The 123,298-nt window shown below is 41.9% G+C and overlaps 5 protein-coding genes across 9 annotated transcripts; 2 read left to right on the top strand and 3 right to left on the bottom strand.

Annotated features, from left to right (window-relative positions):
- Positions 1–6,445: 6,445 nt before the first annotated feature.
- On the top strand, positions 6,446–34,789 carry PPP1R14D (protein phosphatase 1 regulatory inhibitor subunit 14D). The gene is made up of 4 exons (XM_061613193.1): positions 6,446–6,688; positions 28,984–29,076; positions 31,447–31,479; positions 34,040–34,789. Exons 1-4 carry the CDS (start codon positions 6,446–6,448, stop codon positions 34,106–34,108), a joined length of 438 nt encoding a protein of 145 aa, XP_061469177.1. The 3' UTR covers positions 34,109–34,789.
- Positions 34,790–45,806: 11,017 nt separating this feature from the next.
- ZFYVE19 (zinc finger FYVE-type containing 19) lies at positions 45,807–68,238 on the bottom strand. Of its 4 annotated transcripts, none has more exons than XM_061611415.1 (12): positions 68,097–68,238; positions 66,108–66,255; positions 64,377–64,498; positions 59,207–59,260; positions 58,380–58,540; positions 56,960–57,105; positions 55,978–56,092; positions 53,956–54,159; positions 52,234–52,316; positions 50,675–50,782; positions 48,829–48,983; positions 45,807–46,191 (listed from the first exon to the last, which is right to left on the bottom strand). In XM_061611415.1, exons 2-12 carry the CDS (start codon positions 66,159–66,161, stop codon positions 46,119–46,121), a joined length of 1,275 nt encoding a protein of 424 aa, XP_061467399.1. In that variant the 5' UTR covers positions 66,162–66,255; positions 68,097–68,238; the 3' UTR covers positions 45,807–46,118. The 4 variants fall into 4 exon arrangements, with proteins under 4 accessions (XP_061467399.1, XP_061467397.1, XP_061467398.1 ...); XM_061611413.1 differs by having other exon boundaries at positions 53,956–54,162; positions 68,097–68,237; XM_061611414.1 differs by lacking the exon at positions 68,097–68,238 and adding an exon at positions 66,882–66,962 and having other exon boundaries at positions 53,956–54,162.
- Positions 68,239–68,297: 59 nt separating this feature from the next.
- Positions 68,298–90,584, top strand: DNAJC17 (DnaJ heat shock protein family (Hsp40) member C17). Its single transcript, XM_061611417.1, has 11 exons — positions 68,298–68,648; positions 71,238–71,307; positions 74,155–74,213; positions 76,096–76,183; positions 76,584–76,666; positions 77,179–77,275; positions 77,972–78,021; positions 78,515–78,592; positions 80,889–80,969; positions 82,249–82,371; positions 90,027–90,584. The coding sequence occupies exons 1-11, from the start codon at positions 68,571–68,573 to the stop codon at positions 90,147–90,149; spliced, it is 930 nt and encodes a 309-aa protein (XP_061467401.1). The 5' UTR covers positions 68,298–68,570; the 3' UTR covers positions 90,150–90,584.
- Positions 85,705–88,501, bottom strand: C2H15orf62 (chromosome 2 C15orf62 homolog). Its single transcript, XM_061611418.1, has 2 exons — positions 88,297–88,501; positions 85,705–86,956 (listed from the first exon to the last, which is right to left on the bottom strand). Exon 2 carries the CDS (start codon positions 86,851–86,853, stop codon positions 86,314–86,316), a length of 540 nt encoding a protein of 179 aa, XP_061467402.1. The 5' UTR covers positions 86,854–86,956; positions 88,297–88,501; the 3' UTR covers positions 85,705–86,313.
- A 500-nt stretch (positions 90,585–91,084) lies between the features above and the next one.
- On the bottom strand, positions 91,085–105,475 carry GCHFR (GTP cyclohydrolase I feedback regulator). Of its 2 annotated transcripts, none has more exons than XM_061611419.1 (3): positions 105,364–105,475; positions 96,763–96,857; positions 91,085–91,863 (listed from the first exon to the last, which is right to left on the bottom strand). In XM_061611419.1, exons 1-3 carry the CDS (start codon positions 105,397–105,399, stop codon positions 91,683–91,685), a joined length of 312 nt encoding a protein of 103 aa, XP_061467403.1. In that variant the 5' UTR covers positions 105,400–105,475; the 3' UTR covers positions 91,085–91,682. The 2 variants fall into 2 exon arrangements, with proteins under 2 accessions (XP_061467403.1, XP_061467404.1); XM_061611420.1 differs by lacking the exon at positions 105,364–105,475 and adding an exon at positions 102,373–102,810.
- Positions 105,476–123,298: the final 17,823 nt, after the last annotated feature.

Here is a 123,298-nt window from a genome sequence, read left to right on the forward strand (position 1 = left end):
TTTGTTCTTCATTTAATCCAGAGATATTGGTTAAATGTTAGGAAAGAATTATTTGTTACTTTTGTTGATTTTACCTCAGCTTTTGATCTCATTGATAGAGGGCGCCTTTGGCTAAAGTTAGCCGCTACTAATATAGACAGAAGGCTACTCTATTTAATTCAAATGTTGCATAATAATATGTCATTTAGGGTCAGACTCAGTGCTAATGGCCTTTTATCAGAATCTATTTTAACTTTGAGAGGGGTACGTCAAGGCTGCTTATTAGCACCCTTCCTTTTTAATTTTTATATTAATAATATTGTTCAAGAATTGAGTGGGTTAGAATTCCACCCACCCACAATTTTAGATGTTAAGCTATCGGTTTTATTATATGCAGACGATCTGGTCCTGATTTCCACCACTCAAATTGGGATGAGAAAGTTATTAAGAAGCCTAGGTAAATTTTGCTCCAAGGAACATCTATTGATTAACCAGGCTAAAACCAAGGTTGTGGTTTTCGGGAAGAAAAGGAAAGCACATGTATGGAAACTTAATGATAAACTGATAAAACAGTATAGCAGTGCTAGGTACTTAGGCCTTGGTTTCAATGCCAATTTGGTATGGAAATCACATTTTGAATCAGTCAAGCTGAAGGCTTTACACTCTATTCATGCACTGCTTCGTTTCTATAAATTTAAAGGTGGGAGTTTAGTCTTTCCCGTGGTAGAGGCATTCTGTAGGAAAGTGATCCTGCAACTCCTTTATGGGGCGGAGATTTGGGGACATGCAAACACTCTCCCTCTTGAGACGGTCCAGAACTTGTTCCTAAGATCCATTCTGGCAGCCCCGCAAGGTACTCCGGTAGTCCTTTTGAGGACAGAAACTGGACTTCACTCTCTAGAATCTTCTGTGCATGCGGCTCTTGCTCAGTATTGGCTTAAGCTGGCATGCATGAATGATTTGCGTCTCCCTAAGAAATGTCTCCTTGAACAAATACAAAATCCATCTCCCATCAGTTGGTTTAAGCGGACTAAAGTTATCTTGTCTGCATATGGGATTAATATAGAAACCTTACCTCTCCATCCTTCTATGCGACCAAAATATCTCCTCAAGGAAAGAATCTACATTTATGCCAAAAGATGGGATCTTCAGGTATCTTCCCAATTGTCTTTTTCCATGTGGTACCCCCTTTTTAAGACAGGTTTTGCCATGGAGCAATATTTTATTTTTTTAACTGTAGCAACATTGAGAAAATCCTTCACTGTTTCACATTTCCAATCTATGCCCTCGGCCTTTCTTGATGGAAGGTACGCAAAGGTTCCAGTCTATCAAAGACTCTCCATTTGTCAATCTGGCGAAGTTGAGGATATTGTACACTATTTATTAACTTGTCCTTTGTACAGAGCTCCAAGGACTAAATTTCTCTTTCCTATCCTCCAGTTGCTGTTGAATAGATCTATTTTGGAGCAAATTTGTATCCTCCTCGCCGGTAGGGACATTTTTTTAACCACTCAAGTAGCAAAGTTTGCCCTGGCGCCAGGTAAAATCAGGGCCAGACATTTAAAACAATTACCCTGATTTTAGCGCGCTAAAACCTTTTAAATTGAACACTGGGCTCTGGCTGAAATGTGCTTGTCTTTATGATTTTGGATTTCCATTTGTCTAAAGAGCTGGTTCCTGGTACAATGTTATTACGGTTTAAATCACTCTGTATTTTAATATACGTTTCTCTGGCAATTTTAAGTGAAGCCCCCTTTTATTTTTTGTACTTCATTGTGGCGGCTGATGGCTATGAACAAATAAAGACTATTCATTCATTCATTCATTCATTCATAATGTTACGTTACATTAGAGAGAGTGGTGTGTTTTTCAGAGCTCCTTCTTACAAAAATAGTTGTCATTCATAATTCAGGATTTGCAGCTCTCCAGAGAAGGAGTGCAGCACATTCCATTCCACTCATAGATTATGAAGGGTGAGGTGGATAATAAGAGATGATTGTCAAGCATAATGATTGACTAAACTGCTCCCAGTATTATAAATTGATTCAGCAAGTCTATGAAACATCTTTGGCCTCAACAGAAATGTCTGCTTTTGGAACTATAGCTCTAAAATGATGAATTGGTCCACATGGATGGACTGATTTGACATATGTCTAGCACAATAACAATTATTATGCAAATATGGCATACCACATGCTGTAGGTTACATCAGAACTGATTTCTTAAATATGACTCTGAGTCAGAGCTAAACTAACCCACATGAAGTTCATGTATATCAATCTGTTCCTATCATCTTCCTCTAATTCAAATTTTAAGGGTGGAATCCACTTTGTGGTCACAGATGGGCTTTTGATCCACTGGTGGTCACATCAACTAACGGAAAAAAGGAGGAGACAATTTTTGCAGATTTCTCCCTCCCCCCTGCAGCCCCCAGTGCTGTTGAAAATCAGCTACAGACCTGTGGAGGTGTTGCATCTCTGGAATTTCTCACCAGTGAGAGAAGTGGAATGATTTTGTTTTGGGATTGTTTCTTTATTTTGCTTACCATTACTAGTTATCTAAAAAAACACAAGGCAGGATAGAGGCAACATTCCACAGTGGAATGATGCTGGAGTTGCAGAAAATATTTGCAGCCAAAGATGAGTAGCTGACCTTTCATGAACCTTTACAGGTCAAAGAGAGTCTTTTGGATCACTCTGTAAAATGCTCACTTCTTTAGCAACAGAATCAAAGCTGACAGGTTGCCCAGAAACACCAGATGTCTCTGTAACCTGGCAACATTACTTCTGTTTAAAGGCATGCTTTATAATGTGCTCCAAGAGGCAATCTCTGACCTGTAATCTTCTATGTAATAAGGTGAAGTGTCAGGCTCATTTTCAGCTCAGATTGCTCTCTGCAGTGACTTGCACGTCATTCCATCCAGTAGTTGGCTCTATTCTGCCTTGTTTTTATATAGCTCCTTTCAAGAGATTGCTGGAAAAGTAATGGCTTGTTTGTTTTTCTGTTCCTCTGTCTCCACAAACCAGGTTAATTGCCCTGATGTGGTGGGTGTCGAATCACCAAGGCAAAAGGAAAAGGTGTGGACCTAAGTGAAGACAAAGAGGTGGCGCAGGAAAGAGAGACATGAGGAGGGATTCCAGAGTTCACCAGATCATGACTAATAGTCAAGTAAGTAGTGGTGTGAAATGGAGCAAAGGAATAAATGACAGGCCTCTGAATCCACAAGGAAATACGCTGCTACATTATTTTGCAATGTGTTTCTGTGATTTGCCCCCTAGATTTGTTCAAATTAACAACCAGCTTGGACGGTCTCCTGAAGGCATGTCAACAGTCCTGCCTCCATACATCCTGGCTTCCTTTACGCTTAAGCTTAATTACTCCCAAATGGTGGAGTTAGAACTAACCAGGGCTCCACAGCATCCTTGTGTGCAGGCTCTTGGGCTGTTAGCAGAAACTCAAAACATTCTACACCAGAAACTGTCGGAATGGTGGGATGAGCAACACTTTCCTCTTCAGAGTTCTTGTTTCGGGAGAATGTTCAACTGTGTTTCTATGCATCTTATTGGAAAGTAAACCCATTAGACTCAGTGGGGGTTACTTCTGAGTAAGCACACTTAAGATCATGCTTTCAGTGTGTTACCAGAATTCATCCAAAGCATGTTTTTTATGTGCATTTCTGTCGTATACATTTATTCAATGGTTCATGTATAAACCAAGCAGTATACAACATAAAAACAGTAAACAATACCATCAAAGCAGAACTACAATATAAAACCAGTAAAACAGTAGCATATAAGCATATAAAATAAAATAAAATCAGGAATTTAGTGAATTCATACAAATAAAAACAGAGCCCAATCTTTTGTGTCATTGGCTGTGAACACACTAGGGAACAGGTTGATCTGCCGATCAGTTGCGAAATCTCTTTGAAGCTGAATTTTTTAAAAAAACAAGCTGCTCTCACTAGTGTTTACAGTAAAAAGGGGTGGGGCTTGACTAGTGTTGTGTGCTCCCATTTTCAGAAAAGAGAGGTGGAAACACACTGGAAATGGCAGAACAGTGAGTGTGTTTTTACCTATTGAAAGCCTGGACAAAAAAGAGAGCCAGTATGGTGTAGTGGTTAAAGTGTTGAACTCGGATCTAGGAGACAAGGGTTCCAATCCCCATTCTGCCATGAATCTCACAGCACTCTCTCTCTCTCTCTCTTTCTCTCTCTCAGCATAACCTACCTCACAGGGTTGTTGTGAGGACAAAATGGAAAGGGGGAGATATACATATACATTGGGTTCCTTGGAGGAAAGGTGACATATAAATCTAATAATAAAATGAATAAATAAATATATTTTACCAGATGTCTGAAACACCTGGTGGTTGCTGCTTCACTTATGGTAGCTGAGCTGTGCCCATCCTGTCCCCGTTCTCGTAACCCCTGAGAAAATGAAGGAAGAGAATAAAAGCAACTTTCATTACTGAGAGCCAAGTCAGTGTATTTTTCGTAGAGCTGAAACTAATTTGCTCCTATAAATTCTTAATATTGTTATTTATTATTTATTTATTTTATTTATTTTTAAAACTTATATACCGCCCGACTAGCAATAGCTCTCTGGGCGGTGAACATAGATACAATAAAATACAATATAATACAAAAACATCAGTCTAAAATCAAATTTCACAATCTAAAAACAGCAAAGGCTAAAATCAAATTACAAACGTTACAATCATTAACAAAAAATTAAAATGCCTCGGAGTAGAGAAAGGTTTTAACCTGGCGCCAAAAGGATGATAGTGTCGGCGCCAGGCGAACCTCCTTGGGGAAACTATTCCATAGTTCGGGGGCCACCACTGAGAAGGCCCTTGATCTTGTCACTGGAGATTTTATAGTTAAGTGGCTGCTAAATTCAAAACAATCAGGACATGTCACCAAGTGTACTTGAGGTAAAATGTTACATTCAAAAACATTGAAAGGTCAAATTTAAATTGGTGCTGCCAAACGTTGAATATTTGCAAATATTAATCTCAGCCGTAATTGTATGTGTCAAAATATTAAACAATGGATTGAACCCAGGTAACCAGCAGTTATTAGAAATTGACAAAATCCCCTATCCAGTCCAACTCAGAATCGTTTCTATAAACTGGCTTTTTAGTCCAGATATTCAAACTAGGTTCAAATTGGTATTTCAGAAATTCAGCATTGCATTTTGTATATCTAAACTATCACCTTCTCCTCCACACATAGAGACTTTAAGGCCCTGTTACAGAGCAATAACATTAATGCTGACTGAGATCTTAAGGTGTCAGATCCTAATGAAGCCTCCAGTAGAGAGATCTACATCTTTAATTCAGTCCTGGCATCTACAGGGCAAGGGCCTCTGAGTACATGCTTCCTTTCATTCTGGACTGTGAAAAGGGAGAATGTATAGATTTTATTTCCAGTCCACAATTGTCAATTTCTGTCGTGTGTGTGTGTGCGGGGGGGGAGGTACTGCTATCAAGCCCCCTCCTGTGAGGATTCTAACTGTCATCAAGTCAGCTGTCTGAGGGAAGACCTGTACAGCAGTAGCTGCTTTGTCCTTCTGGCCTGAAAATTGTAATCTGCTCCACACTGCCATGAAGCTCACCGGGTGACCTTGGGCCAGTCACTGCCTCTCAGCCTCAGAGGAAGGCAATGGTAAACCCCCTCTGAATACCGCTTACCATGAAAAACCTATTCATGGGGTCACCATAAGTCGGAATCAACTTGAAGGCAGTCCATTTCCATTTTCCATGTCAGGTCAAGGACTGCCTCAGTATTGATTTTTGTAAGCTGCTCTGAGGAACATTTTTTGGCTAAAGGGTGGGGTATGAATGCCATAAAATCTCTCTCTATATATATCTCTAAATATTGTGTGTGTGTGTGTAAAATATATATCTTGCTTTTCTACAGCAATATGTACTCAAAGCAGCTATATGAAAAGAAATATACATATGTACTGTTTCAGAAAGAGACGTCCTTACCTTAAAGATATGAGGGCTAGAATATTAAAAGGAGATTGCACACTTTAAAACCCACAGTGAATTGATCACAAATGCATCCAAGGGGTGTATGTGTGCATATTTAAGGAAAATGCAATTTAATACTGCCTGCTTTCCTTCCTCTCACTCTCAATTATCCCCACTTAGCTCATCCTTCTCAGGAAGTGGATTGCATGAAACATTAATTGCCTTGGTTTGCCCAGTCTATGAAGCACTCAGACTCTTCTAACAGCAGATGTTATTACAACTACTCTCCCTCCCACATTGCTTTTGTCAGTGTCAGTGAAACCGAAGCAGCTTTTTCCTAGAGGAGCTGATTGATTGCTTCTCCTGCTACTTTTCTTTCTCTCTCTTTTACCTGATGACCTGCTCTTGAACAGCAGCACAGGCAGTTCCTTCTGCTCTTTGAAAATAATCAATGGCCCTTTTTTGAAGGAGGGGAGGGGAGAGAACCATGTTGGAAGAGAGAGCATTGTCCCCAGAAGCTACAGAGGAGGTGGGAAGATTTGCAAATGTATCCGAGGGGCCTAGTGCCCTTCCTCGGGTCACTTTTAATGCTCCAGAGAAACCAGAAGAAGAAACATCCCACAGAAGGTTGGCGAAATTAACCATCAAGTATAACCGAAAAGATCTCCAGAGGTGGCTAGATCTGGAAGAGTGGATTGATGCCCAGTTGCAGGAGCTGTATCAATACCAGGTGGGTAACCACTAGACTGAATAAAGGCTTCACACTTAAGCCCAAAGAATCTTACCTGTGCCAGGATTGAGCACAATTTATGGAATGGAATAGAGCAATGTTTGTTTTGATGATAAGAGAATGTGACTCATTGTCCCACTCATTAACTTGTTAAATCCTCTCATTCCAATTCTGCATAAGATTACTGTGTGAGATTAGACTGTGGCTTAATGACAGAGCTAAAAAGCAACTGCTTGGAGAGGATCAAGTCATGCAACCCTCTGGCCTGAGGCAAAGGCATCTTACATCTAAAAAGCATTCCTGGCAGACACCTGTCCGCCCTTACCTTGGAAATTTCCAAGCAGGACACATCACAGCCTTCTTAAGTAGCTTCTTCCATTGTGGGACTGCTCTCATGACCAGGAATTTTCCCCTAATCTTTAATTTAAATCTACCTCTTGTAACTAAAACCCAGTGTTTTCAAGTGGAAAGAATGGATGATTGTTCCCCCTTTTCTTTCCAAGAAGTCTGCAACTATTTGGAATGTCCAAATATCTTCAGGATTTCTGACTCTTTTAGCCTAGCCTCATAGGACTTGCTTTGTTTATTTTGGGCAGCTTTCCACAAGCTGGTCCCCTCCAGTTATTTTGGACTACAGCTGCCACCACCCCTGCCCATTGGCCACTGTAGCTGGAGCTAATGGCAGCTGAATCCAAAACATCCAGGATGGACTAGGTTGGGGAAGGCTGATTTGGCATGTGCATCCTGCCCATCTTCCAAGAGCATTTTAGGCTTGCAACATTCCTGTGTGGAGAATATCAGATGAGAGAAAGAAACTTGTCCATAGTCATCTCATTGAGTTCCATAGCGTGGACCTGAACCAATTTTTTCAAACTTGTCCATAGTCATCTCATTGAGTTTCATAGCGTGGACCTGAACCAATTTTTTCCAACTTGTCCATAGTCATCTCATTGAGTTTCATAGCGTGGACCTGAACCAATTTTTTCCATTTCCAAACTCACTTGATCCATTTAATCCACATTTGCTTTCTGTAGCTGCTTCCATACTGGACATTTGCTGTGGAATAGCTACACTTTGTTCACTCACTTTTTATGGGGAATCTGCATGATGTCATTGTCAAAACATCTTCCCATGTTTACCCTCTTCAGGTTCCATTCTTTTTCAAAGTTCAGTTCCCCAGGGGTAGATGATCCATTGTGCAACTGTTCAGTAAATTGTTTGGCCAGTTATGGACTGTATAGATTGCTCTAGCAATTTATTTCTCTGTCATCCATCTCTCCTATCTAGGAATCAAATCTATTGTTTTAACCCTTCCCTTCTCACATACCATTGCCTTTATATCCATTTGTATTGTCCTGCCTCCCCCACATTGCATCAGAGGGGGACAATTGCAGCCAGGAGGAAGGAATACACCCTTTGTCCCCATAACATCGTCCCAATGAAAATTATCTCCCTCCTTCCAGTTCTGTGGGCTCTTGAGGCTTGCTGGGGAAGTATTCAGTGTCTAGTCACAAGTCAAGCAGAGGGCATACAGGACCTTGGACAGCTCCAATGAGCCTCCCACTGAAACAGCCACAAGGGAAGTTGTCACTGCAGTGAGCTAGAGCCGACTGAAGCCTTACGAAGGCTGACCAGGGCTAAAGTGTGATAGGCTCTGTGGACCTGAAGAAGCTAGCCTGCTGGTTAAAGGCCTTAGTTTGTAGCCTTTGGATTCTGCAAGGCTGGTGAGACAGAGGTAATGCAGGGGACTCATCCTTTGAGTTAGAAGATGGTGGCAGGGCTGTGTCCTCTGGTCCTGAGCAAGGTATTGATGGCTCTTGCCCCAAGGAAGTAGCCTGAAACTTATCTGAGTCCTCAGGCATGTACTGCAAGGTCCTCAGGTCATGACATCCTTACATCTGGGAATGGGTGAAGGAGGATTTTCCACCTGGCTACATATTGTCATTTGGATTTAGAAGTTTGAAAACACAGTTGCTACTTCACTTGCAGTTTAAAGCAGAACAGCAATGATTGTGCCCTGCTAAATCATCCACCTCTGGAAGCACCTTTGCTCTTTATTCATGTTTGTAGTCTCCTTTGGATCTTTTCTATCTGAACTCTTGAACTATGGCACTCAGATTTGAACACAATACTCTAAATGAGGTCTCACCGGTGTCACTCAGTAGTGCTATTAACCTTCTAGGTCCTGAAAACCATCCACCCATCTAATGCCACCTGAAATAGTGTTAGATGATTATGATTTCTTACCCACCCTTCACCACAAGGTTCAAGGGTGGGTTACAGCAATTTAAAATACAATATTAAAATCAGTTTAAAACAAATTGCAGTACAACATCGCACTAAATGCAGTTTAGCATGTCTGTATCCTCCAAAATTCCTAAATCTACCTCTGAAAATCACAGTTGCAATGAAGGTAAACATGAAAATAGAATTAGAAGTGTGCGTATACAGCTATTACCATTAAAGCTGGCATGTTATAACAATATTTTGTTATAACCAAAATATTTATTGATGCATTTAGATTTACATTCCAGGCTACCTTGAACTCTTGGGCTGCTTCCAGACAGGCCTCTTCTAACACTATCCAGGCATTGCTCTTGCATTGTAAGCCACAAGTGAAATTGCCATTGACTTGCCACACTCTCAGGTATATTGTGCTTTTTCTGAGTGTACATCTTGCTGTGCCCTGTCCACAGCAGTGGGCATTAGATAGCTGCTGTGGATAGGGCCATTAGAAGCTCAATACATTCACTATAACCCTTGTGGCTGGGCACCACTTTTGATCTCTTAGCATGAAAATGCTTTTCTGCTTGTTCATATTTTTAAAAGAAATACAGGTATAGAAGTTTAACAGAATAATGCTATAACGTTAAATTTTGGCATTGTGGTGTAATAGTGCTAAAACACTATAATACAACAATTAAAAACTTTCTGTTTTAACAACAAGGTTAATAGTAGTGACCAGAAAGGGATTTTTTAAAATTAAATTAACATTATAGATTTTAAAAGATGTTGTGTTTCATTGATTATTGTTATTATGCATTTATTAAATTTCTCTCCAAGATGCCCAGGGTGGCCAACAACAAAGTAGTAAAACAATGCAATAAAAAAGAAAAAAAACATATTTAAAATGTTTAGAACAATTAAGAATATCTAAAAACATTTTAAAACATTAAGAACTTCTAAAAACATTTTAAAATATAGTACATACCTGGACAACTAATAATTGCAAGGTTGCTGGGAACAGTATCTTTCAACCATCAAATGCCTGGGTAAACAGGAATGTTTTTACATTCCTCCTGAATGTTAATAATGAGGGCGACAGAAAAGAATTTTTTTACTAAAAGACTGATAAAAAATAAAAATAAACAGGATCATAAAATAGCAGTCACCAAAAAGGTTATAATGAAGCTGATCTATGATAGGTTGAGTTGTCTGATAAGTCACTGCCATTCTCAAAATCTAAAAGTAGCAGTGTGAAGTGTCTGTTTGGCTCCATGGCAGTTGTTATGTGGGTTCCACAAGGTTCGAGTCTGTCTCCCATGCTTTTTAACATCTATATGTTTTTTAAGAAAGATATAGACAAGTTAGAGCGGGTCCAGAAGAGGGCGACGAGGATGATAGCCGGTATGGAGAACAAGTCTTATGAGGAAAGGTTGAAGGAACTTGGCATGTTCAGTCTGGTGAAGAGAAGGCTGAGGGGTGACATGATTGCACTCTTTAAGTACCTGAAGGGCTGTCACATAGAGGAGGCTACAGATTTGTTCTCTGCTGCCCCAGAGGGTAGGACTAGGTCTAATGGTTTTAAGTTGCAGGAGCGTAGATTCAGATTGGACATTAGAAGGAACTTCTTGACAGTAAGGGCGGTTCGGCAATGGAACCGACTGCCTAGGGAGGTGGTGGGATCCCCTTCACTGGATGTCTTCAAGCAGAGGCTGGACAGCTATCTGCGGAAGATGCTCTAGCTGTGGATTTCCTGCTGTGAGCAGGGGGTTGGACTTGATGGCCTACAAGGCCCCTTCCAACTCTGTGATTCTATGATTCTATATGAAGTCATTGAAAGCAGTCATGAAAGATTTGGGGTAAGATGTCATCAGTATGGGGTTGATACTAATCTCTTTTCTCTTTACCATCTGAATCAGGTGACAGTGTCTGGTCTGGAGTCAGGAAAGGGTTGGATAAGGGCCAATAAACTGAAGCTGAGTGCTGACAAGATGGAGATGCTGTGGAGCAATGGTTCCATGTCCAGAGAATAGGAAGATGGCTTGTTCAGAGTGGGTTTGCACTCCCCTTGCAGGATCAGGTCCTGGGGGTAATATTTGATTTGACCTTGTCACTGGGGGCCAGGTGCAATTTGTGGCACAAAGTGCCTTTTTCCATCTACAGCTGGTCCACTAAGACTGTTCTTGGACAGAGATCCCCTGGCCACAGTGGTCCATGGCCTAATACTGTTTGGATTACTACAATTTGCTCTACATGGGACTGCCCTTGAAGATGGTCCTGAAGCTAGAGCAGGTGCAAACCATAGCAGCCAGAGTATTAATGGCATGTCTTCATGAAACCATATAACACTCAAACTCACAGATCAGCACTGGCTGCCTATTTGTTGCTGGGTCCAATTCAAGGTGTCAGTTTTGTCATATAAAGCCCTAAATTGTATGTTATAGGCTGCCTTGATTTTATTTTTTTTATGAAAAGTGCAGCTTATGAATGAATGAATGAATGAATGAATGAATGGCCTAGAGACAGTTTCCTGAAAGAGAGCCTCTCCTCAGAGCCTGGGCTTTAAGGTTGGCTGGGGAGGCCTTTCTACTAGTGGAGATATATTACTATGCACATCAGGAGATCTATGACCCATCAGAGGGCCTTCTCAGCAATGGCAGCCCAGCTGTAGAACACTGTCCCCTCTCAAGTCCAGTTGGTGCCAACTCTGTCCTTCTTTTCGTGCCAGCTGAAGACAGTTCCCTCTTCCTCCAGGACTTTGGAACAGGCTTTTTGAATATATGGAGGAGATTTTTTTTATATTGTTGGAATACAGCCTGGGAAACGCAGGTTCAAATCCCCTCTCACCATGAAGCTCACTGGGTGACCTTGGACCAGTGGTCTTGTGTCAGCCCAACCTACCTCACAGGGTGGTGTGAGGTTAAAATGGGGAGGGAGAGAGCTATGTATGCCACTTTGAGTTCTTTATAGGAAAGGTGGGGTTTAAATGTAATAATTAATAAATAAGTAAGTCTGCCCTGGGATCACTAGTGATGAGGGGAGAAATATAAATGCTATAAACAAACAAGCCACTCTTTTAAAAAGATGGAAGAGTGACTTGTGGAGATTGAGCTGTTCTTCCATTCTTCTAAAAAAAAAGCTGGATATTCTGCAACCACTGAAGAGTCATAGAGAAAATACAGATTGACACTGACTGGATGACAGAGTGATGTGGATGCTCCCAAAAAGTGAGTGAATGACACACACACACTGTAATTCTACACCAAATGTGTGGAAGTGTTCCTGGAGCGGGAAACTATTTAAAAATATAAAAGCTTCATTACAGTTTCAAAAACCAAAGTCCACACATCTTTGCTGACTTTTCAATGATCCCTGAAAGCCACACCAAACAGTTTGGTCTCTGAAAAATGCTGAAAGATTTGGAGGCCTGGACTTTGGTAACTTTCCATAACCTGAGGACATTTCCCATAACAATCCACATATTTGCTGTTTGAACATCACACAAAGAAAATATTAAAAGGACTCCTTTGAGTGACTTCAAAGATTGTAACAGGGCAAAAGGGAAGAGCCAGTCTCTGGGGCATGCCTGAAAATCTTAAAATCGTACAGCTGTAAGGGACCTTAAAGGCCATCTATTCTAATCCAACCCCCTGATGATGCAAAAAATCCACTGCTACAGCATCTCAGGTAGCCAACTAGTCTCTGCTTAAAAACCTCTAATGAAGGTGGGTCCACCACATTCTCAGAGGCAATTTGTTCTACCAGCTTGACCCAACAGGACATTCTTCCTAATATTTTATTGAAATTCCTTTTCTTGTAATTTGAACTCAATAGTTTTGGGCCCTACCTTCTGGAGCAACAGAAACCAAATTTTGCTCCATCCTCTCTATGACAGTTCTTCAGAGATGGCTCTTAAACCTCTTAAAAGTTAAAACTGTTGAGCTAAGTATTGTTGCTTGCTGTGTGCTTGTCAACAACGGTTCTGTTTTTGCAGTCCCAGGTAGGCAGCAAAAGCAGGAAACTTCTCATACCCCTGATGGGTTATTGTACATAGATGGTGAGGTGTCTTCAGCTTGGTGGGTCATGAGTTCTACAGGTTCACTCTGTATGCTATTTTTGGCCCATCCATTTAGAGCTTTTAAGGCTAAAACCAGAAAACAATAAGGAGCCAGTGAAGATGATGAAGCACTCCTAGTGACAGGCCCACATTGGGAAAGGCTGTGTTTAACTTGGAAATGCAAGTACCATATCATTTTGTTTTAAAGTTCCCTTTGGCAACAGGGTATTGTCTAGCTTGTGTACACATGAAACCACAGAAATGTTCAGCCAGCACCAGTCCTAAGTTGGCACTGTGCCTTCTCCCCATTTATACTGCATCCTGTATCCACTTACCTGGAAGTAAGTCCTTTTAGACTCAAAAGGACTTACTTTTGAGTAAACATGGATAGGCTTGCATAATTAGTTGAATAACTTAAGAGTACAGTAGGGCCCCACTCATATGGCGGGTTACGTTCCGGACCCCTGCTGAAAAGCGAAAACCACTGAAAAGCGGAACTCATTGAATAGAATGGCGTGTGACACCCGAAAACCACTGTAAAAGCAGAATAAGCACTGTATGAGTGGGGCTTTAGTCTAATTGCATCTAATTGAGACCACCGCATTAGCGAAGGGCCGTAAAGCAAAGCGCCGTAAAGTGGGGCCCTACTGTACAGGCTATCTGGATATTTTGGTACTTTGAAGACTCTAGTGACAGTAGACCAAGGGTGGGGAATGTTTTGCAGCCCAAGAGCCACATTCTCTACTGGGCAATATTCCAAGGGCCACACGCCAGTGGTAGGAGTAGGCTAGGGTTGCCACATCTCCGGTTTTCACCTGGAGACTCCCGTTTTTTGTTGTTGTTGTTCTCTCCAGGTGAGTCACCCCAATCTCCGGACACTTAGCTTTCATTAAAAAAAAGTTTCTAGGTGGTTTGGTTCAAGAGACACACACCAAAATGTCAGCTCCCCCCCCCCAACTTCTGTTAGTAGCCAGCTGCTCTAATCCCCACCCTTTCAGGTTTTTAGCCAATAAGTGGAGTCAGAGTTGTGATTAAGGAAGGATTTGTTACCTCAAGGCAATAGCTAGAACCCACTGCAAGTCCTGAAAATAGTTTCCTTTTCCTGCTTGTCTGTAAGTTTCATAAATTGAGAAAGTTTATAGCTTTCATCAACAACACCTTTCTCTCTGTGTGCGGAGATGTAGAACAAAATATCATAGCAGAATCTCAGTAGGCATGCTCAGTAAACAGTTTCAGTTATGATTATAATAAAAGTGTACATGTAGGGTTTTTTAAATTATTTGCAAAAATAGCATATTATACATTTATCTTTCAAATCATTTTTGAACAGAAATAAAGTGTACATGCAGCTTATTATGCCATTACAATGTGTTATACTTTTCTAATATATGTAGTCAAATACGTTTAAATTTTCCTGGGCTGTTGAAGAGGGCAGTTTATTTGTCTAATTCATAGCCTATTTTGAAAACCTTCCCTATATGAAGCTTTAATCGTATATTCACTTTTCTGGGAGTAAAGTTGCAATTTAATCCAAAATAAACCCTGTTGAATTCAGAAGGACTTACTTTTGAGTAGATATGGTTAGGATTGTGCTGTAAATCAACTGAACTTTTGAGTGAACATGACAAAGGATTGTGTTGTAAATCTTTCTCTCCCCTTCCCCCCTTTTTAAGCAGTTAGGCAGAGCTTACTTAGGTCTCACTGCTTTTATTTGGTAGGAAACTAATACTGATCTAAAAATTTCTTCTGCAGTGATAGAACATTCTGGTTTTCACAATAAACTATTATATGGGATATGGGTGTATGTATTTTTACATTTTGTGTGTGTGTGTGTAGTCTTTCCAACAATGCTGTGAGGTAGGGTTGCCAATTGGAAACCAAGGTAGTTTACAACAAGAAAAAATCCATTTAAAATCCAATAACTATAGAATGTATAAAACACTTGCAAAACATCTTAAAGTGGCATGATTTTGAATTTTGGGTTGAGTGAGTGAAATCCTTATCACTTGAGGTTGCAGTCCTGTGCACGCTTCCCTGTTTGAGTAAGCGCACTAAATACATTGGGATTTGCTTCTGAATAAACATGCATAGGATTGCGCTATTAATATATTTATGGGTTGTGTAAATATTAAACATCTTTGACACTCATGCTTATATAAATATTTCTTCATACTATATCTCAATATGTACCTGATTTCACACTATAGTTGAACATTATTATTTCCTCTACATTTTGCCCTTCTTCCTTGGGGTGGTCATGGTCCTCTGTGATGCTTCCTTCCCTGGCTCTCCCTGTCAGGTTCCTACCTGCTCGTGGTTACTGCCTGTCTCTAGGCACCACCAGGGACTCCACCAGTCCGGACCGCACTCTCTTATGGTTTACCTATCCGCTCTAGCACAGATCTCAACAGATCCCCCTGCTAGGCAACCACCAGTAACGTCCCAATACTAGTATTCCCAGACACTCTGAATACTGGTATTGTTATTCTCTTCACCGCTGCCACCATTTGTTACAGTTCCCCTTCAGCCTTGGTCATTACCTTACCCTCCCTTCTGGTCTGTGAAACTCCAGCCAAGGATCAGGCCTTTGGTAAACCAAATTAAGTATTTATTAAAGATAACAAAGCTAACAAGATTAACAAGATTTCTTCTTAAGGCACATAAGCATATGGTTTTACTCAATACTAATCCGAACTCCACCTCCCTCCTGGTAAACAACTCTCTAAACCCCACCAAGCAATCCACTCTTTCTCTTCTCCCCCCCAGATTCCACAATTTACCACCTCACATCCACCCAGATTTACCTGTCATCCTTTCATTTATACTGTCAGCTATTTTAAACATTCAGCCAATCATCAAGCATTCTATTGCCCATTCACTCCCCCTCCTCTTTCACTACTTACCATGTATACTCTAAACAACCAGCACTTACCATATATACACTAATATATAGGAACATCACATTTCCCCCCCCTTAAACAACGGCAGAGTATTATTCCTGTTCCAGGATTTATATGTCGCGTTAACAAATAAAAGTCTCTATGGGGAAAATGTCTTTCTTTGTTCCTCTGTCTGGTCACGTCACTGCAGTCCCAGCCACTTGCCTGGAAAGTCCATCGGCCAGTACATTGTCCTTGCCTTTTATGAACTGGAAGTCCACTTGATAGTCCTGTAGGGCCCAGGACCACCTCTGCAGCATAGTGTTATGGTTTTTCATAGTCTGCAACCATAACAAGGCCCGATGATCCGTAGTCACTGTGAATCTTTGTCCCCACAAGTATGGGCGCAACTTGTTCAGTCCCCACACGACCGCTAGGCACTCCTTCTGGACCGACGAATAGTTTTTCTCCCTCGGCGTCAGCTTGCGACTCAGGTACGCCACTGGATGTCTGGTGCCTTCTCTCTCCTGCAGCAAGACGACTCCCAGCGCCAGGTCCGACGCATCTGTAGCCACAATGAATGGTTTCTCATAGTCTGGTGCTATTAATATGGGTCCTTGGCACAAGGCTTGCTTCAGTAGATCAAAAGCCTTCTGACATTCATCCGTCCATACCACACGCTCAGAACACTTCTTCTTTGTTAATTCATGCAAGGGGGTTGCTATTTCCCCAAAATTTCTCACAAACTTCCTATAAAATCCAGCCACACCCAGAAATGCCCTTACTTGTTTTTTGGTTAAGGGGATCGGCCACGCTTGTATTGCCTCCACCTTGCTCCATAAGGGGGTGATTTTCCCACTCCCCACCTTATGTCCTAAATAGATTACTTCCTTTAGTCCAAACTGGCATTTCTTAGCTTTTATTGTGAGGCCTGCTTTTCTTAAGGCCTCCAATACTGTTGTCAGGTGTTGGACATGCTCAGGCACTGACTTGCTAAAAATGGCCACGTCATCGATATAGGCCACTGCAAAATCTGACGTGCCTCGCAACACAGTATTGATTAGCCTCTGAAATGAACTTGGTGAGTTCCTTAGTCCCATGGGTAAGGTCACAAACTCATATAACCCATCTGGTGTACTGAAGGCAGTTTTGGCTCTGGATTGCTCGTCTAGTTCCATTTGCCAAAATCCTTTACAGAGATCTAGTGTAGAGATAATGGTTGCTGCCCCCAATAACTCTAACATAGCGTCTACCCTAGGCATAGGATACGCATCTGGGACAGTAATTTTATTGATTAGCCGATAATCAATGCAAAACCTTGTCGTTCCATCTTTTTTCGGAACCAGGACAATACTTGAGGCCCAGGGACTGATGGATTCCCTGATCACTCCTAATTCCAGCATATCTTCCACCTCCTTTTTGATCTCATTCAAAACTTTCCCATTCACACGGTACGGAACAGATCTGATTGGGGCATGATCTCCAGTATCAATGGAATGTATAACTATACTGGTTCGGCCAGGTTTGTTGCTAAAGAGATTCTTATAGGTTTTCAAAACTTTCAGAATCTCCTCTTTTACTTCCTCCTCTACCTCCTCTGACCATTCCACTTGATCTACCCCTCCTTTGTCTTTGCTTTCCTGTACCAAATCTGGAAGTTCAGGCCCACTTCCCTCAGGGAATAAGGTAACTTGCAACACCTGTGCATCCCTGGTATGGTAAGGCTTCAACATATTTACATGAACCACTTTGCTTTTGTTTAATTGGTCTGTGGTGATTACATATGTCACTGTGTCAAGCCTTTCTCTGATGGTATATGGTCCTTCCCAGTTAGCCTGTAATTTGTCATGTTTCCTGGGTATGAACGCCATAGCCATATCTCCCACATTATATACACGTTCTCTGGCTGTTCTGTCATACCAGTAACTTTGCTTCTCCTGTGCATGACTCAAATTCTTTTTCACCACCTCCATCATTTGTTTCACTGGTTCACATTCATCCTTTCTCTCAGCAGGCATCCACAGTCTATATAAAATCCCATTCTCACACACAACTTGATTCCTCAGTTTGTCAGTGAAAGGAATCTGTTGGGTCAGCGCTTGTTCCTTTATCTGCTTCAGACTTATATCTTTATGCAGCTCTGCCCTGAATTGATCTGCTTCTTCCCCAGAGACCACTTGATACAGTTTGTCTTCTTCAGCAGACCTGCTAGTGGTTGCTATGGTGACCTGAGGCTGGTTAACAGATTCCACCCTGTTTGTTTCAGCCCCCCTTAATATGGCTTCTTTTTCTCTGCCAATTTGCTGTCTGGTCACTACATATATTTTCCCCTGTGCCCCCATAACATCTCTTCCCAGTATTACTGGTTCTTGTTGCTGGGCATTAATACCAACTTTATATTGGCCCTTTCGGCCTCTCCATTCCATTTTCACTAGGGCCACAGGCAAACTCTCTGGTTGACCCCTCACTCCTTGGATAGTCACTGTTTCCTGAGGTAATATTTCTTCAGATTTTATTAAATCTGGCCTCAGTAACGTCTGAGTGGCACCAGTGTCAAGCAATGCCCAATAAGTTGCCCCTTGTACACTCACTTCCTCTCTCAGACTTGAATCAAGGTCTGTTCTGTCCAGTTTATCTGGCAAAACTGAACCTTTTTCGCTGTTTCTAAAGCCTTGGGCTCTGTTTTCACTGCCCTTGTCTGAGCAGGATTACTAATGGGGTTGGCAACCTCACATTGAAAACGTAGGTGCCCCGGTCTACCACATTTGTAGCATAATTTCTCCTCACTTTTAGGGTACACAGATCCACTCTGGGGTGTCCTGTGCCCTTCAGATTTTACTGGAGGACTCACTCGCTGTGGTACCACATCCCTTCTGCCAGCACTATATGGTCTGGGTTTAAACTCTCTTGATGTTTTCCCCACCCAGCCAGTTCTATTGGAGGCGAAGTGATCCGCCAGCTCTGCGGCCTCCTGCACAGATGTAGGGGAACGGTCTTTGACCAGGAGCCTTATTTCTGGTGGTAACTGATGGTATAATTGATCCAGTATCATGAGGCTTTTCACCTCTTCCACTGACAGAGCTTTGGCACTACTCATCCACTTTCCAAATATATCCATCAACTTTGCTCCCAGTTCCACAAAAGACCTCGCTGTCTGTATCTGGCAGTTTCTGAAAAGCTTTCTAAAATAATCAGGCCCCAGTCTGAATCTTTTAAACACTGCTTCTTTGAATTCAGCATAGGTGACGGGCCTGTCTGAGGGGAAATATTGGTATACCTCAGCCAATTCCCCTTTAATCAGATTTGATAAATACTGCATGTATTTATCTTCAGGTAGCCCCCACAACTGAGCTGCTTTTTCAAAGGTGCTGAGGTAAATTTGAGGATCTTGACCAGGCTCATAGACAGCAAAGTCCTTTGGAGTAATTTTTATTTTTGCTCCATCTCTCTCTTTCCTTGTCTCCTCAGAGTGAAATTTCTCTCTATCAAATTTTAACTTTTCTACTTGTAATTCAGCATCCAATGCTCGTTGCTTCTCCCTCTCCTCAAACCCCAATCTCATTCTCTCAGCTTCCAACTCCCTCTGCTTGTCTTTTTCCTCAGCTTCCATCCTCAATCTCTCAGCTTCCATTTTCAATCTCTCAGCTTCCAACTCCCTCTGCTTGTCTTTTTCCTCAGCCTCCCTCTTCAATCTCTCAGCTTCCAACTCCCTCTGCTTGTCTTTTTCCTCAGCCTCCCATCTTAACTTCTCTCTCAAGTACTCTATATAAGCGGGATTGCTTAAATATCCTTCTGGGGTCTCTTCCCTGACAGGTTGTTTTTGCTGGGCAGTTGCAAATCCTATAAGTGCTACCCTCAATTCATCTACCCCTTTACCCTTGTGAGGTAAATTGAATGTTATGCACTTCTCCACCAGCTGCTCTCTTTTCATTTTTATGTATTCAGCCATGGTGTTTGAGTTCACTCACTCTTTGCCACACACTCTTTGCCAGTCACTCTCACAAGAAATCGTGTTTTGTTATTTCTGTTTGCCACACCACTGTTCTGGATTCTCTAGTATTCGTATCTGGATTCTCTGTTGTTCGTATCCCACCGCTACTGTCACCACGTGTGATGCTTCCTTCCCTGGCTCTCCCTGTCAGGTTCCTACCTGCTCGTGGTTACTGCCTGTCTCTAGGCACCACCAGGGACTCCACCAATCCGGACCGCACTCTCTTATGGTTTACCTATCCGCTCTAGCACAGATCTCAACAGATCCCCCTGCTAGGCAACCACCAGTAACGTCCCAATACTAGTATTCCCAGACACTCTGAATACTGGTATTGTTATTCTCTTCACCGCTGCCACCATTTGTTACAGTTCCCCTTCAGCCTTGGTCATTACCTTACCCTCCCTTCTGGTCTGTGAAACTCCAGCCAAGGATCAGGCCTTTGGTAAACCAAATTAAGTATTTATTAAAGATAACAAAGCTAACAAGATTAACAAGATTTCTTCTTAAGGCACATAAGCATATGGTTTTACTCAATACTAATCCGAACTCCACCTCCCTCCTGGTAAACAACTCTCTAAACCCCACCAAGCAATCCACTCTTTCTCTTCTCCCCCCCAGATTCCACAATTTACCACCTCACATCCACCCAGATTTACCTGTCAGCCTTTCATTTATACTGTCAGCTATTTTAAACATTCAGCCAATCATCAAGCATTCTATTGCCCATTCACTCCCCCTCCTCTTTCACTACTTACCATGTATACTCTAAACAACCAGCACTTACCATATATACACTAATATATAGGAACATCACATCCTCCTCTGTTGCTTTCACCCTGAGAGGCAGATTAGGCTGAGAGATGGTGAGTAGCCCATGGTTGGCAACCCCCTGCCTGGAATGCCCTGCCCTGCTTTTTAACATGCCTGCTCCAAACCTCTTAACAGACTTGACCCTTCACTGCAGGGAGAGGTTTGAGAGATTTCTTAACTCTTACTTATTTATTCTTGATTCTGTACCCTTTCCTGCCCACCATGTGGGCTGCTATAAACTCATTTGACAGCCAACACAGTTCCAGGGAGTAATAATTGACAGAGAGAAAACACACATGGTCTGGTCCTTTTTTTTTAAGCAGCTAGGCTTAATTAGAATTATGATTAGAATTAGAATTTATTACCCGCCCTTCACCCAAAGGTTACTGCTTTTATTTGGCAGGAAACTAATACTGATTAAAAAAAGTTCTGCAATGACCAACTGGTTTTAACAATAATCAATTATATAGGGAGTGTGTATTTTTACATCTCCAATGTGTGTGTATATGGAATCTTTCCAACAATCCTCTGTGGTAGGAAACCAAGACAGCTCACAACAAGAAATGAATCCATTTAAAATCCAAAAACCATAAAACAAGTATAAAACAGTTGCAAAACAACTTGAAATGGCATGATTCTGAATTTTGGGTTAGGTGAGTGAAGTCCTTATCACTTGAGGTTGCTGTCCTATGCATGCTTCACTGTTTGAGTAAGCCCCATTTAATACATTGGGACTTGCTTCTGAGTAAGCATGCATAGGCTTGCACTATAAATACCTTTACAGGTTGTGTAAATATTAAACATCGTTGACATTCATGGTTAAATAAATATTTATTCATGCTATATCTCAATATGTATCTGATTTCACACTATGGTTGTAAATTATTATTTTCTCTACATTTTAAGTGTGCCCTTCTTCCTTGGAATGGTCACGGTCCCCCTCTGTTGTTTTTACCATGAGGGGCAGATTAGGCTGAGAGATGGTGCATAGCCCATGGTCACCCAGTAAACTTTGTAGCTTATTTCCATTTTAAAATTTAATTAAAATGATTTATATGCAGGCAAAGTTTATGAAGTAATGCAGATCCACATAATAAATTTAAAGCACACCCAATTTGCATTTAAAGTGTATGACTTCCCCCAAAGAATCCTGGGAAATGTTGTTTCCCCCTCACAGTTATAGTTCCCACCACCCTTAACATTCCCATGATTCTGTGGTGGGATTACTGTCCTTCAACTATATGTTGAATGTACTTTTAATGAATAGTGTGGATCTGCCCTAATATGCTATGCATTCATTTGTGAATTGAAAAGAGCAATTTTAAAATATACTTTTTTAAACAGGGGAAGGGCTGTAGCTCAGTGGTAAGGCACATGCTTTGCATGCAAAGGTCCAAAGTTCAATCTTTGGAAGAGACTATTGCCTGGAATCCTGGAGAGCCAGTGCTAGTCCATATCACCAGTACAGAGCTAGATGTTATCAAATTGCCTGAGTTCATATAAGGCAGATTCCTTTGTGCCTAAAAGAGGAAAGAGAACAAAAGGCCACAGTGACTCCAAAATTTATTTACGTATTTTATTTACAACATTTATATACCGCTTTATTGTAAAAAACTTCAAATGGTTTATAGAAGGAATTAAAACAATAAAATTATTGGCAAAAACAGACAGGTATTTAAAAACATTTAAAATAATAAAACCAATAATGAGTTAAAGATAAAAAACATAATAGCGTCTACATGCCTCGGTAGGCTTGCCTAAGCAAAAATGTTTTTAGCAGGTGCCAAAACAAGTACAATGAAGCACCTGCCTAACGTAAATAGGCAGGGAGTTCCAAAGCGTAGGTGCTGCCACACTAAAGGACTGAATTCTTCCAAGAGCAGAACAAGTACTGTGTAGCACCGTAACATGGAAAGCACACCTTGAACTTGACCTGGTAGCAAATCAGCAACCAGTGCAGATTTCAGAGCAGAGGTATTATGTGTTGATAGTGCCTCACTCATGTCAGCAATCATGCCACAGCATTCTGCACTAACTGCAGCCCCCGGGTCACGTTGTGCTGCAGGGGGATTTCTGTGACCTTGGATGACTGGCTGCCAGGATTTGTTTAGTTTTGGTTAGGAACCCTGACTGGTTGTGGGATGCTGAGTTTTCTGTCTTATTCATAGGAATCTTGTTGTGGTTGGTATGGTATTGCATTTAGGAAATCATCACTGTCTTGTTTTTCTTTTTCTATTTGCATTTCACTTTTCTCTGAACTTACTCCCTTACATCCATAGAAGCAACAACAGTGGTTTCATGTGCTCAGCTCAACCCCCTTAAACCCAATGATGATGCACCTTGTTATTTGCATGATGGTTTGTTTCTTGCCCAATAGTGGTAAAAGATAATTCACACACTGGGAAGTGTGTCTTCAATTTCTGTTGTTCCCAATCTATTGCCTGTGAAGGTAGACCAAACCATGTATGTTTTCTCTCTGTCAATTATTACTCACTGGAATTGGGTTGGCTGTCAAAGTGAGTTTATAGCAGCCCACAGAGTAGGCAGGAAATAGTAGAGAATCTTCTTAACTCTTACTCATTTCTCAAACCTCTCTCTGCAATAAAGGGTCAAATCTGTAAAGAAGTTTGGAGAAGCCATGATAACAGGCAAGCAGGGTATTCCAGGCAGGGGGTTGCCAACCCTTCTTTGATATGGATATCGTTGCAGAGGACCCTAGTTAAGCCTTAACAGCACAATCCAAACTATATCTACTCGAAGTAAGTCCTGTTGAGTTCTATGGGGCTTAGTTCCTTAGTAAGTGTGTTTAGAATTGCAGCCTTCGGGGACATCAATCTTTACTCCTGAGTGCTCCCATCTAACATCTCCATAACACTAGGCTCCTTTCTTCCTACAATGGCCTTCTGGTGGCTAGCCTGGCCTGAGGGCACTTAAACCCTTTTTGCCAGAAGCAAGTACGCTAGAGATTAAATGTTCCTTACCCAGGCTGTCTAAGCAGGTGAGAAGGAATGATCCTGTCAGTTCAGCTGGACCTGGACCCTCATTTAGCTAAGATTTCTATCTTAATTTCGAATCAGATAACTTTTTTTGTTTGAGTGGTATGCTCCAAGCAGCTGTGGTTAATGCTTAATGTATCATGCTTAATGACATCACTAGGACATGCCCCTTATGACATCACTAAGGCCTACCCCTGAAATCTCAGGGTTTGGAATGCTTCTGACCTGGCAACCCTAGGGAGCAGCTTATGTGAATCTTACCTTTGTACAGTTTAGTTTAGTTTAGTTTAATTTCATTTATAAACCGCCCATAACCAATGGCTCCCTGGGCGGTGTACAACATAAGATAATACAATAAATCAACAAAAACCACGAAATATAAAAATACAGATACATAATAACAATAATGTAATATTAAGATCACTAAACCATTAAAACATTAAAATACTTTAACATGAATTAAAATGCCTGGGAGAATAGAAAGGTTTTAGCCTGGCGCCGAAAGGATAACAATGTAGGCGCCAGGCGTACCTCCTCGGGGAGACTATTCCACAATTCGGGGGCCACCACCGAAAAGGCCCTGGATCTTGTCACTACCCTCCGAGCTTCTCGATGAGTCGGTACTCGGAGGAGGGCCTTAGATGTCGAACGAAGTGCACGGGTAGGTTCGTAGCGGGAGAGGCGTTCCATCAGGTATTGCGGACCCGCACCGTGTAAGGCTTTATAGGTCAATACCAGCACCTTGAATCTAGCCCGGAAACAAATCGGCAACCAGTGCAAACGGGCCAGAACAGGTGTAATATGTGAGGACCGATTGGTCCTCGTCAACAGTCTGGCTGCTGCGTTTTGCACTAGCTGCAGCTTCCGAACCGTCTTCAAGGGCAGCCCCACGTAGAGTGCATTACAGTAATCCAATCTAGAGGTCACCAGAGCATAAACAACTGAGGCGAGGTCGTCACTGTCCAGATAGGGGCGTAGTTGGGCTACCAACCGAAGGTGGTAGAACGCATTCCGAGCCACCGAGGCTACCTGAGCCTCCAGTGACAAGGAAGGATCGAAAAGAACCCCCAGGCTACGAACCTGTTCCTTCAGGGGGAGTGTAACCCCATCCAGAACGGGATGAACATCCACCATCTGTGCAGAAAAGGCATTCACCAACAGCGTCTCTGTCTTGTCTGGTTTCAGTTTATTAGCTCCCATCCAGTCCGTTATCGCGGCCAGGCAACGGTTCAGCACATCAACAGCCTCACCTGAAGAAGATGAGAAGGAGAAATAGAGCTGCGTGTCATCAGCGTACTGATGGCAACGCACTCCAAAACTCCGGATGACCGCACCCAGAGGCTTCATGTAGATGTTGAAAAGCATGGGGGACAGAACCGATCCCTGAGGGACTCCACAATGGAGAGTCCAGGGTATCGAGCAATGCTCCCCAAGCACTACCTTCTGGAGACGATCCGCCAAGTAAGAGCGGAGCCACTGCCAAGCAGTACCCCCAACTCCCAACTCCACGAGTCTCTCCAGAAGGATACCATGGTCGATGGTATCAAAAGCAGCTGAGAGATCAAGGAGAATCAACAGAGTTACACTCCCTGTCCCTCTCCCGACAGAGGTCATCATACAGGGCGACCAAGGCTGTTTCTGTGCCAAAACCGGGCCTAAAACTGGATTGAAACGGATCTAGATAATCGGTTTCATCCAAGAGCGTCTGGAGCTGGGCGGCAACCACCCGTTCCAAGACCTTGCCCAGAAATGGAACATTCGCTACCGGTCGATAGTTGTTCAAATTATCTGGGTCCAAGGAGGACCTCTTCAAAAGAGGTCTCACTACAGCCTCCTTGAGACAACGGGGGACAACTCCCTCTCTCAAGGAGGCGTTGATCACTTCCTTGGCCCATCCGGCAGTTCCAGCCCGGCTAGCTTTTACTAGCCAAGAGGGGCAAGGGTCCAGTACCGACGTGGTCGCACGCACCAGTGCAAGCACCTTGTCAACTTCCTCAAGCTGCACCAACTGAAACTCATCCAATAATTGAGGACAAGATCGTGATCTGGGTACCTCAATGGATTCAACTGTTCTAACATTAGAGTCGAGATCCCTACGGATGCATGCCATTTTATTTTGGAAGTGCCCCGCAAACTCGTTGCAGCAGGCTTCAGATGCCTCTGTGATGTCCTGAGGGCCAGAGTGTAAAAGTCCTCGTACTATCTTAAAAAGCTCCGCTGGGCGGCATAAAGATGATCTAATAGTGGCAGCAAAATAACACTTTTTTGCTGCCCTTACCGCTTTTATATACAACTTAGTGGAGGCACTTACCAAGGCATAATTGCATCCGTTTGGAGTTCACCTCCATCTGCACACAAGCCTCCTCCTCTCTTGTTTCATCACTCTCAGCTCCGGGGTATACCACGGAGCTGCATGAGCTCTACATCGAAGGGGGCGCACAGGAACAATCGTGTCAACAGCCCGGGTCATTTCCGTATTCCACAGTTCGACCAGGGCCTCGACAGGAGCACTAGTCTTATCAGCCAGAAAATCTCCCAGAGACTTCTGACAACCCAGGGGATCCATTAGTCTCTGGGAGCGGACCAATTTAATAGGTCCCCCACCTTTGCAGAGGGAAAGGGTCGCCGTAAGCCTAAATCTCAGTAGGCGGTGATCTGTCCATGACAATGGGGTAGATGAAAAACACCCCACCTGCGGGTCACCATCTCCATGTCCAGTGGCGAAGATCAAATCAAGAGTGCGTTGGGCCAGTAGAAAATTGAGACAGCCCCATTGTTGTCATGGAGGCAATGAAGTCCTGAGCTGCCCCAGATAAGACAGCATCGGTATGGATGTTGAAATCCCCCAGTACCAAAAGTCTAGGGGATCCCAACAGCACCTCCGAGACTATCTCTGTCAGCTCAGCTAGGGAAGCTGTTGGGCAGCAAGGTGGGCGGTACACCAACAGAATTCCCAATCTGTCTCGCTGGCCCAACACAAGGTGGAGACACTCCAGACCAGTCACCGTCTGGACAGGGTGCCTAGTGATTGTTGGTTAGTTTCTATGCGCACACTCACACACCCTTCTCTATTCCCCATGCAGACAAGCAAGAGGTATTGTCAGGGTTCAAGGACACATTCCAGCCAGGCAAAAACACTTAGGGGTGCAAAGCAGGGCTAGTGAGGAGTGTGGCCTGGGGAGAGTTCTTAGGGCCAGATAGAGAGGCCTGAAAGGCCACATTTGCTCCCCCCAGGTCTGAGGTTTCCCCACCTCTAAGTAGGCCAATGCCTATGCAATCTTCCCCCTACTTAGACAATCCTGGAAAATCTAGGGATATGGCCATTGCCCCTTTAGCGGTATGCAGAGTCCTCTTTCTTACCTAGCAGGACTAGATCAATGTTCCCCAGCCTCATTTTCCATCTTTCTTCAGTGAGGTGAGGGAGATACTTGAAATACCTGAAAATACCTGAAAGACCATCTTAATCCTTATATACCCAGTCGATCACTGAGCTGTGCAGGTGAGGGCCTCCTGCAGATACCATCTTATCAGGAGGTCTGTTCCGCACAACATAGGAAGTGGACCTTTAGTGTGGCTGCACCTACCCTGTGGAATTCCCTCCCTTTAAATATTAGACAGGCGCCATCTCTGTTATATTTTTGGGCCTACTGAAGACCTTCCTCTTTCAACATGCCTTTTAATTTGAGACCTTATCCCAGTCTGCATCTGTGTTGGAATTGCTTTTTAATATGTTTTTAAAGATTTTTTAAAAAACATGTTTTTAAGATGTTTTATTTTTGAGATGTTTTCAGATGTTTTTATTGTGTTGTTATTTGTTTGCCACCCTGGGCTCCTTCTGGGAGGAAAGGCAGGATAGAAGTTTAATCAATCCATCCATCCATCAATCAATCCATAAGCTGGCACTTGAGAATCAGTGGAATATTCCTCTTTTCTGCATCTGTAATTATGCCAGCATAGAACCTATATAAAGTTACAACAAACAATTGTGTGGTTATACAAAGCAACCACTATCAAAGCATAATCCACGTGGAGGTGTGTATAAAGTATTGTTTTATTGATTTATTAAATTTATATCCCACCCTTTCTCCCAGGAGGAGTCTCCTTAATTGCTGCTAGTTGTCTGGTTCCTGCCTCCTTTCCCCTGTTCCAAGAGGAAACTGCGTAGTGCACATGAACTGAGTTTTGAAAGGCACTGATGGAAGCTGAGGCAGCTTATTTAGAATCAAGCTAATTGTGGGCTATCCCTCACAATTAGGGTCACTTATAGGAGTATGTTCAAACCAGTTTCTGTACAGGAGCTGTGTAAAGACTCTGCCCTTTCATCTCTGTTCCAAAGGTTGTGTTCATTACACTACGTTGCTGACACTTTTCTTTTTGACAGTGTTATCCCCACTTCTCAAAGGCATTCAACATTCTTTAAGGCCTACACATGAGAAATGTAAAGGAATTGTTAAATAATCAGGAGAATCTTGCCCAGGGTACGCAATATGGAATTGAAATATGATTGTATATGTGTGTGTGGCACCTTGGAGCTGCTGGAAAGGACAGAGGGGAGGGGAGCAACTGTTTGGAATTTGAACCATGTAGTCCAATTTATGCACATATAAACACTGCCAACTGATTAGTAATGAGTGGGAGAGAGACAAGAAATAAAAGATGCAGGTGCTATGTTCATTGATGCATTCATGTAAGTGTACACGTATACCCGAATGAAAGAGAATTACCGTATCGGGGAAGCAGTCCTTTATGAGATGCCACAGTATTACAGTTGGGTGGAAATGAGATGTTGTGAAGGATAATTTTTTCAGTGGGAAAATGACACAGGGGAAACCACTTCCCCCTGTGCCATGACGCTGATTCAGAACTGGGTCTCCTGCAGATGCTTTTTGTGAAGAAAAAGGCATGGATAGTAAAGAGTCTACGATTCAAAAATGTGCTTAAAATCACAGCTCGCTTGACACCACTGGGTCCTTGGTGTGTGGCAGAAGGTTTTTGATTGACAGGAGCCAAGTGTCTGGGGAGAGGGGAAAGCCAGGCACTAGCTAAAGAAAGACCTTGCCTGGGGACATAACAAGAGTGGTTCTGCCTGATAAACAAAGCACTACAGAGCTGGGGACCAGCCTGCCTTGGCCAGGCTCCTAGTCATAGAGAGACATGGTGGAGCTGGGGAAGTCTGAGTGGGAGGGTAGTGGCTTATGGGAACAGAGCTGTGGGTGCGGTAGGGGGGGGAGAGATCATGCCACCATTGCCTTCTAAAAACAATAGCTAGGGAGGGAATCACAAAAAGTAGAGGGCAGCCCTCTCTAATTTGCACATTGCTGATTCTGGTCTAGTTGCAGGAGGAGAGGGAAGCAACAGCAGCCCCAGAGCCAGAAATTGATATTGAAGATCTTCTTGAAGTCTCTAATGAGGAACAGAAATCAAAACTACAGGTTGGACAGAGGCACATTTAACTGCCTATTTAGACTCTTTAGGGAAACTAAGTGCCTTTCCTGACAAGACAATGTGAGTCAGCATGAAAGCAGGCAAGTCTGAATGAGACAAAACCATTTGCCCCATTTTCCTGTGCTTGAAAACTGGGCCCACCACAACTAAATAACTAGCATTGCATGGTGGAATGGGGTGGGGTGGGGTGGGGTGGCATGAGATGCAAGCTCTGACTTTGGTTTGGCATGATACTGAATGTTGAGATCCATTTAAAGCAGACAGACCATTTCAGGCCTGGGAGTGACTGTCCATAAAGTCTATCACAGCTTTAAACATGTGGAGACACCTAATACAGAGTCAGATTATTGGCCCATCTACCCCAGTGCTGTCGACTCCTATTGGTTGCAGGGCCAGCCAAAGAAATTTTGCTTCCCTCCTCCCTCCCAGGACCAACACTTTGAAAAGTTTTTCTGCACCATTGAAATATCAAATTCTGCTTTCACCTATTTCCCACGCACACACAAAGTTCCCATTGCTGTCGATGGGAACTTTTAACCTAAGCCTTATAACTGCGGGAGGGGGATGTGATCTTTGGTGGGGCACAGTTGGACTGGGAGCTGTGATCCTGATAACAATTGGATCCCCACAGCTGTAACTAATGTAAGAAAATATGAAATCACTTACACTTGAATCATCAAAAGCTACTACACATTATTAGGTTGTTAGCACTCAGACTTACACTAGCACATCAGAGCCCAAACAGACTAAAAAATAAACCTGGATTGTATTTAATATAGCACTAAGCTGCTGGTTGTGTCAGTGCAAGAATTTCTCCTCATGCAGTGGAACATTCTCCCTCTCTCCTCCACCCATGCACCTTCTTACTCTGTTCTGGGTTTTCCCCCAACCTCCCAGAGCAGATGTGGGATGGCACGGGGAATGTGCAAGGGGAGGAAAAGTGGGACATCCATTGTTCTAGCGCTAATCTTTGCACACACATGACTATTTAGTTGAATACCACCTTGGCCCTTAGTTTGCAGAATACACTATTAAAATTAACTTGTTCTGATTAAAATTGACCTCTACCAGTTAACCTACCTAGTAACCTGATTAACTGTGTGATCCTATGCAGCATACTCAGACGTTAGTCCTTTTGAGTTCAAGGGGACTTACTCCCAAGTGTATATACCTGAGAGTAAGCCCCACTGAATAGGGAGGGACTCACTTTTGAGGAAAGAAGCATAGGATTGCACTGTGAGGGCTGAACTTCTGATTACAGTGGCCACATTCACACCATACATTTATTCCACTATTATTCCACTTTAAACAGTCATGGCTTCCCTCAGAGAATCATGGGAAGTGTAGTTTGCAGAGCTTGGAAAAGTTACTTTTTTAAACTACAATTCCCATCAGCCCCAGCCAGCATGGCCACTGGACTGGGCTGATGGGAGATGTAGTTCAAAAAAGTAACTTTTCCAAGCTCTGGTAGTTTGTGAAGGGTGTTGAGTTGTTAGGAGACCGTTAGGAGAGCTCCAATTCCCAGAATTCTATGGGAAGAAGGTGTGGCTGTTAAAGCATTCTGGCTGCTGGAGCTCTGTCAGGAGAACAGGAGTCTCCTCATAGCTCTCAGCTTCCTTCACAAACTACACTTCCCAGGATTCTTTGGGAGAAGCCATGGCTGTTTAAAGTAGAATAATAGTGGAATAAATATGTAGGGTGAATGAGACAGTGACTCTAAATCAGGGTGGGCGTGAGAACCTGTGGCTCACCAAATGTTGCTGGGACTGCAACCCTTGCCATTTATTTATTTATTTGATTTATATCCTGCCCTTCCTCCCAGTAGGAGCCCAGGGCAGCAAAAAAAGCACTTAAAACATTATAAAACATCATAAAAACAGACTAAAATATATTACAACAAAACATCCTTAAAAACACATTAAAACAAAAGATCTTTAAAAATATATTTTTTTCCTCATCCCTGTCCATTGGCCAAGCCGGCTATGGCTGATGAGAGTTGGACTCATAGAGTCATAGAATCATAGAATAGTAGAGTTGGAAGGGGCCTACAAGGCCATCAAGTCCAACCCCACTCCAACAACATCTGGAGAGGCACAGAGACCCATTCTTGTTCTAAATATTTGGTTCATGCCAACCCTGAACTAGGCAGGTGCTAATTCCAGGAAAGCTGTACAATAAGAGTTGCGTCAAACTTTTATGGATTTCTTTTCTGGAAAGCACATACAGAAAACATCTGCATTGTGTGTGTGATTGCTATGCATGTATATATTTATGAACTATAGCTAGCTTCATCAAAGAATAAGGGGGGGAATGTAGCATTACACATGTATGTATAAATGTTTTGTCGTATCTTGTAGGAAATTCTTCAGGAGTGTTCCAGACCTACAGAGGTGAGTGTAGAGCAAAACAACTGTTTCATATCACACCATTCTACACTGGAAATTGAGCTCTGATATACAGATGGCTGAATTGCCAGTTCTATTCTAAAGATGTTTTGAAGCTATGTTTAGTTTGGATTGCTCATACTTTCATTTCCCATCCTTTTAAAATACATGCAGGTATAAATTATTTTATTCCAAACAGTCTGTGGCTTAACCAAAATATCTAGATAATGCCAAGATTTGGATAAACAGGAGTGCTGTTTATTTTCTCCAAATAGCATGAAACTACTAAGGTTGAACTTGAATGGCCAAAATGGAAGTTCTACTTTTAAATATATTTATGTTTTGAATGCAGTTGAGTGAGAGCCAAACTCACTTAGGAAGGGCTGTAGCTCAGTGGTAGAAGGTCTCAAGTTCAGTCTCTAGCTGGGAGTGTCCCTTGTCTGAAATCCTGGAGAGCCACTGCCAGTTCATGTAGACAGTAGTGAGCTAGCTGGATCAATGGTCTGACTTGGCATAAAGCAACTTCTTGTGCGCCCATGTTCAAACTGGGTGTTACTCTTAATGTGCAGCATGCAGCTATGCATCAAGCTTTTTCTTCCGTAACTACAGGCACCTGGGGAGGTGATTTTTACAGGGAAGGTAATGCATGGGGATGGAGGCTTAATTGTCCCTCTCCAGCGCAATCAGAGCCAAAATTGGCTTCCTCATGCAGCTAGAATGCTAAAGAAAAAAATTCCCATTGATGGCAATGGGCAGTTTTCTCCCAAGTATTCTAGTCATACTGGCGGGGTGTGTGTGTGTGTGATCACACACACACTTGTGCACCTGTAATTAAGGAAGGAAAAACTTGATATGTAGCTGCATGCTTTGTACCGGGGTGGGGAACATCAGAGATGTTTCTGAACTACAATTCCCATCAGCCCCAGCAAGCATTGCCAATAGCCAAGGATGATGGGAGTTATAGTTCCTCAGCAGCTGGAGGGCCCCAACCTTGCTTTATACCAAGCAAAAATCTAATCCGGCCCTAAAGGGATTGTCCATTCCCCTACCACATCCATCCTTCTTCTCCCTGTGTTGGTCCATGCACAGAGTCCCTATCATCAACTTTCCCTTTCACATCAGCAACCCTCCCTTATGCAGAAAGGGGCTGAGTGTGTATATATATTGTCATACCCAGAGCATCACTGACTGGATTATGCTCTGTCTCGCTTCAAGTTTGCATTTGAGCTGCATGGCACCTAGAGAACTTATTTATGAGGCACCTATAACAAATACAGTTAATAAATAAATAGTAATTGCACCTCCCTGGCCAAAAAAAAAATCCTATATGATCCTAGAACAGGTGTGGGGAAGCTTTTGCCCTCCCGATTTTGCTGAACTACAACTTTCATTATAGCTTGATGGGGCTGATGGGAGTTGTAGTTCAGCAACATCGGGAGGGCAAAAGCTTCCCCACACCTGCTTTAGAATCAGAGGAAATATCTGAAACCGTCATTATATTTGTAAGATCATGCTAGCAAGTTGCCTGTTGCACAGGATTCCTAACTATTATGTGCTACAGCTCCAGGAGGCAAGAGCCTCCCTCTCCACAACTACATCATGTTTTTCTACACAGTCACGCATAGGGCAGTTGAACTTCTTGACTTAGCATTGTTTATCTCCATGGTAACTTGACCGATCCTTGTAGAAGTTGTGCAAAGGTGATTATACAGACAAACCGGGTGGTGAATGATTTACTCGTGAACAATAAGATAACACTCATGTATGGCAGGGTAGAAAGTGAAACCCACCCACAGCTGTGCTGTCTAAAAGGTATACAAGTGTTAACACATGAAGTCCATCAGCCAATGTAGCCAAGGGCCATAATCACATTGAAGGCCATTTCCACATGTGTCATCCAAGCTGGATGAAGGGCAATATGAGCAATGTCACAGCTTGACCCCAGCAACAGCCCTAAACAATACTCCACCCTGATCTTCTGAAAACTCCAATCTTAACCTATTTTGGCCTAAAGTGTCTTCAGCTTATGGATAGGCTGCTTCTCAAGACTTTGTGAGCAGTAGTGTGGTGACAAACTTAGACTTGCAGGGGCCATGACAGTCTCACCACACCCCCTCACAGCCACGCCCCCTTTTCAACTTTCCCTTGTCTCCCTCACTCTCCTTGCTGTCTCATGAGTCCGCACTCCCCTACAGCAGATGTCCCTAAGAGCCAATCAGCATGAAAGGGAAGGTTGTGTGTTAGCTACTTAGAAGAGTCTTCTCAGTGGCTGGCTTACCTCCTTTCACTCTGATTTACTCCAATCAGCATGAAAGAACTTCTCTGTGGCCAACATGCACCCTTTTTATGCTGATTGGCTCCTACATAGGGACCTGGCTGAGACCCTGCTCCCAAAAAAGTAAGGGGTCTATGACTCCCCTGCAACCCCAGATGACTACACCCCTGTTTGTGAGAGGAGTGTGCTAGGAGGTTGTAAGATCTGGCTACTGTTAAGCTGGTAGAGCGGAGAGGGTTAATTAACCATTTGAACTAAAACCCTTTTTTAAAAAAATGGATTTTGATTCAGGACTTCGTTACAGAACTGCTTCATCGTTTGAGAGGCCTCAGGAAAATTGCCAACCCTCAAAAGAAATGACTCTTGATGACAAAATCCAGTAATGCAAAAGGCATCATCCTGTGGAAGAGAATTATTGGGAGAAATAGACATGGCATTCCAGCTCTGGCTGATATCACACACGATAGATTCCAAACCCTCCGTCTTCATCTTTACCTTGGATTTCTATCCAGAGGCAATGGCTTGTGTGCAAGGAAAGGCCATAGTTTGGGGACAGATCCAGATCCTTTGCTTGTCAAAGGTCTCAGGGTCAGTCACAGAGAACTTCATTGAAAGGATTTCATGGAGGAGAACTGGGAAAGATCTCTGCCTGAAGCTTTGGAGAGCTGCTGCAAGCGAGGGAGGCAGTCCGGGATGAATAGTCTGACACGAGAGTCAAATTAGGTGTGACATCCCCCATCTTTCACAACAGGGCTGGGGAACCTGTGGCCCTCCAGATGTTGTCGGATTTCAGCTCCCATCAACCCCAGCAAGTGTGGCCAATGGTCAGAAGTGATGGGAGCTGGAGTCCAAGAACATCTGGAGGCCACAGGCACCCCATTCTGTTTTTGAAAAAAATGGATTACTGCTGAAGAGATATAAAGCAGGATGTATTTAATGCAGAGAAGGGATGGCTGGGAAGGAGGTTCTGGACCCTTCTCACCTGCACCACCTCAGAAATCTCCTGTCCCAGGTTTCTCTCTCCCAAATGGACTCGGGGACCTAAAGCAAGTCCTGCTATCAAAAGAGCAGCTGCGGGGCAGCAGCTTTTGTGGGAGGGGCGCACAGGGGGGGGAGCAAAGTCTCCACAACTTTTTCTTCTTTGTGTTAAATCGGGGACGGGGAAACTTTAGTCCTCCAGATGCTGCTGGACTCCCAACTCCCATCAGCCCCAGCCAGCATGACCAATGGTCAGGGATGATGGGAGTTGTACTGCAGCAACATCTGGAGGGCCACAGGGTCCCCTGCCTTGCTTGGAATCATGCCTGTTCACCCACTGCTTTATACCTGTTAGGCACATGCAATGAGCTCGATATATGGGTTAAGCTCCGAGGTAGCTCTGTGTGTGTGTGGTTCGCTGACAAGGCCACTACTGCTGCTCTTTTTATTTACTTTTTAAACGTAATTTCTTGTGACTTAGCACACCTTCAGAAATAATCATAGCTTTATATTCCCAAAGGAGAAACAAAGCTCTTGCTCTTGCTGTCCTCCTCTTCCTCTCTCTCTCTCTCTGTCTGTCTCCTCTTTCAGATGTATAAGCTTCAATTGTTCCCTCTGCTGCTTCACTGTTCTTGGTCCCCTATTTATCCTGCACCCTGCTGCTATAGTGTTTCTGGACTGTGATAATGGGGAAAGGCCACTTTTTAAATGTCTGAAATATCCCTCGCTTGTAAAAAAAGAAAGAAAGAAATAGAAGCAGAGACAATATGGCCTACAATATGGTCCCTGCTATCCCACTTTTTTGCCTTGATTAGGATTCATATTTCCAGAGGGATAAGCAAACATGCAATTGATATGTAATCTTGACATAGCTGAGAAAATGCGGCAGCCATTTCTCAGGACGTAAGAAGAAACTTGACACATTCTGTATTAAATGTATTAGATGAGCTGTGTGTGTGCGTTTAAAATAAAACGTGTGTTCTTCTACTGAACATGCTGCAAAAGTAGCCAATGTGTATATTTACATACTGCTCCACAATAAGGCTTTCTGGGCGAGTTTACAATAAAATGCACTAGAACATCATATGCAAAATAAAAACATATTGGAGTGGGGAGAGAAAGACATTTTGCAGGAGAGACTTAATGGAATGGGAGACTGCCTTAATTGTCCCAAGAAAGTTGCCAAGTACTTCCTTTTGTAAGGGAGATGGGGCAATTGCTCTTAATAGCTGGCCTTCTGAATGGCTTGGAAATATCTGAGACAGGGACACCTCTCCCTACCCCAAGTTAAGGATTATGTGATCTAGGTGTCTGCTTGTGAAGACAAACTCCACTTTTGGTAGAGACTGAGAAAAGCACAGAGAGAGAGAGAGAGAGAGAGGAGAGGGGGGGGGAATTTGCCTCTGTATGCATCTTAGGATGCTGACAGTCATCAGAGATCTGATGTGGGAGCAGCGGACTTTAGCCCCACCTATGCTCAACCTGTATATTTGTAAATAAACAAAAATATTACAAAACACCAGTAAGGTTTTAGTGTCCTCCTTCCAAAGGGAATCAAACCCGAGTAAGCACTGTGCCTTTGGAACTTCTCACCCTTCAAGGAAGTGAGGCGAGCTTAACAATAACAAAATGGCTGATACAAAATGAAAGCCAAGAAGCACACGGTATAAGAGACAGAAGACTCCTGCTAAAAATCTAATTTAATCAAAAGGACTTTGACTTTACATATATCACCAGAAAGCCAGTAAGGGAAGGTGCCAAGTGGGTGTCCCTGATGAGAGGGTTCCATAGCTGGTGCGCCACCAGATTCTAGATCTTTTAGCCACCTGCTGTACTTCAGATAGTAGAAAAACCTGCAAGAGAGCCTCAGACAATCCCAAAGTGCAAGGAGGAATACATGGGAGGAGATGCTCCTTCAGATAGGTAAGTCCTAGCAGTTTGAACTGGGCCTGGAAACAAACAGGTAACCAATGGAAGTCTCCATGGACTAGTGTTATTAGGTTCTGGTGGCCTGTAGAAGTCAAACCTCTCACCATTCCCTTCTGTACCACTTGAAGTTTCTGAACTGTCTCCAAATGCAACCACGGGTACAGTGCCTTATAGCAGTCCATGGATTATGGAGCCAGGATCATGAACATAAAGGAGAGAGCACAGTTATGTTACACCATGCCCACTGGTGTGAATGAAATATAGCATGACATGGCATTACATTTCATTGCAGTTCATCAGGAATTTGCAATTGTTCACTGACATCACCTTGGCTTAGTTTGACAAATATTTTAAAACATTTTTTTCCTGCCACAAGCTATTTGCACCTTTACTTCCATCAAAGGTCTACATATCTGATGAGGCATAGGAAATGGCAGCATACAGTGAAAAATAACATCATGATGGGGAGTTTGCACTGGTGCATTGTAACTTTGTTACATAACTGCACTTCATTCAAAATACAGAAGAATGTGGATGAAACTTTCAAGAAGATTGGTGATTGAATGCCAAAAATGGGAAGTGGGAAGGTCAGTTTCTGACCCCAATGGGTGAAGAAATGGGATATTATTTAATTATTTATTTATACCCTACCTTTCGGCGCAAGGCCCTCAAGGCGGCTTACGGAAGACAAAAATATCAAACTACAATATAAGAATACATCAATAATACAATAAAGCAATCCAATTTACAAAACACAGTTTACAAGAGTTAAATAATAATAACCACCACAATCTACATTTCCAGCTTAACACTTGCAGCGCTAAAATTGCCCCCAAGGTACCGTCTAAAAGCACAGGAGTCCACTACCTAACTGGAACTAAGCAGGTCTGGGTATGTCAGGCCTGGATGGATATCTGCAAAGAAACTTCATGTACGCTGCCTTAAGTCAGTGGATGGACACTGTTGAATATCACCCCTTGAATGCAACAACTCTACTGGTAAACAGAGGCAACTAGGAATTCCATTCAGATGAGTGAGCAGGTTGGCAGAGGAGGAACAGAGTAATCTGTCCTTCCTCCACAAGCCCACTTGGAGTTTGTGCTAGCTTACTAAGAGGCTGGTGGCCTCATTTTCATGCTGGCTGCCCCTGTGCATACTACCAGCTACTAGCCTGTTAGCAGGTGAGCTCTTATACAATGCTGGAATTAGAAAAGGAATGGCATAAAACTGGCCATATGGGAGAGAAAATTCAGCTCAGCCCTAGTTTATTTTTCTTTTTATAGCAAAATGCTCTTACGTATTTTCTCATGGTTCTATGAACAGAAGTATCAGAATTGAGAATCCAAAAGAATTGTGGTATAGGAATTTATAACAGCTAAATGTGAAGGGGGGGGGAAGAGGGAGTTGAAATACCTGAACTGCTGTAGATCTGTGAGTTTTCTTTACTAACACATCCTTTCATGTAATTACAAGGTGGGGTTTCCTGTTCCTTTATTTCCTACTCTGAGGAATAGACACTGATGACTAAGGTGGTGGTCAGGTCATTATTTCTTTTGAGCAATGAGGATGACTTCACCAAAATATCTATGCTCTGTCTAGCACCAATACTGAACCTATAACAATGCACGTGTTCAAAGTTACTGTTGTTTTTCAAAGTCTGTGTTTCAATCCCTCACCCGCTTGGCATGTGATTGTTAGGGGTGCAATTTGGAATTAACATTAAAACTTGATTTGACCTTTCATTTCAATCACTTTGTACAATGACTTGTTATATCATCAGAGATGCTTAAGAGGTACATTTTCTATAGCCCAGGTGTGGCCTTTCTAATGTTACAAAATGTTTCTACTAAATAGGTTGCTCCCATCTCATGGCCTATCACACTTGCTGCACTAGGAACAGAGTTGCCACCATTGGTGGCCAATCTGTGGCATGAGTGTCCCAGCTGGCACAAGCAGCACAGGTTTGTGGCACTCCTAGACAGGAGCAGGAAGGTCAGCAGGACTCCTTATGGCTGGGCCTACATGCCTGCCTTTTTTGCCAGCCTTGTGTTGGTTCTTGCCCCCTAGCTCAGTAGACTGGAGACAAAATTATACCAAGGAGCATAGCTCAGTAGTAGAGCATCTGCTTTGCATGCAAAAGGACCCAGATTCAACTTCCTGCATCTCCAGCTGGTGAAGACTCCTACCTGAAGCCCTGGAGAACCGTTGCCAGTCATTGTAGAGAATACTGAGCGAGACGGACCAATGGTCTGACTTGGTATAAGGCAGCTTCCTATGTTGCTATGGTGGGAGATGGTGAGCGGTATATGTAAGAATGCAGTCTGTGCTAGAGCAGTAATCATTAAACATTTCAGACCCAGGACCCATCTTTAATCCATACCTGCATCTGAATATGTCTTAATTTGTTACCATGCATTTTTCTGGTGGTAGTGCTACTCTGGTGGTTCATGACAGATGCTCTTGGAGGTCGCTGATTCATAGGGTCGCCATAAGTCGTAATCGACTTGGAGGCACATAACAACAACAACAACAGTGCTACTCTACCAGTTGAAGAACAATGTACTAGAGCTGCACTGTCTAATACTATGAACCTGACCAGTGACACACACGCCACATATATAACCTATTGCTGTTGTTAACAACTAGCATATCACTACCTACCCAGAGATTTACAAGCCATTTCCAGATGCTAGGATAAAGTAATGAGGTTGAAGTCTCCTTAGTTGTGTCATAAGGTCACTATGCCACTTACCCCTTGGCACACCCAGAGAGAACTATTATATTTTGCTAGCCTTTTTAAGGTGCTACCGGACTCTGAACATTCAACTGATGCTGGAAGTTGCCGTCACCTAGGCACAGCAGCATGCAGATTGATAGAAAAGGGTCCAAGAAGCAGCTGATGGCATGTTGGAATGCTTCTAAGGGAGAAATTGTCCACTGCAAAAGAAAAACGGGGAAAAGGGACAATACTCACATCCCACAAAGCAAACAAACATTCTGCAACTGCTAATAACTGCTAGCTACTCCATTGGCTTGGTCAAGGTAAGTTGCTCTTTTGCATTCATTGGAATGTTACTGGGAGGAACTTCTGTGTAAACCAAGACAGACCCCAAAGTTGGAGGAGCTGGAAATGAGTGTGCTCTGCGTCTTTCCTGGCAACTACTCATGGAGGGAAGTCTGGTTCACCTTGCGGAACAGTGGAGTTGTATTAGCAGCTGAAGGTCAGATTCCTTCCAGATTCTGTTTGCAGCCTCACATATTTTGCTGCATAGTCATGACTGAAAGATTTTCCCCATGTATGTCCAGATCTCCCTCTTAACACGCAGAACAATTTGCCTCTTGGAGGTTATCCTTTCCTATACTGTTTGCATAGGTTATTCATTGCAAGGCTGGAACTGCCACTTTTCATCTGCCAGACGCTTTCACTGGTTCACTTGCCCTCCTAACAACCCTGTGTGACATTCTTATTCCAGATGCGGAATTGGAATTGAGGGGAAGCATCACGTGGAGTGGCTAGCTATGGAAGCAGGAGCCTCTGTAGCTGACGACTAGGGTACGTGGCATTATCGTTCCATGGGAGAGCAGACCATGCCATTGCATTTCCAGAGAAGAGCAGACCTTTAATAGGAAAGGGCAACTGCTTTTTCAACATGTCCAAATCACATAAGAATTCTTGCTAGAGATCTGGAGCTTCATCTCCGGTCTCTATCCACTGGACTACACTGTCTCTCATTCGGGTTTGAGGCCAGTTTCTATATCTAAATAGCTGCAAGAGATCCATGGACAGAATTGTTAGGTTACTTCTGAAACGGAAATTAATCCTGGATAGTGTAAGAGGAAAGGACAGTTGCATGTACAGTACTGCAACGTGACATCATGTGCTTATACAGTACACTCAGGTGCATTACAAACATCTGAAAGAAACCATGCATTGTGCCATAAACACTCTAGCTAGCACAGCCCTCCAAACAAGATGACAGAGGTGCACTAAACTGTGCATTAGAAATGTTTTGTCCGTTTCCCTATCTCTTTCCAACATGCCTTTTCTGTGTAGCACTTGTTTGACAAGTTGCTCAAGTCCGTAAGACACACACAAGGACAGCAAAACGAGCAGCACCAAGGGTCAAACTGAGGTTGAAGTAGAAATTTTAGTTGTGGGGGAAAAACAGCGAATATAGCCCAAAGTCACTGGACCTGATGCTTCCCTCTCCAGCCAGTAATTTCATGCATCTTCTACATAAATGCATTTCACCACTTCTTTTTAGCAATATGCATATCTCTGGCCATGGAAGACTTTGTAAATAAATCCTGTCACTAAATTCTGAATTTGGAGGAACTGAAAACCCTACTGGGGGTGGAGCCATATAGTCCTGCCCTTGCTATCTATATTATATAGACAGCAAGGGCAGGGCCTATTGTGGTTAAAGTAAACCTGGAAAACTGGTTATTGAAACAATTCGAGGGAGAATCAGCTGGATGTCACATAGACTGTCACCTTTCAGTGGACAGGCTGGGGGGAAAAGGGAAGGGCAGTTCACCTTCTGCAACACAGTCCAAATATACCAACCCCAAGTGCAACAGCAAAAACTATTCTGTCTGCAACCTTCCTGCACTAAGCAAATCTGAGCTGACAGCACATGGCTGGACACTACAACTATAAATGTTGTGGTGCGGCAACTTGAGAGAGACAGATGGGTAGTCTTATTTGAGTTTCTGTGAAAATTACACTGCATTTAATAATCTTAGTCTGCCCCCTAAAGCAATCAGCCAGATGTTAGATTATGCACCTGGATGACCCTGTTCCTGTGATGGAAGTGAAAACAGGCACATTCCCCCTCCACTGTGGACATAATGTAATATGAGATGCCAGTGCTTGTTAGGGAAAATCATGGAAATCAAGCCTCTGTGGGTACAAGCCTCTGATTAAAGCATTCCATCCTCTATTATTTTGTTTATTTATACCCAATATTTGTAGAACACTTTTCAACCATAGAAGGTCACAAGGCAGTTTACAAAATCAATAAAACCATCCATCAAATAATATGATGTTTAAAAGAATAAAAAAGAGGTAGAAACATAAAATAGGTATAATACAAATTACTTCAAATACCTGCTAGAATAGAAAGGTCTTTGTCAAGGGATGCCTGGTCTTAGCTGGGAGGAAGTTCTGCAGAGTCAGGCCCACAATACTGAATGTCCAGCTCCTAGTGGATACAAGCGATGCATCTGGGCAATGGGGGACCACTAACAGAAACTTCCCAAATATCTCAGTGATCAGGCGGGGCTATAAAGAATCCTTAATGTATCCTGGACCCAAGTTGTTAAGGGCCTTATAAATTAATACAAGAACGTTGAACTTGGTCTGAAAACATATGCTGTCTTATGGTGGAGGGTATGTTTGCCTTCAGTCCTTGACTACAGGATCATTCAGGAAGCGGCTCATCTAGATGAACATGTGAACTGGCCCCATGTTGTAGATAGAAAACTGAGGCTAAGAAAAATAATAAATCAAATAATAAATAAATAAAAAGCATCACTCTCAAGGCCAAATAGGAACTCAAGAGTTCCTTTACCACAGGTGTGGGGACCCTTTGGTCCTCTAGATGTTGCTGAACTACAACTCCATCAGCCCCAGCAAGCATGGCTAGTGGTCAGGGAAGATGGGAGTTGTAGTTTGGCAGCATCTGGAGGGCCAAAGTGTCTCCACCCCTCTTTTAATCAGGTAAGTAACATGCATTCTCTAGTCCAAAGGAATGAATGTGCCATCTTATTTGGCTTCAGTGCAGGTACCTAGTATAGCTCTACAAATCATTCTGTATGTTTTGGATGGTGCTATATCCCTTATCCATCTTGACCCGTAACTACTGATGCAGCTCTGTTTCATCCCACAACTCTTCCCATTGATAATTATTATTGGCCTCCTCGTTGCTGCTTTATTTCAGCTTTTCCATGGGTTTTCAGTGGTTTGTTCATGGATGTGATGTATTTTGTGCCATTGTGAGCAGCCTAAATAAATAAATAATTAGCATGACAGAACTGTAGAGCTGGACGGGATCTTGTAGGTCATCTAGTCCAACCTGCTGCTCAGTTCAGGAAGTCTAGCGCTACATCACCAACAGATGGCTGTTCAACCTCTCCTTGAAGACCTCCTGCTAAGGATTGCTCACCACCCCATGAAATTGGTTGTAATGTTGAACTGTTCTTACTATCAAGAAGTTTCACCTTAACTGAAGAGAGACAAATCTGCAGACACATGGCTTCTTTTTTGTGGTATGTAGTGGAACAACAAGGGTCTATGATATCCTCACCTTCTCAGAACGGTTTCTGGATGGCTCCGTTACCAAGGGTAGAGAAACACTATTGTGCTGGTTCCAGTGCGTCTCCATCTCTTTTTGAAATTGGGAGATATGGCACTAGTCAAACTCCACTCCCTTTTACTCTAAAACCTGGTCAGATCATCTTGAGTGTTTAAAAAAAAAATAAAAAAAATCTTCAGACAGGTTTTGCAACTGATTGGTAGATCAACCCATTTGCCTTCCAGGTGTGGCCAATGGAAACAGAGACCATGACTGGCTCAATGCTTTGCTGTGGACAGTCTTGAAAGGTCTGAAGTCAGCAGTGGGGAAGAGATGTGTGTCCAGCCTAGGGCACAGCTGCTTCAAAATGCAGCCAGACTTCCACTCCCTTTCTGGCACTCTGAATACTCCACCGATACAGAAGTGCACACTTTGTTTGGTTTGTTGTATATTTATGGAAACAACTGTACAGATTCTGGATGTGTTTTGTTCTTGAAATGTATAACAGTAAATCTTTTTTTTTAAAAAGAGAACGTTCACATTATATTCCTCCTAAATCTACCTTCCTATAACTGAAGGCTATTAGGTCTAGCAGAGAGCAAATACTTGCCCTCCTCTGTGTGACAGACTAGTAAGTATTTGAAGATGGCCATCATGTCCCTGCCAAATCTTTTCTTCTCAGGCTAAACCACCAATAGTTTTCATAACTTCCCACACTAACATGTTTTTTGATGCTAAAGTGCTGCCTTTTGTTTTAATCCTCCTTGTTGAAACACTAAATTTGTTTTATCTTTGGGAGGTATCCAGATCTGATGATGTGCCTGTTACTATAGCATTAGTCATTGTCCAGGTATTACCAACTCTGTCCACATTCTAATTGCCACTACTGCACCCTGAAAGGAAATGGTTTGCATGCACCTTTGTCTGCTCCCACACCCCTGTGCAGAGACTCCTGCCAAGTGCCAGGCTTGCCAGGTTGACTGCCCTTTCATTCACCCTAGATGGAAACACATGAAAAGGGGCAAATTTTCCACAAAGTGCACTGCAGTTGCAAAATGCCTACTAATAAGCATAACTGCATGCATATGGATGCAACTCAACATAGTACTAAGTCTCTCTCTGGTTCCATCAAAGGTAAGGATTTCTCCTTGCACAACAGAACATTCTCCACCTTTCCTCCCCACCCCTGCATACTCCCTAAATCTGTTCTAGGGATTCCCCCAAACCTCTGGAGTGGATTTGGGAGCAGTGCAAGGTGCACACAGGGGGAGGAGAGGGGGCTAAAATCCCACTGCCCAAGTGAAAATCCTTGCACTGACAGTAGTTGAATATCTATTAAATTTATATCCTGCCCTTCCTCCCAGGAGTCCACCCTAAGCTCCTATGACCATTTAAATTGGTTAGAGAACAGTTACATAAGGAAACTCACTCAGCACACGTCCACATAGCTATGAATTCTGGAAGGTTCTGTTTCAGAGACTCGATCACCCTCAGTTCAGGCATGCACAGTCGTTCACTTACCTAGCATCACCTGTCCTAGTCTGATTTTTTGTTATGGATGAGCAAAGCAGCAGATCAGGGAATCAAAAGCCAAATACATTATTTATAATTGTGTTTACTGCATATAGTGAGGCCACCATTTGGATACTGCCTAGTGAGGCCACCAATGCCAAAATATCTTAGGCAGGCCCTGCCGATAGCTGACAAGGACAAGTGGGGCAGATTAAACAGCTGTTTGCACCCCCACCCCCACCCCGTCTGGAGGTATAACTGAAATAGACAGTGGACAAAATTTTATCCACCATGTTCCCCTAGCTTTACCAAGATCTGTTATGGAGTGGACATGCAGAATATACCTGAAACAAAAGCCTGAAGCGATTCGCTAGATGGGGTGGAGCTGCAATGCTAGCTTTGCAGCAGATGGGAGAGGTGTGGCTTACTGGGAAAGGGATAAGGTGGTGGGAGGTTGGTGCTGTGCATACATACCAGCAGGAGCATCAGTCTGACTGCGCATTTCCAGTAGTGGCAAATTCAGACGTGCAGGGTTCCTTCATGACAGCATGCCCTTTTCCACTTTCCGTCATCTCCCTTGTTCTCCTTGTCATCTTGCAAGTCCACAATCTACTACAACTATGTCCCTAGTACCCCATCAGGCTGTTAGCTAATGAGAAGAGTTTTCTCAGTGGTTGACTCACCTTCTTTCACTCTAACTGGAACCAGCCAGCACAAAAGGACAAGGACCTTAGTGGCTAACAAACTCCCACTTAATGCTGATTGGCTCATAGAGATAGACCTGGCCAGGACCCTGCTCGCAAAAAGCCCCCCCCCAGGACAACTATACCCATTTTCATCATGCTTTCCTGCGCACTGCCTTCTTCCTCCACCTCTCCCTCCAGATAAACAACAGCAATGCACATGCCGGGAAGCTCTTGTAGCAACTCTGCCTCACCCAGCAAGCCAATGTTGAAAGAACTGATGTAAAGGTGAAGCATGTAAGAACCTAAGAAGAGCCTGCTGGATCAGGCCAGTGACCCATCTAGCCCAGCATCCTCTTCTCACAGTGGCCAATCAGATGCCATTGTTTCCCCTCAAATTAGTCTTAGAGAAAGGTTGGGATGGGTCATGATCCAAGCCTAATTTGAAATTTACTATAAAATTGGTTCCATTCTTGTGGAGGACTTTGAGGCAACCCTACTTTTTGCATTAAGGACTTGGGAACACAGGATGTTATGTCAGTGCAAGGGGGCATATTGAGTGACTTTGGGATGTGTGTTTGGATATTCAGATCCTAGAATGTCTGCTGTTCATTCTACATGGCAATCTCAATAATTCCTGGAGAAGAAAAATCACCAGTCTTCTCGTCAAATACTTTATTATTTTTGCCATATTCTCTATGAACATCTCACCCAGTGAGAGAGTAACTTTCTGCAAAATAACCCATCTTTTAAAGCATGTCAGTCTTTATTCCCCTTATTTTAATAGCTTCCTCCCAATGCAAACCACCTTCGGTATACTATTGAGCTTCACAGTGGCTGCCTTGATTGTGCCAGGCACAGCCCTTTGCCCTCCAAACATCTCAGCAAAGCAGAATTGCCTTTCACAGTCCAAAACTTCCTGGACATCTTCTCTTTTTCCCCTCCTCCCATTTCTTCTCACACTCCACAGGCTCATTTTTGCTTTCGAGGTGGGCGATAGCTAGATGTTCGGTGCTCCCTCCGATCAAATTCATCATGGCTTTCCCTGAAAACCAAAACAGGAAGTGCAGGCAGTGTTTAATGAGAATCTGCTGTGGTGCCAAACAGAATATTCAGCAACAGGCGCTACATTCACACATTCTTGCATTGGTGTTACGGATTATAATGGTAGTGCTTCTGTCCCAATTCTTAAAATTCCTTTCACACTGCAGTACCTGTTGCGTCAAGGAATCATGGCTTTTTGACCGATTTACCACCAGGTCATGCAAATGTCAACACTGCTGCAATGAGAGCCAGTGTGGCATAGTGGTTAGAGTGTCAGACTAGGACCTGGGAGACCAGGGTTCAAATCCCTACTCAGCCATGAAGCTCACTGGGTGACCTTGGGTTAGTCACTGCCTCTTAGCCTAACCTACTTCACAGGGTTGTAGTGGGGACTAAATAGGGAGGAGGAGAACCATGTACGCCACCCTGAGCTCCTTAGAGAAAAGGTGGGATATAAATGCAATAAACAAACAAAATGAACGACTTGTTTCCATCACCCATCATGCATATGTGCACTGTAGTTTCCCCATAATTCACTGTTCAAGTGTATCTTGTCACGTTTCCCTCCTCCTTTCTCTTCTGACATTTTTGTGGGGTGTATGGGTGGGGGGAAGAACTGCTACCCACACCTATGCTGTAATATCAGCATAATTTTTGTGAGGTAAAAAAAAGGGTGGGAGCAAAGTGCATGCTGGGATACATGAGTGGTGATAGCGTGATTACACAAACTCCCATATTTACTAGATTACAGGGCTTGCAAATGGAATATTTCTGGAATCATTCATCACAAAAACAAACACTAAACTTCCACTATATTCTGTTAGATTTCTGGAACTGCCTATTATGTCATGTGAAAGACCCCCCCCCCCCAAAAAAGCTAAAATTATGAGCTGAGGAACCATCAGGGAAATAGAATAAACTGCTGTCTGAAAGCACCTAGGGACTCTCATTCAGTTATGGAGATGACAGGAAATAACCTTTCCATTGATTTGAGGCACAAACACACAGACACAACAGACAGACCATACGTCATGAATTACTAGTAGGAAGATTTTAGCTTGGTGGGCATAGGTAACAAACAGGGAGGCTTTCAGCCATACTTTTGGATCCAGCTCCAAAAAAGCATCATAATGGGGGGAAAAGCCTTCTTAGTTGGCATATAAACTGCAGAAAGGAGTGGACTGGGAAGAGTCCAGTTCACTGGGAAGTCTACCTAGCACAACCTCAATGAAAGTGAATAGAACTGTGTAAGTGCTTATACACATCTCCAGTCACTTTGAATGAGAATTTCCCACTGGACTATGCCCAGGGCTGTTTCTCCATCATAGGCAGGGCCTGAGAACACTGCAAATCCAAAGATTCTATAATCAGAATTTTATATAACACATACACAATGTGTGTGGAGTGTGTGTATTATACATAAAGCTACCATACTTCTAGAATTCCTTTACTCTGTCCATAAAAAGCAAAAGCAGAAACTATTCTGCAAAAATAAGCATGACTGATTCATGTGTTTTCTTGCCACTGCATTTTCATCATCAGATAAATCACTGTATTTTATATCAGAGTTCACACATTGTGGAGAAACTAGCTGGTTTAGGTTTCAGGACCTTAGCCTGAAGGGTAAATTCCTCCCTGCCCTACAAAGAAGAGAGAAATAGAATGCCAGTGTCGGTAATAGAACAGAGTGATAGACTTCAGGCCAAACTAGAGGCTCACTTAGTTACACAGCATGCAACTATGTATCTTATTTTTCCTTAAATTATTACAGGCATAGGGTTGTAGCTGGTTCTTGCTGAAAAGGCTGCCTGTAGGAAGGGGAGGCTTCTCTCTTCACTCTCCCACTGCTATTGGCATGGAGATTCCCCGCTTCCCCAAATGCGGCTGGAAAAGGAGTCCCCACTAGTGCCAATGAAGACTTTTGACCTAAGGCATCTAGCAGAGTGGAGGAACTGGTTTCCATTTCAATTTCAGCAGGGGGTTGAAGAGAGAAGCCTCCCTTCCCTATGCTCTGTCTTCGCAGTAAGAATCAACTCCCCCCCCCGCTCCCCAAGTCTGTAACTGTCTCAGGAAAGACAAGGTACATGCTATGTAACAAAGCAAATGTCTTGTCTGGCCCCGAGGATCCCATCCAATCTAGACATGAAGCTTACTGGATGACCTTAGGGTTGTTGGGTGGACAAAATGGGGAGGGGGGTTGGGAATCACATAAAGGTCTGGAGAACTGGCAGGATAAAAACAAATACGTTTACATACAATGGAGCCCTAGCGGAAGGCAATTCTGCTGATGCAGCAGGGGGAAGTATTTCCCACCAACTTCCCCCTCCAACAACAGCCCTCATCCCCAGCACATCAGCTCCTGTTCTCAAAGATCCCCTGCCTCTCAAAAGCATGTTTTTAAGCAGGGCAGGAAGTTGCAGCAGGGCAGAGGTGGTGGAACAGCCCTCTCTTTCTTAATATCCAAGCTATAGCGATTGCAGTTTCAGTGCTGTGTGGTTCACCTGACATGCTCACTAGTCACTTTCCACAGTCGGTCCCCTGCAACTCATGAGCTTACAGCTCTTCCTGCACACCCTAAAAACACACCTACAGCGGAAGATCATGCTACACAAACAGGAAGGAAAGCTATTGCTATTACAGGAAGCATCTCTGGCAGTAGAGGTCATCATCACAGGCATGGCAGCGCAGGGCAGCATCTTCATTGCAGATACAGCACCAGGGTAACTCTTCCTCATCACTGTCCAGCGCTCTAGCAGGCGAGATGAGAGATTTAGCAACCACTGGAGCTTGTGCCTAAAGGAGAGGGTAAAAGAAAAAAAAATGCAACAACTCCACTTCAAAAGTACCTTCTGGTATGAAAGGGAAGCTGAAGGAAATAAAAATAATTGTTTGCATTCCATAAATTTCCTTCCACCACAACTTGCACCAATTAAAAACTGAAATCCTGTGATCTAAATGTGTGCAATATTTCTGCAAATATTGCATAATGTTCTCATTTCAGGTTTCCCCCCAGTTTTTAAAAAAGCACCTAACACGTGCTTCATTTGGTTTTGAGGGGCAGAAAGCCACGTTGCAATAAGAGGAAAGATGTGATGGACAGTTGGAACACACAGGAACAGAACTGAGGTTGGGGGGCCACCTGTTAGGGATATTGTAATTGCATCCTGTACTGAGCAGAGGGTTTGACTAGATGGCCTCCCAGGGACCTTCTACCTTTATGACTGGAGGCCAGCAGGCAGAAAGACAGAACAAAGTAGGACACAGAACTCTGTTCTCTGAAGACTAAAACATTTTAAATATATGCTATGCATACATGTTTTCAAATTTGACAACTCAAAATAACATAGTGGTTAACAATGAAACAAAATGGAAATGGACTGCCTTCAAGTTGATTCCAACTTATGGCGACCCTACGAATAGGTTTTTCATGGTAAGTGGTATTCAGAGGGGGTTTACCATTGCCTCCCTCTGAGGCTGAGAGGCAGTGACTGGCCCAAGGTCACCCAGTGAGCTTCATGGCTGTGTGGGGATTCGAACCCTGGTCTCCCAGGTCATAGTCCAACACTCTAACCACTATGCCACACTAGCTCTCAGTGGTTAACAATATGAACCATTAATTCCCTGCTTTAAATTTCACCTCACCCTAGACAGCATTCTCTCATTCTAGGTCTCCACCCCCTCACCACCACCCCTGCCCTACCTTATAGGGCTGATTTAAGGATTACCAAGAATACACATGAAGTGCTTTGGACATCTGAAGCGTCCACATAAGTGCAAAGCATTAATACCTTACAGCCATGTGGATTAGACATTTGTTTTTAAAAGAATATACAGTATATGAAGACTGAGCTGCTCAGGAATCTGCTGCAGCTACCAGAATATAACCCTAATGCTGCACAAAATTTATCACCTGAATAATTACAAACAATGCCATATTTATACATGCAATAAAGGAATACATACTCCTGTTTAGTACAGGAAGAGGTACATCCGCAACAGTGAAGGCTTTACAGGAATACCCTAAAGTCATATAGGAAGCATGTGGATGAACTGCTCATTATATCCCTTGTCAACACCAGTCATGCTTGATTGTTATTTATTTTAAAGGGCACACACAAATTCAGACATCTTTTCTTATTTGTTTTCCCTTGCTTATATAGATATCAACCGCACTGTCTGTAGTTCTAGAAGAGGATGCCCATCAATCTTGACTACACCTGGAGGGCTTTGAATTAGTCAGAATTACACAGAATTAGGATACAGACTGTGGCTCAGAATTAGCAGGCTGTCAAGAAAGCATTTTGTCTTTTGCCTCTCAATTTAACTATTAGGTCTTTTTTGTTTGTTCTAGTTTAGGTGCTATTTAGCTTTATGGGAGAACACCTAAACTAAAATGGCCCTGGCTGATATCAGAGGAACACTTGGTTGCACTGAGCGCATGAAAGTCAGGGAATTTCACACATGGGATTGAACTGGCTGCTCACCTGCTTGGCCTTCTTGGCTGGTTCCTGTTGTGCAATCCCTGGTCTGGCGGATTGATCTGGAGAAATATTGAAGCCACTTGCTTCATCCAGAGCTGCCTCTTCAGTAAGCTGATGGTAAAAACAACAGCAGTTGAAACGAAATACTTTTCTTTACACAAATGTCTGCTTCATAGGCTGCTTCCTTTTACTCCTTTAATTTTTGGTTTAGTAAACATGCACACATAGGTGAACTCTTAGGGAGGAAAGAAAATTGCTTTTATAAAGAGTATGGTATATATGACCCTAAAATACTACCACTAATCATACAAATACACAGAGACAGCCTGGGTTGAAATTCCTATGCAGCCACAAAGCTTACAGGGTGACCTTTGACCAGCCAGTATCTCTATCCTTCTTCACAGACTGTAGAGGAGATAAAGAAGGGGGGGTGTTGATCACCACACTGAGCCCCTTTGGCTGGATAAATATGTAATACGACAAATAACATGGAAGTTTCTACTTTCAGAAGTTTGCCTGGCTTGTATTTCCGCCTCTAAACCCCTTTTAAAAATTCTCCTGCATTACTTTGTTTTTTAATATTTTTGTTGCTTCCTTCTTTTCATCCCATTCTTTTATTCTATTACAGCAGCCTTTCCCAACCAGCGTGCCTCCAGATGTTGTTGGACCACAACTCCCATCTTTCCTGACCATTGGCAGTGCTGGCTGAGGCTGATGGGAGTTGTGGTCCAACAACACCTGGAGGCACACTGGTTGGGAAAGGCTGTATTACAGCTTCTACTGAATATCCAAAAATAGTTCATCTTCCCAGTTCCTTCCCATTACCCTCTCGTTTTGCCAAGATAGTAAACCTGCAGGCATGGACCATTGATCGCAGTAAGACTTACTTCTGAGTAAACATGCATAAGATTGTTCACTGCTGCCACTGTAGTTTTAGACAGCATTGTGTTTTATGACACTGTAAGCTGCTTTGGGTGGGCTATACCCAAAAGGACAGCCTATATATGATTTTATAAATAAATATAATTGCACTGCACAACTCCTGCAGTTAATTGAGTATAGCTGTAATCCTATACACACCTGGGAGTACGTCTCATTTAATTCAACGGGGCTTACTTCTGAGTTGACATGTACAGAACTTCCTTACATGAAAGTGAATTGGACTAGACCTGGGACACCAGGGTTCAAATCCCCACTCAGCAATGAAGTTTGCTGGGTGACCTTGGATGAGTCACAATCTCACAGCCTAACCTACCTCACAGGGTTGCTGTGAGGATAAAATGGAGAGGGAGAAGAACCGTGTACAACACCTTGAGCTCCTTGGAGGAAGGGTGGAATATAAGTGTAATAATAATAATTTATTTATTCAAGTAAAAGCTCTACAAAATACTCTACAAGTTAGGTCTACAAGGCTTATGGACCACTCTGGGAGAATCATTAGAAACCCACTCTGAGGATGGATTTACAACAAAGAAGCTGGACACAGCAAAATTCTTGCCTATGTAGTGAGACAAAAGCAACAGGATTAACAAATGCAAAAGTTAACTCAAACTACTGTGGACCTGTTTCAAAACTCTCTGTATGGCTTCCTCCTCCTCCTCCATTTCTTCATCGCTATTGGGAAGTTTGTAGTCATCCAACGTAACTGCAAGAGTAAGAAGGGAAAACTGATGATATCATGATACTGTTTATCAAGACAGCCTGTCATCATCTCACATTTCTGTAGACATTCTTTGCCTTCTCTTGCAGATTCACCCTCTATATGGGGAGCTGTATTTTATTTTGGTTTACGTTCTTTAACTCATGTAGAATCCAGGCGAAGCTGGAGAGATAATATGAGACAACCTTACAGCATGTGTCACTAGTACACCTCCAACTCAGAAGAACAGATAGGCAGTGATATGCTGGCCTTTGGATTCAAGGTTGCTGGCATTCCACCTTCTTCCTTCTTGTTCTCTCTAGTCCTGTTTTCCCAGTGTCCAATCCATTCTCCTTCCTTCTTATCCAGCCCAGGCTCTCTAGCCAAGTATTATTTATGGCAGAGCCGCAGGAGGGACATGCTACTTTTGGTGCCAGCAGCAGTAGGATTTCATCTGGAATCATCCCACTATCACTGTAAGCAAGGCCAGCTCTAGCTGTGACTAACACAGTTGCCAATACTGACAGGACCAGTATACCTGTGCCATTAACAGCAGCTTGGTCTGCAGGCCTTAGCAGGGAATACTTTTTATGTAGTGAAAAAGCTTCAGGCACATATATTTACATATCAAACTTCTCCTAAAGGCAAAAGATCAGGCCAAGTTATAGGGTGGCATTTAAGTAATATGTTCCATCAATGCAAGGACAACAGAACTTCCCTCCCCCTGCACTCTCCCCAAATCTCAGAGGATTGGGGAACAGATTTAGGGGTGGGAGGGAGGAGGGGAAAAAGTCCTGTTGCGCTAGCAGTAATCTTAGACTTATCTAGTGCTACTTTGGACACAAACCATGGATTTCCCTGCCCCCACCCATTTAGTTGGACACCCTAGCGGTTTGCATGAGAATGGAATTAGTGATCACAGAGAGGAGCATAAAGGTACAATGCAGCTGGTCCAGTCGCATAGACTGCAACATTTTCTAACATCGGGATTACTTGAAGGAATATTAGAGAAGACCAGGGTCAGATCCAGTGCTTTGTGTTGGCCCTCTTCCTGTGTCAATGGACCATCTCACATGCAAGTTTGTTCTGGTAGGCTTACCGCACAGTGGCAACAAGCAACTGGCAACAAGCAGTGCCAAGCAACTGGCGGGCAGCTGTCATTTTGGTTTCCCAAAATGCCTCAGGAGTGATGCTACATCAAGGACACTGTGCAAAATCAGACTAGCAGATCTCATACCTACACTTGGGAGTGGATTAGAGTAGCAGAAAAAAATAAATAAAGGGGGCCCATGGCAGGCAGCAGTGATGGGCTCCAGCAGATGTTCAAGGATACCATTTGCTGAAGCCAGGCCCGGAGAAAGACACACCTATGTACTGAATTTGCCTATAGGCCTGTTTAAACAAAGTGGGCTTTGTCTTCACAATTTTGTTTGTGAAAGAAATGAAGAGTTCCCGTTTCAAGTCAAGTCTGAGCTATCCACCCATACTAATTATTTGTTCAAAAAAGAAAAACAACACACCCACAATCCTAGCACCACAAAACAGTATTTTTTCTTGAGAAGAGTGTTGCAGAAACATTCCCATCAATCAATAAAGAGTTATTTCTTTCAAGGCTCTGCTTACTGTAATATTTCACGTTACACACCTTTCTCAGGATCTTGGCCTCTGAGCGCAGCCAATCGCTTGGCCACTTCTAGAATCTTCTCCTGCCTGGTATTCTCCTCCCTCAGCTCAGCAGCTGCCTCCACCAGAAGTCTATTCTTCTCCTCCTCCAATTGCTTGGGATCCAGGTCAGTAGCACCAGCAATACTATCGGTTCGATTTAAGTCATTTAAAGTCTGGGCCCTAACTTCTGGAAAAAGCAGAGGTTTGGGGTGAATCCATGCTTATATGGCCATTGCATGATGACTGCACCTCAGATGATGCACGTACCACAAACCTCACAAACCAACAGACAGAAGATTTATTATCCCCCTTCATCACAGACACAACATTAATTCCCTCCATAATGTCTTGTCAGTCCATAAAAGGGATTGTTGGTACCATAAGAGCAAATAAGAACCAGCAACTACACTAAAAACACATCTAGACCAATGAAAGCACTAAGGTCTAATAAATAATTATACCTAAACCCATTTTGTAAATTCAACAACCCAGCAAAATCCTGTTTAAGAGAATGTGAAAGAGAACAAAAAAGTGTTCAGGGCCTTTTTAAAAGGTCTGTTGGGGTTTATTTTCCTAAAAAAGCAGTACAAGATACTTAAAAATATACTAAGGGATATGCTTTTATGCTTGTAGTATGTGGTATTTATAGCAAACTTCTGCAGCATGTGTGTATGTGTGCACGCACCCAGAAAAATTGTGACCTGGTTGTGGAAGCAACAGAACAGTTCAGCTAGTTTGAAGCAGCAGCCGTTGTGGATAGTGCTCATTGGCTAGAGCATGTGACATCACCAAGGCACCGCTTCCTCTCACCCAGTCCCCAGAACAGTTTCCCACCTATTTTTAAACATGTTTTCTTTTAAAAAAAGATGAAAAATTAATACATAAATGTACACATGGCACTTTCATTTTTTTAAAAAGAGGAACATGAAAGGAAAGTGGGGTGAGGCTCATAGCTGATCTAGATTTTGAGTTGCTGGAGTGTGTTGCATGCAAACTGCAAGGCCAGGTTCTCACCTCAGGGCTTGAATATTTTTTTCTCCACCTAGTGAAAATTCACACAACCTCCCATTGCTATTTCTCTTTAATTTTTTTATTTGTCTTCAGTTAAGGACTCTGAAGAGTTCCCCTCTTGAGAAACCTTCCGGTGGCCACACCATGCCAGTGGTGGATAGAAGCAGAGGCAGAAGTGAACAGGGCAACTGATGTGACTTTCACCTTTGCACAGCAGGCTCCATTTCACTCACACAAAGGTCAGAGGTTTCTGCATCTTCCACTGAGTCTCCAACTTCCATCCAGGGAAGTAAAAGGCATAGTGACAGTTCAAGGACATGTTGCTGACAGGAAAAAGCACTGAAGACCAAGAGCAGCTGACCCAGCGGTGTGGAACAGCCCTTTCTTTTGTGGCGCCGCTGCTGCTTACCAGGACAGTTGGGGGTGGGGCAGAGGGGTGGAGGACTGTGTGAATGCAGTAGCAGAACCAATCCGTTGCTTCTGCTAGTGTGCCTGCACATCCCTGACATTGCTGCCATTGCCCAGCCCCAGCAAGCCCCAGCCTTTTCTGACTGAGTACTGTTCACTGATCATCTTCTGGTCTTGTTCTGTTATTTTAACTATTATTTCTGGTGTATATTTTATACTGACAGTTTTCTGTACACTGCTCTGATTTTTTTTTAATGTGAGCAGTATCTAAATCTTTTGGGGGGAAATGAATAAAAGAGAGGGTCAATAAAATATTGACACAGTGCACCATGACTCTGATCAAAGTATGGTGAGTGACTGGACTTGTATTGGATATATTTGTATATGTTGGTCATTTATAATGGTGTCCTCTGAAGTCTTTTGGTGTACCTGTTTGTACCTCCATTTTAAAAGGACAAGAAAGAAAGAAAGAAAGAAAGAAAGAAAGAAAGAAAGAAAGAAAGAAAGAAAGAAAGAAAGAAAGAAAGAAAGAAAGAAAGAAAGAAAGAAAGAAAGAAAGAAAGAAAGAAAGAAAGAAAGTAACCTTGAGATGTCACTCCTGAGCCACCGCTCTCATCAATGGCGACTTCCTCAGCCATCTGGCTCAGCAGGTCATATGACTGCTCAAACTGTGTTTTGGCATCAAGGACCTCACGTACCTAACAAAAGCAAAAGAAGGAGAAACAGACAGGGATGCACAAGCTATACAATCAACAGAAGAAGCCCAAACATGACAACTTCCCAAATGTCTCCAGGAGGCCTGGGGCATTTCTATTCTTTTAAGCCAACCTAATATTTTTAGAATCATTAAGGGCCAGAACAGCTGCTGAAATAGGCTGGCTGTGACAGGACCAAAAGCTAAACAGGAATAGGTTTCTACCAGCTCTGTCAGCAGCCCTACAGTTCGACATGAAATCAAAGCATCAAGAAAATTTCTAACAATTTTCCAAATTTGGTATAACTACAGTGGTAGTGGCAGGGAATCAGCCTAAGCATAGCCTTTAAACTCTTTCCAGAAAGGTAGTCACTTTATTCTGATGCAGCAAAAACAAGGGCTCTAGTGGTATCTTAAATACCATTGTGGCATAAGGTCTTATGTTAACACTCCATGCATCTGATGAAGTGGGGTCTAGACCACAAAACCTCATGCCATAATAAATTAGTCTTTAAGTTGCTCAAAGACTCTATCTTGTTTTTTCATCATGAAATCCACACCTTTATTTCTATTTCAGACAAGATGCTCAGAAGATTCTCATGAGGAAAAGCATAGATATGAGAAGATGTATATGACTAAAAGAATAACAACTCTTCTAAAACCTCTTGCACAACAGCGAGAAGCAGGCTCTGGAAAAGACACGGCTGGGGAGCCTCTGGCCCTCCAGATGTTGCTGGACTACAACTTCCATCATCCCTGATTGCTGGCCACGCTGGTTGGGATTGATGGGAATTAGAGTCCAACAACATCTGGAGGGTCACAGATTTCGTATCCTTGGAAAATGATATTAAAAAGGTAATAATAATCTTACTGGTCTGGGAGCTGAGGAGGGGAGCGGTCTGCCCTGCAAGGCTGCCAGACGGTTTTCCATCTCCTGGGCTGATGGAATGGGTCTTGCAGGGTCTTCTTTCAGTGCCGCCAGTCTAGATTCTATCTCAGCCTGAGATGGAATGGATTCTGCTCAATTAAGAACAAACCTGTTTACTGAGACCAAGAAGCTTTTGTAACTTACCTTACATTAAAACAGATAAGCAATTATTTTCCCCTCCAGTCATCATACTGAATAGAGCCAGAAGATACGCAGAACCACATGTGATATTGGAATAAATTTTCTCCCCCCTCTTTCCAAGGCTACTGTATATGCATTCAGCATCCCCAAATCCTGCTGCCTGAATAAAGCCTAAGTAACAGACAATAATTGTTGCATTGTCTGCTATCTGTAGTGGACAAAGAGTTATTTAGAACACTGAAGCTCCACCCGCTGACCACTGGAGGTCCTTCTCATTTCATCTGCGGTTTCATCAGACATTGTCCATGCATCAAGGAATATTGCTTCTGAAAGCTCAAAGGCTAGAAACTAGCTTAAAAAATATGCGGTTCCTTTCAAAAACCTGCAAAAAGCATCCACCAAATGCTAGATTTTTGCCTTGTGTAGCAAACCCATGAACACCCTATACACCTTGTTGTTATATGCCCTCAAGTCGATTCCGACTTATGGCAACCCTATGCATCCTTTTTTTGGTTGTATTCATAGGGTTTTCATGGTAAGAGGTATTCAGAGATTTACCACTGCCTTCCTCTGAGGCTAGTCTTCTCCAGCTGGATACGGCCTGCTCAGCCTACCACTGCTGCACAGTCCTTGCCTAAGTACAGTATCTCCTGGTAAACAACAGGGCCTGAATGAGAGCAGTGGTTTTTCTCTGATGCCTCTCCTTCAGCACATTCAAATGAACAAAGCCAGTTTACCTTAGTGCATCATATGAATCAGGGCTTATTGTCTGTTTTGCTCCAGACAAACCTTGGGCTGTAAATCAAGAACAAACCTTGGTTACAGCTCAGGGTTTGTCTGGGGTAAAACAAATCATTAGCTTGGATCAGACAACACGCTAAGCAAAACCATGCCTTAGTCCACAGCCCTGCAGCAGGACTAGAGGAGGAGTCAAGCAGTCACAATCTGCTCTCCAGGAATCCATGATTTGGCTTAGCATTAAGGGTGAACTGCATCAGCACGTGACTGATCTGTTGTGCAAACTAACAGTTAGGGTATATAGCTCACAGTCTTGCTATATTCTGCTTTTCCATGCTGCTTCAAGCTTGAAAGATAAGGACACCTCCTCCCCTCCACTTGCAAAGCTGGGAATTCATTTTCTGAATTCTGTTTTATGTTACGTCTGAAGCAGATTTGTTCAGGCACTCCTAGCAAGCAACTCTAAAAATAGAAAGCAACTTACTGGGCTTTGTTTCCTTCTTAAGCCTCTCCAGTCTCTCTGCTAGAACTTGATCCTCTTTTGATACCCCCTGATATCTAGGGTCTGCTTGGGGCTGAGACGTCAACAAACCCTTCTGAAATCCCTGCGGCTGGTTCTGCTTGGCCCCAAGGGCTGCTATGCGCCTGCAAGAAGAGGAACCAGCAGGTGTTAAAAAAAAAGAGAATAATTTTAAAATCATTTTCCATGTTCCTCTCTAGTGGTTGGTTCACACACACACGATTTGATCTTTGGAGTGTCACATGCGTGCACCATCACAGATGAAGCGCTAGTGATGGAATTCCCCAATCACATAAAACACAGTCATGTTTGCCAAGCCCATTCACTTGTTCAGCTGGAGTCAAGTACTGAGCAATCATGGAGTACAGATGCATGTGTGAATCAGTCCTAAAAGACATGTAATTTAGATGAAGGTCATCCAGCAACTATAGAACACTACCTTCTCTCGACAAGTGAGCATGAGTGGAAAAGAAGCATGGCTATGCCAAGAAGAAACAAGAGCTGCTATTTCAGCAGCAACACTACTCTTGTTCAGATTGAGAAAGCAATTTTAAGTTTTCATCCTCAACTTTAGGGCTTCAAATCCTGACACAAACTAGGGATCTAGAACTTTACAAATGGCTAATTAATAGCTAATGAGTTCATGGAAATTAATAGCTAATGAGTTAATGGTCTCAGTCCAATTCAGAATAGAGACAGTAATCTATAAAATGAGCATGCATATACACCCTTTTTTGCAATACATGTCAAGGATATGGAACCAAGCCACTTAGGTCACTATTTGGACTCACTTTTTATAGTTCTCTGGTGGAGACCATTTAGCTGTATTTGACTGAGGCATGCCACTGAAAAGCAAAATGAGACACATCATAATGGCAGAACATAAATCCTTTCTTTATCATGGCAGGGCATGCCCTCAGCCACGACCCCATCTTGCCTTCTATCCTATCAGAAGCCCCAGCTACAGTGCTAATATACTTCAGTCTACTTCTCAAAAATAGCAGGTATGAGGATTAAAAGCAGTTTCTTGATTGTACCACTTCAGCCCGAATTTACCCAACTGAAGGCTCCTCCATATAAAAAGCAAAACAAAAACACTCTTCCATCAATGCACACAGAAAACTAGACATGAAGGAGAAGGGACCTAGCTTAAACGTCCCCCTAAGTTACCAGTTGTCTGTGTTACACAACTAACTTAAGTCACATTGATTTCAGCCAATCTACTCCAAGGGTGGGGGAATCAGGGACCAAATGAGGCCCTCAGGAATTTCCCCAGGCCACACCCTCCACCACACTTGCCTCACACCCTCCTTGAATGCTTTTGCCCGGCTAGAACGTGTTCTTGGGCTGTAATAATGCCGCTTGTTTGCACTGATCGGGAGAGGTGTAGAACCTTCTGACTTTTGCATGCCTGGAATGAAACATACTGTACAGATATAAGAGACACATCTGCTGCTTCATCTACATTCACTTTTGGTCTTACCCAGTAGGATATGGCAAATTTCAGAAGTGCAGGGTCCCTTCAGGATAGTCACATCACACCCCTTGACAGCCCCGCCCCCAGGATTCACTGTCTCTTCTCAATTACAGAACCAGAACAAAACTATTGAGTGCATAGCTTCCCTCCTCCAAAAAGTTATTTATTTATTTAATTTGTATCCCACCCTTCCTCCCAGCAGGAGCCCAGGGCGGCAAACAAAGCACTAAAACACTTTAAAACATCATAAAAACAGATCTTAAAATACATTAAAACAAAACAGCATTAAAAACATTTTAAAAAACAACCTTAAAAAGGGTTAAAACATTATTAAAAAACATATTAAACAATTCTGACACAGTTCTCTCTCTGGGGGCTAAATGTTTCCAGAAACCCTTTGATTGTTGTTGTTATATGCCTTCAAGTCGATTACAACTTATGGCGACCCTATGAATCAGTGGCTTCCAATAACATCTATCATGAACCACCCTGCTCAGATCTTGTAAGTTCAGGTCTGTGGCTTCCTTTATGGAATCAATCCATCTCTTGTTTGGTCTTCCTCTTTTTCTACTCCCTTCTGTTTTTCCCAGCATTATTGTCTTTTACAGTAAATCATGTCTTCTCATTATGTGTCTAAAGTATTATAATCTCAGTTTCATCATTTTGGCTTCTAGTGATAGTTCTGGTTTAATTTGTTCTAACACCCAATTATTTGTCTTTTTCGCAGTCCATGGTACGTGCAAAGCTCTCCTCAAACACTACATTTCAAATTAGTTGATTCTTCTCTTATCCGCTTTTTTCACTGTCCAACTTACACATCCATACATAGAGATTGGGAATACCATGGTCTGAATGATCCTGATTTTAGCGTTCAGTGATACATCTTTGTATTTGAGGACCTTTTCTAGTTCTCTCATAGCTGCCCTCCCCAGTCCTAGCCTTCTTCTGATTTCTTGACTATTGTCTCCATTTTAGTTAATGACTGTGCCAAGGTATTGATAATCCTTGACAAGTCCAATGTCCTCATTGTCAACTTTAAAGTTACATAAATCTTCTGTTGTTATTACTTTAATCTTGACGTTCAGCTGTAGTCCTGCTTTTGTGCTTTCCTCTTTAACTTTCATCACCATTCGTTACAAATCATTACTGTACTGGTTTCTGCTAGTAGTATGGTATCATCTGCATATCTTAAATTATTGATATTTCTCCCTCCAATTTTCACACCTCCTTCATCTTGGTCCAATCCCGCTTTCTGTATGATATGTTCTGCACATAGATTAAACAAATATGCTGATAAAATACACCCCTGTTTCACACCCTTTCTGACTGGGATCCAATCAGTTTCTCCATATTCTGTCCTTACAGTAGCCTCTTGTCCAGAGTATAGGTTGCGCATCAGGACAATCAGATGCTGTAGCACCCCCATTCTTTTAATGCATTCCATAGTTTTTCATGATCTACACAATCAAAGGCTTTGCTGTAATCTATAAAGCACAGGGTGATTTCCTTCCAAAATTCCTTGGTCCGTTCCATTATCCAACATATGTTTGTGGTATGACCTCTGGTGCCTCTTCCCTTTCTAAACCCAGCTTGGACATGTGGCATTTCTCGCTCCATATATGGTAAAAGCCTTTGTTGTAGAATCTTGAGCATTACTTTACTTGCGTGGGATATTAAGGCAATAGTTTGATAATTACTGCATTTCCTGGGATCCCGTTTCTCTTTGGAATTGGGATATGTATTATGGAACGATCTCCCTGACAAGGTGCACCTGGCGCCAACACTGTTATCTTTTCAGCGCCAGGTCAAGACTTTTCTCTTCTCCCAGGCATTTTCGCATGTGTTTTTAAATTGTTTTAAATTTTTATATTGTGTTTTAAATTGTTTTTAAAAGATGTGTTTTAAATTTGTATATTTGTTTTTTAATGTTTTTAGTTACTGTAAATCACCTAGAGAGCTTCAGCTATGGGGCGGTATATAAATACAATAAATAAATAAATATATCAAATGCTTCCAGTCTGTGGTCCATGGTTTTATTTTCCATATTTGTTGACAATTTTTTGTCAACATTTGGACAGATTTGGTCTCAGTAGCTTGTAGCAACGCTATTAGTATGCCATCTGTTCCTGGTGATTTGTTTCTTCCAAGTATTTTAAGAACAGCTTTCACTTCACATTCTAAAATTTCTGGTTCTTCATCATATGGTTCCTCCATGAGTGAATCTGTCATCCTTGCATCTCTTCAGTGTATTGCTTCCATCTTCCTTTTATTTCATCTCAGTCAGTCAGTGTGTTCCCCTGTTGATTATTCAGTATCCCTACTCTTGGTTTAAATTTCCCTTTAATTTCTCTAATCTTTTGGAATAGGGCTCGGTCTACCCTTTTAGTTGTCCTCTTCTATTTCTATACAATAACTATTGTAATAGTTCTTTGTCCCTACATACTAGTCGCTATATTGTTGCATTTAGGGTTCTAACTGTGTTTCTGTCTCCTTTTGCTTTTGCTTTCCTTCTCTCTTAACAGTTTCAAGAGTTTCTTCAGTCATCCACTGAGGTCCTTCTCTCTTTTTAACTAGAGGCATTGTCTTTTTGCATTCTTCCCTGATAACGTCTCTGACTTCACTCCATAGTTCTCGTTCTCTGTCAACTAAGTTTAAAGCCTTGTATTTTGGCATTATGATTGCTTTGTTCTTCTTCTTTAGCTTTACTCTGATATTTGATATTACCAGTTCATGATCTGTACCACAGCCTGCTCCTGGTCTTATTTTCACAGAAAGTATGGAACTTCTCCATCTTCTGCTACCAATTATATAATCAATTTGGTTCCTATATTGACCATTTGGTGATGTCCACGTGTACAGTCATCTTTTCGGTTGCTCAAAAAATGTGTTTGCAAGAAACAAATTATTGGCTTCACAGAATTCAATAAGTCTTCCTCATTCTTCATTTCTATCTCCCAAGCCCCATTTTCTCATGATCCCTAGTTTTTCTCTGTTCCCTACTTTTACATTCCAGTCCCACATGATTATCAGCACCTTGTTTTGGTGTGTGATCAATTTCTTCCTGTTCTTCTGCATAAAGTCTCTCCAATTCCTCTTCTTCTGCATTTGCCATTGAAGCGTACACTTGGATGATGGTTATGTTAATAGGCTTCCCGTTTAATCTCATTGATATCACTCGCTCAGACCTTGCATTGTAGGTCCTAATTGCTTTTGTTACATCACTTCTCACTATTAAAGCAACCCTGTTTCTTCTTAATTTCTCATTTCCTGCATAAAATATTTTGTCGTTGTCTGACTGAAAATGTCCCATTACCGTCCATTTTAATTCACTGATGCCAAGTATTGTAATGTTGATACATTCCATTTCTTGCTTGACGATTTCTAACTTTCCCTGGTTCATGCTTCTCACATTTCATGTTCCTATTGTGTCATACAACTCCGGACTCTACTTTTGCATCTGCGCGCATCAGCCTCTGGGCCTCCTTTTGGCTTTGACCCAGTGGCGTCATTAGTCACAGGGATACTAGTGCTTTTCCATTGCTCTTCCCCAGTAGGTTGATGAGTACCCTCTGACCTGGGGGTCTGATCTTCCAGCACTATCTCGTGTTGCATTTTGGACACTCTGTTCATAGGGTTTTCATGGTAAGAGGTATCCAGAGGTGGTTTACCATTGCCTTCCTCTGAGTTTGGATGCATCTTAGTCTGGTATCTCAGCTTTGACCATTCTGCCTTGGGTGCCCCTGCTAGGAGTCTAGCCTCTTGGTCTAGACTCCTGAGGGCATTGCTGTCAGCTTCTTCAACACTCTCAAACCCTCTTACCACATTAAGGTGTGCATCCCAGAGGGGGAACCTTTTGATTAAGAATTCTGAAATGAAGCCAAATGTGAGACTAGGATTTGAGAGATGAAGGTACTTTGCCATGACGGTCACTTGTCACTTAACCTAGGAGCCAATCAATCAGCATGAAAGAGGAGGCGTGTGTTAACTACTGAGAAGAATCTTCTCAGTGATTAACTCACCTCCTTTTTTCCTGATTGGCTCCAATCCGCACGAAAGGTCAAGGAAGCATGCTGTTAGCCAAGTGAGAAGACTCTTTTCAGTGGCTAAAATGATCCCCTTTCATGCTGTCTGGTTTGTACATAGGGACCCTGCTCCCCAAAAAGTAAGGGGTCTAGACCCCCACAACCCTGGATGACTACTCCCCTGGTTTGCCCACCACTGACATACAGCCCCCCAAAGGTTACTCATGAGAAAATGCAGCTCTCAGGCTGAAAAAGGTTCCCCATCCCTAGTCTACTCAAAGCAGAACTTAATCCGGAAAGGCCCTGGCAGCATCGTATGGACTGTACATTCCCTACAAGTTGCTGTGGGGAATCTCCACCAAGCATGTAGAAATACTGAAGTGGCAAGTCACTGCAGGACAAGTTCCACTGCCTTAACAAAACTACAAACCCACCAGTTAGAACCACAGTTCTGGCTCTTACCTTGTTAATTCCCCGTGACATTGCTTGCAAACCTTCTGTTGTGTGTTTCCACAACAGGGAACAATGGCACTGAATCCAAGGCAGCCTGAGCAAAATGCTCGGCCACAATTCTTGCATCCACACTGAGAGAAAGAAAAAGGGGAAAAGGAAGAAAGTATTCTTAATGCCCTGCTGCAATAATATTAAGAAGTCTAAATGACACTTTCTTCAACAGGTTCACAAGGGGGATGCTTCCACACCAAAACATTATATGTCAGAGTCTTTGATCATTTGCTGCCTTTTGAAAGCAAACATGTTCTTGTGAATATGGCAAGTATTTGCCAAAAGTATTTCAGCAAGCCTATCCAGACATTATATTTGTTTTAAACATTTTATTGATTTTCTCTTTGGTTTTAATGATGATTTCATGAATATTTATTTATTTATTTATTGCATTTATACCCCGCCTTTCTTTTCATTAAACCCAAGGCGGCTTACATATGGTTCCCAGGCAGTCTCCCACCCAGGCACTGGCCAGACCTGACCCTGCTTAGCTTCAGCAGGCTGCTGGCCTCATGTGCCTTCAGACCATAGCCTACTTGTTCTTAATTGGTTTGTAGATTTTACTCATGTTTTATACAGTATATAATTGGATTTGAGGGTTTTTTTTAAGTGAGTGCATTATAAATTTTCTAAATAAATAAATATAAATATTTTTCATACAATTCATAAAGAGGTTTTTTTTGTTTCATTAGACGAAATCGATATCCAAAGACATCCATTTGAATTTCAGCCATTCCACGCATTATGTAGCTGCAGAACTTTGCCATCAAACTCAACAAAGGCAGCAGACAACCCTGACTTTTATTTATGTAGGATTTCAAACATGTTTGCCGCATTTGCACATTACATTTTTAGATGTACACTATGAAGAGCAATCCTATGTATATATATATTCAGGTGTCCCACTGTGTTCAATGGGGCTTACTCCCATGGAAGTGTACACAGTTTTGCATCCTTAATGATACAGAGTATTTTAGATATTTATAGTCTGCTTAATATCAAAGCAGTCTCTAAGTGGTTTATAAAATATTTTACAATACACAGAGAGACAGAGAAACTAAAATGCAACAAAGCAATATGATACAATAAAAACTTAGAAAGGTGTATACCTAAAAAAGACTGTATGAATCAGCCCTAATTCTCACTTTGAAAGCCAACATAGAAACAACATTTTCATTCCTTCACACCACAGTAAAGAGGACTTTACATTTTATTTGGAATGACACAACAGAATGTTGAATATGATAAAAAGCTTTATTATAGATAACGATTAACTTAATACATATACATAAACAAACTGATAGTTAGAATCATCAATATATAGTGAAGAAAAACATCTCAATGGCATCGACATGCTCCCAAGTGCATCCTTAAATTCTAAGAATAACCTAGTTCATCTTCATCTATCTATGTAACGTAAACAGATGAAAAGGGATGGCACATCAACATTGGATGCTTTGACTCTCCATTAAGATTATGAAAAATAAAAATAATCTATCATCTTCAGTGTGTACATGCATCATTAATGGAAACACCACTAAAATAACTAAACTTTGACCAAATGCAGCAGAAGAAAACACCAATCACAAAATGACTGGAGTCTTGGGCTCTAGTGGCCCATTATAGGAGAGAAATACAAATTCTACTCTTCAGACGCAGTTTCTGAAGACAAAGATGAGAAAAACTTACCTGTTTCTTGAAGACAGTAAACTTTGATGCACAGCCATAACATCTGCTATCCATTGTGTCAGATAAGGTGGCACACTCAGTTCACAAAAATGCACAAATGGAGACACATGATTCTATTCTGTCTGCATTCAGCTTTTCAACTTTCCTCCTTTTTCAGGGAGAGACCAAACAATAAGAGAGTGTAGTTATAGAATGTTTGTAATGGACCACTGAAAACATGCCATGTTCTGGGGCTCATGCAGTCAAAAGAAAAAGTGTGGATATCACACTTGCTTAACTTTTTAATGAAAGCATAAGCAGTAACAGCAATTGTTACCATCGATTTAGTGATTTAATAACATTTCAAAGTAAAGAAAACATACACCAAGACTCTTCTATAAATGTCCTTTCTTAAGAGACCTTAACACTTCATCTTGGTAACCCTTCATAATTTAATGGGAGGAATGTTTGGATCTCCTAAAAGAAAGCCTTTTAGGTTGCAGCACTCTCTAACAGTTTCAGATGCAAGCAGTGTCCCCAGAACTCTGTGAGTAATGGGTTAGCACCCCATTAGTTCCAATTATCCTCATCACAGATAACAAATGCAATAATCTACAATGAACCAATTACAAGAGAAAGGTGAATTGGCTATGCACATTGTTGAAGGGATGTGTGTGTTAATCATCCTTTCCCCAGGCCACTAGCACATCACCATCCCCACTAACACAATTCTAGAGGACAGCATCCTGGAGACAATCTTTAAAAATAAAAAGAGAGATTATTTTCCTGCCATACCCCAGGGCTTTCAGAGAAGACCACATATCCTTTTATTTCCACAATATCGTAAAATTCAGAAGCAGTTCAGCCGATACATTGACATATTAGCATCCTGGAATTCCCACTTGTAAGCCTTTTACTTATCTCACGACAGCAGAAAACTTTAGTCTTTTTAAAGACCTGCAACATGGAATTGACTTTTAATTATTTAAAATACATATTGCAGGTGATATCTTTTCCTTTCCATCTCTTTCTCTGTGTATAATTATCCTCTCTTTCTAAAAGAAAACAGCAACAACATGGAAACAATGATGGTGAAAGGCTGAAAGCACCACCAGAGCAACCCACCTTCGCTTGACTAGGGGTGTTATTATCCAACTTGGGTTACCCGAATCAGCAGTTGCAGAGCAATGCACTACACCTGAACTTGACTGCGGTTTTACTACAGAAGAGCAAAAAGCAGCAGGTGCACCCACATCACATTCTAGAAATCAAATGTCAAACTGCACACACAATCTCTGAAACTGAGGTGGCAAGTTGTGTAAATGAACCAAGGCTAAGCAGAACGCATCCCCTGGACAGACCCTGAGCGAAACATCAGAACAAGCAACTGCTGGAAGAAAGGACAACATAATCTAGTATAGCTTGATAATACAGTAATACCTCAGTTAATGAAATAAATGCATTCCTGGACATTACTTCTTTAACAGAAACTTTGGTACCAAAGGTAGAAATAGCATGGAAACAACAGAGACAGCTTCCTACACCACAAAAAAGAAAGAGCAGTTCAACATATTTCAGCAAACTTTTTATTCAAATACTCATAACAACACTCATGTCTGAAATGAAACAACCAGGTCAGGCAAGCTTTTCATACAGGCCACTTGAAGGCTTCGTACACTCAAGCAGGGCAAGCAAGGGGCAGCTGCCACCACCCTGTGGTCTCTCTCTCTCTCTCTACCATCCTCCCCTACACTCGAGCAGACGCATCTGCAGTAAACGGTGCTTCCAGGGCACCCAAAGCACTGCTCACTGCGGAGGCACCTGCACCACCTGGAAAGGAGCAACATTCCAGCCATGCGTGAGAGAGCTGACTGCAACAGCTACAATCCAGTAGACAAGGAGCCACATTCTGACTAGGTCAGACCGTGCACCCCCACCTCCCCAAAAAGACTTTGTTAAAAAGAGTTTCTTTCCTGGAGGATTTGTTAACTGAGGTATTACTATACTCACTTTATTGCAGGAAGAGTGAGGGCCGAGTGTTAGACACCCATCCCTCCAAACAGATCTTCTTCTCTAAGAGGAAGAAACAAAAAAACTACATTTCCCAAGAACCCATGAAGCCACCCCCTCCTTCCCTTGAGCAGTGTCTGCTGGGAGTTCTTGTGATTTTTCCAGCTTTTCTGTCGCTTAAAAATAACGCCTTCTCAGGATTAGGTTCGTGTAGGGAAGAGGCATGATGGGAGTTGTAGTTCTTGCGCGCCGGCCTGCTGTGTGGTATTGAAGGGGACTTCAATATTGAAGAGGAAAAGTATTGAATTGAAGAGGAAAAGACTACGTTTCCCAGCAGCCAGAGGGCAGGGCAAGTCGCTGTTAGGTGGACGAGAGAGTATTGTGGGGGGAAAGAAAAGCTCGACCGCATAAGTGCCCAGGCCGGAGCGAATAGTAGAAGTTTGGGCTGTGGAGAAGGAAGACTGAGAAAGAGAAATGGCGGTGGATAAAGACCTGCTGGAAATGGACTTGTACACGCTACTGGGAGTCGGCGAGAAGGCGACGGATAAAGAGGTCAGGAAGGGCTCAGACTGAGGGGGAGACACCTCGCAGCCGCTCTACGGGAAGGAGAGGTGGCATCGCTCCGCACTTTAGGCTGCTGAAGTTTCTTGAAGGCCTGGTTCTCTTCCAGGCCCTACACCTTAAAAAAACCCAATTATTATTATTATTACTACTAATAATAATAATACTGCATGGAGTTCTGTCAGTATTACTTCTTACAGAGTAAGACCGCAGGACCTTCAGATTACTAAGTTCAAATGCTTAAAAGTGTAAAATTTTCATACACACGCTGTCTAGGGACCAGTTGCGAATGGACTAGGTAGGCCTTTCTTCTGAATGAACATGATTAGGGTTTCACAGTAAACCTGGGATGAGCTGGAGCGTGCCCCTGCATGAAATCCATACCCTCTGCTTATAATACTATTGATTATTACGTGTCTCAGTGCAGGCTGGTTATTCTGCTCTCCTGATAGTTCTGTCAAGCTCTAGAGTAGATTTGGGGACCGTTTGGCCCTCCAGACGTTTTGGACAGTTCCTATCAGCCCTAGCCAGCATAGCCAATGGTTAGGGATGATGGGAATTGTAGTTCAGCAATTTCTGGAGGGCCAAAGGTCCCCTGCCCCTGCTTTAGGGTGACCAAATATCAGGATCTGCCATATGCTCCTATGGTAGGTATATCAAGCTCTATGCTTGTGAACACTGCTGTTGTGAGGGGAAAATTAACCTTTCCTCACTGACAAAAGATGCACTTGCTAGGGGCCCTTGAAATTTACAAGACCTCCATATATGCTCCATTCATCAGCATGGTGGGCATTTTGCAAGTATGTAATACCTATCCTCATGAATGAGCTGTGAATTGCAATGACTTTGTGTTTACTTTGGATGTTTGAGCTGGTGAGTACAGTGATGAAGAGAGTGAGCTGTGAGCCAGGAAGTCACTGGTTTGCATATCCCATCTTGGCCACAAGCAAACCACTTTTCTCTCAGCCTCACCTGTCTGTCATAAATGGATAGTAATGCTACCTTAGTTTGTGTAAGAAAACCTTGTGGCAACCTTGTAAGTATGTTCCACAAAAGTTATTAGATTGGCTTACTTTTATTTGCTATCCTGACACCACACACACCTGTGTAAGTCATTTGTGGCATTAAAGAAAAAAAAACTTTGTAAGCTTTGCCTGCCTGCAGGTGATCCTTACTCATTATAGGAAAGCATTTTAGTAGCTTTTGAAAGCATTTAACTACCTTTGTGATCATATATATGAAGCACTTTGGATAATCAAATAGTATTTTTAAATATCTGAATGTTATTTTTCTATAAGGCAGGAATCGAGATACAGTACATCTTCAAGTTGTCTTTTAGTACTCATTTTGTCCACTAGGTGGTACCCAAATACCAGAAGCTTTTAGTCAATGTACTGACAATTGTTTTAGCTTGTAGTCCAAGAATGACTTCATTTTCTTACATACAAGAATTTTGTAATAAAGAGTATTTATATTATTAAAATAAATTGGTGCTCTATAATTCATAATCTGTCCCTCTGTAGTCACAGAATTGTGATGCTGAAAAGTCTGATTCAGCAATCTGATCAGAGGCAAGATTCTACATCTTAACACTATCACACACACTTTCAATATGCCAGAGAACATGGAGGTTCCTCACCGAGAAGATCAATAAGGGCAAATAAACTTTCCGGAAAGACAGCTTTTCCACCATTACTGAACACCCCATCAAATGTACAGGGTTGGAGGTGCTTTTGGGGAGCCTGTTCAGTTCATGGGCAGAAACAGTGAGGCCCAACAGAAATGAGGGATCCTCAAAGACAAGAGAATATGGAAAGGGTTCCTTGAAGCTAGATAGTTTGAAAGCCACTGATATAGACTGCATGGTAGGTATATTTAATTAGGGCCTGATCTGCAAAGACGTTGCTGGACTGTCTCTATGAAGGAAAAGCTAAAGTGTTTGGAGTTTGTTAGTTTAGAAAAATGATGACAGAGTGTGGCAGGGAGGGGGAGGATAGAGGTTTACAAAATTATGAATGGTAATAGTGATTTTCTTTCTTCCTGTCATAACACTAAATCTCAGTAACCCATGAAACTGATTCGAAATGCATAAAGAGCTGATTTTATGTCTTTCTGTTCTTAAATGCTGACATGAAAATGGTATAAATCCCAGATGAGGAAAAGTGAACTCATGCAGTATTGTGTAGCTTCTGGCCAAGTGTTAGTTCGTCTTTAGTTCCTATTGTTGGTCAAGTTGTGGATATTGGATGGTATCAGCCAAGGAGTTTCCTTACCAAATAAAATATTTTTGTTTACATAAGCAACTGCAGTCCAAGCAGGGAGGATACTTAATGTGTTAGGCAGCAGTTGTGTTTGTCATGTCTACAGCAGTGTTACACTAGTGTTGCCTTGTGTAAGGTAGGATTGCATTTGGGCAGATAAGCTCTAGCAACAGAATAAATCTCTTATGAGTATGAACTGGTTGTAAGAGCTGTTTCTATTCCCTTTTAACAGGTTGCTATTTTCTCTTATGCATTACCTTGACTTCTCCCTTAGTCTGCTGATCACACTGTTGTGTTATTTTTGCTCTGTCTTCTACAGATTAAGAAAGCGTACAGACAGAAGGCTCTGACCTGCCATCCAGATAAAAATCCAGACAATCCCAAAGCAGGTATGGACAGTATTCATGGAAACTGTCAGCCTTTCCTGACTATTTTATCCTTTGTTATCACTAGAAATGGCTAGATTTAGTCAAGATTACATAGCTGTGTTTTATTGGTGATAGATAGAATTTTTTGCATAGCAGTTCCTGTGATCAGTTATCCTAAGAAAACTCTTCAATTTGCTTCCATTCCTGGTTAATTTTCATAAATGCAGGGCCGGTACCAGGCATTCATATCATACTTATTTATTATTTATTAATTAAATTTTTATCTCATCCTTCATCACAGTAGGAGCCCACGGCGGCAAACAAAAACACTAAAATCATCATAAAACAGACTTTAAAATATATTACAGTAGGGCTCTGCTTACTGGCGCTCCGCTTACTGGCGCTCCGCTTACTGGCTTTCCTCCCCTCTTTAAAAGCCGCTTTTGCAGCATTTTGTGACATTTTTGCGTGATGCGCCCCATTAAAGTTAATGGGGTTCCGCCTTATGGCGATTTCTGCTTTACGACGGGAGTCCAGAACGGAACCCGCCGTATAAGCGGGGTCCTACTGTATAACAAAACATTCTTAAAAACATATTAGACCTATTGGTTATCAGTTGCGTTGGCTGACAAAAGCTGCTGCTTTCTGGCCTGCTGCCAAGAGCCTTCAGTTTGGCAGGTACCTGAGAGGGCTTTTCAGTGGTAGCCCCACATCTTTGGAACTTTGCAAGGTATTGTGTATCATTCTTTGGCTGATAGAAAAGATGTTGACTTGATTTATCCTGCAAAGTTGCTGTTACGTATATGTTAGGAGAGCAACAGGATGATAATTTTGCCCCTAGCAAAAAGTTGAGATATGTTTGAAAAAGGAACTTGGATGATAACTTGGCTTTTCGGTGAGCACTGCTTCCCTAATGTAGCTCAACATCTGTATATCAGGAAAGCGTTACTGCAAGGTGCTGCTCATCCCATGCTATAAACCCTCTGGGACTAAAATGTGCATTGTCAATGGAATATGTGCTTTCACAATTTTGGTCCCAGGGATCTAAGTCTTTTTTCCCCTTTTCCCCAAGTCCCTTATTTTTTAGGTGTAGCATGATTTTTTGCAAATGGGTTTTCTATTCCCTACTTTCTTTCTAAGACAGAGTGATCTAACAGAAACAGGGTGGGGTGGGGAAAGACTGCTGACAGATCTTAACTTTCTAAGCTTTTTCATTTGTGTATGTATGAATGTGTATGTGGGCTGATAGGTTGTCACATTTTAAAACTATATACTTGATATTTTTTTTAAGAAGTCTACATACAGTTCTAAATAGTTGTATTGTTCTGAGCCAGTTTACTTCTAACATATCTTTGGTCCAAAAGATTGTATTTACATTTTTAAAAGACTATTTCTCATTAATTTTGGACCATTTCAGAATAGTGGAAGGTATACATTTAATTTATTTTGTAATATCTATCTATCTAGCTATATCTATCTATCTATCTATATCTATCTATCTCTATATATCTCTATATAGATATAGAGATATATATATATGCCTTCTCTCAGGCATTTTAGCATGCGTTTTTAAATTGTGTTTAATTTTTTTTAAATTGTGTTTAATTTTTTTAAAATTGTGTTTTTAAATTGTTTTTTGTGTTTTAAAATTTGTATATTTGTTTTTATTGTTTTAATTGCTGTAAACCGCCCAGAGAGCTTCGGCTATGGGGTGGTATATAAATGTAATAAATAAATAATAAACTCCCATTGTTTGAGTCTTGTAAGCAGATTTTTAAGTCTTTTGTTGTTTTGCTTAGCTTTTTATTGATGGTTTCATACTGACTTTGTGCTTTAGCTACTGCTGTTTTGACTTATTTAAACTAATTGTTTAATTTACTGACTTGTTTTCTTTTTTAATTGTTAAGTTGATTTTGTTGTTGCAAGCTGACTTGCGAGGATTCTGTCCTCAACTGCAGGATATAAATATATGAAATAATCGGAAGTCTTTTGTATTCAAAAGAGAAATACATGTCGGAAGCTTTCAGGACAGATAAAATAAATTATTTTTTTCACAAACTATGACATTCACTCCTGCTAGATGATTTTATGATTTTACCTGATTTTTATTTTACTGTATTGTATTTTATTCCTTGCTGTGAACCACCCAGAGAGCCATAGGCTAAGGGCGGTATAGAAATGGAAATAAATAAATAAATAAATAGATGAAGTGATCACCATCAACTTGGTTGCAAAAGAGAATTAGCCGTATCATTTCTGAATGAATTTGTCTATCAGTGGCTACTAGCTAAGTTCTACCTGCACTGTCTGAATATTAGTTTCTGAAAATCACAAGTGGGGAGAGCACAGTTGCATGTGGATCCTGCTTGTGGGCTTCCTATAGGCATCTGATAGGCCACTTTGAGAAGAGCATGCTGGACTAGATGGGTCTTTGAGGGGATCCAGCAGGGCTCTTCTTATGTTCTTAAAGGGAGACAAAGAGCCTTCAATACATTTTGGGGATAAAGCGGATGTAATATTCCGTGATAATCAAAGGTAGATGGAATTCACTTTAAGCTTAAAATGATTGTGAGGAGCTGATAAAGTACCCAAGAGTATGTTACTAACTCTCCTTGGGATTCCAGGCCTGAATATCTGTAAACTTAAAATAAGGTAAACAATGATCAGTGGTTTAAGGGCCAAACTATTTTAAATGGAGGAAACTTGAGTTCAAAAGTATATCCTTATGGTGAGGATTGACTTTCAAATGTTATAGGAAGCTTTGTCTTGTTCTGTGAAATAATTTACTCAAACAAGTTCCCAATTTCAGTTGCATATCTAGGAATTGCTTTCTTATGCAGTTTGAAATTTTCACTTTCTGTTTCCTAGCTGAACTCTTCCATCAGTTGTCTCAAGCTTTGGCAGTTCTAACAGATGCAGCAGCAAGGGTGAGTTATTTGAGTTCTGTGCTAGAACTGCAAGCATTTTCTAGTTCTGCTATTAAGCATTAATACTTGGAAGAAAAAGTGCACTTAAGCACTTATTTCAGGTACTACTCTATGGGCCAGTACGAATCCACAGGTTGTTTTAGACTGTCCATTGCACATCTGTGGATAGTTTGTGTGTGGCAATTCCCTACTTCCCTCAGCAATAGTCCCATTCTAAACTGTGAGTGGCAAACAGCTTCTCTCACATCATGTATTGTTTCCATATTATGGGTGCATTCTTTCATTGTAGGATCTATGATTTCTTTCAAACTCGTGTGTGTATATATTCATTTTATCTGTTTCCCATAGATGAGATTTTTGACACTTTTTTAGCTTTCTTGAAAAAAAAGTATTTGCTTCATAATCCTAAAGAGATGTTAAAGTGTCTTATTTTCTTTTTTGTACCTGTCTCTGTATTGCCAAGTCAAGTGTTGCCATGCATAGAGATGCTTGTTATGGGATATTAACTCCGTTAGCTTTAGTAAAAACTATTTAACTTGTTAAACATATGTAAGGCTCTGTAGACTTTCGACCTTCCACAGTATGCAAAGATATCATGATACTGTAGTTGTTGGGTGAGACCCTGGACATAGATATTTTGATTGCAAGAGAATGGTGCCAAACGGCTATGGATTTTGTATATATCAATTGCAATAGTTTGAAATCTTTTTAAATCAGGTACAGGTTATTTGAGAAGACATGAAAAAGTGTCTTTTTATTGATCAGTCCTTCGCTGTCATCCTAATCTATACTTTTTCTGCTCTTTATTTTGGTTGGTGTAGTACAGATGTCCTTATAAGTTCTTTTTCTGGTCTTTTGATTGATGGTGTTAATTGATAGTTGAGGGTGTTTTTTTTAAGATCATGCCATGGGCCCATGCAGCTCTGAACTCTTTCTCTCCTTTACTGTGATCTATTTATCCTAGAGTCTAAGGTATAAGTTGCAGCTGCTCTCTCATCTGTTTATGTGATGTCTTTGACCTTGGGAAAGGTTTAAACTAGCTTATTCTTGTCTTGGAGGTTCCATATGAAACCCTAGTATCAAATAGATACCTATAAACTGTCTAAATTAGTGGTAGCATGTGGTGGAGGAGACTTTTGGCTTCATGACCAAGTATTTAGGTTCTAAGATGAGCTGGATTCCTCTTCTTATCTGTGAGTAAACAATGAATAATTATAAGACAGAATCCAAGAAAAGGAGTGTATGCATGTATGCATGAGAGAGCTATATGCATAGCTGGAACTTTGCTTACTGTGTTTTGTCGCAGCAGACCTTGCTATAGATGTAATTATTTGTTTTCAATGCCTTGTCTCCTGCATTTGGAACTGCTGTGGGCACAAAAGCAAGTGTAGCTCTTGCAATTCTCCCTTCCATGTGATGTCCATTCTTTGGAACCCTGTTATAAGCTGTATTCTAAGCAAAACTAGATGGCTGCTGTCAACAGGTTTGATGACCTAATTATTCAGCATCTCTCAGACCATACCTTCTCTGTAATGCTAGCATGTAACAGCCAGAGATCTAAAACTGACTTTTTCAGTATATACTTGGGAATATTTTCAACCATTTTTATCTCGCTTTTCAGTGTAGAAAATATTTTTACAGTTATCTGATCATTTAACATCTGTGAGACCACTTCTCCTTCCCCATTTTGGACTTTACTAATGAAAGTTATTGAGAAGTCTGGGACTATCCAAAATACAGAATAATATTCCAGTGTTAAACATACAATTCCCCTGACACTAGCAGATCTTCATTTTTTAATCTTAGTATTTTTAGATGTGCGGTTAAGATTTTCATTTTGTTTTGAAGTGCTCTTTTTTTCCTTGTCCTGTCACTACTACAGGCAGCATATGATAAAGTGAGGAAAGCAAAGAAGCAGGCAGCAGAAAGGACTCAGAAACTTGATGAACGGAGGAAAAAAGTCAAACTTGGTATGCAAATCCAGAATATTTCTTTTTCGTGTAGAATAAATGCCAAGATGCAGGACCCTTACCATTTGTCTATCTGTCTAATTTGCTTGTTTTCATTAGAATTATTTCAGAAGTTGAGATATATATATAGATGTAACACTGGAGAAGTAGGTGCTGTGAAATACCCTATAGCAGGTGTGGGGAACCTTTGGCCCCCCAGATGTTGCTGAACTACAGCTCCCACCATTCATGGCCATTGGCCACGCTGGCTGAGGCTGATGGGATTTGTAGTTCAACAACATCTGGAGAGCCAAAAGTTCCTCACACCTGCCCTATGCAATGAGCAGAGGTTCATCTTGTTAGAAATCGCATTCTGTTTGGGTTTTGCTGAATTTGTGGGCTTTTTCTTTCTTTGCTACAGATCTTGAAGCCCGGGAAAAAGAGGCCCAGGCCCAGGTTAGCAAGGAGGAAGAGATCCAGATAACTAGGACATTAGAGCAAGAGGTAAGGATAGCATGGCGAACAGAATGTTACTTTGTGCCAGAAATGTGGAAGAGAGCCTATATATGCACAGCCACAGTGAAGAGCAGAGAGTTAAGATAAATCATGCTGGCATCCTGTTGGAAGAGGGGTGTCAACACAGGACATCAGGGTGCATGAAAAGGCAACATAAAGGAATGTATTTTCTTAAGTGCCATACCTCAGTGGTGGTTTGTGTTTTGTATTCAAAAGGTGCATGTAAGACTCTCATCTAAAAACCTGGAGACCCTCTCCCAGTCCATTGAGACAACACTAAGCTAGATAGTCTAACTTGATATAAGGCTGCTTCTTACGTATCTATCCTGCCCTTTAAAAAACTTTTCAATTTGTCTGCTGTTGAAAGACAGAACTTGGAGCTAAATGTACTATTGGCCTTTTTTTCTGACATTTTTTTCATATTTGTTGAAAATACGTCTTACCTAAAAGTTAAAAGGTAGGTTGTTTTATAAAAGCCACTTTTCTGCCTCTCTTCCCAGATCCTACGGTTACGTGAAGAGGGATCCCGCCAGCTGGAGGAGCAACAAAAACTTATTCAGGAACAAATCCGACTTGAGAAAGACCAGCGAGTACGAGGTAAGGCCAGGCAAGGTCAGAGCCTTCTGCTGTCACCATGCTGTCTGTCTGGGTTCTCTTCAGAATACATCCACGAGTGCTCAGAGTCTGTTTGCTCTTGTTGTTAAAGAGTATACTTCAGTAGAAAAACTCCCCTTTCTTTTCTGCCCCTCTCACAGTGAAGCTTTAGTGACAGAATATTCTTTTATTTAGTAAAAGAGGTAAAAAAACCCAAATAATTAAATTGTGATAGAGTTCAGTGGGATTTTCTCCCAGATAAGTGTGTGTAGGATTGTAGCTCTAGTCTCTCTTCTAAGCTGTGTCACATATTTCATATTTAACCTCTAGCAGATGTGGAAATGAGGATTGTATTGACAATTAACTTTCCAATATTTTGTTATAATTTTTTCAGTACCAGTTGGCATGTGAGATTTGTTTATCAACCTTCAGTAGTATTTCTCCCCTTCCTCCAGCTTTTCCACTCTTACTGTCAATGGAGCTCTACTTCTAGAAGTTAATGAAAGTCAGTATAGAACTCCTTTTAACTTGCATGATTATCAGGAAAAATGCCAATCTATGCTAAAGTGCCTGTAGTGGAGTTTAAATCAGCTTCAAAACATAAGACTTGCTTGGATATTTTCAGTTATTAAAAAGAAACATAGTAGATATCCTCAAAATGGTTGCCATTGTAGTTTTCATTTTCTTTTCTTTTTTGAGGCAATCAAGATGGGTATGGAGAGGATGGCAAAGGAACGCCCAAGCTCAAAGTAAGACATTCCCAAAAATCTGAGCTATGAAGAGAGATGAGCAACTAACTTATCATTCCATCAGTAGAAGCCACATGGATCGCCTCCAGCCTCACAGAAAGCTGGACTGTCTCTAGCATCCTCGCTGCTTTCTGGAATTGTCACTTACTTCATCTTAATGTGTTCCTTGCACTTTAATCTAGAAACTAGGCACTAGGATGAAGGTAATTAGAAGTTAAGACTCTGTGACTTGAGATGTTGACAGGTTGCCAGATGCTGCTTGATGTATGTAGTAATTCTTAGCTTTTTTTAAAATGTGAACTCGTCCCTGTGCCTAGGATTACTTGTATCTCTTCCTGTGCAGTGTAGACATTTTTTTAGTATCTACAAATGTTGAATCAGAATCCATTACCTTTATGGTATCATAGACTTAAAAGCAAGTGGCAGATTCTGCTATGTTTTGCACCCAGTGCTCCAAACTCTGTGAAACTAACTTGTAACATTTCTCCATCAGCTACGTTGGAAATGCAAGAAAGAAGATGAGACTAAAGGAGGCTACTCAAAAGAAGTTCTTCTGCAAATCCTACAAAAGGTCTTGTTCCAAAATGCCCCTTTCACCTTAGTTGGTTTTGCCTAACATTCTAACAGAATAAGTACAGTTGATGTCTTCATAAACTAATGAGGCCCTCGCATGGTCATTATAAATCCTTTCATTCTTTTTTTGTTGGCAAAGGAGAGCACCACAAGGAATTTATTAACTTGTAAATAGTCCTACAAATTATATATTTCTGCAGTATGATGCCTAAATAGCTTTTGATGGTGTGGTTTACCTTGTGATCTGTCCTTTGTGACTATTAGTACTTCCGTAAGCACTAGATTGATTTGGCTTTCTCCAACTCTAGAGAGCAACATTATTTTGGGGGTGAAAAATTAATTCAGAACTAGGTTAGTATATCACATGATCTTGATGTAACAGATTTTGCTGGGAGAGTTATTTGTGAATGTCTCTTGAATTTGCTTATAGCTGTGTTGCATTTCAACCTTGTTACAATGACCTCAGCTTTGAATCGTTGACTGCTGTTGTACTATATCTAAAACTCCTTAACTAGCATACTTAAATGATTTTGTATAGTATCTCAGCATAAAATGTACCCTTCACTAGTCTTTATTTATTTATTAGATTTATATCCTGCACCTTCCTCTAAAGGAGCCCTGGGCAGCAAACGTATAACACTGAATACAAGTAAAACTTCTAAAAACAGTTAAAACTCCTAAAAGCAATAACCTACACTCAGACTAATTTCAGAGTTGCCAGGGACAGGACTTTCAGCCATTAAATGCCTGGGTAAACAGGAATGTTTTTAAATTTCTCCTAAACGTTAGGAGTGAGAAAGATTGATGCACCTCACTAGGGAGGACATACTACAAATGGGGAATCACTACTGAGAAAGCTTTGTTACAGGTCAGTGCCAACTTGGCAACCCACAGTAGCAGCATGACAAACAGGGCCTCCCATGCTGATTGCAGGGCCCAAGATGGTTGATACTGAGGAAGGCACTCTTCTACATACTTGGTTCTAGAGCCATTTAGGGCCTTGTATGCTAGTACCAATATCGTGAATTGGGCCCAGTAGCTCACTGGCAGCTAGTACAGTGCTGTCAGGACTGGTGACAATGTGGTCCAAAGGGCTGTCCCACTTACCAATCTAGCAGCTGCTTTCTGCACTTGCTGCAGCCTCTAGACTGTCTTCAAGGGCAGTCCCACATAGAATGCATTGCAGTAATCCAAGCAGAAGGTCACCAGAGCATGGACAATTGAGGCCACGCTATCCTGATTCATAAACGGCTGTAGCTGGTGAACCACCCCAAGTTGGGCATAAGCACTCCTAGTCACTGAAGCCACTTGAGACTCCAGTGACAAGCTGGAATCCAGGAGTACTCCCAGACTACCAACCTGTTCCTTCAGGGGGAGTACAACCTCTCAGAGAACAGGTTGTACACCACTTTCCTGGATCCGGGAACCATCTACCCACAGCACCTCCATTATAACAGTATTCAGTCTAAGTATATTGGTACCCATCTAGTCCATCCCTGCTTCCCAGACACTGGACCCGCACCTTCACAACCTCTCCTTTGCTGCATGTTGTCAGCATACTGATGGCACCATGCTCCAAAACCCTGGATGACAGCCTGCAATGGTTTCATGCAGATGTTGAATGGCATAGGAGGCAGAATGGACTCTTATAGTCCTTCACAGTTCAAAAGCCATGGGACTGAGCAACAGTCTAGTACTACTTTCTGATAGCGACCCTGCAGGTAGGAACTGAACCACTGTAATACAGTATCTCCACCTCCACCTCCTTTCTTCATTTTAGAAGAACACCATGGTCAATAGTGACAAAAGCCGCTGAGAGGCCAAGAACCAACAAGGTCGCATTGTTCTTGTCTTTTTCCTGATAAAGGGTATCAGTCAGGGTGACTAAGGCTGTTTCAGTGCCAAAACTGGGTCTGAAACCAGATTAGAATGGCCTGCTTCCTCCAGGCATACCTGCAGCTGCCCAGCCGCCACCCTCTTCAATCACCTTGCCCACGAAAGAAATATTAGAGCCCGGATAATAGTTTATGAAAACCTGCAGATCCAAGGAGGATCTCTTTAAGAGGAGCCACAACACTGCCTCTTTCAAGGCAGTGGGCATATCTCCCTCCCGTAATGAAGCATTAACCACTCCTTAGACCCATCCATTCGTATTATATCTCATCCCGCCAGAGCCTTTTCCCCTTTTGTTCTTTATGGAGACTTTGACAAGAACTTCCAAGTTACACATGTTAGCACATACTGTTTCTCACCAGACCTATATCTGATGTCACATTTCTTCTTGATTCTGGCAGTATGGTGAGGTTCTGAATTTGCTAATCTCTAGCAAGAAGACTGGAAGTGCAGTTGTGGAATTTGCCACAGTGAAAGCTGCTGTAAGTTTTTTGACATAAGAATTTCTCAGTGCACCATGATCCTAGTAATGCAAGATGTACATGCTGATATTTATGGAAAATAGCATTAGAGGCTCTTTCTATGATACTAGGGCACTAGCTGGGGGCTTTTCCTTAGAAATGGCACAGAAGGCAGGGCAGTTCCCTGTCCTTCTGCACACGTATGTGTGTAAGCGGGGGGGGGGGTTCACCAGAATAAATTAAAAGTATTTACAGTAGTTATAAGATCCTCCGTGGTGCAGAGTGGTAAGCGGCGGTAACGCAGCTGAAGCTCTGCTCACGGCCGGAGTTCGATTCCAACGGAAGGAGGAAGTCGAATCTCCGGCAAAAGGGGTCGAGGTCCACTCAGCCTTCCATCCATCCATGATCGGTAAAATGAGTACCCGGCATACACTGGGGGGTAAAGAAAGGCCGGGGACGGAACTGGCAATCCCACCCCATATATACGGTCTGCCTAGTAAACGTCACAAGACGTCATCCTAAGAGTCGGAAACGACTCGCACTACAAGTGCAGGGACACCTTTACCTTTTTTTTTACAGTAGTTAAGAAGACCAATCTTATGTATTTCTATACAGATTAGGGGAATAGAGTTCCTGGTTACTTGGAACACCCATTCATATGGCCATTGAGTAACAAAACTATCATAGTTAAAACTTCTCTCATTATTAGATCAGTAGATCCTAAAATGTTGCATCTGGATTCTTTTAGTGTTAATGGGATGCTTCACTGATATTATGAGCCTTAGATACGGAGGAAAACATTAATGAAGTTGGAAAGGATTTTTCCTCCCATTAGATTATCTGGTGACTTTACTTGTTACCCTTCCATATAGTACATAGCATGGCTTGTTTATTCAAGCAACTTGGATTTATTTTGCTTGTTCCACAATTCCTCTGCTATAAGACGGTGCATCCCTGCCCTGCCTCCTGTCACCTTGTGGCACTGGCGTGCATTCTTTCTCTCATAAGCATGTGCACACAATATGGACTAATCTGGGAGTTTGGAGGGGGTTTGTGCTCCATCAAGTTCAACCTTCCCCAATCTGATGCTTTGGACTCTTATCTCCCATCAGTCCCAGATAGCATATACAATGGTTGAGGATAATGGGAATTGTAGTACAAACACCTGGAGGGCACTAGGGTGGAGAAAGATGGTCTAGCATTATAGTTTAATTCCTTGACCTATGACTATTCTGTTTTTTCTGAGTTTGGCTTAAGGAACATAGATCAGTGAACGGAAGGGGCCATTTTTATTTGTTAGGAGATGGCAGTGAAGAATGAAGCTGGCCTGATAAACAATCCTCTAAAAATCTCCTGGCTAGAAGGCCAACCACAGAGCAATCCTGTGTTTGCTGATGGCACTAGCCAGCCACAAATATCCCAGGTAAGAGCAATGCAAGCTGCTAGTTTTGCTTTTGGATTAAAAATATATATATTTGAAGTCTGCATATACCCAGTTTGGGCACCAGCAAAATGTTTTCTGTTCTTTATCTTTGTACTTTTGCCTTGGAAAGCATTCACTGAGACATTTAAAGTTTTTCATTATGAATTTATTCTAATTAAACAAGTATAAATCTGTCTTGATGTTTAGTTTGATGCTATGATACTAACTGAGCTGTTGCTAACTGGAATAACAGAGGAACCTCTGCAAAGTATAATGTGTTAGGATTGGATCACTGAAGAAGTACATGTGGAGTTGATGAAGTTTGAGCCTTAGGAAGGGATCTTTTCTGAGGAGGTAGATTGGTGCAGACAATTCTTCCACAAAAGAAGAAACTGATAAACTCATGGCTTTAGAGCAGGGGGTTGGGGGGAACCTTCAGCCAGCAAGTCTAATTAGGCTTAGCAGTCCTCCCCATTTGGTCCATGAGGCCATTTTCATCAAGCCACACTCACTTCACATAATATATATTGGGTATGGGGCAGGTGAAGACTTGGTTCAGCTGATGAGCAGGTGTTGCAAAGTGCTATGCAAAGGGTTACACAAGGCACCAAGGGTCAGCTGATTATTAGGTCTTGTGAAATCTGGCAATCAGTTGATCGTTGACACTTTGCAGGCTGCGCCCTTGCTTACAAATGGCCATCCACCTGTCAAACTTGGTGTGCAGGGAGGTGGGGGTGATGACAGTGTGCCCCATCTGCCAAATTTAGGTCCCCATCCATACTGTACTCTTCTGCTTGTTGAGAAAATCCTATAATTTGTAGGGGGCCTACACATTTGATGCACTTTGCCGATATGCTATATACAATAAACCTCTGGGATAATCTCTTTGAAACACAGATCTAAGCTATTTATAATGACAGCTTGTTCTAGTGTTTGTAGCAGAAGAGCTAGTCCTCTTCTGGTGATGGCAGAGAAATGGTTTCTGTAGAGTGCAGAACACGGTGCAGAACCATTTTATATTTTAAGTTTCATTGGTTTTTACTCTTGTATTTATAGCTATTGATCCCTATCTTGAGGGATCATATCACCAAACATTAGTTGTGAATGAAACAGTCTTCATCTGTTCAAGACAAAACAGACTAGATAACTGGAAGTGGGTAAGGGGGGAGTGGGCACAGGTAAATACCACATTAAAATACTGATTTTAACTGTATCTGTTATGGGATGAAGGTGTCCCCAATGGCCAGCTAGTCATATGCTAAACAGCAAAAAACCAACAAAAACAATGAGAATTCTTGACCAGTTTGCCCTCCTTCTGCGTATGCACATGGCCTGAATACCTTCTCCAGTAGTGCGTAGGTGAGAAAGTAGCAGCTGTATACTTAATGAGCAGGTATTCTGGTAGCTTCTCAGGTGAGGCTGTTTGCTTGTTCCTTTGTTTTGCTAGCAGGTTACTTGGTGTTTTATTCTAAGTCTCAACCTCCCTGAGGTTTTGTTTGAGCCTGGACAGTTCCACCTAGGGTGCACTCACAGCTCTGTACAAAGGGTGGCTTTCATGTCTGACTCCACAGGGCTGGGTGTTTATGGCCACAAATAGTCTTGCCCGGAGTATAATAGGGAACAGTGCTATGACTGATTGCACTAAACTAGATGGAATCCAGCAGAAACTTCAGGTTGTTTAGGGCCAAGAGATGTTTTTCTCCCTTCCACACTATAGGCAAAGCTATCACACAAACAATCCCTATGCAAGTTGTTGGTGTCAACTCCTTTTTGAAGAATTGAAGAGCAGCTGATGTCAATCAGGAGCTCTTGTTTGCATTCATGCAACAGAATTTTGGCTTTGCGTATTGCGTCTTATGAGGCCTCTGGCTTGTTACTGGGTTTGTCTTGTCTTGCTTCCATTGCACGTTTCTTACTGGGAGGCCATGTTCTCTGCCTGTTTGTTGACATGTTTCTTGAGTTATGTAATGGTGTACATTCAGTGGAGTTTGAGCAGATATTGTTGCAACTGAGGCACTAGTTTGGCATTTGCAAATGGACAAAATTGCTGTCCCTTTTTTACGCTAGAATTGCCTAGCATGCTAGTTGCAGAGTTATGTCATTGTACATTGCTGTAGAGCAGGAGCAGGAACTGGATCCAGTTGGTGGGCCAGATCCTCGGTTTCCCCAACCTTGGCAGGCCGCCTTGTCAAGGGGGAAGGGCCTCACTCACCTGTCGATCACTTGGCATCAGGTGACAGGTGCAACTTGGCAAGCGGCACTAAAAAAGGAAGTCCAAGCCAAGCAAGGCTTGAAGCTACACTTATCAACTGATAGGCAGTGACTTCAAGCCTGCTGGAGTTCCCATGCCCTGCTTGGGCAGGAGTTGGCTGTGATACCAGTTCTCCAAGGAAAAACTCAGTAGTGCAGTCATCCTGGCAGGCTTGCTATCTTTGCTGATCATCAGTGACAGCAAGCCCCCCTTGCCAATGCACAATCAGGAGTGCACTGTCTCCCAGTCGTGCATTAGCAATTGCAGCTCTACCCGCCCCACACCTGGTATCAGATGTGACAAGCAGGCATGGTTTGGGGAAAACTGCCTCACAGGCCAAACAAGGACCAGTGCTGGACCTAATTAGGCCTGTAGATTGGAGGTTCCCCACCCCTGCTGCAGAGTATTGTATGTTTTGCTTTTCTGAAAGGCTGTTTACCTATGCTGCTAGCCTGCAGAAATGACTCTCTGCTCACTTCTTACCCTTGATCTGTTTATAATGTTCAGCCAGAAACTGAAGCAAGGGTAAAAGTCCCTGATTAACTAGGAACTTGGCATACTTCAGCTTTATTTTGATGGCACAGTCATAATTGCAGGTATGCAAAAATGGGTGGAGTTCAGAATTCAGTTCAAGTGTTAGTTCTAATGATGGCCTAAACTACACGTGATGTTAGTCATGCGTTTTTAGAAAAACGTGCTCAGCCTGGCTGTTTTTGTTTTGGAGAAGCAGCAGCCACAAGGTTCCGATCTGCAGTATAAACCCCATGGCCCTAGAACCACATGATTGCATAAATAAGCCTTGGGACATACAAATGATTTCTCTTATAAGAGGGTCTTAGGCTATTGGATATGCTTAGGATAGTGATGCAGGGTAGTAGCTGTTTTGCTTTCCCTTCAAGGGTCCCTTTCATGCTCTTTCTACAGTTGATGTAACAGGATTTTCCCCCTAGTCCCACTGCTAGATGAATGCCTGCCAATGGAAATTAAAAGTGGCACAAAGGAAGTACAGTTAAATGCTTTTAATAAGGACTAAAATATATATTCTTTCACATTTTACAATGGATTATTCATAGCTTATTGTATAAGCGATTGTTATACACTTCCTTTCCCCTGTGATGAATAGAAGCAGAAACAATTGCTTTATGGTCTGACTTTCCAATAAATTAAATATGCCCATTAATTAGAATTAATGAGGAAAATATGCACTGGTATAAAAGAAGGTAATCTTCGCTTCATTTATGCATAGTGCAAGTCTCTTGACTTCTGTCTCCAAACTAACCTTATAGGCAACTGCTCTGGCTTTGAGACATTAGTTATTATCTGAGATTGTGGAGAGGTTATCCAGACAAGCCCATGAGTTCCTTATGGTATTGAGCCTTGTGTCACAGCCACCCACTCTTTCTACATGCCCATTTGTTGTAAGGTTGCTGATATGGTCCAAACATAGCAAGTGTCTTGCTTGCTTATCAGAATGAGGTACTCTGTCTGAGTGGGAAAATCTTGGAAAAGTGTGGTAAATGGAAGCAGTGCTAGTAAGTTCTGAAAAGATACGATGCTCATCTGCTAGTGTACTATGACATCTCATTGAGAAGGAGCCCACCTTACAAAAAGCAGCTTGGGTTACGTAGAGACAATGAAGATGGGCCAATAGTCCAGTATCATTAATTTCTCTGTTTTTGCTAGAAGACCAGTTAATTTAACAGTAAATTCTGTTTTCTGAGCGTCTGCAGAACATCATCAAGGAGCGAGGGCCCCAAGTCCAGTGTGAAGGAAAAGAAGGGGTCTGATGTATCGGGAAGAGACTTTCCATGCCAGGAGGTGTTTTCAGAAGGGGACCAGTTTGTAACTTGGTTCTTGCAAAATAGGTCTGGCTGTGTTTGAGTGGCCTTGTGGGAATGGCATGAAGTGCTTGGAAAAGAAAGGTTTGCAGAAGGAGAATCAGTGTGGTCTATAATATTGGGACAGCTGGCACTGTCCAGATATAGCCGAGGTGGTTTGGGAGGTGGCTGTGGCTTGCTGGCTAGGTTTTGCTCACTCTGACAAGATAAATAGTCCGACTTCCCTTTTAAGTCTCCTAGGAGCTCTCTCTTGTTGTACTGTCCAGTGGTGTCTATTGTGTGGCTGTTCTGATTCAAGATAGTGACTTGATTGCCAAGCTTCTTATGCCTCCTGAATGAGAGACGCTTGAAAAAACCTGAGGACCTGATGGATCCTCTCTGCCAAGTGTCCATGGTGAGGGAAGCAGTGAAAAGGCTGGTAGTTGTCAATTGTGCCGTGAAGGAGGCCAGAGGCTTAACGGAGTCTTTCTGAGCCAGGGCTGGCTCCTTCTAATTCCTGGGAGAGAAGAGGAAAACAACAACATCAACAAGCTGGCTTCCTTACAAAGGCATATTCACTCTTAGGCCTTCCCCTGTTTAAAGAAGCCAGTAGGAAAGGGTTGTATCAAAATGGCTTTCAGAGTAATCTTCCTAGCCCAGAGAGTAATGCCACAATTGTAAAACTGACTAAGCTACCCAGATTTCAGAGAGAACAGTGTTTGCTCAGACTCCAAATGTAAGATGACACCTACAGAAAGCACTTCAAGTACTATGTATTTGAAAGCCATTCATAACTTTTTGGGCAAAAATAGTCCAGTTTAAAAGGATTTGCAGTTGACACGCTTAGGATTCTGTCATCCCAGCTGGCTCAGAGACAGCAGAATCAGTCATTGCAGAGCACACAGTGGGGCTTAACCCTTCTTATTCCTCTGCCATGCTTATGCAGTAGTCTTAATTTAGCACAGTGGCAACCGATATACGACTCTTTTTATTTATTTACTTATTATTACATTTATACCCCGCCTTTCTTTTCTTTGAGAGTGAGTTACTGACCTATGCTGTATCAGCAGTCCTCTTCTTCTCTCCCCCCCCTTTTCAAATCACCTTCTCCAGTGGTCCCTTTAGAACACGTTTCCCCTATTCTGCACTTTTGTGTCTCCTTATCTGTAGCCCCCATTCACGCAATTTTTCACAGCTTTTTGTACAAATCTCTGGCACACACTTCTTTTGCTCCTTATACTTGCAACTGCCGTCCCCTTTGTGGTCATCAGGCCACTTCCCTTTAGTCCTTTAGAACTCTCCTTAAGACCACATTCTTTGCCAAAAAGTCTTTCCTGAACTGCCTTACCCTTGCCTCACTTTATCTGCCTGTCTGCTTATGTTTTGATTTTCCCTACCTCATTTCCTTTATGGTTTGTCCTTGACCTTTCCATCATCTTTCCCATCTAATGCAGATTGTAAGCAGTGGTGTGACAGGACCTACTAATTTCATTCAGTCGTATCAGTAGGTTGCTGGCTTGAGGTTGCCAGTCCCTACTTAGGCCTTGTAGACCACTTTATATCTTTACCTCAGGAAGGTATTGTGGGGCCTGATTTCCAGCATGGGCTGCCAGATCAAGGGTGATTAAAGATCTGCATATGCATGTCATCATGTCCCCCAATTTACCAACATTCTAGAGCAAAAGCAGCATCCATATATTGAAATTGTTCACTATTACATGATTAAAAGGTCAGTATTAGCCCCTCATTATTGGACTGGCAAAATTAAGGTATTAGCAAACTATACTCATGAAGGATTTGTAGATTAAGTAACTGTAGAGCTTAGCATTAAAGAAAATGAAATTCAGAGTTACTTACTGTGAAATGGAGCAAGAAGGAGGCAGCCAAAAGGGGAACTGTGAAGGAAGTGCTTCCAGAACAATGCACAGCATACCCGTGTTAATGGTTAAAAGTCCACTGTATCCTCTCAACTCTCTTCTTCTAGAGTACCTTTCCTTCAGTGTGGCTCTTCACTCCTCTCACCTGACTAATCATATGTTTTGCTGGTGGCAGTTCCTTGGCGTGTGTGCTCTGTGCCAAGCCCTCGCTGACTCAGTCATGTCAGAAACTGGGACTAACACTAATAGTTAATTGCAAAGATTGCAGGAAGTAGGTGTGTAGAACTGTGAAGCATCAGCCCACATACGAAGCCTCAGGAGAATACTGGGCTTCTATGGAATACTTGAACAACTTTCATTAATGTCATTTTTTAGTGCAACTGCTGGAGGAGGGGGAGGATGAGGAATTATAATACCCAGTTCGGAATGCCAAGCTCCAAGTTCAAGGGACTTGTACTTCTCTACCCATGGTTGAATATGGAATCTCCCCCCCCCCCAGTAAATGGCACCTTCATGGGCAGAGGCAGTGAGCTTCTAAGTATCAGACGTGGTGGAGAAACAGCAGTGCACATCACACTGTCCTTGTAGTTGTCCAGGGGCGTCTGTCTAGTCACTCCTGGAGACAGGATGCTGACCTAGATCAACGTTTGTCTGATCCAACCAGGAACTTCTTATGTTTGTAAAATGTATTTCACTCTTTACTTCATATTCTCACACCATTTCCTACAGGTGCTACATAGCTGATCAAGTCATAAATATGGAGTACAAACTGCCTTTACGTTTTTTAAAGGTCTGGCTAATTAGAACATGCATACAAAAATGTCTAGTCTCATGCTATGGATTGGATAGCTCCAGGCTGAAAAGAAAAAGCTGCTAATTGTTAAAGAGACAACCCACCCATAAGGTCTTGCGAGACACAGCAATGGTAAAAGTTTAATTGTAGAATCTGTAGAAGAGGCCTGACCAATAAACTAAGACACAATTTCTAGAATATTGGTTCCAGTTGTTTTACTAAATATTAGGCCAGGAGAATCCCCTCAGTGTGAAAAGTCACGTTTCCAAGATTGTATGTAGTTTCTGGGATCTGTCCTCTTCTTGGAATCTGAGGAAGTAATCATTAGTTATGATCCTAGAGGCCTCTCTAGGTGAATACTTGCAGTATTTTGTCCATGCTAAATTAAAATAATCTGATACTGCTGTATTAATGTTAAGGCAACAGATAATATTTTGATCCTAGAGCAATTAAGAAATGACATTAGTACTTCCCATTATATGGTAGTAAAAGGAAATATATTTACTGTTATATTTTTATTTCACTTTTCCACTAAGGAGCATAGCCTCTTTCCCCTGCACACGCATTTTACCTTTTCAACTACCTTGTGAGGTAGAGATAGGCTAAGATTTCCTTTGGTAATGAGAAAACTGCCACAACTGTAATGGTTCAGAGTGGAGAGCATCCACTTATTCTGGCATAATGTTCATGGAGTTTTTGCTTGAGATGGCTACATTAGAATTGTCCCTACTTTGGCAATCTTTATTTTTGATAAACACTCGCTTGCAGTATCATAACTATCATTCAGCATTTATATCTGTACTGCTATGATGAGCCCCTTCTTTTCATGTGCCCTTGTGACAGGTATTTGTTTTAGAACTTCTGAAACAGCTAACAGGGATTCCACATTACTTTTGTTACTATCACTTTTTCCTTAGGGTTCTGTTGTCTCTGAGCGGGATTATGAAAGCCTTGTGATGATGCGGATGCGCCAAGCCGCTGAGAGACAGAAGCTGATTGAAGAGATGAAACGAGAAGATGAGGAAGAGTCTGGCACGTAGTACAAGGAGAAATGACATTATCTTGTGCTTTTGCTTATACTTAAATTAAGTCAATAAATATCCTTTGTAAAAATAACTATAGTTTTCTTGGAAAAATAAACTGGCGGGATCTGTTCCTACTTAGATTAGATGTCTAGTGCACACAGTATCAAACATACTCTGCTAATTGATAAGTTTTTCCTCTCATTGATTGAACATGGGCTAGTTTACGCATAGCTTTAGTCTTGCAAGAAACTGCCAGAAAATGGTCCCACTGCTGGCAGCTCCAAGTTATGGTCATAACTTATACAAGTTATGGTCATAACTTAATACAAATTATGGTCATAACTTAATACAAATTATTATTATGTTTATGTGGTATCACCAGCACTAGTATCTTGTGTTAAAATGGATTTTAAGAAGCACTGAAAAGTGATGTGATTAATAAAAACACAGGATGCATTTATTGATTGAGAAGAGGAATTCAACAGAAGGCTGTCATGAAATGCACCTTTGAAGAACTTAACTATTGCTTTGGTATCCATATGGAAGCTTTTAATGGGTTCTGAAGTACTGATGCACTTTCAAAGCCTGCAGCACTCATAGGCATAGCCGATATCACATCGCAGAAGAAAGTTGGTGATTATATCAACATTGGCTGCACAATCTACAGAACTGTAATATCAAATACAAGGGAGTAAATGGTTTTGGCACTACAACACTAAATCAGTAAGTAGTCCGCGAAGCTTCTTGAAGGAGGGGAGGAAAGGCTTGTACTAAGGCTATGGGCCTCCTTGATCCATTACATGGCAAAGTACTAATAGTCCTATATTTGTGGTCATTATCTGTGTGTCACATCTTGCTGCAGCTGCTCATTATTTCTCAGGATTTCATTCAAGAGGTAAAATGCTTGTCTACTGCTACTTCAAATGAATTAAGCTACAGAAATTGTCAAGTCTGTTTTCTTAAATTCTTTTATTTTACCAGCTATTTTAAGAATGGCTTACTTAGTACACTCAGTTCCAAATATTCCCAGTGATGAAAGGGGAAATGGGACAATTACAAAACTGATGTTGAAATGTTTAGAGGATCTTTTCCCTTCAATTTGCCACATTCTGGATTCTGTTCATTCTCTTTTAATTTAAAATTATGTTTGGCTTGAAGATATACTGTGCTTAATGGTGACAACTTGTTCTGCTGCAGCCTTTCCTCCCAACCACCTCTCATTCCCAGCAAAGCAATAATCTTACACTTAACTGTCTCCCCTACCCACTCTCGTGTGAGATTGTTACTGACACAGTGGATTTAATGACAGGTTTTGATCATTCAGCAGTAACAAATGGGGATAACACTGCCATATTATCCGTTCCAGCTGGCATTCATATTAATGATCAAAAAGGAGTAATCCCTTGAGGGCTAACCCTTGAAGCTAACGAGGCCACCTTCCTATTATGACCTTTTGGTAGCAGTGCCTATGTTTCATAATGCAGGGTTTTGAGCAAGGTCTGACTTCATAATGCCTTAAAACAAACATATTGGAAAACGAAGGCAGTCCTATGCTGGGCGATTTACAGCAATATCTTGGGCAGGAAGAAAATCTGAGTTCTCTGTACTTTCTTTGTGAAGACACCACACCAGTGTCTGTCCCACTCCCGTCATGCTGATCACACGATAGCCACGCTTCTCCAGCTTGTCCAAGACGATCCGGGGAGCATCTTGCACATAGTATTCCCAGCTGTGGCGAAGAAGATGTGGAAACAATGAGAAGAGGTGCTGGTTCCCAAAGACTTCAAATGAACTTGTACCAATGAAGAAGATTACTGCATTTCTGTTGCAGTTCCAATAACAAAAGCTGTAAACAACTAGAAAACTGAAAGGAGGTACTCTCAACAAATTTAGTGGCATGGATCAGGGTTATGATCTTGCCCTAATAATGCCCAGTTAGGGAAGAGGCAGGGCAAGGATAAGGGAACGTCAAGTTCAGCAGCCAAATGTTGCGCCTTGTGCCTCTCTATGTGGTCCTTAGGACTCTCCTTGGGCCACTCATTTCACCAGCCCTGATTCACACCCTCCTTGAGCGTTTTTGCCTGGCTGGAATGTGTCATTGAACTCAGAATGCTTCTTGCTTGCCTGGACAGAGGTTGGAGAGGGATTATGTGAGTGTGAAGAAACTAGCCTACCGCACAAAGGTAAAATTAACATTTATTGCTTTGTTCCCATCTTTTCCCTCTGTTCCCATACACCACTGGTGTATGGCCCCTGGAAGATTGCCTAGCAGGGAATGTGTCCAGCCCATCTTAGGGGATACAAGAGCTCCTTCAGTGGTTGAAATCTTCCAGTCAAATTTATATAAAGATATGGAAGGGTACAGAGATCGCCAAGCACCAGATTGTTCTGAAGGAAAATCAAAAGGTATTTCTCCAGGTTCTCAAGAACATAGTCAAGAGTTTACATACACTATAAATAATCATATTTTTAAATGTTTTCTTAGGAAGAGTAAGGCTCCATTTCCAGTGCATACTTAATAGATAGCTACATCACATGAGATCACATATAATTAACTAGTCAGTCTTGGGCAATATGTTAAGCGCTCATGTAAATCATGCAAGTTGAACGTGTTAGCTAGGTGCATTTAAAGCACCCTTGTGTGAGAACATCAGCACCTCCACTTTTGTGGAGTGCAAAAAAATGCATCAGTATTATATAGGTGGGGCAGAAGAACTTTTTATTCTGGATAGTATGTTCCATATAGACTAATCTCAATATCTACAACAGCCTTCCCCAACCTGGTCTTCAAATGTTTTGGACTACAACTCCTAGTATAGGCATTAGCTGGTCTGTGTATTTGTAAGCTTGCTGTAGCATGATGCTTATGCAGTTCATGCCACAGTCAGGCTAAAACCAGCTGAAATTGCAAGCTTAAGAGTTGAACTTGGCTGTGGAATCCTCAGTGTATATTTTCCCCTTTTTCACTTTTGGCATCGCATACCTAGATGCATAAAAATCTGCCCGGTGAGCAGTGAGGAAGCTCAGCCACCTAAAATATAGCCTACCATTTAGGAATCTTAACTGATAAGAAAAAAATAATTTATATTGACTGTGCTCCTGATACTTCCTTGATTATCCTTTATTAGTAGGGAACAACATCTGTGAAACATTTTTGACATTGCTGTGGTCTTTGCCACACACTTTGCACTAGAGGTGGGTTGTATAGCTCAATGGGAGAGCCGACAGCTATGTATGCAATAAGACCCACTTTCAATCCACACCATCTCTTTACTTATGTACTGTCTGGCTAGTTAATGTTTGTATACTGGTTTCTGCGAATATTCTGATGTTTTAATATGTTGCTTTAAGTAATGAAGTAAAAAATTAAAAAGATACCAAATAATACAATTAGAAAGCAGAATTCCTTCAGGCTGTCGGTGGCTGGGAACCTGTGACCCTTCAGACATTGCTGGCCTACATTTCCCATAGTCCCTGAATACTGTCCATGCTGATTGGAGCTAGAGTCTAACAACATTGGGAGGGCCACAGGTTCCCCAGTCCTGCCTGAAAGCCAACAGGAATTTGATTGAAAGAGAGGATTACCTGCATGATCATTTGGTGCAACTGGACTTTTAAACAGGTTTTAGTAAGGACTAACAGAGCTATAAACTACTTAGTTACAACAGTGTAATTGTTACGGAAGACTTGTTGACTATTATGTGTAACTTGAAGGCTATCATAATTCCACAGAAAATAAATTACCTTTACATATGGCTCAATGTCTGCCTTGACATTTTATAAACCTCCTTTGGTTTACTTCCTACTTCTGGTTGGTTTTCTGAGATGATTCCTCTGTGCTAATCTTATAGGAATGCAGGACTTCACACCCACAGCAAAGAGGCCAAGTAAGGTCCTACATTCCATGGAGGCATTTTTATTGTTCTCATTTTCCTCTTCCTCCTCTTCTTCAATTACAAAAGGGAGGAGACAAAAAAAGCTTCTCACCACAGCAAAGAAGGAAGGAAAGGCATCTACTAAGTCTTCCATCCTAGCAAATGGATGGGGTAAGAATTAAAACTTGCAATGTTTAGAGACACATCACCAGAGACAAGTACAAAAGTTGGAATGAGAGAGTGACACTTCTACCAGCAAGATCTATAGCAGAGATGGCCAACATGGTGCCCTCCTGATGTTTTCAACTATAGCTCCCATCATCTCTGACGGGTTGCCAGGTCAGAAGCATCCCAGACCCTGAGATTTCAGGGTTGGGCCCTAGTGATGTCATTTAGCATGATACATTAAGCATCAACAACAGTTGCTTGGAGCATACAATTCAAACAAAAACATTTATCTGATTGGAAATTAAATCTTAGCTAAAAGATAGAGCCGGGGTAGGGAACATTTAGTCTAGCCTACTTGCTTCTGGCAAGAAAGGTTTAAGTAGCCTCAGGCCAGTCGCCAGAAGGCCATTGTAGGAAGAAAGGAGCCTAGTGTTATGGAGATGTTAGATAGGAGCACTCAGGAGTAAAGATGGATGCCTCTGAAGGCTGCAATTCTAAACACACTAAGGGACGAAGCCCCATAGAACTCAACAGGACTTATTTCTGAGTAGATATAGTCTGGATTGTGGTGTTGGTAAAGCTTGACTGGAGATCCTCTGCAAAGATATCCATATCCAAGCAAGGTTGGCAACCTCCTCCTTGGAACACCCTGCCCCACCTTTTAACATGGCTGCTCCAAACTTCTTTATAGATTTGACCACTTCAGAAACAGGTCTGAGAAATGAGTAAGAGCAAGAAGATTCTCTACCCTTTTCTGTCTACCCTGTGGGCTGCTATAAACTCACTTTGACAGCCAACCTAATTCCAGTGAGTAATAACTGACAAGAGAAAACACACATGGTTTGATCTACCTTCACAGGCAGCAGCTAAGCTACAACAATTGCAGCCCCAGTGTGTGAATTCTCTCTTATCACTATTGGGCAAGAAACAAACTGCCATGCAACCAACAAGGTGCATCATCAGTGGGTTTAAGGAGTTGAGCTGAGCACATGGAACCACTGTTGTTGCTTCTATGGGTGTAGGGGAGTGAGGTTAAAGGTAAATGAAATGCAAATAGAAAAAGAAAAACAAAAGACTGATGATTTCCTAAATACAATACCATACCAACCACAACAAGATTTCTATGAGTAAGGCAGAAAACTCAGCATCCCACAACCAGTCAGGGTTCCTAACCAGAAAACAAAACTAAAATAATCCTGGCAGCGGGTCAGCCAAGGTCACAGAAATCCCCATGCAGCACAACCTGACCTGGGGGCTGCAGTTAGTACAGAATGCTGTGGCGTGATTGCTGACAGTGAGACCCTATCAGCACAATAATATATCTGCTCTGAAATCTGCACTGGTTGCTGATTTGCTATCAGGCCAAGCTCAAGGTGTGCTTTCCATGTTATGGGTATCACATAGTGCTTGTTCTGCTCTTGTAAAAAATCAGTCCTTTAGTGTGGCAGCACCTATGTTTTGGAACTCCATGCTTATTGACATGGGGCAGATGCTTTCATGGTACTCTTTTCAGCACTTGCTAAATACATTTTTGTTTAGGCAAGCCTACCCAGGCATGTAGAAGCCAGGGCTGGGGCTAAAGGGCAGCCAGGTCGGGCCCTGGCCAAGGGCCCCTGGGGCCACAGGGGCCCCTCAATAGGGTGGGAGAGTAGTAGCGCTTGTCTTCCATGATCTGTGGCAGAGTAGCTGCTGCAGATTGCAGGGAGAGAGCTTCCCAGCCAACCTTGCCGGTTCGCTGGCTCCACTTACCTGTCTTCCTGTCTTCTGCACCTGTGTTGGCTGTGCACACAGGGCTGCCATTAACCAAGATGGCGGCCAAGATTTCCCTAAGGTGCTGATGCCCCTGCCACCATCTTGGTTGATGGTTGGGATCTGCGTGCGTAGCTCGCATGCGTGCCATCAACTAAGATGGTGGCGGAGGCTTCAGTCCCTTAGACAGGAGAGACAGGTAGGTGGGGCGTGCATGTGTGCATGTGGCCCCAGCTCTGGTAGAAGCTATTATGTTTTTTGTTTTTAACTCATTGTTGGTTTTATTATTTTGAATGTTTTAAAATACCTGTCTTTAATGTATGAAAGTGACAGCAAGTTATATTTAGATTCAAATTCACTTTGAACACATAAAAAACACATACTATATGAGTCAGATCACTGGTCTGTCTAACCCAGTATTGCCTAAAAAATAAAGACAGGTTCTCACATTCACTTGATAGTACACTTGGCTATTGTACAGTTATTATTTTGTTGTTGTTTCATTTTGGCTAGCAACTGAAAGTGTGACCTGAACATCACTGAAAAAACTTGTGTTTGAAAGGTGGTGTGAAAGACTTGCCTGTAGCGTTGTACCTGTGATGGCCTACTGACACATACAAGGCACCATTTGATACTGCAGTCATCAAGTGATGAACATATACATGTGAATTGTCTCTTAGTATTCTGTTTGCAGTGCTCCTGTTAAATAAATTTTAAAAACTTGCAGGAGCAAGAGAGTTACCTTAGACTACCAGAATATGATTGGTCAACCAAATGATGGAGGAAGACAAAGATGGAAGAAAAAAGGGGGATCAAACCCCCACAGAAATACTTACAAATGATTCCCCAGCATGTTTCTTTTAGTGGCCCCTAGGTAGTGCATCAAGTTTGGATCGGAATGCTCATCGCCAACCATGGTGGGCCCAACCTCCTGCAGGGAGAAATATCTAGTTTTGTTACTGAAAATTATGCTGGTATCAGGGCATTTTTTCATTCTATCTAGCAAGTGTCATTTATTGGCACAGTCTAAGCCGAGGGTTGGGAACCTGTGGCTCTTCTGATGTCGCTGGACTCCAATTTCCATCAGCCCCTGCCAGCATGGTCTATGGTCCAGGATGGTGGGAGTGGCAGTCCAGCAACATAAGGAAGCAGCAGCGGTCAGTGGTGTGGGTTGCATGCCTGCCTTCCCGACACCAAGAGTCACTACTACTTACCGAGAGGGAAAGGTGAGGCACGGGAAGCTGAGCATGGTGCGGGCACAGTGGTAGAACCTATCCATTGTTCCTGTCTCTATGACCACACCACACTGAGCTCTCTGCACCTCACACCTTCCTCTCAGTAAGCAACATCGATGCTTGGTGTTGGGAAGCCAGGCCCCCAATGTCACTCTGGCTGCCCTGTCGTCCCCCCAACTGCTGCTGTCAGGAGGGCTACAGATCCCCTAGTCCTGCTTTAAATCATGCACACTCCCTTCTTTATATCTAATAGGCACAGCCATGGATTAACATATGGGTCGTAACAACATCTGGAGGGTTGCAGGTTTCCCACACCTGGTGTAAGGAATAGTTATGAAAGAAGTTCAGGTTAAACAACTATTGACAAGCTCCTCTTAGAGTTCAACAAGACCCTCCAATACATGTAAGATTTAGGTTGACGTACAAGATGCAGCCATTCCTGGATAAAGACAGAATTGTTGCCACAGCTTTTGTTTTATTTTATTTATTTACTTAACATTTATAGACTGCTTAATAAAAAATTCTCAAAAAGAATATAAAATATTTATAAAAAAATCTGATAAAATCAACAAACTTTAAAAACAAGTATGCATGATAACATTATCAAAAATATAGATAAAACCAATTAAATTTAAAAACAAGTATACATAACAAAATCATCCATGATACTAGAGCTGTCCACGCTCTGATAACATCCCAGGTTAGATTAAGGGAATGCACTGTCCATGGTGCTGCCTCTTAACAGGTCCTGAACAAGGCAGCCAGGTTGTTAACTAGGACTTGTCTGTCTTGACATAGTTTACCAGTAGTGAATGATCTCCACTGGCTTTCAGTTTGTTTCTTGGTACAGTTCAAAGTACTAATGTTAACCTACAAAGCTCTACTCCAGGGACAGGCAACACAGTGCTCTCCAGAAGTTGCTGGACTCCAACCAGCCCCAGCTACCATGGCCAATGGTCAGGGATGATGGGAATTATAGCTGGAGGGCACCATGTTGGCTACCCCTGTATATAGTATAAATAGTTTGGGAAGAAGAGAACTTAAGGACTGCCTATTTCCATATAAACCTGTCAGCCTCAAGGACACTGTTCTATTTGACCCACCTTCAAAGGTTAGGCAGCTGGCAGCTGGAGGTCAGGCATTTTGTGTTGGCACCCACTAATGGAACACCTGCCCCAGAGCACCAACTTTATTGTATCTGTATTTTTAATATGATTTGATACACAATAATCAATTAATTGCTTTTGCAGTAAAAAAAGTAACAACAACCAGGGCCGCATTATGACTTTCGTGGGCCCTAGGCACTTTTGCCTTTGTGGGACCCTTCCTCCATAATAATACCAACATTACAAATTATTTTTGATATAACTTTAAATACTTCAACATTTTATTTTTTTTCTGTTTCAGGCAAAATTTAATAGATTTTCGTGGGCCCTAAAAATTTCATTTTTTTCTGATGTGAGAAAAAAATTAAAAGATTTTCTTCGACCCTAAAAGTTCATTTTTTTCTTCTGATTTTAAAAGAAATTAAAACATTTTCATGGGCCCCTAAAAGTATTGTGGGCCCTAGGCACTGTGCCTACTGTGCCTAATGGATAAGTCAGCCCTGACAACAACCAAATATACACACAACATGGAGATCAAGCACAGAGCCAATATACAGCATCAAGCCATATTCATACAAGCACAGAGCAGGAGTATAAAAGGAGGTGACTGTTAGAGTTAGCCGTCACCTCATGGTAGAAATTTGCCATGACATCTCTATAACGAGCTTGACCTTTCATGAGAGCAGGAAAGATCAAGTAAAGATTTAAAACTCATGAGTTCCAGATTTGCAGATGGGCTGGTGAAGGACCATAATCCCCCAATGACCGAGTTGTAAAAATAATAAAGCATAAAACATTTTGGGGTGGGTGGGGGTGGGCTGTTTCGTATCCGTCTTTTTTGATGCCAGGTAAAGGCAGCCTTCAGAGTTTGTTGAGTGTTTAAAATAGGATTTTATTACATTTTCAAGTCATTATAGTCTTAGGGATAACAAGGACAACAAAATGATCTGTATATGCAGAAGTGGAGTTTGTTTATTCATTACTAGGAACAGCAAAGTACAAGATGCCACTCAGCCGCAAGTTTTGCGAGGATCAATTGAATAATTTATCTTTACTTGCTGTTTTTGTCTTTCAATTTTTTTCTCTTTTCCCTAAGCCCTGGAGATCCTAAAATAATGAGTTAATTATGCATGACTGATTACTCTTTCTTTTCCCAGTTATAATTACTGTTCCATTGTATTATTGCATAAAATAAAATGTAAAAAAGAAAAAATAATCAGGTGCACCCAACAAATAAATATAACAAACAAGCATTCCTCTGTAACCCCCTCCTCTGTTGTCACAAAAAGTGCCCCCTCTACTCCTAAAATTCTGAACAGACTATTAACTCTCCCCATCTTTTTTACAGAGCAATCCAACTCATGGGAAGCTGGCAGAACAGGAGCTGGCAGTAAAGTGCGCAGCATCCAGTTGCCATTTGGGAGCCTCCAGTCCAGCTGAACACATGCTTAGCCAGGAGCTGCGCACGGGGACCGGAAAGCAAAAGCCAGCTCTTACAAATACCCCTATGGAGAGTAAGTGCTCCCCATTGACTTCCATTGTAATTATCTCCTTAGACTGACCTTCTCGGTGTAACTTTGGCCCAGACTGGGACCTGCAGAAGTGGTCTGAACACAAGTAGGATGTAGCCTAAGTCCCACCCCCTTGTGGCCCCTTCTCCGACACCACTCCCAGAATGCCCCTTTTTGGGGCCTTATGTCAGCTTCTGCCAGCTCCCCTTCCACCAGGCTGGGCTCCCCGGGTGGCTCCCCAGCAGAGCTGGCAGGATCCTGGCTCAGCTGGGAAAGAGCCAGGATGAGGGGCTTCTGCTAGCAGAGCCTGGCTCGCTGAGGCTGAGCCAGGACCTTGTCGGCTCAGCTGGGGGTCCACCATATCCAACTCACCTCAGCCCAGCATACATAGCAGTTGTATTGCGCCCTTAATCTGTAATTTTAGCACACTGTTTTTATTCATTTGGGGCTTTTTTTTTTAATAAACTTGTTTTAACATTGATTTTATGGACAATTTTAATGTATATTTTGTATTCTTTGTAAACCACTCAGAGGTTTTACTTACAGTTAAGCAGCATACCAATTTTGTAAAATAAAAGAAACATAGGTCCTTCCAGAAGACTCCTTTAGAGGTTGCTCTGATGGCTATATTCTTGTTGTTTCTGCTATTGCTTTAGAATAACATGGGATTATTTTTGTTTTACCCTTTGATGTTGAATTTTATTTTACAGTTGCTTTAATAATGTTAGCCATTTTGGATGGATTTTTTAATTATTAACAACATTAAGGTGGGCCATAGGTGCCTTAAATCAAATAAAACTTGTTGAGTGAAAAACTAAACAACATAATTTGGGCACCAATCATTGATTTGATTTATTTAATCATGTTTTGAGCACAAATCACACACTATTTATTTGCTTAGAGTGTGATGCCGACATTTACGCCCTTAAACACAAGGCACAGGAAGATGGCACTGCAGGCATTTGGAATTAAACATTCTGTGAGAGCTCCCCCTACAGGCGAAACAAGGAATGTCAGAGACTCTCTATGCATCTATTAATCCTGTCTGTCTATTATGTTTAGCTCCAGATACACTAAGAGAAACACAGTGAAGGATTAGAAGCAGAACTGTTAAACACATTTAGATATGCTTAAGAAGCTGAGCTAGTCTTGATTGCAACTAAAATCATTAGCCACATTTTTTTTACTCCCCTGCCTGCCCAAACTCACCACAAAACATTTTCTTTAAACATTATCAAACTGCTTTTTTTGTTGGGGGGGGGAGGAAGAGAACACTAACATTTCTTTTGCCATTTATGGGGGGGGGGGGAAACAGCATTGCTAATCGCCTGGAGCTACTTCTTACTCATCTCAGGCAAGCCAAAGCTGAACCGTTTGGATGCTTGCAAAATCCCCTAAGTAGCACCCAAAGGAGCCATGTCACAATTACAATGCGAAGACACCACCTTTTATCCCAAAAGTGAAGACACTTGCTGAAAAGTGTCTGTGCCTCATGAAAAGTGGCTGTGCCTCATGAAAAGAACAAAGATGGTGCAATACGAAAAGGTTGCCTTGCGTGACCAGACTTTGTTTCAGGAAAGGAAAAGAAGAAAACAGCATATTCAGAAACAAGGAAGAGCCTGTTGCACCCACTGCGACATACATTAGTGTCTACAACAGCATGCTACAGCCAAATGACCCCATAGACTCTCTTGCCTTGCAGAAAACATAGTTGGTGCAACTTTATTTCCCTGCCAATTTGTCCACCAAATGACTGCATTCCATCTTCTTAAGTCCTTTGGGGAAACGGTACTGAGCACTGTGGGAACTGTGGCCTATATGTTTTGCACATTGGGTTGTATTTGGGAGAACTTCCTTTGTTTGTAATGGCTGTCGATGGATAATACTGTAATCCTATGTTTCCCCCCCCCTTTTTTTCATATTAGTTAACGGTTCTAAAACTTCTTAAAATCTGTTTTCTTTCCTGGAAAATATGAGTTTCAAATTTCAAAGGTCACATTCCTCTAGAAAGCTAGCATTTATTCATACGGAACTTTAATCGTAAACCCATTTACTTGGGAGTAAGTCTCCTTGAATTCAAATGCAGCTTACTTCTGAGTGAACATGCTTAGGGTTGTGCTGTTTCTAATTTAGTAAATAAGTAATCCAGATTTCTTCAAACTGAGCAATAGCCCTTTAAAAATATATATCCTGCAATGCAGAATGTACCACACAGAGGCACAAGTGGCCAAAGGTGAAATTTGCTACAGCTTTACAGAACAAACGAATGCAAGAATATATGTTTACATATCAGAGAGGAACTAGAATTTTTAACTTTTATTTGATTTTTAACACACGATTTTGTAACCTCATTTGATTTGCTATGCACTGTGACACTGCCCTGTGTTTACAGGTCACCAGTACCTTGTCTTTTGTGATTTCTTTCCTATCCTTACATTCATGAGAGCCAGTGTGGTGTAGTGGTTAAGATGTTGGACTACGACGTGGGTGAACTCAGGCCAGTCACTGCCTCTCGGCCTCATGAAAACCCTATTCATAGGGTCGCCATATGTCAGAATCGACTTGAAGGCAGTACATTTACATTTTATCCTTACATTCATATCTCTCTTAGGCAGCTCGATACTCTGGACTGGCTTGCAGAGATCTCTCTGAACCAGCCCTGCACTGGAGATATGGCAGGCGGGGGGGGGGGGAGGTCTGGGCTAGATTCTCGGGCCAATTCCCCCTCCTAAGAACAGGATAATACAGTTCCTGCATCCCTTTGCTCCAAGTCACTCGTGCTCATCTAAGCACCTAAAATAGTGAGAGGAACTGGTTGAAAATGCCTCCAGACTACTTTACAGGAGGGATTCAAGTGCATATCAGAGGTTTAGGATGGTGTAATTAAAGTGGATGAAAGGGCTCTGTGTTGCCCTAGCATAACAAATCCACAGACTTTTTGCAGTTAGAAAAGTGCAGGGCAATGAACTGGGAAGTGTAGGATGAATGAATGATTAACAGGAGGATGTCCCAGGCAATGGTCTGAAGGCACATGAGGTCACCATCTTCCTGAAGCTAAGTACGTCTGAGTCTGGTCAAAGCCTGGATGGGAGACCATCTCGGAACCACATGTATGCTGCCTTGAGTTTCTATGATAAAAAAAGGCAGGATATAAATGTAATATATAAATAAATAATAAAAACTCACAAGCAAATGAGAATAAATGCAAGATGAATGCTCAGCCTCATATAAACTCCATAAACAAATCAGAATGACTGGTCATAGTCTAACCACCGCATATGCTTTGTGCAAACAAATCAGGATGAATGCAGACTAATCTTCTTCATGTTGTTGTCAACTTACTTGCCTGTGCCAGAATAAAAATATACAGGGGCTGTGAGTGACTTTAAGATCTATGCAAGTGTAATTTTGTCACAGCCACGTAGACTGATGGTATAAATGGGAGGGAAGTGCTTTTATAATCATTTAAAAAAATGTTTCCATTTTCATGTGTTGGTCTACGGACAGTGGGCAAGGAGAGAATGATACTCATGTCAGAAACAAAACATTCAAAGAACAGCAGGTGGCATCATGCCTGAACAAGCACTGGATTAAAACTGAAAGCACAGCTGGGAAGACACCATGAGCCCTGTTTGCGAACAGTACGGTTCAGTAAAAGGATGGTGGGAAAACAGCAGAGTTGATGTGCATAACTAGACAAGCCACTGTCATGGCTGATTTGCAAAGATAATAAATCTAGATATGCCAGTCTCTTGGAAATGTTCTGTTGGTCACAGTCTTTGATCTCTGGAGAAAGAGAAGGCAACACCGATCTCACATGTGCTACCGAAGGAGGGAGAACATTACATGCAACAAACATTTATTTAAAGTCTTTTTGCTTGCTGATACATATACAGTATACTTACACAAATGTTATTAATAATATATGTTGTTATATGTGCCATCACATACAAGGTTGTGTGTATTCTGTGATTCCACCAAAGCACAAAGTACAAGAAACGACACTGGGGATAGAATTTAGCTTTCTTTAAAAAAAAGTTTTTATTTCATTTTACTTTCTTTTTAAAGCAAGCTTCTAGCCCTTATGGCTTCAAAAATATATCTTAAAGTGTGTATGCTAGGCAGTGCTTCGCAAAATCAGAAGCTAGATGGCCAGGAGGTGGGGTTTTGATGCCTAGCCTTGTCCCTCTCCAGAAGCATTACAACAGCACAGTCCTACAAATATCTGCTCAGAAGTAAGTTCCACTATGTTCAGTGATGTGTCATCTCTAGTAAGTGTGCTTAGGACTGCACCCTGCATTATGCACACACAAAAGAAAAATAAAAGAAAACAGTGAGAATATGCCTGTTTTGCATTATATACACAGATCAAAGAATTCAGGAAAGGTGGGATACAAAGTAGTAAGTAGATATATCATTCTACCCCTTTATTATATGATGAGCTGATATAGCGCAGTGGCTCAAAGACTCATGTGTGAATCAGGAAGTCCTCGGTTTAAATCTTACTGCAGGCATGAACTCATTAGATAGCATTAATCAAACCACTTCCTTACAGCCTCAGCCTCCTATCTACAATATTTGGGTAATAAAATTGTTGTAACTTGTAGAGCTGTTGTAAGGATTACAACAATATATGTAAAGTGCTTTGAATACTCGGATTTGCAATATAAATAAGAAGTATTAGTCACTCCTACGTGACAGAACTTCTAGCAGCTCTTGATTTATTTACCATGCAAAACTACAACATATTTGATTTCAGCCTTTGGTCAAATTTTTATTTTTAAAAAGGAAAGAAGAAGTTAAGAGCTATATGTTTGTAATCTAGTATGTGCAAACTGTCATTGTGCAACTATTCTCCAAACTCACTGATTGCTTCTCAAAACAAAGGCTGCATATACACCATACATTTAAAGCACAAACACACAAAATATGGGAACTGCAGTCTGTCAAGGGTGCTGGAAATAGTAGCTTTGTGAGGAGTAAACTACAATTCCCAGGATTTTTGGGTGTGTGTGTGTGCTTTAAATGTGTTTTAAATGTTTTGTATGGTGTGTACACAGCCTAAGTAACAGCAACTTGTAGCATCCTAAGGGCAAACCTGGCAGATGCAGAGATGTATCTGTTGGGATGCTGCACTAAATTACCTGGACAGTTAAGCAGGTGACAACCCTGAAACAGAAAGGAAACTAGGAAACATCAGCTGTGTGCATGCAAAGATCACAAAGCGCCCTGGGGTACTGTACCATTCACAACATCACCAGCCCTAAAGTAGGCACAGAAGAAAACAGCCCAAACAAGATCCGAAGTGCTTATGCATGCATACAAGACAGAACAAGGAACAGGTGTCGCCTTTTTTATTTTTATCCAGGGATATATTTCCAGAAATCTTCTGCAAAGTACAGAAATCAGTCCCGCGACCCCCGAAATCAACCTTTGCAAGTCGCTTCCTGACAGACAACAAACAATTCAGGACTATCGCTTCATTCTTAGGCATCGGTGCCAATGGGCTCAAGACCAGCACCATCCTACCAACTAAGCCAGGGTACGGTGTCTTTTCTGACAGCCCCCTCCCCCGGATTACTCACCATGCGGATCTGAGTACTAATGAGGACGTACGGCATGATCCCCACAGCGCCCACCGAGGTCTGCAAGGTGGCCGCCGTTCCAGCTCGCTCTGCTTTTGCAGCTCAGCCCCCACGTGACATCCTGCCACTCCAGAGTTACTCCCTCTCCTGGAGTAGCCAATCAACGAGAGCTGTTTAAGGGCGGTGCTAGTGCGGACAATGCTTGCTCGTAGGGCTAGTGTTTCATTGCGGAGGTGGTGGAGGGTAAGGTTTGAGGTGGGCTGGACCGATCTTTTAGCCAGCGGTGAGATGGTCAGAGATATTTCCAAAGGGGAGAGATTGACGCCTTTCACTTTAGGTTTTTTCCTCTCTATTTATTTGCTTGCCTTTGGTATTAAAAGAAAAGCCCTGCAAGCATCAAAAGAAGTACAAATAAACAATCTCTCGGTAATAATTCCCCTCCGGCCTTACTACAAAAATAAGGAATCAGTTTCCGGCAAATACTGTAGAAAGTCAATTTGCAATACAATATGCAAATCCCTCAGCTTGGTATTACATCATGCTTTGATGTTCCCCTGAATGTGTAAATGTTCCGCAGACAGACAGGTCAGACAGAGTATATTTTTGCCTTTCTTTCCATTCTCTTTCCATCACTCCGTTTCATTCTCTGTACAGAAATCCACCATCTTCCCTGCCTACTTCTGGTGATTTTGTGTTTTCAGATGCTCAATGAACATGTTCAAAGATGCTGATGTGAATAATTTATAACCAGTTTTGCAGAAAGATAATCTGCAGATGTGACGGGTTTATAGCAATTATCAATATTTTCTGAATGGAAAATGCACACATAAAAATAATTTAAAAATGGAAATAAAAGCAGTGCAAAGACATGTGCAAAAGTGGAAAACTATGAAGAGCAGTTCTCCCAGCCAAGTGCTCTGAAACTCTAAAATTTCACAGCACAGTATGCATGCTTCCCACTGGGAACCTGAGGAAGCATTAAGCAAATTTCAGATCACACCAAGCACATACATTTACTTATTTATTTGAAATATTTATGACAACAATAAGGAAGATCAGAAGTTCATTTAATTTTTGACACATGAAAACCAGACAAATCACTGGATCCAGATACCATCCACCCAAATGTTCTTAAAGAACTCAAAGGTTCTGTACTGATCTTCCAATAAAAATATGTAACTTGTCCCTATGATCATCCTACATACCTGAGGAATAGAAAATGGCCACTGTAACATTAATTTTTACATGGGATCCAAATGGGGTTCCAGGAAATTACAGGTTGGTTAGTTAACATATTTTCCGGGAAAAGTGGTGGAAAGTATCAGCTCTTCACTGAGACAGCAGTGTTGGTGGGGGTGCAGGCAGGACTGGAGATTCCTTGGGAATTGCCAGGCCGTAAGTCAGCCAGCAGCTTGGCTATAAATCTGCCAGGCTAGCAAGGAGGAAGCAAGATAAGGGCAGAGGCTGTTCAAAGCTTACGTGCCAAGCCAGAAATCCAGAAGAGACATCAGTGAAGGTCCAGATCTAGTTTGCCAAGAGATCAGTCCAAGTCAAGGTTCAGGGAATAAGAAGACACACAATGGTCACACCTGATGTTGTAGTCAGCAACAAGCTGAAGCCAAGGTTTGACTTTTAAGGAGCAGGCTTGTCAGCAGGTGTGAGCCATCAGCATTTTGGCCTTAAGTGGACAGGCCTGCCCCTCTTCTGCCTGACCTTCTGTTGTCTATGTTCTGCAGGTGAGGGGGGAGTATCCTGTTTACTGACTGTGTCTGGCTGAAGGGCTTCAGCTGTGTCTGGGGTGCTCTGCAGCTGAGGGGGAGAAGGAGCTGGGTTCTCAGGAGTTTCCTCCATTTCTCCTTCTGGGTCTGCTGCTTCTGAGTCTGCTGCTGTTACTCCAGAGTCATCCTCGTCTGATGAGTCCTCTGACGGGGCCATGACAGAAAGTATCATTACCAAGCACACAGAAGAACAAGTCTTGCTGAAGCAGAACCAGCACAGCTTCTGCAAGGGTAAGTCCTGTCTCACTCTTTTTGAGTTCTTTGGGAGTGTCAGTAAGCATATAGATAGAGGTGATTCAGTCAACATCCTGTACTTAAGACTCTCAAAAAGAGTTTGATAAAGGACTTGAATTTCTTGCAGTCTGGAAAGACACGATTTATTTTGTGAGCTCTACACAGACACCACCCCATCTCACAGGAGTGAGTCTTCGTCTTTGAAACAAAGATTGAATGATGAACTGTAATACAATGTCCTAGGTAAAAGTTTGTTACCCCATCAGATGGTCCTTTGATCTAACATTCACTTGCTGTGAAATACACCTTCAGAATAGAAGATGAATGAACAATTAGTGCCTTGGAAGCATAATTGTAGTACAGCTCTTGCATTTTTTATTGTTCATATGTGTAATGCTTTGTGGAATATTATATACATACATACATGCAAGATTATTTTGGGTTTTAGCTAAGCCTAATCTTCATAGCATAATAAAGGCTGACTTTCCCCTAAAATAAATAAGCTTTTGATAGTGTCCCTCACCAAAGACTCATGAGTAATCTTAGCAGTCATAGGATAAGAGGGCAGATCTTCTTATGGATCAGTAACTAGTTAAGGAACAGGAAGAGAGAAAGAAATGGACAACATTGGCATAGGCAAGTGAGCATCAGAGAGCAGAAAGCTAATATGTTCAAACTTCAGAGGATACTTATACAATTTCTGAAAATCTGAGGTGAAGATAATAATCACTCCCCCATAAATTAGGCTCACAGGTTAAACTATCTTACTGTTTCTCAACATGCTCAAAAGTTTAGCATATATTTCTTCTAGATAAGGCAAATTCTAAATTTACTTTTGACAAGTGTTAAGCCATAACTTTTACAACTATCCTTATCATTACATCCATACGTTCAGCTCATCATGTATACACATTCCATAACCCAAAATTTATTGACTATTAACTGATAAATTTATTATTTATTTTATTTATTTTTAAAACTTATATACTGCCCGACTAGCAATAGCTCTCTGGGCGGTGAACATAGATACAATAAAATACAATATAATACAAAAACATCAGTCTAAAATCAAATTTCACAATCTAAAAACAGGAAAGGCTAAACTCAAATTACAAACATTACAATCATTAACAAAAGATTAAAATGCCTCGGAGTAGAGAAAGGTTTTAACCTGGCGCCGAAAGGATGATAGTGTCGGCGCCAGGCGAACCTCCTCGGGGAGACTATTCCATAGTTCGGGGGCCACCACTGAGAAGGCCCTTGATCTTGTCACTGCCCTCCGGGCCTCCCTATGAGTCGGGACCCGGAGGAGGGCCTTCGTAGCAGACCGTAGTGTACGAGCCGGTTCATAGCGGGAGAGGCGTTCCGACAGATATTGAGGTCCCGCGCCGTATAAGGCTTTATAGGTTAATACCAACACTTTGAATTTGGCCCGGAAGCGTATTGGAAGCCAGTGCAAGCGGGCCAAAAGAGGTGTTATATGGTCAGACCGCTTTGTTCTTGTTAGCAGTCTGGCCGCCGCATTTTGCACCAGCTGTAGCTTCTGAACCGTCTTCAGAGGTAGCCCTACGTAGAGTGCATTACAGTAATCCAAACGTGAGGTTACCAGAGCATGTACTACTGATGTAAGATCCTCCTTACTCAGGTAGGGACGTAGCTGGGCTACCAATCGAAGTTGGTAGAACGCATTCCGTGCCACCGAGGCTACATGAGCAAAACTTTAAGTACGTTTATGACCTTGAATAATAGTTTGCCAAAATTCAGATAAAGTTTTAACTTTGAACATTAGAGAACTCCCTGCCTATTGACATCAAGCAGGTGCCCTTGCTGTACTCTTTTCTGCATAAAATGTTTTTGTTTAAGCAAGCATACCCAGACATGGAGATGTTGCTGTTACTATTATTAATTAAATTTATATCCTGCCCTTCCTCCCAGAAGGAGCCCAGGGTGACAACACTAGAAGTATCTATAAAACATAAAAATATTTTAAAACATAGTGTGATGTTTGTCACAGAATGCAAACTACATTGTCTCAAATAAAAATTATGCAGAGCCATCTTAGCATCACAGCATCGCCAGTTTATGCAATACCGTATCAAGTTCATACAAAATTTGAATCTAATAATATTGAGCTGCTATGCAGGACCACCACATATGACTGTGTGTGCCCATTCCCCCATAATTTCTCCAGCTTTGGTTAAGATCGTTTTGCTGATTCAGAGCAATTTTAAGGGTCATATAAAGACCATCAATGGAGTACCTTGAAATAAAAAGATAGGTTTGAAGGGAGAAATAGGCATTCTTTCACTCATTTTTTCAGTCTTTAACCAGGAGGTGGGGCTGTGCACAACAGAATAATAATTGTTGAAACAACAAATGCAGGACATAGAACAGTCTCTGCACACAGTCATTTTCTTTGCCATTATTTATTATGACTTTATCTGCCTTGAAGAAGGGGGTCCAGGGTATGGACTGAGGGACCAGGAGGCTACCATCTTGCTGAAGCTAAGTAGAGTCTGGATCTGGGTCAGTGCTGGAGTGAGTGACCACTTGGAAACCACATACATGCTGGTTTGGGTGCCATGATGCTAGGAAGAGAGAATATAAATGTAAACAAATAAGTAAATAAATAATACTCTATAATAGAACATTTCATTTTCTGCTTCACTGCTGCTTTTATAGAGATTTCTTTGCTCAACCTACATGATTTTAAATAAACTCAAATATTACAAAACACCATAAGCCTCCGGTGACCTCTTCCCAAAGGAAATTGAACCCAAGTATGCACTGGAACTTCTCACCACTCAAAGAAGCGTGGTAAGTATAACAATATCCAATTGACTCTGTGCTGTGAAACTTTTCATACAATTAATGTATAAGAAAGTCTGGGATGATTTAGCTGCCTCCTCTGTTGTGGCTTCATTTGTTCATCTAATATTAGAGGTAAGTAGATTTTAAACAAGATCTATTTGGTGGGATCTCCTTTTGGGGGGAGGTCTTTTCCCCATCTTTCTTTTTCTTTTTTGCTGTTGCAACAGCAACATCCTTTTCCAATTACTGCTTCTTTATACAGAACTCAGTTAAATTAACCTAGACTAATCATAGTGCTTTTGGAGCTGAGATGCAAAGGATAGCAACACAACATTGGGCCTGTTCAGTGGTGGCTCCCTAGGGTTGCCAAGTCTCTGGTTTTTGACTGGAGACACTGGTTTTTGGGGGTCCTGTTTGTGTCTGCAGATGAGTCACCCCAATCTCCGGACTGTTAGCTTTCTTTCTTTTTTAATTAAGTTTCTCGGTGGTCTGGTTCAAGAGATGTACACCAAAATGTCAGCTGCCCCCCTGCAACTTCTGTTAGAAGTTGGCTGCTGAAATCCCCGCCCTTTCAGGTTTTTAGCCAATAAGTAAAGTCAGGGTTGTGATTGACCAGAAATTTGCTGAGCTCCAGGCAACAGCTAGACCCTATTGCAAATCCTGAAAATAGTTTCCTTTTCCTGCTTGTCTGCACATCAGAAGCTCAGTGAGTGTATAACTTTCAGCAGCAGCAAGATTGCCATTCTACAATATTATAGCAGGAAATCTAGAACTGAAGATCACAGCAGGACCTTGGTAAGCATATACAGTAAACAATTTCAGTTATGATTATAACAAAAGTGTGCATGCAGGTTTTAAAAAATTACTTTTAAAAATAGCATATACATTTTATAATTCAAATAATTTTTGAACAGAAATTTCAAAAAGAGACAGTGTGGTGTAGTGGATAGAGTGTTGGACCTGGGAGACCAGGCTTCAAATCCCCACTCTGCCCTGAAGCTTGCTAGGTGACCTTGGGCTAGTCACAGTCTCTCATCCTAACCTACCTTGCATGGTTGTTGTGAGGAAAAAATGGAGAAAGAGAAGAACCATGTATGCCACCTTGAGCTTCTTGGAGGAAAGGTGGGATAAAAATGTAGTAATAAATATAATCATAATAAAAATTGTACATGCTGCAGCTTATGATGTCATTACAATTTGTTATACTTTTCTAATTGAGTCAAACAAGTTTAAATTTTCTGGGTTGTTGGAGAGGGCAGTTTTTTGTCTAATTCATTGCTTGTTTTGAGAACCTTCTCAATATGAAGCTTTAATCCTATACTCCCTTTTCTGGGAGTAAAGCTGCAATGCTAATCCCACATATCTGGGAGTAAACCCCATTGCACTCAGTAGGACCTAATTTTGAGTAGACATGGTTAGGATTGTGCTATAAATCAATGGGACTTTTGAGTAAACATAGCAAAGGATTGTGTTGTAAATCTTTATCTCCCACTCCAATCCTTTTTTTAAGCAGTTAGGTAGCGCTTACTTAGGTGTCACTGCTTTTATTTGGTAGGAAACTAATACTGATATTGAAAAAAAATGTTTTGGTTTTGACAGCTGATTTTGACAATAAGCTATTAAATGGGGTGTTTGTATTTTTACATCTCCAGTGTGTGTGCATATAGAATCTTTCCAACAACGCTGTGAGATAGGGTTTGAAACCAAGGCAATTCATAACAAGAAATAAATTCATTTAAAACCCAATAACCATAAAACAAGTATTAAAAAGTGGCAAAACAGCTTAAAGTGACATGATTCTGAATTCTGGGTTGGGTAAGAGAAGTTCCTTATCACTTGAGGTTGCAGTTCTGTACACGCTTCCCTGTTTAAGTAAGCCCTACTGAATACATTGGGACTTGCTTCTGAGTAAACATGCATAGGATTGCACTATAAATATCTTTACAGGTTGTGTAAATAATAAACATATTTGACATTCATGCTTATATGATATTTCTTTATACTATGTCTCAGTATGTATCTGATTTCACACTATGGTTGTAATTATTTTCTCTACATTTTAAGTGTGCTCTTCTTGCTTGGGGTGGTCGTGGTTCCCTCTATTTTTTTCACCCTAACGGGAAGATTAGACTGAGAGATGGTGAGTAGCCCATGGTCACTAAATAAACTTTTTAGCTGATTTTCATTTTGAACATTAATTAAAATGATTTATATGTAGGCATAGTTTATAATGTGCATTTATTAGTGAATTGAAAATAACAATTTTAAAAGATAATTTTTAAATAGGGGAAGGGCTATAGCTTAGTGGTAGGGCACATGCTTTGCATGCAAAGGTCCAAAATTCAATCTCTGGAAAAGACTATTGCCTGGTATCCTGGGGACCCAATGCTAGTCCATGTCAGCAGTACTGAGCTAGATGGTACCGAATGGTCTGAGCTGGTATAATAATAATAACAACAATAATAACAATAATAATAATACAGGCAGATTCGTTTGTTCCTAAAAGAGGAAAGAGATCCAAAGGCCACAGTGACTCTGAAATTTATTTATGTATTTTACTTACAACATTTGTATGCCACTTTATTTAAAAAAAAACACTCAAACCGTTACAGAAGGAAATAAAACATAAGTATTAGCAAAAACAGTTAAAAACAGGTATTTAAAAACATTCAAAATAATAAAACCAACAATGAGTTAAAAACAGATAGAAAGCATAATAGTTTCTAGATGCCTGGGTAGGCTTGCCTAAACAAAAATGTGTTTAGCAGGTGCCAAAATGAGTACAATGAAGGCACCTGCCTCATGTCAATAGGCAGGGAGGTCCAAATGTGGCATCCATAACATGGAAAGCATACTTTGAACTTGGCCTGGTGGCAAATCAAGAACCAATGCAGATTTCAGAGCAGAGGTATTATGTGCTGACAGGGTCTCACTCATGTTAGCAACCATGCTGCAGCCCCCAGATCAGCTTGTGCTGCACGGGGATTTCTGTGACCTTGGCTGACTGGCTGCCAGGATTTTTTTAGTTTTGGTTTTTGGTTAGGAACCCAGACTAGTTGCAGGATGCTGAGTTTTCTGCCTTACTCATAGGAAACTTGTTGTGTTTGGTATAGTATTGCATTTAGGAAATCATCACTGTCTTTTGTTTTTCTATTTGCATTTCATTTACCTCTGACCTCACTCCCTTACATCCACAGAAGCAACAACAGTGGTTCCATGCGCTCAGCTCAATCCCCTTAAACTCCCTGATGATGCACCTTGTTTGCATGATGGTTTGTTTCTTGCCCAATAGTGGTGAAAGAGAATTCACACACTGGGAAGTGTGTCTGCAACTGCTGTTGTTCCCCAGCTACTGCCTGTTTTCTCTGTCTATTATTTCTCAATGGAATTGGGTTGGCTGTCAAAGTTTATAGCTGTATAGTATATAGTATAGTATATAGTGAGTTTATAGCAGCCCACTGGGTAGGCAAGAAAGGGCAGAGGATCTTAACTCTTACTCATTTCTCAAATCTCTCTCTGCAGTGAAGGGTAAAGTCTGTAAAGAGGTTTGCAGCAGTCATGTTAAAATGCAGGCACAGCATTCCAGGCAGGGGTTACCAACCCTGCTTTAATATGAATATCTTTGCAGAGGATCCCTGGTCAAGCTTTACTAACAGCACAATCCTAACCATATCTGCTTAGAAGCAGAGCCTGGAAAAGTTACTTTTTTGAACTACAACTCCCATCAGCCCAATCCAGTGGCCATGCTGGCTGGGGCTGATGGGAGCTGTAGTTCAAAAAAGTAACTTTTCCAAGCTCTGCTTAGAAGTAAGTCCTATTGAATTCTATGGGGCTTAGTCACTAAGTAAGTGTGTTTAGAATTGCAGCCTTCAGGGCATCCAACTTTACTCCTGAGTGCTCCCATCTAACATCTCCAAACACTAGGCTCCCTTCTTACAATGGCCTTCTGGTGACCAGCTGGGCCTGGCAACCAAGAGGTCTTCTGCATCTTTAAAAGTTGTGCAGGGGGAAGGGAGAATTCCACCTTGTGGTTTTTCTCATTACAGTGTTGCAAGAACACCTGCACTTGGCTGACTTTCTCTTCTCCTAAAGATACAGGATCAGGCCATGAACCTGGCAACCCTACTGTCAGTTCAACTGGACTTGGGAACACTCTCATTTAGCTAAGATTTCTGTTTCAGTTTCTAGCCAGAGAAGTTTTTTTGTTTGAGTGGTATGCTCTAAGCAACTGTGGTTGATGCTTAATGTATCATGCTTAATGACATCAATAGTCCCCAAAATCTCAGCATTTGGGATGCAACCTTATGACTCCCTGACTATGGAATGCTTTCCTCAGAGAGGTACACCATTGTTATCAATCTTTAAATCCAAAGTGAAGACATTTTTGTTCCTAATTGGTGTTCATCTTTTAGTTAGGTGGGATAGGATATGTCCTTTTTATGTTATTGTAGTATAAGCACTTTTAGTTAATAAAGTTCTTTTATCTTTTGATGTATTTTACATTTTGTATAGGATGCCTTTTAAAAATTGTAAGTTGCTTTGAGACAATTTTTTGTAGTAAGCAAAAAATAAATCATCATCATCATCTAAGTGGCTATAAGAACAGTCTTAATAAGAACTCAGGTTTCAAGAGAACAGCCAAAATAGTAAGATTAATAGATGAAGAGCCTCCTACACAGAGAGAACCTCCTTTTTCTGTCCCACTTTTCCACATAAAATATATTCAGGAAAGTTTACAAACATTAAAAACAACTATTAAAATGATGAATGATTTGCAGTTGAAAGTTAAAGAGGAAAGCACAAAAGCAGGACTACAGCTGAATGTCAAGAAGACTAAGGTAATGACAACAGAAGATTTATGTAACTTTAAAGTTGACAATGAGGACATTGAACTTGTCAAGGATTATCAGTACCTTAGCACAGTCATTAACCAAAATGGAGACAATATTCAAGAAATCAGAAGAAGGCTAGGACTGGGGAGGGCAGCTATGAGAGAACTAGAAAAGGTTCTCAAATGCAAAGATGTATCACTGAACACTAAAGTCAGGATCATTCAGACCATGGTATTCCCCATCTCTATGTATGGATGTGAAAGTTGGACAGTGAGAAAAGCGGTTAAGAGAAAAATCAACTCATTTGAAATGTGGTGTTGGAGGAGAGCTTTGCGCATACCATGGACTGCAAAAAAGACAAATAATTGGGTGTTAGAACAAATTAAACCAGAACTGTCACTAGAGGCCAAAATGATGAAACTGAGGTTATAATACTTTGGACACATCATGAGAAGACATGATTCACTAGAAAAGACGATAATGCTGGGAAAAACAGAAAGGAGTAGAAAAAGAGGAAGGCCAAACGAGAGATGGATTGATTCCATAAAGGAAGCCACAGACCTGAACTTCCAAGATCTGAACAGGGTGGTTCATGACAGATGCTCTTGGAGGTGACTGATTCATAGGGTCGCCATAAGTTGTAATCGACTTGAAGGCACGTAACAGCAATTAAAATGATGAAAAACAGCTTACAACAAGGCTAAAAGTACAGAAGCAGTAAAATCCTTAAGAGAAAAAAAAATCCCAAAATGGCCCCCTGAAATAAAAGTCTTTACTGTTTGTCCAAAGAAAACCTTATTGGAAGGGTACTCCAGATTCTTGTGTGCATCACAACTGAATATGCCCAATCTCTAGTGTTCACCAACCCACCATACCTCTGACAGTGAGAATACCCAGACCTCAGAAATAGAGCCATTTTTTTTTAGCAGGTTCATATGAAGAGAAGCAATGCTTGAGATATTGTTGTTCCAATGTATTTATTGTTATTAATTGAGTCTGGAATCATTGGCATCCACTAGGCTGGTAAAGGGTTGATGTGATGTGATCTACAAGCTCCAGACAAGAGCCTAGCAACCACATTCTGAACACTGAAGCATCCAGATTATATTCAAGGGCAGTGCATTACAGTAATCTAACTTGGAAGTGATTACAGCATGAACAATTGAAGCCAGGTCTGGTTTTTCCAGGAAAGAGTGCAGCTGGCATACAAGACAAAAATAATAAGAGGTCATCCTGGTCACTGCTGCCACTTAGGTATCTAGGATCAGGGCTGGATTGAGGAGGACCCCCAAGCCATCCAAACATTGGATCAGAACTTCCACTGCCTCTCCAGGATTAGATAATGGAAACAAGAGACAGAGGATTGTATCAAACAAAGTTGCCCTTTTTGCTCAAGGATTTCTGCTTGTGCAGTGGAGTTCTACTCCCTCTCCTCTCCCCATACTCCCCCCCAAATCTGTTTTGGAGGTTCCCCCAAGTGGAAGTCCTTGTGCAAATGGGACAACTTGACCAGATACAATCCAGTGTTTGGACAAGCTGGTTTTGAAAAGGAGAAAAATCTGACCAAATGGGCTTGAGTCCATGAAAATGTATGCTATAACCAATGTGTTGGTCTTAAGGTGCCATGAGACTCTTCTTTTTTTTTGTTGCTGCAAGAGACAACACAACGGCTCTCTAGAAAACCCACACACATGATATGCATGCCTGAAATCATTTTTGAGGTACTTCCTCACATGAGGCTGGACCTTATGGCCAGAGATTTCTGATAGTGCAGTCACTTTTTCCCTTCACTGATAACTGAAGATCTCTGCAGAGATCTGTGCAGACTGTTTTTACATTTTAATTTGATCCTTGATGAAGGCCTAAGAAGGTAACTACAGGCTGAAACGTGTTGGGCTTTTTCTAGAAATAAAGTCCTTTGCATCATCTTGAGCTTTAATCTCTCTCGTATAACTGATGAAGGGCAGTCTACAAATCTAGATAATAAAAATTACAAAAAAAATGCTTGGGTGCACTTGTGCCAATAATAATCTTATGGTTATTTAAATTTTGTACTTCATATATTTGCATGATTAAACACATAATTTGCACATGCTACTTTTTAATATATATCACTGGCAGTCCACTCCTTCTGTTTCTGGTTCATTTGTGAAAACCTGTCCAAACGTCCAGCCACAGCCATTTTACTGGAGTTGAAGATATTATGAAACAAAAAGTCTGAAAAGATCTTGAAGCTGCAGTGAAAAGTCATGTACAAATACTAGCCCTTGCCACACAAAACATCAAATTTTACTAAAACTTGTTGCATAGTAATTCACAAATAGGCAAAAAAAATCCTCGTGGTTTAAGAACTACCTTAACAGATATTTCTATCAAACTTTAAAAAGCAAGGAAATTGGGTGGGTATAGTGAATGCACCAGGGGACCAGGCATCCTGACGTCCTTTCTGAGATATTGTACTGCCCTACAAATTTGTCAAATTGCAAACACAATTTGGGTTGGTCTTTCACAGTCCAATCCACTTCCTGTGTAGCTTGGAAGAATTTGGCAACATGTGCCTCTGAGCTATGGTGAGTGATGGAGAGGAGCGGGAGAGAGGGAGGGGGAAAGGCAGGTTTGACCATTTGTATGCTTATTGAGTGCAATGGGATCCCCCCCATTGCAATCTTGCTTAGGATAGGTGAAAGTGACCACAGAAGAGGAGAAGGAGGGGAGGGGGAGAGGAGGCAGGAGTGGGAAGAGGGGAGGGCAGGTTTGATCATTTGCATGCTGGGGGGGGAGGCTAGGAGGGTGGGCACTAGGCAAAGGGAAAGCCCTTTTCCAAAAGGAAAACCTTGTTGACAGTATCATTATTTCCCCCCACATTTTTATTCTACAGCAGACACAAGTAGTCTCCCAACCAAATGTAAATGTAAAATGTGTCCCTGGCCACATCCACACCAGACATTTATTCCACTTTAAACAGTCATGGCTCTGCCCTTGCCTTGCGCCCACTCGCTGGCTCGTAAATTCAAATTTTGCGCTCTTGCGTCCAAGTGCAAAGGTCCAAGCGTGAGCTATAGGTTCTGAATCCGGAGGGAAGGATCAGCCCCAGGCCCAGCAGAAACGGCAGCGGCGGGAGGAGAGGGAAATGTGTGTTTGTGTGTGTGTGCGCACAAGGGGGGAGGGGAGGCCCTGGACTCGCACCACCAGCAGCAGCGCCCAAGTATCAAGGAATCCAGCAGCCTTGTGGGGTTCCTTAGCTAGGAAAGGCTGCTGGGGGCTGGGTGGGAGGGGGTGCGAGGGCAGAGATCCCCCTCCCCCAAGCCCTGGCTTGTTAACAATGTTGCCAGAAGGGGGGGAAATGTAGCCACCACCACCTCCCGCTGCGCTGAGCTTGCTACATCGCAGCGCTTCCTATCTCAAACCTTCCCCAGTACACTGCAGTACCTGCTTGTGTGCAAATGTGGAAATGCACATTTCCACATCTGGGAAGTACATGGCTCTGATTGGTTCAGTTTCCCGGGCTTTTCCAAGCACATTCGCGCACATGCGCACAAGTGAAAATCCATTATTGGATGGTAATGACGGAAGGGGTACTGGGACACGCCCAAGGTCTGCCCATGGACCGCCTACATCTCTATAAACCGTGGTATTGCATCCGAGCCCCTAATGTTGCAGCGGATGATTACCGGTTTAAAAAAGCAAATTGCATTTTTCGCGGTAATGTCAAAGCGGATTTAACCACGCGAAAATGTGCAAAAGCGCGCGGCGTCATATGGATGACCGAAAAATAATGAATACACAAAGCGATCATGTCACACATTATACAGTCGTCTGGATGAGCCCTTACTCTGAATATTGTTGCCTAGTAGCATAGTTTAAGGAGAACGTTTTGATATTACTTTCAATCAATCAATCAATCAAGTTTATTGTACTGTCATTGACCCAATACACTTAGATTATAGGTAGAAGAAAAACCTTAGTTACAAAATATATAAAATACATCAAACAGGCACAAGTATTTATCTAGGGGGGCAAGGGGATCGTCAAGCGGGTAAGTTGAGCAGCGTAAATAAACTTAGCCACTTGTAAGGTTGTTAGTTTATCAAGACCAGCCAAAAGATGTTGTAAAAGTGTAGTTTTGGACCTGCCACGGAAGTTCTTTAAAATTGGATTTATATACTTAAAATGTTCAGCAGTGTAATAAGGACAGAGAAAAAAGACATGATGCAAGGACTCAATGTCAACATTGCTACATGGGCAGAAATGATGGCTAAAAGTAATGCCATGAAAATGGCCTACTAAAAGTAAAGAGAAAATACAGTTAAAACGGGCTCTCGTAAACACTTGACGGAATTTAGGTAAGGTCAAAAATTCTAGATACAGAGCCGGTTTGGGAAATGAAAAATTTAGACCCGAGTAAAGAGGTTAGCATGTTTTGGTGGCATTTGGCACTGAGCTCTGTAGATAAATATCCTTAATCTGCGTCTCGATAATCCGTCTGGCTGACACGGAGTCCAAAGCTGAAAGGTATTCTGCTGAGAAGCCCAACGAAGCCAGCTTGGCAAGGAGGGCTTTGGACCATGAACTGATAAAAGGATCACGCCAGAGGAAGTATAGATAGCCGGAAGAAGGGCATGCATAAGTTAGTTTAACCCAGTATCTAAATGTTAAAATCCAGGCAAGGGAGTCTAATGAGAGCTGGCTGGCCTCTAGCCTGAGGCCGGCGGCTGGGACACATCGGGGGACCCCAAAGGTTGATCTTAAAAATGTAGACAATATCGATTCAATTCCGGAATTGAACCTCGGGGCCCAAAGTGGAACTCCATACAGGAGCTGGGGGGAAATTTTGGACCTAAAAACCCGCAAGGCTGCTGGGATATACTGCCCTCCCTGGTATAAAAGAAACGATAGATGGCTTTTGACGTATTCTTGGCAGTTTGAACCGCCGAGCATACATGGGAGTACCAAGAAAGAGTTGAATGGAACACAACTCCCAGATATCTATATTGCCTAACTTGGGCGATTTTTTGGCCATCAATTATCCACTCGGACAATGTGCGATGCTGGGAAAATACTAAAATTTTTGTCTTGTCAAAGTTTATAGATAGTAAATTTAAGGTGCACTAGGCCATGAAAGTTCGGAAGAGTCTTTTCGGGCCTACTTGAGATAGGGATAAAAGTATGGCATCGCCTGCGTACAGTAGCAGAGGACAGGGCTGGTCAGCGACCTTTGGGGGATGAAAGGCAGGGGAATGGCAACAAGTGCTGAGGTCATTCAAAAAAAGGTTAAAGAGGGCAGGAGCTAAAATACAGCCCTGTTTAACCCTGTTAGGGGCAGGAATGGGGTTAGTTAGAGTCCTATCTGCACCACAACAAACACGGAGAGTCGTATTTTGATGGAGACGATAGATGAGATAAAACAGTCCCCTGTCAATGCTGGTACTAGCAAGTTTAGTCCAGAGCTTATCCCTTGGGATGGCGTCGAAGGCAGATTTTAAATCAACAAAGGCAACGAACAAGCCGTTGCCCAAGGGGCCCGTGTACTTCTCTGCCATATGATTTAGCAGAACACAATGGTCAAGCGTGGACCTCCCTTTTCTAAACCCAGCCTGTTCCCAGACCATAACATTTTCCTCTTCGAGCCAGCAGATCAACTTTAAGTTTAAGTAGCTGGCATAGAGTTTGCCCATCACCGATAGAAGACTAATAGGCCTATAGTTCAATGGATCATCTCTAGCTCCTTTTTTGAATACAGGGATGACAATGGCCTCAAGCCAGGATGCTGGAAAATGACCAGAGTTGTTGATCAGGGTGAATAGACTGGCCAACAGGGGAGCCCACCATACTTGGTGGGACTTCAACAGTTCAGGGGGGATGGCATCTGGGCTGGGAGCTTTGCCTGATTTCAGGGCGCTAATCAAAGACTTAATCTCGCACTGCATGACTGGTGGCCAAGATGGAAGGGCAGAGCAGTCTACAGGAAATACACAGGATGAGGAATTATAACTTTGGGCCGCAAAAAGATCAGTAAAATATTGTTCCCAGATGGTAGCGGGAATATTACATGGGGAGGGATTAGGAGTGGATAAGGCGTCAGTAACTAAAGACCAAAAGATTTTTGAATTCTTAAATTGAGAAGCATTTATCAGAGCCTTCCATCTGTCAGAGGTTGCCTGTTTCTTTTTAATGGCTATCAAGTTTTTGTATTGACTTTTAGTGGCATAGTATTCGGGGGACAGCAAATTTAAATTTTCCCTCCTATATTGGAGGTATATCTTCCTTAGTTTTAATTTGGCCTGAAGACAAGCATTATCAAACCACCTGGGAAGGCCTAGTGTGAGTTGTGACTTGGAGACCGGTGGTTTGGATTTTAGAATTGTACTCAGGGCAGAAGTCAGTAGAGAATAGGTAGTTATAGCGGAAGGGGGATCAGGGGCGTCAATTATGTGGCCTTTCAGGCTCAACCCCAAACGGGAGTCAAGATAGATGGTCTTAAGTGACATTCCAGGAGACCATTTAGATCTCCAGTGTTTAAGGGACGATATCTTATCTTCAGGATCACATTTAGTTACCAGGGAACCTTACTGAGGAAGTCGGATGGAAAAGTGTAGGGGAAGATGATAACTATCTTGTCTATTACCCACCATAAAGTTAGAGATCGCATTGGTCATAACAGAAGGAATCAAAACATAGTCGACAACACTACTACCTTGGCCCGATACAAAAGTGAACTCCGCGGTGTTATCAACTTTAGTTAGACCATTTAAAATTACCAGGTTAAAACAACCAACCAAACGAGTCAGGCAAATGCCCCCATGATTTGCCTTAGGGTCCTTGGAAGTCCAGTCATATCTAAATGTAAAATTTTTGGGATCTGTGGCCCCCCAGAGGCCAGAGGAAAAAAGAGAGGAATTATTGGGGCATATCCTTGCATTAAAATCCCCCATTATTATGGGGTAAGCTCTACAACAAAGGGATATTACTTTCACAAAGTCTCATGTTCCAACATCAGCCAAGTCCCAGAAACACAGACCAAGCAATGATTTACAATACTGTCTAGATAGGATCTTTAATATCCGCAAAGACCTAACTTCAACCTCTCCCTGTCTTGAGCCTCTATTATTCCTTCACTGATAACAAAAGGACAGTGGATAATAATTTGAAGCCTTGCAGCAACGTAGTTTCTTTTTTCCACTCAGCCATAGGGATTTGTCAGATAAAATCCATTCTATTTGTTTTCACCAAAAGCTCTTACGTCAGCAATGCAGCCTGGCAAGCCAAGAGCAGATTTCTAACAGTGTTAGATAGCTGGAAGGTTCACAGGTTGAAGGAACTGTCTTATATCCAGCTCTGATATTATCTGAATGTGATGCAAAGCCAAATATTGTTTTTGGAAACAGCTGAAGTTGGATGACTTGCAAGTGTAATGCCTGAGCACTATATCACTGTTAGTCGAAGGACTGAGAAATCATGCCATGGGTTGTCATGTTACTATGCAATGTCTATTTAGTGTCCACCATGTGTTAAATGCTGCAGAGAACAGAAAAACCATTCACTGTCTTCAGCCCCTTCCAATCCACAGGCATTATTAAACAATCTTTTGCATGGCTTCTGAATTATAAAGTCTTGCTTCACCAAACTTTAGGACCTTTTTTAAAAAAAAAGGAACATAGGAAGCTGTCTTATACTGTGTCAGACCATTGTTCCATCTAGCTCAGTATTGTCTGCAGTGTCTGGCAGCCACTCTCCAAGGTTTCAAGCTAGGGACAATTCCAGCCCTACCTTGTGTCAGGGATTGAACCTGGGACCTTCTGTGTGTACATCACATGGTCTACCACTTTGAGAGTGTCCACAAGCATGTAGATAGGGATGATCCAATAACCATTATAAGCAGACAGGACCTGGTAACCACTATGCTATTTAAGACTGGCAGAAAGACCTGGTCAAGGTTTTGTGCACAACTTTGCCTAGAATTCTTTGGCCTAGGAAGCTTGGGAGTCTCCCATACAGTGTCCAATTTATGAAATACCATCTTCAGGCTTGTTTTTAATGGAGAAGTTTAGAATGTACATAGTTATTTTGAAGCAGATTAATTCCAAAGGAGAAAGGTGTGCTGCCACAGAAGCTGGAAAACAACATGTGTGACTTAAGATTTTCTAATGTGCAGATGGTCATATTCATTTATTAAACCTCTATTGTACTCTCCCCTAAAAAGCTAAGAGCCACATAGATGGAGATCTCCCAGTGACCCCTGATCAGGCTCACATCCACTTAGCTTCCACAATATTCCACATA

This window comes from Rhineura floridana, chromosome 2 (assembly GCF_030035675.1).
Source record: "Rhineura floridana isolate rRhiFlo1 chromosome 2, rRhiFlo1.hap2, whole genome shotgun sequence".
NCBI classification, from domain to species: domain Eukaryota; kingdom Metazoa; phylum Chordata; class Lepidosauria; order Squamata; family Rhineuridae; genus Rhineura; species Rhineura floridana.

Excerpts from the sequence above, each read along its gene's own strand:
- PPP1R14D (XM_061613193.1), top strand. The coding sequence starts at position 6,446 with ATGTTGGAAGAGAGAGCATTGTCCCCAGAAGCTACAGAGGAGGTGGGA. Across the intron at positions 6,689-28,983 it reads AGGAGCTGTATCAATACCAG|GAGGAGAGGGAAGCAACAGC; the intron begins GTGGGTAACCAC and ends GTCTAGTTGCAG. Across the intron at positions 29,077-31,446 it reads AACAGAAATCAAAACTACAG|GAAATTCTTCAGGAGTGTTC; the intron begins GTTGGACAGAGG and ends CGTATCTTGTAG.
- ZFYVE19 (XM_061611413.1), bottom strand. The coding sequence starts at position 66,161 with ATGGATAGCAGATGTTATGGCTGTGCATCAAAGTTTACTGTCTTCAAG. Across the intron at positions 56,093-56,959 it reads CCTCCTCAGCTCCCAGACCA|GTACGTGAGGTCCTTGATGC; the intron begins GTAAGATTATTA and ends TGCTTTTGTTAG. Across the intron at positions 46,192-48,828 it reads TACTGCCAGAGATGCTTCCT|GGAAAGCCATGATGAATTTG; the intron begins GTAATAGCAATA and ends TTTGGTTTTCAG.
- DNAJC17 (XM_061611417.1), top strand. The coding sequence starts at position 68,571 with ATGGCGGTGGATAAAGACCTGCTGGAAATGGACTTGTACACGCTACTG. Across the intron at positions 76,184-76,583 it reads GAGGAAAAAAGTCAAACTTG|ATCTTGAAGCCCGGGAAAAA; the intron begins GTATGCAAATCC and ends TCTTTGCTACAG. Across the intron at positions 80,970-82,248 it reads TTGCCACAGTGAAAGCTGCT|GAGATGGCAGTGAAGAATGA; the intron begins GTAAGTTTTTTG and ends TTTATTTGTTAG.
- C2H15orf62 (XM_061611418.1), bottom strand. The coding sequence starts at position 86,853 with ATGGACACTTGGCAGAGAGGATCCATCAGGTCCTCAGGTTTTTTCAAG.
- GCHFR (XM_061611419.1), bottom strand. The coding sequence starts at position 105,399 with ATGCCGTACGTCCTCATTAGTACTCAGATCCGCATG. Across the intron at positions 96,858-105,363 it reads TTAGTACTCAGATCCGCATG|GAGGTTGGGCCCACCATGGT; the intron begins GTGAGTAATCCG and ends TTCTCCCTGCAG. Across the intron at positions 91,864-96,762 it reads AACATGCTGGGGAATCATTT|CTGGGAATACTATGTGCAAG; the intron begins GTAAGTATTTCT and ends TCTTCGCCACAG.